At 38.1% G+C, this 123,663-nt stretch overlaps 3 protein-coding genes and 1 pseudogene across 4 annotated transcripts; 2 read left to right on the top strand and 2 right to left on the bottom strand.

Moving 5' to 3' along the window:
* Positions 1–2,932: 2,932 nt before the first annotated feature.
* On the bottom strand, positions 2,933–3,452 carry LOC129065253 (ubiquitin-40S ribosomal protein S27a-like; annotated as a pseudogene).
* Positions 3,453–5,156: 1,704 nt separating this feature from the next.
* SMC6 (structural maintenance of chromosomes 6) lies at positions 5,157–69,547 on the bottom strand. 2 transcript variants are annotated; one of them, XM_054569454.1, is made up of 27 exons: positions 69,360–69,547; positions 61,725–61,852; positions 58,486–58,603; positions 55,952–56,057; positions 51,659–51,795; positions 50,952–51,013; positions 47,834–47,914; positions 46,488–46,589; positions 42,663–42,782; positions 42,474–42,572; positions 39,072–39,218; positions 38,635–38,723; positions 38,292–38,456; positions 37,729–37,907; positions 36,470–36,674; positions 33,454–33,568; positions 32,076–32,236; positions 29,139–29,274; positions 28,177–28,257; positions 26,839–27,009; positions 22,084–22,221; positions 20,919–21,064; positions 19,056–19,181; positions 16,090–16,195; positions 10,238–10,390; positions 6,966–7,063; positions 5,157–6,135 (listed from the first exon to the last, which is right to left on the bottom strand). In XM_054569454.1, exons 2-27 carry the CDS (start codon positions 61,845–61,847, stop codon positions 6,021–6,023), a joined length of 3,279 nt encoding a protein of 1,092 aa, XP_054425429.1. In that variant the 5' UTR covers positions 61,848–61,852; positions 69,360–69,547; the 3' UTR covers positions 5,157–6,020. The 2 variants fall into 2 exon arrangements, with proteins under 2 accessions (XP_054425429.1, XP_054425439.1); XM_054569464.1 differs by lacking the exons at positions 51,659–51,795; positions 58,486–58,603; positions 61,725–61,852; positions 69,360–69,547 and having other exon boundaries at positions 55,952–56,039.
* Positions 69,548–77,540: 7,993 nt separating this feature from the next.
* Positions 77,541–96,686, top strand: GEN1 (GEN1 Holliday junction 5' flap endonuclease). The gene is made up of 13 exons (XM_054566519.1): positions 77,541–77,701; positions 78,356–78,542; positions 81,885–82,061; positions 83,210–83,320; positions 85,359–85,432; positions 87,546–87,637; positions 88,970–89,120; positions 89,418–89,454; positions 89,542–89,622; positions 90,574–90,704; positions 92,179–92,240; positions 94,764–94,904; positions 95,410–96,686. The coding sequence occupies exons 1-13, from the start codon at positions 77,541–77,543 to the stop codon at positions 96,684–96,686; spliced, it is 2,682 nt and encodes an 893-aa protein (XP_054422494.1).
* Positions 96,687–120,722: 24,036 nt separating this feature from the next.
* Positions 120,723–121,304, top strand: MSGN1 (mesogenin 1). Its single transcript, XM_054566511.1, has one exon. The coding sequence runs from the start codon at positions 120,723–120,725 to the stop codon at positions 121,302–121,304; it is 582 nt and encodes a 193-aa protein (XP_054422486.1).
* Positions 121,305–123,663: the final 2,359 nt, after the last annotated feature.

Genomic DNA, 123,663 nt, shown 5'->3' with positions numbered 1-123,663 from the left:
AACAGAATGTCCTGGTGCCCTAAACCCCTGAGCGAAGTGAGTCAAAGTCGGGGCACAGAGAGATGGAAAGGTCGGGTGCCTCCCCATCCTCTCTCCCCTGAGTGAGCGTGGGTTGGGGTGAGGAGCTGAGGAATCTCCTTGGAACGGCATGCGGTTAAGTCAGGTTCTGGGCAATACAGTCAGAGCAATCTTCATGGACCTACTATGTGCCCAACACTTCTGACAGACGATACATACACACAAATGTGCAATTGTAAGAACAATGAAGAAAAAGCTCAGCAAGCTAAGAATAATGAGGTGCAGTGTGGCTATTTGCCATAGGGTGGGTAGGTGACATTTGAGGTAAGACCTGAATATGAAGGAAGTGGGCGTTGTCAGAATTCTGGACACTTCAGGAAAACCAACTCTGCAGCAAACAAACTGGTTCTTTTTATAATTAAATGTAGAAACTGGGCCAGCAAGTGAGCACATTGGTCTTGGTTTGTCTTGGCCCCCACAGCTGCAGAGTGAAGCTGGTGCAGTGGTCCTAGGGGCAGTCAGGCAGGACGTGGCCAGAGCAGGTGAACTTACGCCCTCTGACCCACTCTGGTAATTGGTCTGAGAAGCTCTCACAGAGGGCCAGGAGGGGACGTGTCCAGGGATGTATGTGACAGCTCTGTGCTGTGGGAACTGGAGGCAATCTTGTGGGTCATTACTAGAGGATCAGGTAAGTAAAATGTGGATGCATTTTATGACATTCTGCACCTCAGCTGGGGACAATGGACTGTTGTACACACAGCAACATGGATATATGTTTAAAATACTGAATGGCAAGCAAAGCAATAAAATCTATTGGCCAGTATCATATATGTAAGTGAAAAATACATTCTCCCAGAAGAACATCGAAGCCATGTAAACTAAAAAAAGCAAATATTGCATCATAATGGTTTTGGGTTGGGGGGGCAGTAATGGGAATAGATTATTATTGCTTCACAATTCATCCCCCAAACTTAGTGGCTTAAAATAGAAACAATCATTTTATTATTTCCCATGACTTCCGTGAGTTAGGAAATTGAGAGGGGTTCCCATGGCCGCTTCTGGCTTGTGGTCCCTCAGACAACTGCGGTCGTGACAGCGTGAGCTAAGGCAGGGCCCTGGGGTGGCTGGGGGCTCCCTGCGTCTCTTTCCCTGTGTTCTCAGAGCTCCCCCACGTGGGCTAGCGTGTGCTTCCTCACAGCATGGTGACCCTCCTGTCTGTCTGAAAAGGTCTGAAAGCGCAGCCTTAGCTATTTCTGAGGTCCCAGCAAAGGATCTTACAGTCCTACCCTGATTTGATTTTTTGCACGGGAGCTATTTCATAATTTGAAAATCAGTTGCCATACTAAAGTCTGGAAATAAGAAATAGTCCTGGCTCTTTTATATGTAACAGCTTATTATTTTTTCCCCATTTTTTAAAATTTTTCAATCACGTTTATTCTACTACAGTTGTCTCAGTTTCCCCCCCCGCCCTCCTCCACGCAGTGCCCCCACCCCCCTCTCCCACAGTCAGTCCCCACCCTGCTGTCCATGGCCGTTCTTTCGTTCACCTCTCTCCTCTCACATTTTGTCATAGCCGCAAGGAGCCGGGGGGCACTTCTCATATTCTACCTACTCATCTCCTTGGATCCATCACCAGTATATTAGGTACATTTCCATGTGACCATGACATCACTTACTTGCCAAACTTTCCACCCCTACATAACAAGGGGCCCCCTTTCTCCTGCTTCCAATTGTGTTTCCTCACTTTCTTTCATCCCTCACCAGAAGCATCCTTGAGGCCCATCACGTTTCGGATGGCACTCTCCTGCAGGCCCTTAAGATGCATGTGTTCATGAATCTAACCCTCCTCAAGGTCCTTCCAGCCAGTGCCACATGGTTTGGATTTATGTTTATTTTGGTACTTCTACTTCCTTGAATACCAGATGTAGTGACCAGTGTAGCTCCTCACCAAGTGCCATTATGTTCTCCACCTGTGAGTCTTCCCTACCTCTATGAAGGGCACTATCTCCCATCCAGGTTTTTAGACCCCAAGCCAATTATCCTTGATTCATTTCCCCAACTCTCCCGTATTGTCATCACTAAGTCCCCCTGGCCCCAGACTTCAAATTTCAATGCGTCTGACTCGACCGCCTTAGTCCAAGGCACCGCGGCCTCTCACCTGGACCACTGCAGAAGCCTCCGAATCACTTGCCCGTTCCGTGTCAGCCATCGTCCACTCCTTGCCTATTCACACTGCAGCTGGAGGGGTCTTTGTAAACGGTCGCTGGACGAGGTCTGAGAAACGTGGTTAGGGCCCCAAAGGATCTCGCTTCCTTCTGCCTACCTCTGAACCACATCCGCTAACCCGACCTCCCCTTTGCTCGCTGTCTCCATCACTACTGGCCTTGACTCCTGGACATGAAGCTCATTCTCACCCTAAGGCCTTTGCACTAATTGCATCTGCCCATAGCCCTTTCTCTTTTTTAGGCCTCTGCTTAAATTACCTTCCACGAAGACTTCCAAAATACCACTCCTCTCCACTTTCAACTCTTACCCTGAATGATTACTCACAGCAGATACCATGATCTGAAATTGTATCTGGTTTTGTTTCCCTAACTAGGCTGGAAGCTCCCTGAGGGCAGATGTAGCCTATTACTCACAGCAGTTATTTCCCAGTACTTGAGAGTTGCCAGCAAATGGCAGGAGCCTAACCAATTTTTTAAATGAACTGATCTCTAAACTCTTAAACTAGAGGAAAGATAGGCAGCAAAGGCTCTTGTAAGTTTGCCAACTAGTAAGTAGTCTCAGGCCTCCTTAGTTTCTATGGACTCTATTCAGATACTGAGCCAAAATTTAATAGGTAACAATATTACATATAATCAGGAAAAAAAATCATTTGCTGACTGCAACAGCTGATTTATATCCACATTATTACTTTCTTTTTTTCTTAAATGTTAGTTCATGTCTTTTATTAACCCATATACAATTACTTGTCTTCTGGTTTGTTGAAGCACTAGGTCAGACAACGTTTGCCACAATAGTGTCTGTCAGAGAACGTGGCTGGCCATAAAAACTCCAGCACCACATTCATCTGGGGACACTTCCGACGAAGGCGACTGATTTTGCCATTCTCACCCACTTTGTAGTATTTCAGGAGCCAGCTTAACCCTCCTTCTCTTATGCTTATTCTTCTTGGGAGTAGTGTAAGACTTCTTCCTTTTCTTAGCACCACCACGAAGTCTCAACACAAGATGAAGAGTAGACTCCTTTTGAATGTTGTAGTCAGACAAAGTACGCCCATCTTCCAGTTGCTTGCCAGCAAAGATCAGTTTTTGCTGATCAGGAGGAATTCCTTCCTTATCCTGGATCTCGGGCTTCACATTTTCTATTGTATCCGAGGGTTCAGCCTCGAGAGCGATGGTCTTCCCTATAAGGGTTGTCACGAAAATCTGCATCGTGACTCCATCTCAGATGGCAGATTGGAAAGCTATTACTTTCTTAACGACACCTATTCCTATATTAATATTTTTATATCTCTTCAAGTCCAAAGTTATTTACTCAAGTCATGATATATCAGTTAACTACTTAAACTTTTTGAACTGTTAAGTTTCAAACCAATTTTCCTGAAAACCTGAGTTGGTCAAAGTATAGGCGTCTGTTTAGGTACATAAAATGAGTCATAAATCTAACTGAAAAATTCTTGACTCAGGACATAAAAAAAATTGTACTAATTTGTACCACACCTCACTTGTACTCACTTTTATCAGACTCCCTGGATCACTAGGTTAGCATTGCAGTCAGGAACATTTCTGTTCCAGCTCATGAGTCCCAGACCATAGTTTCTTTCTCAGAATTGAAGCTTTTTCGTCTCCACAGATAAAGAGTCCAGACATTCTGAAGACAAGCAAAAAGAAGTCCACAGGATGGGAGGAAGGCAAAAGTGAAACTTGGAAAATATTTAGGAAAACAGCAATGCTTCAGTCTTTAGTGTTATCAGTGTAACTGTATTGATTATATCTTGGTTTACTAAAACTCATGACATTTGTCGCTTTAAGAATGGTTTTAGTCACGACTACCCCGAAGATTGGAGAAGGTAGGATTGAAGAGCTAAGGAAGCGTTTCCTCCCCACCCTTGGGACTTTGTTACTCAGTTCAGTCCCAGCTGTGTCACTCCTGACGACTGTGGGTTGAGGAGTCACTTGTCTTACGTATTGAAGTCACTCGACACATAAATGTTGCATTTTTAGAAGTTATACATATTTTAAAAGAACAATTTCCTTTCTGTTACTATTAATTAGAACATTAACTATATAGTTTTCCCTTATGATAGCTGAAACCAGTACTTCGTAAGACAAAAGCAATGTGTAATCTTTGCTTCAATAAGAGATGCATGGATTCCTGAAGATTGTATTTCCCATTCCTCATTAAGAACATTCAAAATCCATCACAAAAACTCAGACACTGAATTTATTTGACTAATATAAGTTTATGCATTTGGTATAGTCTATTTTTTATTTGAAAAAGCACATGCATGTTAAAATAGTTCTGATAGAAATTTTTTATAAATGTAACTTAAAAAAAATCAAACCTTGTATGGTTAGTGAGGGATGTTTAAAACATTCAGCATACATTTCTCTTTCTTTAAGTTTTTAGATTAGAAAAGCACACGTTTTGGACTTCTCTTCTGCCAAGTGATCTCAGTTTAAGGCTACATTAAACTCCCATCCTCCACAAAAATAAAAGACAAAATCCAGTTTTTCTCAGTAACTATAGAAGTACTGCTGTTTTTAAAATATTGCCCTTTTTCTTAAAATACCTCCTTTTCAATTCCATACATATTTATGGCTGGCAATACAGAGAATGCTTCTTGTTGGATATCCATGTCTTTTATAGAGGTTTAGCACTAATCCTAGTATCAAGCATAGAGAATAAAGGCAGGAGTCCTATTCATGCCCATTTTTTTTTTTAAGTTCATAAATACCATTTCTTACAATACACTGTATTTTATCATTCTAAGAAATGCCTTTTTGAACAACTCTGTGATCAGGATGTGCTTTGTAAGTGATGCCAGCTCACCATCAATAGGATGGCCTTTGGCTCCTGGCTGTCCTCCCGTGGGGCCAACCCCCACCCCCATTCCCCCAGCCCTTCTCCCTAGCCTGGTCGGTAGCCCCTCTGACCTGTGTCCTCTCAGCCCAGCCAGGCCTTGCTCGCTCCTGGACTGAACACTGAGGGATTTTAAACCAGGCAAGCACGTGACAGGTCAGGGTGCAGGAATCTGTTGTAATCCATTTCTGACACAGGTAGGCGCTTAGCTGCGTGGACAACAGTTAAGGGCTGACAGAATGACACTGTGTCAGAGCTGGTGATGCTTAGTGCTCCGTAAAAGTGTCACATAAAGAGCATCTTAAATTTGATGAAACAGTAATTAAAAGTAAAGTCCAAATCTGTGGTTGTATATCTCCAGGGTTAAGAATGACCTGTACAGGGATTCTGACCAAAGCTTTCAGAGTCCTGTGTAAGTCCCTCATAGTTCATAAGCAGAAACCTGATAAATCCACTGTAAACTGGTCCCAGTCCACAGACGGACTGTGCACCCCACCTCTACGATAAGAATGTCCTATTCTTGAAAAGCAGAACTAAATATAATCAGGGGATCAAAACGTTTATTTTCATTCTTACAAATTCTATAGAAATGAACCCAAACAAAACAAATATGTACATGTATATTATGTACAAAACTTTACTTCTGAAAAAGAATCTATAAAAGTAGATGGTTAAAAATAAAACAAAGAAACAAACAAACTGAAGTTTAAAACCAGTACTATGAAACTGATTTTCTCAAAGTAAAGTAATAGTAACTTTAAATTGCTGGTTGTTGTTGCTTTGCTAGGCTTATTTACATATTTTATTGTGGTCGTCTATATCAAGGAATCTCTTTTAGAATATCTTTAGTTTCACTTTATTACATCAAAGAGTCCTGGATTCTTTTCCCTTTACAAGGCTTTCAACAGGAGGACAAGTCAGCTTCCATTTTCTTCTTCCTCTTGAGTCACAGGTCGGAAAGGCAGTGTCATCTGTCCTCGTTCAGGATCAGACATTCGAAGGATTCTGATCAGTCGACTTGATGGAAGTGAGCTAGAAGAAGAATTCATTACTCAGATTCCCAAGAAAATTTTTTGCATTACAAGAAAATTCTAATACTCCTCATGAAAATATAAATCTAAATGGCTGTTACCTGATAATAGAGGGGTATGTCTAATACCTGAAGTTCCAGAAGAAACATAATTTGCAATAAGGACATAATTTGTTTTTATTAAAAAAAATTAACTTCCTGATAAATGCTATGAGCTTTCAATTTGGAGGAAAAAAAAAATGAAGATTTATATATCAACTATTTCTTACTCTTGTTCTTCTTGTCTAGACAAAAAGGAATTACCTGATATTTCTAATAACAAATTTAAATCCCCATATAATCAAAGCGGCTACTTTAGAGAGAGAGAGAGAATCGACTCAGTGAAATCATGCCTGCCACCTTAGAGGTGTCCAGTTAGTGCTGCGACAGCAGTGAGCTCTTTATTTAGAAGGACTGGTACTTGTAACCTACTAGGAAAAGAGCCAAGACTATGGAAATCACGAACTGTTTCTTTAGTCTGAAAGGAATTACTAAAACTATTTTACATTAGTTGGCCATGATAACCATAGAAGAGCAGATTCAAAATAGAAATAGTAGCAAGCCAATAATCACATTCAAATCAACTTGATTCTGTTATGGAAGGGAGATGACACAAACAAAATTTTAAATATTTACAAAGAAAAAATTATCTTAAATCTCTGGAACTAGTATGGAGACTAATTTTTCCTATTATGGGTCACGTGTGCATTTGCACTTTAAAAGTTAAAAGATTCCTTTTTCCCATTTTACATGCTTGACACATATATATTCCGAGTAGAGTTCTAGAAGTTACCTCATGCTTTGAGGAGTAAGCAGGATAAACTGCCTGAAACGCTGGGAATCTGCCATCTTGAGTATCATGTCCATTGCGATCCTCCGGTTGACCATGTCCTGGGGAGCAAAGGCCGAGGTTAGGTCACTCTTGAGCCAATCACGTTCTTCTGAAACAGTACCTGCTGGCTACTGCAAACTCCTGGATTTTTATCCAGGGATCATCTACTACCTTATTTCTGATGCCAAGCATAAAAAAGATAATATCCAAATTATTCAGGGAAAACAACCAAACACATCTATCTTCCAGGTAATTTCTACAATGAAAGTATTTGTAAGTATGGTTCCCTCCCCAAAATATACTTAGAAATTCAAATAATGAAAAAATATTCCAAAGACACAAGTAATTATTACAGAATGAATCTAATTTGTACAGTAATAGTCACTCATATCAAAAGTGACTAAACTGCAAACTTATTAAGTCTCTCAAATTTTCCCTCAATGAAGGTGTTTTAAAAAGTTCTGCCTCCTTCACCTTCTACAGTTTGTACAATGTGAACCAATTTGGCTTTACAGACTAATTTCTCAAATCTTTAAAATAGGTTAAACAGCACATTGGTGTATAGAAAAAAAATGTTCAGTTGTAACATATTTTGAAATAAAATGAATTAAAACTGTGTGCTTACATTTTCTGAGTTAAATCATAGAAAAATAAAAAATCGAGGTGCCCCTCCCACCCTTGAAAGCTGACAGCGTAGGCAAATGAACGCAGGCATGTTAAAGGACGCTTGGAAATCCTGTGGAGGCACCACATGCTGGCTTAGAACGTGGGTTTCGGAGGCAGATGGGGGCCCAAGTTCTGCCCACGCCACTCAGTGGCTTGCATAATCAAATCCTTCCATCAGGCGTATCTGTTAAGTAATCTGACGTAGAGTTAACAAAAATAACCAGAGCTTGCTCAAATGGAATATTCTCCTTTCAAAACACTGCCCCAGGGAGGCCTATCATTTAGTAACAAAGCTGCCAATGCACCGAAAATATTTATTCACTTTTCCTTTCTTAGAACTTGGGTACATTTTTCTGAATAATTCCAACAGGGCAAAATGCCATTCTGATTAAGACCCTCTAAATTTCTGAAAGAGAAAGACGTTGTTCTGAATCAAATATGACAAATAAGATGGGTGATGAGATGGCATAATGGCACTTTGGATTAAAATAATGCACAAAAGAACGATCACCTTCTAAGATTTGTGAGTTAGTTTTGAAGCAAATTCTTAGACGAATTTCTAACATCATCAGTAATGATATCATGCTGGAAAAAAATGACACTTGAAAGATTATCTAGCACTCACAAGTATAAATTCTGATTCATGAATAAGCATTTTTAAATGCTTATTATGGGTTAGGCATTAGGAGACAGAAATATGAAGAGAGTTTATAACCTCAAAAAGATTAGATTGGTGAGAGGTTCAGACATGATAAGAGGGACTGCAACTAAATAAAAAAGCATAGACAAAAAATGTAATAGTAAAAATATGTATCATATAATAACATATTTTATGACATAAACTATAAAAATAATAGTATGAGTTAATGTGAGGTAATGCTCAGGGTGCTCTGAGAGGGTCCTCACCGATTCTGCCCGGCCGGCAAAGGTCCTGAAGGCCACATAAAGGCAACACCCGAACCACGGCCTGAGCAGGGGTGCGAGGCGCCGTGAAGAAGGGTGCAGCAAGCAGGGGCACAGTGTCCGGGCGATCGCAAACAGCTCCACGTCACCCAACAGAACTAACGGTTATCCCAGACAGGGTAAGTAGCCAACGAGGGGTTTTACACCACTGAAGGACCAAAACCCAATTTACATTGGAAATACACACCTGCCAAAATGGTGAAGGAGAAGCTGAAGGAGCGGCAAGGTTAGAGTCTGGGAGTCTGGACAGGAGGCGATCACGACAGGTGAAGGCGAGGAGGGGACAGCGATGACAGGTAACGGGGAGAAGAGGGCAGAGATTAGGGAGACATTTTAGAAGAGGAAGAGGGACACAGAGAGGTCAGACTTAATGTACAGGAGGAATGGAAAAATCACAGATAAATCAAAGTTTTGCAGTTACAAGATATGAAAGGTAACGGCAATTTGCCACTAATCGAGGTAGGGAACTGATGAAAAGGAAGAGGCTTGGGATGGAAGACAAATTCAGTCTCAGACACGACAAGCTGGAGAGATGCAGGCCGTTTACTAGATTATGTCGGATAGGGAGCAGCTGGGCCTAAGGGCAAGGGAGACGTCAGGGTGAGACACCTAGATCTGGCAGGTTTCCAAATGCAGGTGGCAGTTTTGGGAACTATATGTATGTGCGGTGAGGGGGAGGTACACAGGAAAATCAGTAACAGTGTAAAAAATAAACAACAAACAGAAGACCTCAAACATTTCAGGGCTGGCAGATGGAGAACAAAGTAGAAGCACCGGAATGAGGGAGGAGGAACATGGAAACCAGCAGAAAGATCCAGGTTAGGAGATCAAGGATAGGTCTGTGGTAGCAGCTACTTCAAGTAAGATTAAAAGTTCATTTACGATTTTTGCAGAACCAGCTTTGGTGGAGGAGTCTAAACCCAGATTACAGTGGATATGGGAAAGAACAAGGCATGAAGAAGCGAAGAGAATGATTAATAATAGCTCGTTTGGGAAAATGACTACGTGCACCATGCAGACAGGAGCCTCACTAAAACCCTGCATGGCAGGAAGGATGAAGAGCTTTACTTTACAGATGAAGAAACTGAGCCCTGAAAAGGATAAACGCTTTGCCCAAAGTCACTTGGGTAACTGGTGGCAGAGGTAGGTCTCAATCTTTGGATTTTAAGCTTCAAAGCCCAATGTTCCTACTCCCTGTGTCACGTATGCAGCGCTCTGAAAAGCAGCTGTGAAGGAAGGGAAGGACCGAACAGGGCTGCAGGGGGTCCAAGCAGGGCTGGCGACCCCTTACAACTCTGTCCAATCGGAAGATGGAGATGCACCCTGGGAAGAGGCCGAAGGGGAGTCCATCCGGTGGGGAGGAAGGACAGCCCGACGGGAGAGAGGGCGCAGTCAGGACAAGGACAGGATCTCCGAAGGTGCAGTATCGCAGCGAGAAAAGAAATACTACTCTTTAGTTTAATCCTCCCTGATCACCAATCATAGGCTAAAGTGCCTGGCAGGATCTTTTCTATTTTGGGTAAAACTAAAGAGAGAATTGCTTCCATTCAAAATACATATCCATGCCACGCCCCAAAATGAGAGAATTTCAAATTTAACACTACCATGTAGACATCAAACTCATCCAGGCATCTGAAAGGAGACTCAGCGATGGACCACAGAGAAAGAATGAAGCACACGGTGGAAAAAGAGCGTTCCCCGCCCGATAAGGCTCTCATGTCGTTGAAGGCGGTTCTGTTTCCCTCTCCAGGCTGCACCTTGAATGAGTTAACAAAAAAAAAAAAAAAGTACAGAAAAAGGTATTAAATTCTTTACAAAATGGTTGCCTAGCATTAGAAAGAAAGGGTTTATAGTTTAAAATAATTAGAAAGAATAAAACCAGTTGTGTGGAAATAACATCTAATCCATTTAAAATATTTTAAAGTAAAACAGTGAGCTATGACAGCGGTTTTTGTTTTACTGTAAGGAAAATCAAATTGAAACATTTCCTCACTGTAACTGGATCTAACATACCAAAATTCTGAAAGTTTAATAAAAAAAAATGCCAATGTTAGGTAAATGTTACTGATTAAAATAATTTAAACTAGTCTTTCCGGTGTTTTTATAGTTTTTTTTCTCCCCTCTGGCTTTAATGAGCTAAAACTGACATATAACATTGTGTAAGTTTAAGGTTTACAATGTGATGATTTGATATATGTATATATTGCAAAACGATTACCACAAGGTTAGTTAGTTAACCCATCCATCAATTCCCAGTTACCTTTTCTGGTGGTAAGAATTTTTGAGATCTACTCTCTGAGCAACTTTCAAAAGTGAGAATGCAGTATTGTTGATGAGAATCATCATTTTGTACTAGCATAAAAATAGGCGCCATAGACCAATGGAACAGAACTGAGAGTTCAGAAACAAATCCATGAATACATGGTCAACTAATATTTGATAAAGGTGCCAAGAAAACACAAAGGAGAATGAATAATCTCTTTAAGAAAAGGTACAAGAAAAACTGGGTATCCACACGCAAAAGAATGAATCTGGACCCAAATGTTAAAGCCACTCACGAAAGCCAACTCAAAATGGGTTGAAAACCTGCAACTATGAAGCTTGAAGAAGAGAAGAGAGACGAACCTCTTTATCTTACACAATCTGTGCCCTCTAACCACCTTCACCTGCTCCCCCACGCCCTACACCAGGCGCCCGCCACTCTACTGCTACCAAGAGTTTGGCTCTTTTAGATTCTACATAAGTTATGCCATAGAGTATCTGTCTTTCTCTGTGTGACTTTTCTTTTTAAGTATATTTTCTTTTTCTTTCTCTTTATCCCCCTCTGCCTGGTATCTCCCTCCGTTCTTGCCAGCACTCCCTCCTTAGTTCATGTCCATGGATTGTACACATTAAGTTCTCTGGCTTCTTCATTTCCTATACTATTCTTAACCTCTCCCAGTCTATTTTGTACCTACCATCTATGCTTCTTATTCTCTGTACCTTTTCCCCCATTCTCCCCTCTCCTCCTCCCCACTGTTAACCCTTCATGTGATCTCCTTATCTATGATTCTGTTCCTGTTCTAGTTGTTTGCTCAGTTTGTTTTTATTATTTTTGGTTCAGTTGTTGATAGTTGTTAGTTTGTTGTCATTTTACTGTTCATAGTTTATTAGATCTTATTCTTTTTCTTAGGTAAGTCCCTTTAACATTTCATACAAGGACTTGGTGATGATGAACTCCTTTAATTTTATCTTATCTGGGAAGCGTTTTATCTGCCCTTCAATTCTAAATGATAGCTTTGCTGGAGAGAGTAATCTTGGAGGTAGGTCCTTGCTTTTCATGACTTTGAACACTTCTTTCCAGCCCCTTCTTGTTTGCAATGTTTCTTTTGAGAAATCAGCTAGTAGTCTCATGGGAACTCCTTTGCAGGCAACTCTCTCCTTTTCTCTTCCTGCTTTGAAGATTCTCTACTTATCTTTAATCTTTGGCAATTTAATTATGATGCATCTTGGAATGTTCCTCCTTAGGTCCAGCTTCTTTGGGACTCTCTGAGCTTCCTGGACTTGTATGTCTAGTTCCTTAATCAGACTGGGGAAGTTTGCTTTCATTATTTTTTCAAATAAATTTCAATTTCTTGTTCTACTCTTCTCCTTCTAGCATCCCTATGATTTGGACATTGGAATGTTTAAAGTTGTTTTCCAGAGGTTCCTAAGCCTCTTCTCATTTTTTTTGAATTCTTGTTTCTTCATTCTATTCCAGTTGAATGTTTATTTCTTCCTTTTATTCCAAGTCCTTGACTTGAGTCCCATTTTCCTTCCTTTCACCATTGGTTCCTTGTATATTTTTATTTCACTTTGTATAGCCTTCATTTCTTCCTTTATTTTGCAATCATTTCTTTGAGCATCCTGATTTCCCAGTGTTTTGAACTCTCCATCTTTTGAATTCTGCATCTGATTGACTGGCTATCTCCTCATCGCTTAGTTCTTTTGGTGGAGTTTTGATCTGTTCTTTTATTTGGGCCACATTTCTTTGTCTCAGCACACCTGTTACATTGTAAGGGGCAGAGCTTTAGGTTTCTCTAGGGCAGAGCAACCCATTTCCCTGCGTTGTGGTGCTGTATGTGGGAGAGAGGCCAGAGAGGGAACAATGCTCCTTGCTGGGCTCTCTCCCTGCTGTCAGTCACTTTCCCCACTTCCCAAAAGCAAATTGCGTCCCTGTAGGTGCTTCCCTGGTGCTGATTCCTGGGTGGGTGGGTTTGTGTATGTTCTAGGACCCTGTGGACTCCTCCAGCAGACTCTCCTGTGAGAACAGCAGCTTCTCCTGCCGCTGAAACCCCCACAGGTTATTAAGCCAGAGGTTTTGAGGCTTTATTTCCCCAGAAGCTGGAACCCTGGGTTGCATGTCTGACTCACTCCCCAGCTGTTCCTCTTGGAACACGCAAATATGGGACCACCTGCTCTGCCAACTGCCGCCTTTTTAGGTGTCCTCTCTGCCCTGGCTGCCCATCTTTGCTGCTCCTACCAGTCTGGATAGATGTTTCTTCTTTAACTCCTTGGTTGTTGGACTTCAATACAGTTTGGTTCTCTGGCAGTTCTGGTTGTTTTCTGTCTTTAAATTGGTTGTTGTCCTTCTTTTGGTTGTGCAAAGAGGCCATGTGTGTCTCCCTATGCCTCTATCTTGGCCGGAATTCTGTGTGACTTATTTCAATTAACATAATATTCTCCAGGTTTATCCATGTTGTCATATGGATGTCAATTCCCTTTCATTTTTATGGTTAAATTACAGTATATTCCTGTGTATGTATTACATTTTGCTTATCCATTCATCTGTCAATGGACAGTTAGATGGTTTATATGTCTCAGCTACTTTACATGATGCTGCCACAAGAACATGGGAGTATAGATGTGATTTCATCTCCTGTGGATGTACACCCAAAGCTTGTACTTTTGGTGTCAAATCCAAATAATCATTGCCAAGACCAGTATCAAGGAGCTTCTCCCCTAGGTTTTCTTCTAGAAGATTTCAAACTGTGTTAAAAGTTATAGTAATCAAGAAGTGTGACTGCTTCCAGATTTGTACTTTTTTCTCAAGATTGCTTTGGCTCTTTAGGGTCCTTTATGGTTCCACACAAATTTTAGGATTTTTTTTTCTATTTCTGTGTGTAATGCCACTAGAATCTAGATAAGGACTGAACTGAATCTATTCAGGCTTTGGAAGGTATGGACACTTTAACAATAGTAACTCTTCTGATCCATCAACATGGATCTTCCCATTTACCTGTGTCATCTTCAACTTCTTTCATCAATGTGTTCTAGTTTCCAGTGTACAGACATTTCACCTATTTGGTTAAAATTTACCCCTAAGTATTTTATTGTTTTTGATACTATTGTAAATGGGATTGTTTTGTTTGTTTCTTTTTTCAAACACTTCTAAGTGCTCAGATAATCTTTTGTTATTTGAATTCCAGTGACATCTAGTGGTTAAGTTGCTTTAAAAGTAATTACTGAATGTCAAAAAGACACGGTACCAGCTTAAATAGGCTCACACTGGAGAGAATGCAACAGCAGTAAACTAATATTCATAAAATATTTTTAAAAATCCCCTTTAATAAGTAACTGCTCATGGGAACAATAAAATAGCAATTAATAAATTTGATAGTACACTGTCACACAATTTCCTGAGAAGATAGTACATTTGAACATCAGAAAGCGTTTCATTTCATTTTGACAGAATTCCACATGCACATATTTGCTACAGAAGGTGAATAAGCAAAGCACCAGCCAATTTTGTATCATACCATTTTAACATACATGTTTTGGCAGACATGTGGCTTATCATAAATTCTGAATTCAAACATACACTAAAATTTTATATTTATCATCTGTAAGTCTGAATCCTCCGTGAAAATCTAAATGAAAAAGCAATGCTAACACCAGCAGTAAAAAGTCAAACCAGATAAGCAACAACAAAAACACATATAAAAGAACTAAGCAACGGGATACAATCTTTTGCTCCAAAACTGCATTTTGTACCAATCTAATGAATGCCTTGGTTGAATTATGGAGATCTAAATTTTACTTCTGGTTTATTACTAACTTATCATGGGACTTCAGTTTCAGTTTCCTGTTTTGAGAAATGAAGACTAAATTATTAGATTCTTAAAGCAATATTATTCTTTTGAACAACAAGGATGACAATGTTTGAAAATCTAGCTTTACTTGTCTTGTACGATTAGCTCTGGAGATATATTACCCAAACACACCTAATACTTTCTTTTTTAAAAATTTTTATTAGAGTATAAATTATTTCTATAGTAATGAATAAAGCTTAAGTGTTTAGCTCAAATAATTTTTATACAAACACAAATACACACACAGAATATCCACTACTCAGATCAGGACAGAACATTTCTTGCATCTCAGGAGATTCTCTGTGCTCTCTCCCGGTCACTACCAATCCCTGAAAGGCAACCCCCATTTTGACTTGAATCACAGCGCTGAATTTTACCGGCTTTTGAAGAGTGGAGGTGCTTTAACAGATACTGCCAGACGAGTTTCCAAATTCATTCGACCAAATTACACCGCCACTGGCAAAGTATGAGAGTTTTAAGTCTGCACCCTCAGCAACACAAAGAATCACCAGTTTCATTCATTTTAGTCACACCAATAGTGATGTGACAGTAACTTATGATATAAATTTGTATTTCTCTCATGACTGATGATACTGAACATTTTTTCATGTGCTTATTTGCCATTTGGACACTTTAATTTATGAAGTCCCTGTGTAAGCCTTTTAATCATTTTTAAATGTGTTGTCATTCTTTTTCTTAATTATTATTATTCTTTAAAATTTTAAATGAGTCCCTTGTATTTATGTATTGTAAATGATTATTTATTCTAAGTATTAAAATGGAAGTATAAAGTTTATGGCAACTAAAAGTAGTAAGCAATTACTTGAAAATTTTGCTCCCATTATTTAGAGTGGGTAGCTGCTCCTGACCTCCCGACTACACACACAATTTTACTGCTGTATCTTCCCCTCTACCTTTCAGTGCCATGTGACTGTTAAAGAATCCATAAAGGCAGATTCCACAAAGTCAAATGTGGCGGCTCTCTTTACCGAAGACAGGCCAGATCTAAGTACACGTTAATAAAATAAGTAATACAAACACAATCACATAGGATAGAATATACTCTGAGAAATCTTTTCTTGGCTTCCTATAGTGAGACCAGAGAAAATGGACCTTCTATAATGGTCCACATAATTTAAAAGAGAAACTGATAGAATAGAAAGAGAAAGTAAACAGTTGTCACTGAAATACAAATCCTAATTTTCATCTTAAGAAAATCATGTGGTTATCTGGAGAGAAAAATATTTTTAAAAATTAGAAAAAAAAAATGGCAGCTTTAGCTAATAATTTTCAAAACTTTGGCAAAGCATCTCCTAATAATTAACATGTAAAGTTAAGATACTTACTGATATAGTAAGAGTTTCATTCTTGTGGTCAAAATTCATTTTTCCACAATAGGCCCGCTGAGATAATAAGTTGTCAAAGTACAATTTACATCGTAAAGTCAAACACCTTAAAATAAAAAAATTGAGCGCATTAAAAAGAATATAAAGATACAGAAGTGTATATTCAGCATGATCTTTAAACTGGAATGTAAGACCAGACAGAAATGTGGCAAAATATTCAAACTGCTTGGCAATTTTATAGGTGGGATATTAGGTGACTTCCCCCCCTCCCTTAATATTTCATTTGTGCCTCCACGTTTTTACCACTAACATCTATAAAATGAATAAAGATGTCATCTCACATTTAATATACCCCATTATTTCAGCCAGTCCATATGGATCATATGGATGTATCAACCCATGACCCTAACACAGAAGATGTAAATCTTGTGAGGACTGAACTCTAGTAGTGTTGCTAATGGAGAAAAGACCTATTCACCTGCTTCTGTCCTCTCAACTTTATAGTTGCAAAAAGAAGGGGTAAGAGCAACCTCTTCATCACTGTGTACCTGTAACCCCCTGCGCAGACCTGGCCCCAGTACAAATGCCCCCAGGTCCATCTCTGTTTATCAGATGGCATTCTACTGTCAGGAAGTCCTCCTTCAAATATTTATTCACTTATCCACCTTTCTATTTATCAGAATGGAACTGCAGGCTCTCATTTTATTCACTGGGTTACCATCTATTACTAACCTCACTTATTTTGATCCTCAAATTGTTCCATATTTCACCTGTAGGAGCCCCTTCATCCCGCCTCCTACATTTTCATCACGACTCCACGTTTTTTGAGCATCTCCTTACTTTCTTGCACAGCGAGAGGCTCATCTGTACCTTCCCTGCTCAGCTCTGGAATCAGCCATTTCTCCAAGGAGCCTTGATTCCTTTTGGGTGGGGAATGGTTATTTACCAAATAAGATCTGGATGATAGGTAACTAGCTGTATTTCTTAATATTTTTGCTCCTTAATTAATCTAAGGCTCATTTCTTCAGAGTGACTATCATTTATTCTTTTCTTTCCTAATTTCCTTTCTAAATTGCATTAAATCTCCACATGAGAAAATATCGATAGACTGAGTTTTCTTTTGTGCCACAGCGACCACTGTTGGTTTGTTTTCAGAATTTTCTGTTAACTTTTTTCTTTTAATAGAGATACATATTTTTCAACTGCTTCTACTCATGGGATGTCTAAAAAGAGGCTTTTCTCGTAAAATGGCAAGGTTCTCCAGTGTAAACAAATAAATGATTTTTAAAATTTGGTAATTCTTATTTTACTCCTAAGACTGAATAAATAATATAAAACATCAAAGAAACATATTAAAAGTAATAAACTATAAGACCGCTACTTTTACAGAAAAATATTTTAAATAAAATTTTTCTAGATAACGATAAATCCTACTGCTTCTGGAAAAATATAGTAATATGCATTGGATTTTCCCTTCTGCCTGAAACAAATAAAAAGAACTGGAAAAAATGTATGAAACAAGTTTTCAGACTCCAGATATCAAACAGCACAGGCAATTCCAGTGAAACTCATCTCCCAAAGATGGGACGCAAACCGAGCCTTATGGTTGCCCCAAATTACTACTTACGGAAAGAGTAAAGGGGATGGGGCGGGGTGGGTGGAAACCTACGGGGAGCCCGGGGCCTCCCTCAGGGTGGACCCAGAGCAGCCGTGTGGGGAGGCCACGGCGCCGCCAGGTCACGAGGTGGAGTCTGTGCAAGGCCGTGCAGACTGGAGGGCCTCCGGAGGGGCCTGGAGGCTCATGCTGCGGGTGCCACTCATCAGTGCATGTGGGTGGGGAGATCGTCCCTCCGTGGGGAGAGAAACACCAGGAAGCAGTGGAAGCAATTCCCGAAGGCCCCTCAGAGCCAGGACAGTTCACGTTCCCACCGGCAGGAGTAGAAAACCTTCTAACTCACAGGGCATCGGCAGGGTACTCAGAAGGCCACTGCTTCACAGGCAGGAAAAACTTAGTACTCGACTAAAGGCTGCTCTGGTCCCGCCTAACAAAACTGAAACACAAATTTCAAAAACTGTCCACAGTTCAAGAATATGGTAAAACATGCAAAGCCTGTTGCTCTTTATGGTTTTATCTGAAATTCCATGTATGCACTAGAGCTAGATATATTCTTTTATTTCTATTGTCTTAAGACTATAGAGTTTGGGTATAAAGACAGGTAGAAAGCATGTGGCTGAGGGAATTCCTCCTGGGAAAATAGAGGCTAAGTGTAAAGACTAGGGCTGCCTTGGATCCAAGGATATCAAGGACCATCCCTACCTTTAATTGGTCCTCTGGTTTATTTCAGTTGTTTGTGATTTGTATTGGAGTCAATTTGTCGCTGTGAGCCTGTACATTTCTGGGTACATTAATAATACCAGTTTCTCTAATTCTGCATTGACTCACGCAACCGATATGTATCAAGTTCCTACTAGACTTCAGGTTCTGTAGTGGGGCCTGGAGAAAAGGCAGTGAACAGAGTAGAGACTCCGCTTCCATCAGGCTATCTCATCTCGCTGACCACAGTATAAACCAACTGAGATGCGGCCTTCATGGGTCCCGTCAAAAACTTGCATGTCGTAAGAACACATGACATCCAAGACTGAAAGGGGCTGTTTCAGAACCAATGAGCTCCCATCCACAGGACCTCTGTAAGCATCCAATGACCGGGCATCTACGAATGATCTAGTAAAGGATGGCTAATGGAGTAGAAATGGCGCAGAAAAGCTGGACAGGCTTGCTATACAGGTCCTTTCAAATCCAGAACTCTGTGTAAATCAGAGGATTGCAAGTACCAACTGACAAGGTAGGCACTGGCAGCTCTTCACTATTTGAACCATATAAAGTTCTTTTAATATTTAAACAGGACAAGTAAAAACAAAGAGAAACCAAAAATATGTATGCAGTAATACTTTTTCAATGCGCTTACCTTCTAAATTGTTGGTACGTTTGATATCTATGGGTCATTATTTTTTCCAGTAATTTAATAAACCTTTTTAAAGTTCTTACTTTAGTGTCCAGGTCAAGATAGACTTCTTTTGCTTCTTGGTACTGCCTATTTTATGAACAAGATATTAAGTAAATAAATGCCATTCAAAGAAACATAAAAAGAAGTAAACTCTCAAATATATTTAATGGGGAAGAACAGGGCGCAGAGGAGTGCTGAGAGGCCCAGCAGTAGGTTTCATGACGCTCCAAACAAAGTCCGCCCCCAGAGCGGGCGCGGGCTGCCCTGGCCTGGGGAGCTGTTAGCAGGGCTGGGCGGGAACCAAGTCCTGCCATAGGGAAAGCCCAGAAAGCACAGGAGGAAAGTACCCAGGTGGGGCCCAGAGGTGGCAGGCCTTAGAGAAGCCAGCAAACATACACCTTCGAAGAGTGAGGGGTTGTACTGGAAGACAGGAAATGTTTCCCTCAGTGACAGATGCCAGTATGGGAATGGAGAAACAGAGAAATTAGGATTCTTCCCACCCCCCAAACCCAGCTGAACTAACAAAGAGGCAGAGCAGGCATGGCTCCTCAGAGGTGGTATTACAGAGGGCAACAGCCACTTCTGTAGAAAGGGAGAGAAAGTTCCTGCAAAGTATGGAAGGCAACCCTGGCCAAGACTCCCACAGCTACTCGTCCCATCCTCCTTCAAAGGCCCAGGCCAGGAAAATCCAACTAATTAAAAAATGAGTAACAAGAGAGGCACCAGCACTGCACCCACACAAAGATATCTATGGGGAGAGGGGAGAGCAAAACTCCCCCTATAGACAGAGAAAACATTAGAACGATGTTGCAGAGCAGAATAAAACTGTGATTGAACAGTAAGAATTAAAACAAAACAAGTGCTATCAGGAAGGAACCTCAACACAAAAATGAAAAAAAGGGAAAGAATAGTTAGACAAACAACAGAAGGTGATCACTAGACAAGAGGTGAAGTGAGAATTTGCAGTATTCAAGGAAAGAGGGCAGGTTAGACCAAAAAAAAAAAAAAAGGAAAAGAAAAGAGAGAGAGAACAACAGGAGAATGAAGATAAAGACAAAACGAGAAGCTGATACAAAGGGGCAAACACAAAACACCAAAGACAGAAATGAGAAAAGAAAACTAATTGGGTGAAAAACAGATAAAATTGTTAGACAAAATATATGGAGAAGACAAAGGATATACAACATATGTATAAATGAAGACTTCAAAAAGAAAGTTAAACAACAGAATAGAAAATATTTACAAGTAAAATACAAGAAAACACTTAAAAAGTAAGACTTAAATCTACACACGGAAAAATCACATTGTGTACCACAGGAAAGAATCACAGATTCTGACATTCTGGATAAGTTATAGGAATTAAGAGACGAGTACTATCATAAACAGATATTCAAGAGACAAAAGACTTTATATTAGGCTAAACTATTCTTTAATTCAAAGTTAAAGACAGATAGTTTTGAACACGTAAAACATACAAAAAATATTATTCGTGTAGCCATTCAGGAAACAATTAGAGGACATCTTTCAAGGACTGCACAGTCATATGAAAAAAGACAAAAAACATTCCTCATGCCCAAAATATTCACGGGACAATGAAAAAGCATGTAAAAATTCACAGGAAAATGTCATTCTGTAATGAGTTTTGTAATAACTCAGAAGAAAAAAGTTAGATTATTAACAATACATGTGTGAAAGAGTAGTTTGGCTATAAACCATATACCACAGCACCATTTGATCCAAATTTAAAATTTACATGTAAACATTTTTTGTATTGATAATATATACGAATAACATAATAAAGTAGAAAAGCTACCAACTACTTACCTTGTTATTTCCTCTCGATCTCCATGACTAGCATGTTCTGCCTGTATCTTTTGTCTTAATCTATTAATTTCTTTGTCTAGAGTTGATGCAGACTTTTTTACTTCTATTCGCTCTGGGCAGATTTGTCTTGCTTGTGACATTTTCTCCTAAGATAAGAGATGTTTAATATCTTTAAAACTCTTCTTTGCAATAACAACTCATTGTACTACTAGTGCAGACCAAGTAAAATTCTAAACTTATGTCTACAAAATGTATTTTAATTACAGTTAGCATCAATGCTATTTCTACAAATTTTACATTGAGAATATAGTCCAGAGTCATTATACATCTTCAAGAGAAAATCACTTTACTATGCGTATCTTTAATAATTTGTAAGACCTCCACAACTTCCTAATGAAACACATTTCAAAGTAGCAGTTATGAACTTTGGCACCCTGGGTACTGAGGTCAGAGGTAGCTTTCTGTGTATTTTAGGATGGACTCTGAACACTAAATAGTATTGAAAACTCAAAACAAAAAGACCCTCATGTTTGTAAAATATTAAACTCAAAGCACTTTAACACACAGTGCTTGTTTTTTATTTACAACATTCCACACAGTTTAAGTTTTGAATAAGTAAGGCAACAGATTACAGTTTCAATCATTTCCTAAGGTAAATAAAGGTGAAGTTGGAATCCATCTTTTCTAGGTGGACCAAGGGTGCCTTCAACTAATCTCCTGCAGAAACAGGAACATGTGTACAGCTGTCCACATGGGTGCCCAGAGAGGAGGAGCTGAACTGCAGCCCAGGCCACTCCCAACCACGAAGAGGCAAGAGGCACTTTTCTGACAATAAGGCTGCCATCTACTTGCCCAACCAGGCATCTAAAGGAGCTATGTTAGCGGAGCGCGAGTGCCACTCTCCACCATCACTCAGAGGCACTGCGTCCGACTGGCGCAGTCCTGCCTAAAGTCCTCTTCGTGTTGGTCTGTTTAAGTCCCCACTCTCTGAGAGTCCCTTAAGTCTCTTTTACTCTTAATTTACCAAAACAGCTGTTACTTTATACAAAACAGATATTCATTAGATAATTTGCCTTGTTTGCAAACATGACATTAAGGAAAACGCACTTTAAAAATCAGGACTAAAGCTGTAATCAAAAACATAAAACCAAAAATGATGGATAACCTCTAGTTCTTTTTGTTTCATATCCAGTTCTCGTTTCTTTTTATTTAAAGTATTCAAGTGTTCTTTTTGTTTTTCTTCATAATGCTGTTTTCCTCGTTTTTGGGTATCTACTTCAGAATCAGCAAGGTTTAATTCATCCTGTTTAAAGAAAGCCAAGATAATCTCTAAAGGAAAGATTGTTTAAAAAAAAAAATACCAGCACAGCTATAAAACTAACTGACAACTCCACAAAGCGGATAGTACTATGCTGCTTCACAAATGTTAAGAGTTCGTATTCAGATGTGTCTGAATAGAAGTGAGGAGTTTCCCAAAATTAAGAAGTCACATTATTATATTCAACTTCTTATATGAAGTCTCCATATATCATGGTGTTTCCAACTTTGTTTTGGTAAACAAAGTAGTCTGTGGGAAGTCACGTTAGCCTGCAAGGACGTAAAGGAGGGACAGCCAGGTGAAAGGTCAGGGGTGGCCAACCTTTGGGCATCTCTGGGCCATACTGGAAGAAGAGTTGTCTTGGGCCGCATATTAAATACATTGCAACAAGTAATCACACACAAAAAAATCTCATAATGTTTTAAGTAAATTTATGACTTTGCATTGGGCTGCATTCATTGCCATCCTGGCTGAATGCGGCCCACAGGCCATGGGTTGGACACCCCGGATGCACACAGTCATTAGTTACAGCAGCCTTCTCAAACAATGATCTACGAGTTGACTACGTTATAGTTGATTTGGACGTAATACAAAATATATAGATTTTCAGACTCTACCATGGAGATTTTATTTTAGGTCTGGAATCCCCAAATCTCAATTTTTGAAATGGCTCTTGCTGTAAGACCGCTAAAATAAGTTTAGACTCTCAGAGAATTTGCTCATTTGGTTTGATATATGAACATAAATGTGAAGAGCAATTTATTTGTAATAGCCCAAAACTGGAAACACATGTCCATCAATAGGTAAATGAATAAACAAACTCTGGTACATCAAACAGAATGGAATGCTATTTGGCAATAAAAAGGAATGAATGATTCAGGTAAAAATATGGATGATCACCATTATCAAATAGAACGGTTTATTGTACTCACTCTTTCTTTCAAAACATAGAGTATATGGTATGTGTTAGACAGTGTGTGGTAAGTTCTGAAAAAGGTCAAACCCCTCCAAAAGTAAGAGTACATAATGTGTAATTATATTTTATATAATTCTAGAAAATGTGCAGACTATAGTAAGAGAAAGCAGATTAATGGTTGTTTGGGAATAAGGAGCAGGGAGTAGGGAGGGATGGATTACAAAGGGCTATGAGGAAACTTTTGAGCATGAAGAATATGTTCCTTTTTCTAATTGTGAAGTTTTACAGGTATATATATACATGTCAAAATTTATGAAATCATACACGTTTGTGTATTTACTGAATGTCACTTATATCACAATGAAACTGTTTTAAAAAGGATCCTGATTTAAGAACCCCCAAATTAGATTTTAGTTTGTTTTTTGAGCCTAGCACTGATCATATATACTACAATGATCACGTTCAGCATCAAGAGTTGCAGTTATAAACAGAGAACGAAACAAATACCAAACGAAATAGCAGTAATAGCATCATGAAAGACAGTATAGAGATATCCTGAAAAGGAAAATGGGTATCTAAACACTGAAAATATTTACCTCATATAACAAAAGATTTAGGCTATTTCCTAACCTAAGAATACAGCTTATTCTATCTTGTTCATACTGATAAAAATACCACCTACAGTAGATGTTTGATATTATATAGCTTTTATAAAAGAGTTCTATTAAAAATAAAAACATTATTACGTGAAGGATGAAGATAAGCTGTTCCTTTACTTCAAACAGAATAAAAAAAAATGGGTGCAATTTCCATAGCAGGAGATATTACAATTAGAAATTGGAACAGCTTATAAAATAAAATGGTTGTTTTCTAATCGTTTCTGGTAAGAACTGTCAAAATAAATAGGCCCACATTTGCTTTAGGGAACCAATTTAGCTTTTGGGAACTGAAGAGGTAAACCATATTTGGACACATTTGTGATGGTTAATCCTCCCTCCTAGCAACTTTTGGAAAGGGAAAGACTTAACTTACAAGACAAAAGGAAAAGAACTATAGATCTTAATAATTCCTTTCTCCACATTTACCAGGGCTGTTTGATTTGTCTTTGTATAATGTCCTGGGTACCATCAAATTTAAAACTAAAAGAAAGCAAGACAGTATTTCATTTAATTTCATGTTATTGATGGTGAAACAAAGAACTAGAGACGTTAAAAAGAAGTTAATGACATTCATCCTGGTTTTGGGGTGAAGACTAGGATGGGTTAGGTCTGAAATGAAACTTTGATGCAGCCCTAAACCTGCAGTGTTTATAAGCTGTAAGAAGTTATGGCCTTTAAAAAATAAGCTGAGATGCTCCAAGGGACAGGATCCTTGAAAAATTTTATTCTCTTGGATACCAAAACAACCAATTATAGTTACTCAGCACCACCGGATAAATTGCTACTTGTTTCACATAAACCTACATTAACTATGAAGTTTTGAAAACTATACAACAAGAAATCTTGGAATTTCAGGAGCACAGTTACCCTCAATACGAATAAACTCTCATTAGCTGTATCAAAAGCACTCCTACTCCAGTAACGCTCAATGGGAGTCACTCTCCCTGTCCGACAAGTTTAATTTGCAACTAAAGCATTTAGTTTGTTAGTTTGCACGGTAATTAAAAGTAAACCATTTAGGCCCTGGCCAGTGGCTCAGTTAGTTAGAGCGTTGCCCACAATATGCCAAGATTGCAAGTTCGATCCCCAGTCAGGGCACATGCAAGAGTCAACCAATGCATAAATGCATAATTAAGTGACACAACAAATCGATGTTTCTCTCTCTCTCTCCCCCTTCCTCTCTCTCTCTAAAATCAATCAATAAAAATAAAAGCAAATAAATTGTTCAAAGTGAGAAAAATATTCCCTATGCTAAGATTTCAGCAACTGACTACATATTTCAACTCTATTCTTCACCACCCCTGTCATAAAATGAACAAATGCCCTGACAGCAAGAAATCATGTCTAGAAGCTGTTAATGGATAATGACTGCAGTTTCTCGGGAATTATTTTGTTGGCCAACCCCTGCTTGTCCTATAGTTACTGATGGCTGTGTGATGTGACATTGCCAAGGAAAACCTCTTGGCTACTTGCTGATTGCATGCAGGTTAACTGAAGGACTCACCTCCTAGCTTTCAGTTATTTGCAGCCAAGGCAAAGAGCTAAGATCAAGAATTCTTACTGCCTTCTGCCCATATTTTCTGCTCTTGAACTTATTTATGGACTCCCAATTCCAGGAGTTGCTTTAGCTTAGAGGTCCCTAAAAGAACAGAACACAGCTTACTCTTCATCATTTCTTGTTTTTAATTTCAAACTGTTTGGGATAAATAATTTAGGCACTAATCTTTCTTTTTCTAAATCATTTTAGCATATTTCACCATTTTGATTTTGTCACACTGTTCAATCCTTTACCCATTTAAGAAAATATTTAATCTTACCTTTGTTGTAACTTTACTGCTCTGATTCCTGAGTTCTGAATTCTACCTTGTCTATTAGCAATTTTTGTATTATTTATTCTTATTCTATTTTCTTTTAAAAGCTAATTTTGCCTTCTTTTTTACCTCTTTGTCTTTTAAATTCTTATTCCCTGTAACAACTACTCACTTATTTGTCTTTCTCAGTATTTAATGTTTCCCTTCCTCATAACTTTAGTATTTAAATTATATATTCTTCTTCATCAGTTAGTCTATTTTCCTATTTTTTATTCTTCTATGAAATAGGAAAAAATTAATCCAGCTTAGGTTAAAGCGACAGGCAGGAATCCCAGCGCCATGGATAGCAACTACAGAGAAATGCACCACAAACAGCTACCCCTCTAATTTCCTTTTGTATTCTCTTAACTCTTTATTATTACATTTTTAAAATTTTCCAATAAACACAAAGGCTAAAATTTTTTTATACATGCAAATTCTATTAAACTTTAAAAATATCTAAATACATTTTGATTCACAGGGGGTAATTTATTTTCCTGCAAAAAAAAAAAAAAGGAGTACGTTAGAGTGATATCACATACCCCACTCCTCTTAAAACATATAATTCATTCTTCTCAGTGTCTTATGCATAAAATTTGAAGTTCTGAGAATAATTGAGCTATTTATAAAAATGATAATGACAATAAAATATCGATAACTAAGCTAATAAAGAACTTGGGGAGATTTATACAATTTAACTACTGAATAATTTTATTTCCCTCAATTTGATTTCAAAAAACATGTGTTAAAATACCAATAGAATTCAAGCTGGAACATAACTGAAACATGCCCATAAACAGGAACTGGGTAGCACTTTGTTTTAATTTGGCCTGGGTTATGGAAGGAAAGGTGGACAACAGAACAGGTAAGCACAGAAGCAGTGCAGACAAACAAGATGTCCCCGGCTCTGGCTCTAAAAAAAGAAAATGAGAAAATGAAGAGGGAACAAAGGCTACAATCTTTTGGGAGAAACAAAAACTTGGCGATTTATTCTCATACATGCATGAGCAGGAGAATTAATTTCTCAGAGACCTAATGAGAAAATTTGGTTTACATCCTATTTTTATGTGGTTATATTTACATTTAGCCATATATTCTGACAGGGCAATATCTAGTGAGTACACTGTAGATATAAAACTGAAACATAAGATACATATAGAATAACAGTAATATATACCTTAAGTGGATCTGCTTGCTCTGATAGCTGATTAACCTTCCGTTTAATTGCATCATACTTGCTTTCCGCTTCTACTTTCAGACTTTTAAGATATTCCATCTTTTCTTTTTGTTGTTCCATATTTTTCTCAGCTGCTTTCATTTTGTTTTTATTGTCTTCAGCTTCATCTTCCTGGTTACATTTACAAAGCATAAACAGTTAATTAAAATACCTTTGTTATCGGACACAAAAGTAGTAAAAACAACTCTGAGAAGAGAAACTACTGGGTATAGGCAAATCAGATCGAAGACAAATTCAAAGAATACCAGGATATTTTCACACTCTTAATGGTGAGTTAGGAAGTAGAAATAAACAGGTTCAAAAATAACAAGAGATAACAGTTAGGATGCAAGTTAAAAGTATATTGTACCTGAGATTATAATCAAAAGTAATAATCTTTATTCTATCTACTCACTTTTTGTTCAAAATATAGTGTATATAAATAAATACCCACCTTGGCCAGACAATGGGTTAGAGGCTGAGTAAACAAAAATAAATAAGACATAGCCCATACCTTTAAGAAACTTAAGTCTATCAATGAAAAGAATTAAAGCAGAAAATAAAAAGTGGAAAACAAGATTACTAATAAAAAATGAAGACAAATTCTCATGAGAGTAAAACTCCACCGATGCAGGGATTTTATCTGTCTGGTTCCTTGCTATACCCTCAGCAGTTAATACATTATAGCACAGACACTAATTAATATTTATTTATTTCAGTAAGACTCTGTAATTTATCTAATCTATTGTTTACTGTAACTGAGCGAAGCTCAGCTGAGTATCATAAACAGTTGTTTGGAAAAAAAATTCGAGTAACAAATATCTGGTTCATTAGAATGAAAACCATTCACCTGAAAAAAAGAAACAATGCAAAGAGGCCAACTACAACTAAGAGATCATCATTAATATTGATACTGATTAACTCTGAAAAATACCATGCTAAGCAGTTTGATTTAAAATGCCACTTTAATTTTAAGAGCACAGTTAAGCTCTGATAAAGTTTTGTTTCATGCAGTGGATGACACAATCTATTACTATGCATACAAGTTATAGAGTTAAAACATTAAGGAACTTGAAGACTATATACCAGGTAATTTCTACCTTATCTGTAAATGGAGAAAGCAATCATAAAAAAGTAGCCCTCATGAAAAGGATTAAAAAAAAAAGTGGAGCCCTGGCTGATGTGGCTCAATGGTTTGAGCATCGACCTACGAACCAAAAAAAAAGTGGAGAGCAGACGCTATTAAACTAAATTACTGTTTTGTCCTTTATAACAGTAAATTGAGGAAAAGAATCTTACCAAGGTTGCAATATCTACAGACTGGTGTTCTTCTATATTCTCAAGTTCCTGAATTTCAGAAATATTTTTTCTTATTTTCATCTGAAAGAAAGTATTTAGAATTTAGTGATAGAAAAAGAAATAAAAAAATAAACGCCCTGGAAAAGACAGAGAGAGAGGGAGAGAGAGAGAGAGAGACACTCTTTATGTTACAGAAGGATTCTGTATTTGACAAAGACACATTATTATTAAATGAACCAAAGTAAGTTATGTATTAAGTCTGCCATGATCACCCTCATTGGTAACCCATTCCTACGCAAAAAAGATGTAAGTACTCCATCTTCACATTGCAAATGATGACAATATTGAATCCACAGAGAAAATATTTTTCTGAAATATCCAGACTCAAGTCATGGGAAGATTACTCTAATCCAGCAGTTCTCAAAGCACAATTCAAGTATCTCCTGGGTGCTTCCCAAACTCTTCCAGGTTTTCATGAGGTCAAGTCTAGTCTCCTAAAAACACTTGGACATTATTCACCATTTTTACTATCATTTTCTCATGAGCGTACAGGAGGTCTGTAATTCTATGGTGTGTATGTAATATTGCCACAGACTGATTGCAGAAGCCGACATGATAATTCAGCTGAGTTCTATTAAGCCAGATAATAGATACTTACCACAAAACATAAAAATGTCAAACTTCTTAATAAATAGGTTTGGTTTAAGAGAAGTTATTTTTCATAAGAACATTAGCTATGTTAACGAATAATTTATTATTTTTAAGTGAACTAATACTCTCAAATTTTAATTTTTAACAATGTAAGTACTGATAGATAAAACCCACATATGTGAAAGCTCGATTAAGACTGTACAGAGGCCAGAAAGTTTGAGAACTCCTCTAACTAAATAAATGGTAGAGTTTTTAAAAATAGCTTGTAAGTGATAAGTTGAAAAAACAAAATGACGGATTTTTTTTTATACCTTTAACTCTTTATAATGTAGTTGGTACCTTCTATAAAGTTCTTCATTGTGTTTAATATCCTTTTCAAGGGTAGACAAATGGTGCTGAAGACTTAATATCTGGGCCTTCTTATTTTCAACCTCGTTCTCCAAAAGGCTTGAGAGAGGGGAGGATAAAAATACTTTAAATTTATTTCTGAATATTACAAGTTCTTTAAATCTTCACAAAGAAAAGCTTGTTTTTAATAGCTTATTTGCAAACCCTATTCAATCAAACCAGTTCAATACTCCTGCCAAGTTAATAACTTGAAAATACAGATTTCAAAAAACATCTAAACTGGAGTCAAATTTTACTTAGCTCATTAATAAGTATCTGTGATACGCTCTGTGTGACAGTCGTTGTGCACGCTGAATGGTAGGGGTAAAAACAGAGTTAAGACATGAAGGACTCAAACAAAAAAGAAAAAAAATCAGGAAATAAACCATAACATTAAATTGTGAACAGTACACTATTTTTCCATAGTACCACGGGACATGAGAGTCTGGGAGAAGTGATGGTTGCATTGTAGTCTGAAGTTTTCAATAGCAGGACCAACTAGGGGAGAGGGTGGAAAGAAATGCACAAAGGCACAGGGGGATGAGAAGAGAAAATTGACAACTCAGCATTTACTACTGGTGAATAAATGCTTTGAATGTTTGGGCAGTAAAAGCGAAGGGGCGGGGACAATGCAAAGGGATGGAGGATACAGTAGAAAGAAGCTAAGGCCACACAGGCCTCCTGCCAGTAGCTACTGTCTTCAGAAATGATCTTTTCCTGCCTCCCCAACCCAAGCACCTGTCTCCCCAAGTTGTGTGCCTGGTGGAAGAGAACCAGCTCGGCAGTTAAGAGAAATTTCTTTGACGTAGAGTGTATGTCATATTTCAGTAAGATGCATATTTTCCCACACTTTAACATCTCGAAATCATCTTTTAGTCATGGTTCAATTAGCAGCTTTTTAAAAAAACTGATATATAAAATAACACAGCATTTTAAACTTGATGAAATAGTATAACTGTGTTACCTTGCTGTAATTCTCAAAAGTAAAAAATAATCAATAGCCCTGGCTGGTGTGGCTCAGTGGATTGAGTGTTGGCCTGAGAACTGAAAGGTCACTGGTTCAATTCCCAGTCAGGGCACATGCCTGGGTTGTGGGTCAGGTCCCCAGTTGGTGGCATGCGAGAGGCAACTGATCGATGTATCTCTCCCTCTCTTTTGATCGATGCATCTCTCCCTCTCTTTTGCTCTCCCTCTCCCTCTCTCTAAAAGTAAATAAATAAAATCTTATTTAAAAACATCAATAATTGTTAGCTGAATAAATGATAAATTTAAAAAATGAGGAAAGGAGAATAATTGGGGTATTTCTGGCAAAAATGAGGTCAGATGCCAAAAATTTAAGATGGCTTCTTAGGATTTAATAAAAAAATGTTTTATCATACATAATCTATACTTTTATTAACAAATAGTCATTTTGCTAGAAATAGCAAAAAATTCACCAAGTAAACAAACTTTGAAACTTAGAGCCTAAAGTAAAAACCAACAAAGAATATTGTTATTAAACATTTTTCTGAATATGTAGAATAAATTTAATGAATCAATATACCTTATATAAATAAAATGGCTAAATTTTACAACTTCTTTTTTTCTGGGTAGAACAAATTTTGTTGCATACTTGCAGATACTGTTTCTCCTTAGTTTTAATTACTTTCTACATGGTGAAGGACTTCGTGCTACCAAGTAAAATATGTAAGAAAACTCAGGTCAGCAAGTATGAGCTGTTGGTGTGGGATAGACACACGTTCCTGGCAAAAAGCCTACCTAAATAGCAGTCCTGACTCTCTAGCCCTTTACTTGGCTGTATGTGCCTCCTCACCATATGACCTGGTTAGCACCTGTTTATAGTCTATCTCTTCCTCCTTAGTATACCACTAGAGGAGAGGAATTATTTTGTACTTTGTATCCTGTTGCACTTGTGCCTAGATCAGGGCCTGGCACATTAGGTACTCATTTAGAACGTGTTTTAAAGACATAAAAAAATAAAATTTGGACAACATACCCCAGAAAATTTTATTAAAATCTTCCAGTATTCTGAAAGTCCAAAAGTTTACAGGTAACTTTTTTAAAGATATTTATTGATTTTAGAGAGAAAGGAAGGGGGGGAGAGAGAGAGAGAGAGAGAAACATTGATTGGTTGCCTCCCATATGTGCCCCAACTGGGGACTGAACCTGCAACCTAGAGATGTGCCCTGACCAGGGGACCAATCCCCTGACCTTTTGGTGTACAGGATGATGCTCCAAACAACAGAGCCACAACCGCCAGGGCCACAGGTAATTTTTAAAAATGATCTTGTATAAAGCAATAACCACACTGATTATTATTAGTCTGAGGAGTTTACTCCCACATTTCTTTTGCACCTTATGTGTACTTTTGTAAGTACATATAATAATTATGGAATAACAAATTGATGTTTTTCTTTCTCGCTCCCATTCCTCTCTCTCTTGAAAATCAATTTTAAAAAATTAATAAAAAGTATAGAACTTGAGTAAGAATGTAAACTGGCACACTTGCACTCTCACTGACAGAAGTCACAGAACTAAACAACAGGCATGTTTATCGTGGGTTACCCGCAACAGTCATGTGGCTGACTTATATTCGGACTTCTGGTCCTTATCTCCTGGCAGACAGGTAGCAAGCTGGTCACGGAAACACACTTTGTGTTCTTAGTCCAGAACACTTATCAAAGTGATGATGGGAAAATAGCCATCCACCTGGAGTTCTACATCCAGCTAACTAATCTTTTAAGGCCAAACAGATTATTCAAAATTCTTCATAAAGTAACCACTAATACAGTAATATGAAAGTAACTGAACTGCAAAGGAAGCAATAGAGATAATATAGCAAAGCTGTACTAGACACCAACCTTATTTCAGAATCCACATCCTTGCTTAGGAATTTAGGTCTTTTATATTCAGATGAATAGTAACGTCCTGCAAATACTTGATCACCATCAGCAGTAAAAGCTTCTCTACAATTCTTGGGCGGCTTTTGGGACTGCATTACTGCACGAGCTACAGAATTATTCTAAAAACAACATAGGAAAAATACACTTTAAGTTGTGTCAAAGCATTTCTGATACACGCAATTTTAAAATTTTACCTGTCATTGTTTTAAGATTCAAGTATTTTTATTTAAACATTCAAGTAAAATAATTTCATAAAATTATATAAAAGAATTTAAAAAAAACGAGTCGAGATACAAAGAATTAAAACTATTGTTTAAAACAACACAGTAAATAATGCTTTATGATAAACTGATACATTTTATTTTTAAATAAATTTTATTGCCATCCATTTAAAATGAAAAATTATTTTAAGTAGCTTTTCACATGAAAATATTAACTTTAAACCAGTTCATACAAATCTTATTTTTTTCTAAAGGACTTTTACACCCTAGAAATGGTGCAACTGAATAGCAAATTCCAATAATGACTAAGATACTAAAATATGTTGGAAAAGCCTAGAAATATTTAAGCCCTGGAGGAAGTAAAGAGGGAAATTAGGTTTAACAGAGGTCTCATCAGCCTCTCAGCATAGACCTCTACAACAAAACTTCATTGTTTTCTTTCACACATCATTCTAAAATATGAGAGCGCCAAGCCCACAGATAATTACAATGTGAACTTGCAATACACACATGACGCCTACCAGTGCAATTACTTCTCAGTTACCATTAATGAGAAAAACAGACACTATTGTGTTTGTCTTGATTACAGATTCTGTTTTAAATTTCCTTATTCCTTCCCAGCAAATTTATGCGAATAGCTAAAACACAGCATGGGGACTGAATCCAACAAGTATATAAAAATGCACATACAGATAAAGAGTAAATATTGATTTTACATCACTTTAACTTTTAAGAAAATAGATTCTTAAAATATCAAGTCAAGTACTTGTTTAAAAAGTAGAATGATAATATTATTTATATCTGTAAGGGTAAATAAAAAATATATTTGGCAGGCAATCAAGAAAGAACCAACGAAAAATTTTTATAGCGTCATACATTAAAAAAACATATTGTTGAAATTATTTTTGAACAATAGCTACAAGTAATAAAGTTCCCTGGGGCAGAAAACATATAAACCACCAGCTCTACATTATTCTATAGATTTTCCTATGAGGTTAAAGTACAATGATGAAACATCGACAACTCCATGATATAGGAGACCAGGAATTTATATAACCTACTTGAGTTCTGAAAACTTTTAAGTAACATAAAATACAGCAAGCATCTGGTCTTACTTTGATTAGCAGTATTGTTTCTATGCTTCTCATGTCGATTAGGCTATTTGCAACAACTGCATTATCTATTTCTAAAGCTGTCAGAACCGTTGGGAAATCTGGATGATAAGCAGCTCTAGGAGACAAAAATATATAAGAATTAATACCAAATTTTAATTATATATATACAAACCTATATATTAACAAGTAAGTAGATGATAGATAATGATAAGGCAATGAAAAATATCTGATAACATTTGAAAATATTTGATTAGGTTAATTTTATTTATTTAGCAAACATTTCTATGATACATGATAGGCACTGTTATACAAATATTACATGCTCACCTAATCCCTACAGCAACCATGAGACAGATAGTAGTATTCTCTCCATTTTTTTTTTTTCATATGAGAAAGCTTCAGAGTTTAACAAATTCCCCAATGTCACAGAACTAGCCAAATGTTTGGGCTAAGATTTAAACCAGGCAGTTCAGCTCTAGAGCCCAGAGTCTTTTCCTTTTAAATTAGAGTTGGCATATGGTATTGTATTAGTCTCTGGTGTACACCACAGTGATTCAACACATATGGAGCCCAGATAAACATTATGCCCTGCTGTCTATTATAATAACTGCACCTTCCTTAAATCTTCTATGCTATCACACATATATATAAAAGTCAATTAATTAAAACGCATTTTAAAAAGCTAAACAATTTTCCTTCTGAGACAAGAAAAACTAAAGTACAGATTATTAGGAAGACAGAGGAAATGTGAGAAAATAGATATTCTTATGAATAGTAATTTGGGTTCCCTTAAGAGACATTTAATCTTTCAACTAAAATTTTAAACATCTGTGCTGTTAACAGCACTGAAGAATGGACATACCAAGAATAGTAGGTACAGGAGCAATGAATAACTAATGGGAAAATGGTCATGGTATTCTTAGTGCTTTCCTCGTCCTAGAGTTCTAAACAATGAAAGTACCCTTTTATATATAGGGTGGGGCAAAAGTAGTTTTACAGCTGTGAGTAGGCGAAACAGTTTCTTCTTGTATTATTTACTATTGTATTATTTTCCATACAAACAACTGTAAACTAAACCTACTTTCCCCCCACTCCATTCATTCATTAATTTGACATACATTTACTGAGCACCTACTATGTTCACAGGATGAGACAGGAATAAATAAAACACACGATATCCTTCTCACCATGGAGCTGGCATTATACTGAAGGGAGACAGAGAATAAAGAAAAAAGTGATTCAGTGCCTTTCCACACAAAAACCGTTGCAGGTGACACTGGGTAGACACCTGAGGAAATGAGAGCATCACACTGGCACCCTGAAGAGAATTCTGGGCCAGGTGAACAGCATTTGCAAGGGCCCTGACAGGTGTGATGGGGAAGCCAGGGGGCCAGGGCGCTCTGGTGGACAGAGCAGGCGGGGAGGGCTGCCGCAAGAGCAGGAGAGCTTCGCGAGGTCCCAGAGGTCGCGGCAAGGCCTAAGCAGGATGGGAATGTGCCTGGTGCTCTGAGCAGAGGAAGGACACGACCTGATGTCACTCTGGCTTCACTGCTGAGGGCGGGGGTGGCAGGGAAGCAGGCGCAGGAAAACGAGCCCACTGCATCACTCAAGTGAGGCTGGATACTGGCCTGAACCAGGGCGGTCCCCGCAGGAGCGTTTAGAGCTCTGTCTCCCCACCTCCATATATAGAGAGATATAAAACCCTATGTATATGTGTGTGTGTGTGTGCGCGCGCGTGCGTGCGCGCGCATGTGAGCATTTTTTGAAGTTAGGCCATTAGGATGTGGAGTGGCAGAGAGGAGTCAAAAATGACTGGGGCTTGGCTTAAAAAACTGGAAAATGAAGATGCAGAAGACACTAGGAAGAACAGGTTTTGGGAGAAATCAGGAGACTGGCTTTCACACATACGAAATTTGAATGTCTACAGGACATTCTCCCACTCCAGATGCAACTAACCTGTCGGGGTCACTGTTACCATGGCAATGCTGTCTGGTAGCAGAGCTGAAATACCACTTCTACAAGGTTTTAGAAACCAGGGATCAAACTAGAAATTACATTAAGGTCAAATTCTCATGGAGACACAGAAAACACTCTTAGCTCCCAATCCTTATTTCTAGTATAAAAGCTAAAAATCAACAATTCCAAAAGAGGACTTAACTACTTTTTGACAAGTCCATTTTTTTGTTTGGCCCATCTGTTGGGTAGTGACTCCAGCTGAAAACCTAGCAGTCATACTCAACTCTTCCTTCTCTTACATTCAAGGAGCAAGGGTTACTGGTTTTCTCCTAAATCACCTTTAATCTACTCCATACTATCTATAATGCCAGTGCCGTTTTTTGCAGAATAATTCATGATGTCATGCCTCTATGCATTTTGCACATAAAATTTTATTTGCCTAGAAGGCATTTAACAAACTCATTAGTTCGAGGACTAATCATTTTTCCTCTCTCCTCTGATTTCTTCCCTAACCTACTTACTAACATTTAATTACTCCCTCATCTCAATCACAACTACACCTTGTAATCCAATTTTATCACAGCTAACAGAGAATAAATTAGAAAACATGTACGTACTTAGAAGGAAAGTGGCGAGGCAGCCAGCAGCTACTGAAGAGGCCCGTTTAGGTACTGCGTGCCTTGAAAAAGGTTTGCTAGGTTCCTCAGAGACATTCACAGACAGCTCTTTACGGAACCTCTGAAGCACCATGAACCACGAGTGCCCAAGTTCTTCCTGAACACCCCCTTCTTCCTTTGGTTGGGTCTGCACCATTTCCCTCAGCAGCACAATTTCTGAGCCACACCACTTCTAGCTCACTCTACTGTCTCCCACAACAGCCCTCATGCAGGGACCTCGAGGGTGGGGAGCATCCTTCCTATCTATCTGAAATTAAAGGGGCCTGATACAGTTTTACAAATCAGCAGTGCAGACATGGTTAAAATAAAAATATTTTAATTCTTTGTAATCTGGCATGTGATTTAAGAAAACCAGAAACAGCGCTTAATTCCTGATGCCTTACCTGTGTCTTACATCATACATGTCATTCCGAAACTCAGAAACTATGATCTGTGGCCGCGAGGTCCCAGGTAAATAAAACTTTCTCATCAGTGCCTGCAGTACTCTTTCATCAGAATGATTATGGCAGCAATAGGCTTGCATAAGTCCCTTTAAGCAAGATTCAATAGCCAAAGCATGTTCGGGGTCCCGAAGATGAATGCAAGATCCTAAAAGTGAGAAAATTTTATTAAAAGGCTCATAAATACTTACTTTAAAATATTAACGTAACTGCCTTTCTATAATAGTTCATAATGATTTTACAGTAGTTTTATATACAGCAGCTTAAATGGTATTGCAAATCTTACTTTAACTGAATGGGAAATCCCACATATCCACTGACTTTACTAGGCAGAAAACCCACAACCCTGTAGAAAAACCTGTTCCACTCTAATGTAAATCAAGTGTTTTTTCTATGTAAGTTGGTAAGTATTCTAGCCTTTGAATGGTGTTTTGACAATCAATCAAAAGATTTATAGGTTATTATTTTTTTAGAAATGATTAAATATTGGAAATGTAGACTAACAGCAGGGAAAAAATGCCTCATTCATTGAGATGGATCCTAGCATAGAGGTACATATTTAAAGAGACATTGCTATAATACTTAATACAGTACATAATACTGTACTTATACAGTAACACAGTACTTTACTAACAAAACATGTTTATATTTATAGCACATTTTTATCTAATGATATATAGAATTAGAGATAACTCCTTAGAATTCAATGGAGTTTTTTAAATCTCATGTATATATGGAGATAATTAAATAACCCCAGACTTTACAGTTGGAAGAGGACTTAAAAACGATGTTGTCCATCCTTAGAAACTAAGAAAAAGTCATTTTATAAAGGTTACACAAACTCAGGTGGTGAGTGTGCTTTCAAATATATCTGATGTCACCGGATTTTCCTACTTACCAGTTACATTCAAGTTAGTTCATTTATTCATTCATTTAAGAAAAAAATCAGACTTCGATTATTCAACCCTATAGTTACTTTTTCTATTCCTAAGTTTTCTTTCTTTTAACTATTTTATGCTTTAAAATACAAGTTACAGTTTAAGTTGACTCATCACTAGTTCTTAAAATATGTACAATGAAAGTCCACAATAATTATATAGCTCTTTGATAAAAGTTTTAAAAACTAGACTCAAAAGACCCTCTCCTGAAAACAAAACTTATTTCTTATGTTTTTTATATCCTGACTCAATAGTGACAAATACCTAAGGGGCCTACAGGTTTATAGGTAAACTGCCCACGTCTGTAAGCATCATCTATTGCTTCAAGGAGAGCTGGCACGTGAGGGCCAAATCGCTTCAGTCGATCAGTTTTACTATCTCTCAGTTCTTTCAGTTGCCTCTGATTATAGATCAGTGTTTCCTTCACATCTGATTCTTCTTTCCTAAAGAATAAAAGTGGAAGAACAGAGCAGATATGTGATAGTTATACAGAAATATTCAGCCTTTTCCCTTAACACCTGTATGCCAGTGACTAAAAGCAGATGGTTTTATTTGAAAATAATTGTGTTACTAGAGAAAAATAGTCAGAAATCCTCAAAACTTAGCATGAAAAACAAGATGCATTAATGACTCAGACTATACATTCCAGAGGTTATCCAACTCTACAAGTGTAAGAAGTCTTGAAAAAGTGATTTTAAAAGATCCCTTAGGTAGAAGAAACACAAAAACAACAAAACCCCCCCCATGTTTTCTCTCTTCATATAAAAAGCAAAATTATATGATTTTCAAGTAATTGAAAAAATCATTTGAAGCATGTTGAAACTTACTTAATTCTAATATATTCCTCCTTATCCTTTTCTATGGCTTGCTGAAACTGTTCGATCTCTTGGCTGATGGAGTTTTCTTGATCCTGTAAGGCCTTTCCTCTCTCTTTTAACCAAGATATTTTTTTTTGCCTTTCCAAACGCTCAGGTTCCAAAGACTGGTCAGCACTAACAGTAAATAATCCAAAGTGGAGAATGTTAAATGAAAAATCTAACATTTCAAATACAAAAAGCAATGTGATAAAATTCCTTTAACAATAATACAGAAAATACAGTACTGCATGTCACCTAGAATACTTTGTTAGAAAATGAGGTAACAATAAAAACTGCAAAGTAACTATCTTACCTTTTTTTTAGTTCTTCAATTCTCTTGCAAAGCTGTTCATCATCTTTCTTTAATGCTTTATACTCACTTAGGGAACGGGTATATAAAACCTAACAGAAAATTTGACACACTTAAGTGAAATAAAAAAATAAATATCCCATCCAAGTCCACTTTGCCAAGTCTTCAAATCAGAGGCAAATATAAGCAGGAATATATATAATATACATACTATATATTATATATATATTATACACACACACACATATGTGTATATATACTTTAAGGAATATATTTTTAAAATAAAGTACATAAATGGCCAAATGCAACCACTGCATTTTTTAGTCTTGAAGGAGCACACATTTCTACACAATTACAAAACTTCTATTTAAAAAATGAACAAACAGTGTTTCTATTTGACATGCAGTTTTTAATATTCCAGGTTGGCCAACTGCTCTCACCTCAGCTTCATTATAGGCCATTTTCTTGGTTGTAAGGTCTTCTTTCAAAGCCATACATTCTGGGGCTCGTGCATTTGTCTCTTGACTAATCTTTTCCAATTTATCTTGAATATCCTTATATTTATTTTCTGCTTCATTAAGTCTAGCCTTTAAGAAAATAAAATTGTTGGTTATATTTTATTTTTCTTCAATAAAATGATAGATTTTTATGCATCAGTATGTTACATATATCAATTAGCCCACAAACACTTAAGTGCTAGAATTTTATTATGCAAAGTTGTTTTTACAACTTTGAGGGGAATAGGTAAAATTACTTGTCAGACATTCAAGCCTCTTAATCAAAGCTTCAGACAAAATACACGTTTTCAAAACAGAGCACCTTTGATATTTGGTAAGATTCACTGCAAACCTTAGAACGCCAGTCACAGAGGGGCTGTCTCTCTGTGGTTTAGCAAGGATCTTACTTTTTGAAAGTGACTGTGACTGCAGAAGAGAAAGTGAAGAAACAGCTGCCGGTAGTGATCGCTACTTGAGGTAGTTTTTAAAAACTGCCATTCCCCTCCCACTCCCCAGATTATGTGGAATTTCTTTTATCTTTGGAAAAAAGTTGAGAAGATAGTAAAAGAATTAGGAATTTAAAATTACAGGGAAAAATGTGTATGTGAAAAGCAAGAAATATTTTGTTCACTTTGCTATCAAGATATTCACTATCAGATATTTATTATACAGCAGCAATTTATATTTTTAATCATTGCCCATTAATAGATGGGCACAACCCAATAATAAGCTTAATTTCACTCTAAATAAACTCAAGACATCAGGCAAGTAAACACAATTATATAAAATACTAAAATGTAATTAAATTTTAATTCCACATTTCCAACAAATGAACTATCTTCTGGGGATACAAAGATGCTATAACAACTGTTTTCAAGTAACACAGAGAGAGAGACACACACACATACACACACAAAACTGTAGCAGAGAATAGGCATGCAAACTGATTCTATAGTTTGAATACGATAATGCTGAAGTCAGGTATGTTTATTTATAATTGTAGAAGCATAGAGAAAAAACCCATAGGTTTGCCAGAAAAAGAAAGGCATGCCTTCAAAGAAGGAGTTGCATTTGAGCTGAAGCTTGAAAGATTCATCAAAATGCACTGGGAGAAAAGTTGGGGAAATGTGATAGAGGCAGATGGAAAAGCATGCAGAAAGGGATTAATGCCCACTTTAAGAATTATGAATACTCTGGAGATTAAACTGAGAAGGTAGTGGTGAGAGATGAGGTACAAGGTACAAGGTACAAGGTCTTGACAGGGTACACATGTCTTAAATTCCACAATGATCAGCTAACAACTTAACCCTCTCAATACAGGGAGACAAGGTATAACCAAATCTGTACAATAAGTCTCTTTGGAAGCACATGGAAGACAAAGTAGAGGGAAAAATTAAAGGAAATGATTTCAGTAAGAAGTTAATATATATTCTGAGGCAAAAATAATTAGGGGCCAGAATGGGGAACTGACAATGGGAATGGATTAGAAGGGGCTAATACAAGAACAATTTAGGCCAGGGATCAGCAAACTTTTTTCTTGAGTAAGCCAGACAGTGTCTACCAGGGTTTGTGAGTCATATTGTCTCTGTCACAGCTATGCAATGAGACATGCTAAGTTTAAAGTGCAAAATGCATGTAAAGCTGTGAAAACATGTATCTGAATGAAATTTTGAGGATAAAGTTTTGAATAGAAGATATAGATTATGGAACTGTCAATAGACAGGATATTTAAACAAGTTTAAAGTCTGCTTTAGACACTACTCAGAAGCTGTCTATTCAATAATCATTCTATAATCAATAACGAAGCATATATTATGGGAAAGGTTTTATGTAAGACAGAGTAAGAAGGACATAAATATAAAATTAGATAGTGCTTACTGTCAAGAAATTAACCACTTACTACATACAGTGCTCAGCTAAAGTGGAACAGACACCGACAGATGTAAATATCACCCAACCTCAAGATTCTCCTTCCCACATTTAAAAAAAAAAAAAAAAAAAAAGGTAATAAGCCATCTATTGTTCAGACTGGACTCCATTTTTATACTGGTGAATAAAGAGGAAAGTAACTTAAGGCTTTTCCCTATGACAAGCTAACAAATGAGGCCGAGAAGAATAGTGACAATTTCAGAATATTCTCTCAGAAATGAAAACGAGAGGTGAGACGAGTGGCTGGGGTTGAACTTCCATTTACTACCTGAAGAGGGAGTAAGAAACTCAACCTAGAGATCACTAAGTAAACGGGCTACCTTTACCATTTGTTATTTTTACGTACTCATCTATCACCTTTGATGGATTAATGTCACAACCCTTGAAAGAAAAAGACATATTGGCTTAACTTAGAGGAATACAGAAAAAAAGCAGGTCAGGAAAGATTACATCCTATACTACACCCAAGCTTTGGGGGCAAATCCTAAGTAAAACAAAATACTCAGAGGTAAGTCAGATACACTGAGTACCGGGTGAGGGAGAAGAATGTTCTGTACAAAAAGAAAAAGCTGGGAGCCCGACCTCTGGTATGACGGTGTAAGGAACGCCACGGCTGGCTGCACACCCTTGTGAACATACTAAAAACCCACTGACGTGTAAATTTTGCATGGGTGAATTGTATGGTATATGAATTTTATCTCAATACAGCTGCATACAAACAAATGAAAAGGCGAGTATAAAGAATGGATCTGCTATATGGTGGAAAGGTCCACAATGGAAAATGACTGCCTTTATTTAACACTCAACCAACTTCTATCTCTAGGCCCAAGTGGAAGACTCCGGAATCTTAGATAAATGACATCCTTTCTACCTGGGCTCTTAGATCTCAAGCTGAAATTAACCCTATCAGATCTAACAACTTATCCTATAAGTGTTTTACCCATATGAAATCCTCTGACAGTTCTGGGCCCTAAAACTCCATTCTCTGCAAGTTCCATGTTCAGTTCTGAAGTCTTGTACTATATGGCACTTAACTTTAATGTTCTAATTGAATATTATCCCAGCACTCTTTTATTCCTCAACTCATGTTTCTATTCCTTAATGAACCCAAAAGTAAAAGCTTCAACTCTAGCATTTCTAGTCGGTAAAAAAAGTACCGCTGTCCACATGTACAAATTTAAGAATTCTTCTGCGTTAGTTTCCATAGGCTGATAACATTGAAATAGCATACTCTTTTTAAAAGAGAGTTCCACATTAGTCCTTGAACAAAAATTTAGGTTGGCTTCACCTGAGTAATAAAGTCAAACCAGATAAACATATAGGTTGAAAATGCTACTTTTGTAGGTCATAAATAGTCTAATATCAGCAATCTCATGATTCAACCTACTAAATCTGCAATAAAAAAACTATAATTACCTGCTGTTCTTCCAGTTTCCTTTGAAGTCTAGCAGCACGATCTTCTCCAATTTTGATATTATCTCTGATAGCATTCAATTGTTTTTCAATTTCATTGACCTAAAAAGAAATAATATAGCAAATCACTCTGCAACCCACATACTCTGTACAATACAAATATATGTGAATAAATAATTAAGTGAAAATTACCACTGCCCAAGCCATTTCATGTTTCAAATATTCTAAGTTAGTCTTCATTGTACTTAATTCAGCAATATTTTCAAAACGTTCTTCTTTCTCTAAACACTGGCGCTTCAGTTCAATAAGTCGCTTTAAAACAAAAAGGATATATTTCTTACTAACATGAAGACAAGGCTTTTTACAAATGTATTTCTTTTGAATACACTGCTTAAATACGTACTAAAAAAGATTTGGTAGGAAATGATTTCTTTAAGGTGAAACTAAAAATATTTTTGTTTCTTTGGTATATTTTATTAGGTGCAATAATTCTGTTAATTTCTACACTATAAAAACATTCAAATACTCATCGGATGAAGAACAACAAAGGAATAAAAAGGTTAAGACAACTCAAGTATAGACAAATCACAAGCATTTACTATTTCCTCTCTACTCCATACTTGATTCACAGACTGATATGTTCTTCTGGGCAAAATACACCCCATGCCCATTCCAAACATAGTGAAAGCTCAGAAGAAATTTATTTCCAAAACTCAAATAAGATATAGTTTTTCTTATCCAAGTTCTCTCTTAATGATTAATAAACAAAATCATCAAATATTAAATATGACATTAAAACAGCTTCTGAAGTGGCTCCCAGACTTTATACTCTGTACATGTGGGTAGACAGCCTCTGCCCTTCATCCATGCTTACACATTCAGTAGGATCTTACACTGTTCATCTACCTGTGTTTGCCCATCCAAGTCACTTTTCATTCTCCAGGATTATTTCATTCTATCATTACTCTCTTCAAACCTCATACACCCACCACACTAATCCCTCATGCATTCCCCCTGCCTCCTACTTCTGAAAATTTAATAGCCATTAGAACGACATGTCCTCCAGCTCCCAATTACCTCATCTATAAATCTAACGCAGTCATCTCCTGCTGCTGCTGCTGCAGCTGCGACAAAAAAGGTGGCTTCGTTATCCTTGAGTCTGGTCCCCATCGCCTTCCTAACCTTTGGATTCTGTCATCCCCTTCTGCCTTCTCAGATCGCCGTTTGTTGAACTGTCATCGCATCTTTCCATCTTCCACTTCATCCTCTTCACTAACCCCCTCCCTTTATCATATTTAAATCTTTCCTTGTCTTTCCCACTTACAAACAAAACCACCGCTTATCCACCCCTGGGCACCATCTCCCCCTCTAAAGGACTCCTCCTTCAATCCATGTTTCATGAAAATTCTCTCTCTCTGCCATTTACTCACATTTTTAGCCCCACGAATCTGGCTTCTGTTTTCACCACTACTGAAACCTGTCTTGCCACGGACATCTAAGGAGATTATGTCACTAAACGCAGGGGCCTACTCGTCAATCCTTGTGGTGTCTGCCCACTCGGTACAGTCGTAACTACTTCCTTCTCAAGTTCTTCCTTCTCTTGGCTTCTATGACTTCCACAGCATTTCTAAGCTCATCCCTGCCCTGGGCCCACTTTCTTCAGTTCCTCAGTCTCAGGCATTATCTGCGGCTTGGATACCAACAACGTACCAATGACCCCCAACTGTTACTGAGGCCAGACTTGACTCTTGTGTGCCCAACTCATACACCCAACTTCCCACTTCACATTTCTATTTGGACGCTTTATAAGCATTCCAAAATTAATTTGTTCAAAATGGAATTCATCTTTCTCAAAAGAAAAAAGAACAACGAAACACTGGTTCTTCCCCCCAAGCTTCCCATCTTAAGAAACTTACTCTACTGCTCGGGTCACTAATGCAGATGTCATTCTGCCACCCTTGATGTCTCTTCTGACTCAGCTTTACTCCTTGTACTACATGACGTCTGCCCAAATCATTTCAAAACCCTTCTCTCATTGCTGTTGCCACTATCCTACTTTACATCATCATCATTTTAGACAAACACCTTCTTTATTGATCTCTCCACATTTACTCTTTCAGTACAGCAATATAGGGCATTTAATTAACTAGAAAAAGAAGTTCTTATGATGTGCATACTCTGTATAAGGAACTCAGCTACATAATATAGGGAAGTACTTCTTAAACTTCAAAATCAAAATATCTTAGATTGCTGATGACAAAGTATACCATGAAGAAAGTGGGTATTTAACCCCAGGCTGTCTAAAGCAAAGTTTTTCAAAGTCCTGATTTATTATTTTTAAAATAATAAATGTAACATAGATCAAGGACACGCAAATATTTCCTTTCCCTAATGTTGGGTTAGCCAAAAAGTTCATTTGGTTTTTTCCTTAAGATGACTCTAGTAGCACTTAGTTGGCTTTAACTTCATTTGAAACGATTTTGTTAGACTGTATTGTGACAGCTGTCATATCAGAGTACGTTTTTAAAAAACTTATCAAAATTGGTGAATTTTTGGGTAGTCATTTTAATATTGAAAATGGAAGAAAATAAGCAACATTTTCAGCATATTGCACTTTATTATTTCAAGAAAGGCAAAAATGCAACTGAAACATTAAAAGAGATTTGTGCAGTGTATGGAGAAGGTGCCGTGACTAATCAAACATGTCAAAAGTGGCTTGCAAAGTTTCATGCTGGAGATTTCTCCCTGGACCGTGCTCCAGAGTCAGACAGATCAGTTGAAGTTGACAGCGATCAAATCAAGACGTTAACTGATCTCAATCAATGTTACACCATGCAGGGGACAGCCGACACACTCAAAATATCCAAATCAGTAATTATTGGTGAAAATGAAAAATGTGTCTTTCATTTTATAGAAAAAACCATAAGGACTTTTTGGCCAACCCAATAACAACACTGAAACTCCAGAAAAGTGTGCTCTGTATTAGTCTTGTGGTCCATAGTACCTCCTTGCCCACTACCAAATATTCCAAGTTTGAAGGACTGATGTGGGAAGTAAAAATAAATATGCTCATCCTTGCTTTTTGAGTTTTCACTTAATGAACCATACAACTATAGACTTAATTTTAACATACATTCCTCAAAAACTTGGAAGTAAAATCTTGAAATCAATGTAACAACCAATAAATTTGACCTGAGTCAATCATTAATATAATTCTGTCTTGAAACAACAAGCCAAGAAGTTGCTAAAAGCTCAACTGATTGTATAAAATCGACTAAATGACAAAAGAACAAGATAGAGAATCACACAAAAATTGGTGAGATTTAATTTCCTGGATGAACAGCTAAAACAGAAACCTTACGACTTTTAAGATTTCTGATTATCTAACAGAAGGCTGGATATTCAGGAATATGAAGAAGGTGTAAGAACAAAAAAATATCACAGATGTAAAAACAAACTTAAGTAAGTCCCATTGGCTTCAGTGGCTTCTGAAGTCAAGCAAATTTGCACAGCTGCCAAGCTAGGAGTGCTGATGTGACAGCTGCTACCAGCCTGTCAGAGCTTAATAAATGTTATCACTGTATTTGTGTAACTAAAGAGTCACCTACCATATACAACTATGAATGCATAGTATGTTTAATATCAGCTTGAAGCCTTGCTTATTTTCCCATCAAAAGAAATATTACAGATTTTAAGCTACTTATACTGGGAATTAGTGATATCTTATTGTAGAACCAATCAGTCATATATCAAGAGGTAAATATGTGAGATATTGCCCTGTCCTTTAATTTATAGTCTAATAGAGGAAAACGTGTACATACACATTATTACAAAACAAAAAGTAAAAGTTAATACTCTGAATATAAAAACCATACTTCATATACTTCATAGTGTTTTAAAATGTTATTACTTTTATATAGATGGATATCTATATATAGATCTATAATTTTACAATACCATTTATAAAACCTTACAGAAATTTGATCTCAAAAATAACTGCATTAAGTGTTTACAAACCTCTTCTCCTTGACTTATCTGTTCCTTTGTTCGTTCTTTTGTTTCCATAATGTATGAATAATCTTCTTTCATCTGTTCCAGCTGGGTTGCTTTCATGAAAAACTACATCAACAAAGAAAACACAATTAAGAGTTTGTAAACTTCTGTGGAACTATAAAAAAAACACTTTTAGACCAATTATGTAAATAAGACATGAAAAACATACTTAAGCAAATACACATAAGCACAAAAAAAAATGTCTATTTTAGGCTCTATGTTTACTTAACCTATATGTTCATGACCACATGTTCATTTGCAATAGCTGTGTTTTAAAAAAATCCTCACCCAAGGACATTTTTTTCATTGCTTTTTTTTTTTCTTTTTTAGAGAGAGGGGAAGAGATGGAGAGAAATATCAATGTGTGAGAGAAACATCAATTTGTTGCCTCTCACACTCCCGAAACCGGGGACCTACCCCGGAACCCAGGCATGTGCCCTGACTGGGAATAGAACCGGAGACCTTTTGGTTCACAGGCCAGCATTCAATCAATTAAGGCACATCAGCCAGGGCTTTTCTTTCTTTCTTTTTTCTTTTTGTTTTTTTTAAGAAAGTGAGGAAGGATGAAAGAGAAACACTGATGTGAGAGAGAAACATCAACTGGCTGTCTCCTGTACATGTCCAGATGGGGGAATGAACCTGCAACTTATGTATGTGCCCTGACAGGGAATCAAACCCATGACCCTTTGTTCATGGGACTACACTCCAACCAACTGAGCCACATCAGCCAGGGCTCATTTGCAAAAGCTCTTAAAAGCCCATGAAAAGAAAACACTTTGCTGTGATAGTAATACCATTGTGAGAGCTTATTTTCACTAATTCTCCCATTCTTAGGCAATTATGGAAACAGAGAAAACATTTGTATGTTTGACCTTAGTGCATTATAAATTTTAAGAAAAGGAAATACTTAAACCTACTCAAAAGTCACACTGTAAGTTTTAGTAGTAGTCACAATTTTGTTAGCTTTTTAAGTTTTAAATAATTTAAGGTATAAAAGTTATTGTGTATGAGTGGCCAATTATTCCCTTGCATTTCCTTAAGATTAATTTGAGAAAATAACTCTTTTCTCCCTTAGAATTAAAAGCCAAAAAGTGGATGCAAGGATTTACCAAAAAATTAACATCTTTGGTAATGTTAATTTACCATCTTACTTAACAATTTCCTAAATTAGTCCTACAATATTATGTTAAAAGGTGGCTTAATAAAAAACACTTCAATATTTATTGTATGAATGAAAATGATGGCCAGAATATATGCTTAGCCTATGAATGTGCTCTTTCAATAAGTTACATTTACTTGGTGCTCCTTACTTTGTATTTGTCTCCCTCATTTTTAGACTGTAAAAACTGCTTGCTCATCTCTTGTGTTAAAACAGAAACTGGATTATCCACCTGAAACAAACAAAAAAAGGTTATTTTTGAATAAGTCGCTTTACTGTCTTAAAGATAACTGAACTGAAATATACAATACAACTGACCTATGGTCCCATCAAGCAGGCTAAGTAGTAGCCAACGGTTAGAGCATTAGGATAAATATACAAAGAAAAATGTTAAAATGCAGAGAAAATGTTTTAGTATTTCATGATACTATAGTCAAAATTAAATATTCTGCTATTACATGAGGGCACAAGCACAAGAATTCTCTGAACAGTGTTTTTATTAGAAAGTGTTCATTTCTTTCGTCTGTTTTACAGAATATCACTGCTAGCTACTGGTGAACCATTGGACCAGAGTGGGAACAGCTGCAGCTTGGGAGCCAGCTGACCTGAGGTCCATTTAGGCCCTGTACCTTCCTATGTAGCCTTGCCCAAGGGAGTTAATTTCTCCAAAAACAAAAAGTCCCATTCAGATTCTTTTTAATCAGAATCATGACAAGTATTATTTATTTTTCTTACAACAGCTTTTTCAGATTTCCCATTTATTGTTATTTCTCCATAAAGAAATCGTGAAAGAAATGGAAATACTGGAGTCATTTCTATCTTTTGGAGGGGGAGTTATTTTAAATAAGTCATTGCTTGCATTAAACCACCTTTGGCCGCTCAGTTAAGGTAAGAGTAGAGTAATATTTCAAAGTAAAGTTGAAAAAAGCTTTATAAAAAATATTACTTGTTTCAAAAAGATTCAGGATCTTGTATCTTTGGTGTTAGTAACAAAGCAATTGGTATGTTAGAAAATAATCCTGTTTCTAAATTATAGAATATGTAAGGCCAGTTTAAAGGAAAAAAATAAAAGTTTTAAAGTCCTTCATTTTACCATCTGTAAAATACTGACTGTACTTTGTTAGTATATCAATGGCTAAAACCTTCCTTTTAGGTAACAAGTGGGGTCTTGTAAAATAATTTTTAAAACATTCTATGCAGTTATAAAGACACTTCCACATATCACATTTTTCTTATAGGTAGGCCAGACTGACTGCTTCATTTTTTTTACAAGGTCTGCTCTGTATCTTAATTTCACACTGCATCTGACTTCTTCAAAGTAAGACCTGAGGCACCAGCATTAATGACAGACATCTTACCACCAACTTTGGATTAAGAGCTTCCTCAAAGTTTGTATTCTTTTCTCCACATCCTTTTCACTGTTTCTGAAATGGGGTTCCTAGTTCCTACACTACTCGAGGAATTACTTAAGAATCTTGCAGTTTTACCTTTGAGACCCTAGAGCAAGCACAGATGGGTAATCTTAAGAGAAAATGCAAGGGGAGGCACAGGGGACAAATACAATCAGATACCTAAACACAGTAAATACTCTCCTCCCTCCTGGCTATTCTAGACCAGCACTGTCCAGTGGAAATATGACACAGACAACACATATAATTTAAAAATGTGTAGTATCTACATTGAAAATATAAAAGGAAACAGGCAAACTAATTTTAATATTTTTAATCTCATATAACTAAATTTATCATTTTAACATGTAATCAATATAAAAATTGAGTTATTCCCTTGCTTTAGGTTTCAAGATCCGCTGTGTATTTCACACCACACGTCTCAATCTGGAGCACCCACATTTCAAGTGCTCGATCCGCACAGGGCTAGTGGCTGCTGGAACAGTAAGTACAGCTCTAGACTTTCTGTATTTTGATCAATGAACTGGAACCTTTAGAATAATATGAGAAGAGGACTAAAAGACTTATAACAATCTTCAAATATTTCAAAAGAGAATAAACATGTTTTACCTTCCCACAGAAAGTGGGAGCTTAGAGAAACAAGCTTTATTCAACTTTTCACATAATAAGAGCTTTCTAATAAGCAAAGCTGTCCACAGAAGGAATCAGAAGCCTCAGGCAGAGAAGATTTCCCCACCAGGTAAGGACAGAGTATGGTAACTGTACTGGATGCACTTCAAGATTCTCCCAACACCCATGACTTTATAAGCTCTTAACTTCTGGTTTTCCCGATTTTGTTTGACAAATTGTTCATATTCCAATCTCAAATTTATTTGCATCTGCTTTTATCCAGATTTTAATAATTATTTTTCTAAACCTGTGTTGCCTGGTACACAGGCTGCTAGCCATGTGTGGCTTTTTACATTTAAATTAAGTAAAATTAAATAAAATAAAAAATTTAATTTCTCAGTCATACACTTCAGGTGCTCAAGAGCCACACATGGCTAGTGTCTACCCCACCAGATGGCCTAATACAGAATATTTCTACCATCACAGAAAGTTTTCCGGACAGCTTTATTCTAAAGCACACTGGGAAAGAGACCCAGACTTGTAATTGTTCTTTTTCCTTGGTGACTAGTCTCGGTGCGCTTACCCCTGGAGTAAGGCAGGGTGGCACCATGGACAGAGCATTAGAATGCACAGGGAGGCCTGGATCCCAGCCCAGGCACTACCAGTAACCATGCCTAGACGACTGCAAGGGCACCCTTTACTTTTTCCAGCTCCCAATTTCTCACCTACAACATAAAGGGCCTGGATTAGGTGACCTGCAAAGATAATTCCAGTGTTAATGTTGTAGGACTGTATGTGCCCTATTTCCAATTATTCAATCAAAATGTCTTAGCAGAAAGGACTCAGGTCTTGTCTTCTATAGGTATGATCAATATCTCCAAAATACATAAAGAAATGCTTTATCTTTCTGGAATAGATTTCCTTTCTGTGAGAATTTAGCAACTGAGCTCAAGAAACTATGATGCTATTCTGACCAGTAGAGCAGAAAGCAAAGGAACATTCAGACTTTATGAACATAAATTTAGCACACACCACTACAGACTAGATGCTCTCGACTGCTCTACTGAATTAAAGGTGTCATAGTACCATGTATTGATAATTCCTGTTGAATGACCAAATTTTAAGGAGCTTCACTAACAATCGTTTTACATATTCTTCCTGGAGTCAACTTTAGTTCTTTCTACACCACAAATGAAATTTTAAAAAAGTAACCAGGTACATTAATTAATCTGAAACAAATTTAACAATTACCTGTATGTTAAAATGATCAAGAATTGCAATCAACTCTTCCTTCTTCGCAGAAACCACAGTACCTAGTTATGAGAAAGAAAAAATGACCAGACTGCTTCTAGTGCAATAATATAAAACAACAACAACAACAACAAAACCATGCAATTATTTGTAACTATAAAGAAGAATTACTTTTCACTGCCACCCAGAGGTGCCATTGAGCACACATAAGCCGGAATGAACTGGGGTGACACACTAGTCAGGACAAGCTCACACAGGAGGAAGAAGCCCAGGCGCAGTGACTGTGCTTCTCCCCACAGCTAAACATTTTCTGTTCCTTCTCATCCATCTCTTCAGTCACTCTGAACACGCACCTCCTCTTCCTTTGTGTCCTTTCCCACCTGTTGCTAACCATTTCTTTCCACATGTGATAGAAACTATGGGGGCGAAAGCAGGTCTGCAGATGAGAACCAAGTAGCACAGCCTGTTTCAAAAAAACCCAAATGCAGCTCACCGTGGTTCTGCTGGTACAACCACGTGTATATGTATATGTAAATATACATGTATGTATGCATCTATGCAACCAATGAAGATGCTATAAGAAGGCGGTCTCAAGAGATAAGCAGTGCCCTTTCAATGAATACTAGCACAATAACTTAACTATTTTGAACTAGATATTTAGTAATATTTTACATGAAATGGAAAGAAAATAAAAACACATAACCAACCTGTGTGACTTTTTAGTTTGTAAGATCGACTTCCATCCATGCTAATGTGCTGTTGCACAACTATGGAGTCACCGTACACATTTGCTCTATAAGCATCATCTCCTCTGTTCCTTAATGTTATTGAGATATCTGCTGAACTAAAGTGATACGGTTAAGTGACATGAAGGCACAGTGCAATCCCAATTACACATTACTATAATGTTGCAAACTTCCAAGAATTTGGCTCATTCATTTGAAAAGCCACTGTACACTGGAGGTTGATGGTGGACAGTCTACTACAGAATATGAAAGACATTACACCTAACAAAAAATTAAAATTGAGAATAAGGGAAGACTTAAAAAAAAAAAAAAGACTACTCTACCAATAATAGAAACACATTTGTTAAATAATCAGAGCACACATTCTTCAGATAATGAGAGAGAGACAAACACTCCCCGACACCCTTGTCATGGGCGAGGTGGCCCAGTGGAGTAGAGCTTGGCCTGAAGGAAGGGAGAGGGACACCAGATGCCTAGAGACAAAGACACACAGGGAAAACCAAGGACAGAAGACACTGGCTCTGAGGTTTCTCTTTCTGGTCACCTGTGACACACAATTGTACTTCCTCCTGGAAGCTTCCAAGATATATACCCCTGCATCTTTACAATAAATCTCCCTTTCAAAAGCTACTCTGAGTATATTAGTGTACATGTTTTCTTTAATTCAGAAATACCTAATGAAGACAGATATGCTCCTGCCAAGCTGTAATTAACAGCATGTTTACAAGCTCCCCGAGTTGATTCTAATGAAGACTCAAGGTTGAAAACCATTAACTAAAGTATAATGGGGGAAGGGCAGTTGACCTACAATATGGAGCAAAAAAATATTTATTTCATTAACTAGTATGATTACCTGCTATTAAAAGAATGTACCTCATGAAAACATTTTAAAATAAAGTGACCACATATGTTCTCCGAATTATCAATCATCTCTCTTGATTAGTTAACGTCCACTTTATTAGTTTCATTCCTAGCTACAGCTTGCATTTTAAAGCTACCTTTAGTATTGTGAGAATTTTTTTATAATAAATATAGGAAAGTCGAGTTATTAAAAAATTAAGGCTTAAGAAAAAAGCCTCATAGTGACAAAAACAAAAACAAAAAAAATCTGTATAAGGAGAAAGAGACAACTGAGCTGGGTACTAACTGCTACCTCCTAACCATAATGATGTGGCTGATGCTGAATCTGGGTCAAGGGCCATAGAACCCAGTGTCTGTAAATACAGGAGATGCTTAAGAGAAAAGAGAGACAACTGTCAATGAGAGCTCTTTCAGAATGACAACGCAAACAAGCAGTGCCACTGTAAGAAGGTGGCTTCTTTCTCTGCACAAAGGTACCTGGCAGCACACACCGATGGCATGTAGTAGGGAAAAAGCCATGTAAAAGCCGGATGCATCTGTCCCTTCTCTAGGTAGCCAGCTCCTCCGCAGTGAGTTATGTCACCTTGGGTTTCTGTCCCCCCATAACTCACTCCCAATGTCTCAGCTGATGGCAAAACAAGACTGGTGCAAAGACCCCAGCACCACTGGCGCTGGATCCGGAAGGCTGAGGGCGGAAACGGTGCAGGAGACCCGGGGGTCACTGTGAGAGGTTTCCGTGGGAGGAGATGGATTAGAAGAGCGTGGATTCACTGTCCCCATATCCCTGAAAAGGGGCTGGTGGGTGATCAGAGGGCTGAGTCCTAGGTTAAGTGTCTTCAGGAGCAGTTCTCCGGTGTCCCCTAACCATGCTGGGCAAGCATCTCTAAGACAGCCCAAGGCCCAGGTGTCACAGATGGAGGGTGTCATGTTTGACACAGGGGAAGCTGAGTCCCAAGGCCATCTCACACCTGTCCAAGACTGACAGGCATTTCTCAGGCACAGTGGGAGAGCCACAGAGATTTCAGACACAGAGCAGACTACAAACAGGACCGAAAAACTCAGTGAGTTGATTCTGTAAAAACCTAATTGACAGAATCAGACACTATAAAGGAAGGGGAATTTTACAGGTACCAAATGTTTCAAATGAGGAAGGAATGAAAGGAATAGTAATGAGTCTGGAAAAGCTGTTTATAGCTACTTTTTCAGACAAGGTCAGTAAAAAGGAGACCGAGCTCACATTAAAGCTTTTAACTGTTATTAACTCTGTTTAAAATATATTGATGTTCCTGTCTACAGGCAGCTGTGTTTTCAAAAGCTGATGATTTGTGTGAGCTAGCCCTTTTCTTTCTTCCTTGCAATGGTATTCCAAGGGCAAGTCTCAGAGAAAGTTTCTGCTTTGGTCTAGGTAGTTTACAAAGGGGAAAAAATAATTTAATTGAGTCATAAAGTATTTGATGATATAAAAAAAAATTTCTTCCTGAAGCTTCTATTTGAAAGAGCAACATGTTACCTGGCTAGGTAGATGAAGTGATTGGACAACTAAAAAATGTAAGATTAAATATAATAAATTAAAACTGAGTCAGGACAATTAACTTAAAAGTGTTAAAATAACTAATTTTTTACTACAGACATAATTCTGTTTGGGGGCTGTCGGGGAGAAGACCTTCCTGGGCTGAGGCCCAAATAAGAAAAGCAGAGACAAAAAAATATGCTAGAGAATTCTTACCAAACAGTTCTTTCCCAAGGCCACACAGCATGGGAAATGATTTTCTGTGTTATCTTTTCCCTGCTTCTCCTGAGTCAACTTGCAACCCTGGCTCAGGGTTAAGATTCTTAAGGTTTCTGAGAGATACACGAAAAACCTGCAATCATGACTCACACCCCTCCTTTTCTATTTTTTAGCAATAAAATGGAAGATAAATGAATACGGCACTGAGCAGAGGAAAATCTGTTGTATGAGAAAAAAAGACGCCACTGCTAACCATCCCAGTTCCGGATGTTCTGGGCACTGGGCTCGAGGTGGGAAGGAGCGGTGGAAGCGGTCTCACTGGTCTCACTCGGAGCTGCAAGAGTCTGGGGCATCTCGTTGCCAGGAGAACTAAGGTCCCTGTGGAGCTATCTGGGGCGGTATTAAAAAATAAAGACCTCCTCTTGAAGAGAGCTCCTAATAGGCAAAGGGCACAAGTGTCTGATGATGTAAACCAGGCAGTTACGTGAAGGCAAGCTATAATGCAAAGAGATATAAACTTGAAGCCAAAATGGGTAGTTATATTGGGTTGGCCGAAAAGTTCATTTGGCTTTTTTCATAAGATGATTCTAGTAGCTCTTAGTTGGCTTTTACTTTATTCAAAACAATTTTGTTAGATTGTATTTTGACTGTTGTCATATCAGCATGCATTAAAAAAACTTAACAAAATCGGTGAATTTTTGTGTAGCCATTTTTACTATTGAAGATGGAAAAAATATGCAACATTTTTAGCATATCATATTTTATTATTTCAAGAAAGGTAAAAGTGCCACTGAAATGCAAAAAAAGATCTGTGCACTGTATGGAGAAGGTACTGTGACTGATTGAATGTGTCAAAAGTGGTTTGTGAAGTATTGTGTTGGGGATTTCTCCCTGGATGATGCTCCACGGTCGTACAGACCAATTGAAGTTGATAGCGACCAAACTGAGACATTAGCTGAGAACAATCAACATTGCACCATGCAGGAGAGGGCCGACATACTCAAAATATCAATAAAGTTACTGGTGAAAATGAAAAACGTGTCCTTTATTTTATGAAAAAATCCATACAGACTTTTTGGCCAACCCGATAGGACCATTCACCAAGGGTCTAAATGGACCAAAATAAACTTGTGACTGTGATCCTCAAATCAAACTCACTGGCGAACCACCTAGGTAAAGGGTGCATTGTAAAATCACAGACAGAGAGTGGAATGCTCTTGGGATTTTTAAAGAGATGGAGGCAGAAATTTTGTGCAGGGACACCTTGGCTGGTCACAGGCTCTGCCTTTGCCTGTGTTGTACCAACGTGGACTTGCCAAGGCTGGGTTCGGAACAAGGGTCGGGAAAGTCTAATGTTTGTAATTATTGCTTTAAACACGAGCACACAGATTTATCACTGCTGGTTCTTCTAGAAAGGTAACAGAAACAAAACTGTAGGTGGGCAGGCACACAGCAATAACCTGTACAAGCTTTCTGTCTGCAGAGAACAGGCGGCAGTGGCCAGGCTGGGATCAGGGACAGGGGACAGGGATGAAAAGATAGGATCCCTCTGCTTCAGTTCCAGGAAGTCCATTCATTTCCATAATGTCTATGTGAAGTGGGAATCTAAAGTAGCTGCTTCTTACAGAAAAACTGAAAAATACATGTAGAAAGTAAACACTTACTTCTGTCCATCTTTCACAAAACCTTTTAACGAAGATCCTCTATTAGTAGCGACTGCTTTTCCACCAAGACCAACTATGAGAGCTGTGAGTACTGCACTCTTCCCACCTAAAGAAACAGGAGTTGAAGAAGACAGTCATTAGAGAGAGAGAAAAGGATTTGTTGTAGATATTTTTTTAATGGCATTTTTCTTTTCTTTCTTTTTTTAGAAGATTTTTAATATATTTATTTTTATAGACAGGAAGGAGAGAGGGAGAGAAACATCAATGTGCATTGATAGGTTGCCTCTCACAGGCCCCCAACTGGGGACCTGGCCCATAAACCAGGCATGTGCCCTGACTGGGAATTGAACCAGTGACCTCTGAGTTTGCAGGCTAGCACTCAATCCCCTGAGCAATACCGGCCAGGGCTGATCTAAATATTTTCAGAATGAAAATGTGAATTGGCCTAATCCTCTAAGTGTTATACTTCAATTATAATTTCCTTCCAGTGCCAAAGCAGCAAACTTAAAAAAAAAAAAAAAAAAGTTGTATATACAATATTTAGCTAATGTTATTAGGAAAAAAATAGTATATTTCAGGCATTAAATTTTGGCCACTAACAAGGAAATGGAAAGAAATGGCTCATACCTTTCCAACCTAAAAATCCCATTGTATCTTGGCTCATCAGCCTATTAAGTGAACTAACTATACATACATAATTAACTCAAGTAATTTTTATTACATTCTAATTTAATTACAATTTATTTTTTCCATAAATTCTTAGAAATCAGAAACTATTTTTAACAACACTTGAATTCAAGTTCCACAGGGACACAAATGTTGTCTACTTTATTCAATGCTGTATCTACAACATTTGCCCATAACAGGCACCCGCAAATGTTTTATGTAATATTTGAACAACTATTACTACTAATTTGAATATTATTCATTTGTTAGTTCTTTGAAAGTGTACTTCTTTTTACCCAGCAGACATACCATTTTATGAACTTCACGATCAACCAATTTAATCAACTCTCATCAGCCCACCATATTGCACAATGTAGTCCAAGTTAACCAAAGTACACCACTGCTTAAACTATTTAGTTTCTGAAATGCCTTTCAACTCCCTATTCTCTCTTCTTTTCCTCCACTTCCAAATTCACTGCCTCCAGTACTTGCACTTTTCTTCTGGCATTCTTTCACCTAGTTTAATGATAAAATTAGTTTTGAAAGTTTAAACTAATAAAGCACCTAACTGCAGGACCCACTGGTCTTTCCTCACTTAGTGTCCCACGTGACACCCCTGTAGCACCGATCCCTCTGTCCATTCTCTTCTTTTGAAAACACTTTCCTCTTGACTGAATACAGAGTAGGGAAAGCAAAGAGCCAACCAGACTGTGGAACTACACGTACCTTGTTTCATGTCCTAGCTGTGGTACCAGCCGTAGCCTCTGATAAACTTCCTCTCCCAGTGTACTGGCTCAGTCAGGCGGGTGACACGTCCTGCCCAGCTGGTCTATCCCAAAAGCTACCTTCCTGGTCTTCCTAACTCCTGTGTCTCCCCCCTTCTAATCTGTTCTTCACAAATGTGGCCAGTTTGTTTTACAAATCTCGATCATGCCATCATCACTTTACTCAAAAATTTTATTTGCTTCCCCACTGACTTCTGAATAAAACTTCAAAATCTCTATCACAGCACTCAAAATCCTCAACAGTACCCTGGCTCGTGCGGCTCAGTGGATTGAGCCATTGGCCTATGAACCGAAAAGTCACCCGTTTGATTCCCGGTCAGGGCACATGCCTGGTTGTGGGCCAGGTCCCCAGTTGGGGGTGCACAAGAGGCAACCAGTCGATGTTTCTCTTACATATCGGCATTTCTCTCCTTTACTTTCTCCCTCCATCCCCCTCTCTAAAAATAAATAAATAAAATTGTAAAACAAAAACAAGATCCTCAGCAGAATCCCCTACGATATGACGTTCCAGTGTCAGCTTTTGTCCCTTCCTACCATGTATAATGTAATAAAGCCACACAAGGTTGCTCACTTCTCTCCACATACATCTACTCCTACCCCTCTGAACCTTCACTGATGAGCGATCTCTGCCTGGAACATCTCAGCTTATTCTTCCCCAGTGAGACCTAGTACCCGCACAAATATCTCCTTTGGTAACAAGAGTGAAAATAGTTTCTTTCATGTTGGATGCCCATGGCACTTTACTTATGCTCTGTTACAACATTTAATAGGTGTAGACACAGGGCTGCTCAATTACAGTAAGAGCAGCTTGTCCACTCTTCTATGGTGTGAATTCCCAGGGAAGTAGATTCAAAAGAACAAGCAGGAAATGTTTATCTCTCCTGCATAAATAATAAATCTAGAGTTAACTCGTTATTTTCTTCACGTGTAAAATGGCAGCAAATACTGAAAATATTCATGACCGCGTAACAGATCTAAAGCTTAGATTTTCAGCACTAATGGTCACCTATTTGAAAAAATTAATGCATTCTAATCTTAACCCAGTTCTCAGAATCAAGTATGAAGGAAAGCAAAAGTACTTACTTCCATTGTTGCCAACTATGAAGTTGACATTAGAGCCAAATTTAAAGGGTCCAAGCATTGAATGACACATGAAGTTTCTTAGCTGAATACTCTCAATTATTCCGACTTCGGCTGCAGTCTATTAACCAAAAACAATGGGAGAAGACAATCAATCTGTCTAATTCAGTCGCAATAATCATCGAAACGTTTGCTGGCAGGAGAAAGACCAGCAGTATTAATTACCAAAGAAAAAAGTTACAGAAAGTGAATAAAGTTAACTTCAAACAAGTAAAACAAAATTAAATGGGCATCTTTTATAAGTAATTACTCATCCTAAAGTTATTAAAGAATCTAAGAAGTATATCACAAAGTTTCTTAATATAAATACTACTAATAGAATTTCTGAGTTAGATAATTTTTTGTTGGAGTGGATATATTGTTTTATAGTCCCTCCAGCAATATATGAATGATCCAGTTTCTCTGCATCCTTGTCGGTAGTTGGTGTTGTCATTGCTTCCTGCTTCCCCGCCCCAATTTTAGCCAATCTAATGGGTGTCTAGTGATACCTCATTGTGGTCTTACTTTGTATTTACTGGATGACAAATGTTGAACATCATGTCATATGCTCATCTGCCATCTATATATCCTGCTCTTCAGTGAAACGTCTCTTCATGTGTTCCCATTCTCAAACTGAATTATTTGCTTTTCACTGTTGAATTTTCAGAGTTCTTTATGGATACGAGGTACAGCTTTGTCAGATATGTAACCTATAAACATTTTCTCCTAGTCTGTGGTTTGACTTTTCATCCTCTTCACAGGGTCTTTTGCAGAAAAAACATTTTTTATTTTCCTGAGGTCCAATTTATCCTTTCTTTCTATTTTATGGTTTTTGGATTTGTTGTCAAATCTAAGAATTCTCTGCCTAGTCTGGGACCCCGAAAATCTGTCTTATATTTGTTTCTAAAAGTTTAACAGTCTTGTTTTACAGTTAAGTCTGTTACCCAGTTGTGAGTTAATTTTCACAGAAGGTGTGAGACTTAGGCTGAGGTTCATTTTTTTGACTACAGAAGTCTTACCGCTCCAGGACATTTGTTAAAAAGGCAATTTTTCCTCCACTGAACTGCCTTTATGTACCTTCGTCAAATATAAGTTTATCACAATTTGTGTGGGTCTATTTCAGGACCCTCTGTTTTGTTCCAGTATCTGTGTTTATCCCTCCACCAGTACGACACAGTCTGGTTACTGCAGGCCTATCACAAGTCTTGAAATAATGTAGACTGACTCCTCCCGCTTTATTCTTCCTTTTCAAAACTGTTTTATCCACAGTAGTTCCTTTGCCTTTTCATGTAAGTTATAGAATAAATGTATCAATATCTATAAAAAAATCTTACTAGGATTTTGATAGAAATTGCATTAAACCTATGTTATCACTTTTAGGAAAAACTACTATCTTTTCTATGTCGAGTTTCTAGTCCATGAACACAATATGTGTCTCCATTCATCAGCTTTGTATAGTTTTCAGCATATAAGTCCTATACATATTTTGTTAGAATTAGACCCAAGTATCTGTTTGAGCAATAATAAATGGTATTATGTTTTGAATTTCAGTACCGCTGTATTCAATGCTAGTATGTGAAAGTTGACTTTTTTAAGAAAATGTTTCTTTGTATCCTACAACTTTGCTAAACACATTGATTAGTTCTAGAGGTTCCTTAAGATTTTCTATGTAGACAATCAAGTCATCTGTAAATCATGGAAGTTCTTTTTCCTTTCAAACCTGTGTATCTGTTTTGTTTTTCTTTTTCCTTAATACACTGGCTAGATCTCCAAGCACTATGTTAAATAACAGTGATGATCAGACACTGTTGCCTTGTTCCTGAGCTTAGGAAGAACCAGCTCAGTGTTTCACCACCGAGTATGGTATTAGATGCAGGTTTATTATCCATGCTCCTTGTCACGTTGAGGAAGTTCCCTCTGTTCCCACTTCCTGAGAAGTTTAATCATGAGTAAGTGCTGATTTTGTCAACTTTTTTCTGCCTTGAATGATATGATCGTGAAATTATTCTTCTTTAGCCTGTTAAAATGGTGAATTACACTGACTGATTTCCAGATATTGCATCAGGCTTGTATGCCCAGAATAAACCACGTTTGATCATGGTGTAGAATTCTTTTTTTAAAAAGATTTTATTTATTTACTTTTAGAGTAAATAAATCAAGCTTGTATGCCCAGAATAAACCACGTTTGATCATGGTGTAGAATTCTTTTTTTAAAAAGATTTTATTTATTTACTTTTAGAGAGAGGAAGGGAGAAAGAGGAGATAAACGTCAATGTATGAGAGAGACATCAATAGGTTGCCTCTCCTATACCCCCAAATGGGGAAGAATTCTTTTTTATATATTGCTGAATTCTTTTTATGTAACAACATGTTTGGGATTTCTGCGTCCATATCCATGAGTTATACGGGCCTGTAGTTTTCTTTTTTAGTATCCTATTTGTCTGGTTTTGGTATCAAGATAATGAATTGGAAAGTGTTCCTTCTTCTTCTATTTTCTGGGAGTGACTGTGTAGATTTCATATTAATTCTCCTTTAAACACTTGGTACAATTGTCCAGTCAGAACAACTGACCCTGAAAATTCCTTTATTAGGAGTTTTTAAACAATAAATTAAGTTTCATTAGTAGTTGTGGATTGATTCAAACTATTTCAAGTTGGGTAAATTTTGGCAGTTTGTGCTTTTTCAGGAATTGGTTTGCTCTATCTAAGTTGTCTGATTTCTGTGTAAAGAGCTGTGAGCGGTACTCCCTTATTACCCTTTTGATGTTTGTGGGATCTGTGGTCTTAGCTACCACTTCATTCCTGATATTGGCAATTTGTATCTCCTTAAGCATATCATAAGGTTTCTTCATATAAACAATACCAATATTGTGAGTCAGATAATTTTCTGTTGGAGGACAGCAGGCTTGTGTGTTTTGGGAAACTATTTCCCAGAGTGGCTATATCATTTTACAGTCCCTTTTTTAGTCTTATCAGAGGTTTGTCAGTTTTTATTGATCTTTCCAAAGAACTAGTTTTCTGTACCATTATTTTCTCTATTAATTTTTCCTAATTAACAAAATCTTTAAAATTAGGTTATTTTACCTCAGTTTTTTAAAAAGTCATATTGCTTTTCCTGATACTGAATTATCAGGAGTATGACATACAAACCCGATATGAGAAACATGCCAATCAAAAACTGTATTTCGTAATTTTTTTACCTACCAAGGTAGAGGGACCATTAGTGAAATCTCCATCACCATCTCGATCAAGTTCCTCCAGCTCCTCTAGTCTTGGTCTTTTGGCATTTTCAGGAGAGCAGAAATTATCTTCCTTTCTTTTGGCCATCAGGTCTAAAACGATATTAAAATATTATAGTAACAGTGAAGTAAATCTAGTATCCATATGATTGTTCCGCATATACTAAACTAACTAAACAAACCAGACATGGCTTAAGTTTTAAGTACTAAGTTCATTCACTTTTACTTTAAAAAGGTAAAAGTATCACCTGCATGGAGAAAGAGGTCTGCAAGCTAAAGAGTGCAGGAGGCCCCCAGAGGCTGGAAAGGCAAAGGAGCACATGCTGCCCTTCGGCCTCCACAAAGGGACACAGCCCTGCTACTGCCTCGATTTTAGCCGAGACGTGCCCAACTTCTAAATCACACAAGCATTAGATAATAAACGTGTGTGTGCTTAAATCGTCTGCATGTGTTATACTCGTTGATTTTACTTCCATTATTCATGGCCAAGGCTTTATTGATATGGGCCAACCTAAATGCTTTGACTCCTGAACTCACAAAAGGTGAAAAGATTTTGTGTAGCTGTGGTTTCTAGTTTCCTGGCTCTACTAGGGATGGCATAATGCCTTCTGAAATTATTCCAGACCAATCATCTCAGACTTTTACAAGTTACAGAGTAACAGTCAATCAGATAAAACTTTTAAGTTATTTTCCCACGGAAGGTATGATGAAGTCATGTTGCCTACCACCAGGACTCCTTTGAACAGTTCCCTAAAGAAAGCCCATGCTGATCAACTATGTTTTACTCAGAGACTAAAATTTTTACCTGAAAAATTAATATATGTGAAATCACACAACTATTTTCTAAACATATGAACACTGCACCTCAAGTCAAAGTTGACAGTTTATGACAGAAATTAAATGTGATGTCACTACTCTAATTGCCGCTTCCATTTTTCTCTTTAAAATACATTTAAGATCTCGAAAGACAGATACCTAGTAAGAGTTTGCTGAAAAAAATAGAAAAAAATCCTTGACACAGGTCATTAAAGATTTCTAAGACGCAAGGAGAAAATAGGAGAATAGTTCTAGTCTCAGTCCGTTTCAGCCCCTCAAGTACTACCCATAGCAACCCGGTCTGTACCAGGCAGCTGAGCAGCAATACATTAAATGAGATCTTCTCTTTCATGAATGTGGACTGAAAGAGTCTAGCCAGTCCTTCCTCACAGAGATGACACAAACACAGGTTGAGAAAGCCAGTCCCAAGTGTATGTGTGTGCTGGGGGACGGGGGGCCGGTGGAGCCCTGTTATAGAGAGCATGAAGCAGCTGCGCAGAAACAGGACAGGGACTCTAGAGGACAAATGTGGGAGACAAAAGGAGGGCGAATGAAAGACATTCACAGAGTGACTCTTTTTTTTTAATCATTTTATTATTTTTTTTACCACTGCTTTTGCAGCTTATACTGACAGAACCAATTTCAGAAATATAATACCTGTACATATTTTTGGAAGAACTGTTTTGGAGAACAATCTTTGTTGTCAGTTATTATGACAATTCCTTAAGTGAAATGAGTAATTCTCCCACCTTTTCAATGCTCTGAAATCACCTCTGTAACATGACATTTAAATTGTTTTTGAAAGTGAGAAAGAACTAGGCTTAAAGCTAATAGATAGTGAAGACTAGTTAAAGTTAACTTTATGAAATCATTCTAATTTCTATCTTGTCTATTGATTTTTACGGGTTCACTATATCTTCCTAAATCCATTTTTCCATAATTTTATTTTCCCAAATATTGATAATATAAAGCCCCAAATTTACTACACAAAAATCACCTTATGTTTTATAAAATCTTCAACTATAATCATGCAAATTTTATTTCATTAAATTTTTTAACATTTTTTTTGAAAAACTAGTTCTTTGCTCTATCACATCTAGTTTTTCTTCAACAGGAATATTTTAAATATTTGTTCATATCTTTATATAACCAAATATGAGAAATATGCAGTGGGACTAGAATTCCCACAGTGCAAGTTTAAAAAAGCAAACAGAGACTGCCACTTCCATGAAGATGGAATAGGTGGTTTTTCTTGTCCATTCCTCCTGCTTAGTGTAACTAAAATCCTTGAAAATTATATATAAAACAAACATGAGAAGACTCTGAAAAAGGAGGCAGACTGGCTAGGGGCGTCGGCACCTGAGGTTGACACACTGGTGAGTTCCCTGAGTTTTTGTCTTGCTTCAAATTTCCCAGATTTGGAGGAGATAGCAACTGGGGAAACACCAACAGGTGCAGTGCAGAGCACATGGGGGGTGGGGCAGGGCTAGTGAAGGCTGAAAGCTGTTCTCTCAAGTCAAAGGATCCGGAAAAGGGCAGCCTTCAAGACAGAGGACTCTGGGTCGGGGGCGGGGGGGGGGGGGCGGGGGGGGGGGGATTGTTCTACTCCAGCCAAATACACTGAAAAAGCTGTGTCCCCCTTCGACTCCTCTCTGCCCCAACAAAGGCCAGGTGGGTAACCTGGACTTCCACCCTGGCGAGGCTGTGAAGAGTCGTCTCAACGTCCCGATCGGGCTCCTGTCAGAGAGGCTACGTAGGCCAAGGAGGGAGCCAGGATAATGGCTTCGAGGAAATGTGTAGACAGCGGAAACGCCCACTCCGCCAGGCAGGGTGCTGCTTCCTCCCACTCCCCTTGCACGGTGCCAGAGGAGGCCTTCTACCGTGGCCCAGAAAGGTGCGGAGGCCGCCCCACTGCAGTGTCTGTGGTGGCCCCGCGGGGAGCTGGATCCTCGACTCTGGCTCGGCAGTCACTGTCACTAAGGAAGAGCTCTGGTAAGTTCTAGATCAGAGTCTCTGTCGATCTAGACTGCGGCCCAATGCTGTAGGGCAGCAGTTCTCAGAGGCTGTGGTCTCTCAAAAGGTACTGCGGTATTCGAAGAGCTTTTGTTTGTATCTGTCAATATTTACCAATTATAAATTAAAGTTGTTAAACTTTTTAAACAACAGACAAGTACACATTCTATCAGTCGTCAGAGTGATGACATGATCACATGTCTCATAACCTCTGGGGAACTCCAGTGTACAGTCCATAAGTGACTGAAAGTAAAAATGGGAAACATCTTACTATTATTATAAAAATAGTTGTGATCTTGTACAGCCTCTGAAGAGTCTCATAGATGTCTGGCCCACACTTTGCAAACTGCTGCTGTCAGGGATACTGTAAGCAAGTCCGTGATGCAGTGCCATACGTTATAAGGCACAGCTAGCAAACAAGGAAGTTAGAGCAGCGGTGAGCCTGACCACAGGATGACTTGCAGGCTTGATATTCAAAGTGTAGTGCAAGGACCAGCAAGCAGCATCTCCATCTCCTGGGAACGCGTTCTGGATAGCCAGCATCTCAGGCCCCATCCCAATCCAAGTGAATCAGAATCTTCATTTGAAAGAGATTTCAGATGATTCATAAGCACATTAAAGTTTGAGAAGAACTGTTATAAACAACATTAAAGAACTTAAGACTTTATCCTAGCCTGAAGGCAATAAAGAACCTAACTTATCATGACTAATTATGTATCATTCAGAAGGTATTATTAGGTAACATCCAAAGGATATTTAGCCTAAACAAATGACTTCAGAAACAATATTAGCATTATACAGCCACAATTACATAATAGTCAACATCTTCTTTTACAACAAATTTAATGTTTATCGTGAATCTTTTATTACACAACTCAAAACTTGAAAATCAAATATATTCCCCAAATTATTTACTAACAAGAATCAATTTGTATTAGTTTCAGCTTGTCACTAATTTAAATTCCCTAGAATACCACCAAGCCATTTTCCCTCAATGCTTTTCTTCTCTCCCACCCATCAGCTATTTCCCTTCTCAATTACTGAGCAGTTATTTATTTATTATAGAAAAACAATGAAGAAACATTACTTTTGGTTTTCACAACATTAAATGCCCTTCGGACACTGTTTTAAATATTGCCTAATACATGACCTCAGTTAGCAGGCATTCAGGTATCAGCCGACTGATTTTAGTATTTTACCATCCATAGAAAACAACAGTAAAATTGGGGGGAGTTTTATTGGGGGGAAGGAAGTGCACAAAGGTAAGTGCGATAGGCTTCTTACAATGAATGTGAGATTCTGCACTACACAGAAGATAGTGCACTATATGACGACAACGTTTTTTATTTGCTGTGTGCTTAGTCTGGGATTTGCAGTTTGCCATTACGTTGCCATGGCAACTTGCAACTAACAGACACTGAAGGATCCTGCCTTTTAAAATAGGAATCACTTTGTAATTTAATGATAACAGATATAAATGTCTTGAGAGTCAGATACAGATTAAAACAGTAAAACTGTTTCCAATAGGCTAAAGAGACATATAAACAGGGACCCCCCCCCAAAAAAATACTTTTAAATATTCTAGAATACACGAAATTGGAAAAAAGAGCTCCTCTGGGATTTTCAATATATTTGCAAAGCTCTTTGTAGTTTTTAATATTTATTTACAAGAAAAATATCAGAATTAAGGAATATATCATTTCTTCCTCACAGAAACCAAGATCAGGAACAGTAACAAATGTAGGTTTCAATAAAAAATAAGTTCAAGAAGAAAGACCAATGACCAAGGGTTCATTACAGCAAGTGTGTGCATAGGAAATTTGATAAAACTCAAATACATTTTAACAGGATAATAAATTTCTACATTTTAAATTTTACTGTGAACATCTAATAATTCATACTTCCCACTTATTGAAGTTGGAACTAACAGCAGGGAAACTAAATATAACAGAATTGAGGTTCTCAATAAAAAATCACGGTTATAAAAAGACAAACTGCTACTACTTTCCAATCTGCTGTGGACTGTTTACTTCATCCCCAATTCCATTCCTTCTAAACACCATGGACACGCTCATTCTGCATTAAGTAAACTTAATTTTGATGTACTCAATTAATTAGGCACCCTGGGCTATATCATAAAATCATATGAGATACAATAGATAATAATATATTTAAGTTAGAAAATCCTTAAGTCCATCCATTAAAAAATTCCAGATCAGTAGAACTAGGAAATACCACAGAATTGCAGATAATAATATTGAACACTCTGATTTATGTTTTAAAAAGATCCCTGGGGCCTCAATGTAGAGGAGAGATGAAACAGAATATGGGCAAGAGTCCAGTCTCTAAAAGATAAGGGGCACTGGACAAAAAAAAGCAATAGCAATATCAGAGATAACAGGAAGAGATGAAACCAAGAGCTTTAAAAGACTGGGCAATGTAGGGGGGAAGAATTAAGATTACTGAAAAAACCACTTACTACATACATACTTAGCTTTTGAAAGCAACACTTTATGTATTTCCTTTCATCCTCAACTTCCTTACCAACTGTCCTTATTTTACAAAAAGGGGTACTGCGGCTCTAGAGGAGACTTGCCCAGGCTTATACAGCTACAACTTAGCTGAGCCCAGATCCAAACTCAGGTTTGTCAAAACCCAAAGTCAATCCTCTTTAATGCCCAGCTTCTGCCTGGCATGAACAACTGAGTTTAACTAACACTTTAATTGTTTATAGGCTGTGAAACTGGCTATTAATCTGTTCATTTTCTTGTTTATCCTTTGTTAATGCACAAAAGTACAAAAACAATTCCATTGTGATATGTCCCCTCCAATGTTACTATGCTTTATAAAGTTTTATTTTGTGTTTAATTTTCAGAAACTATTTTCACACTTAATGCTAAACATCGTTATAAGTAGATGAAGCAGGTTTGGCAGGGAGGGAGGATAAATAATGCATTTATTTTGTTTGAAAACACTGAGTTTGAAGAGCTCCTAGGATACTGAGATGGAGACGCCAAGAGGCAATTAAACATACTCTGCGGCACAGTTGATTGGAGACTGGAGCTAAGAAAGCTACAGAAATTATTTTGAAATTGGTCACCAGCAAAAGTATGTTGAGTGAGAAAAGATGTATTTCATTAACTAGTGAGTCAAAAATGCTAACGTTAATATAAGTGACTACAGTTGACCCTCAGTCATCGGGACTTCTGAGTATGTGTGAATATAGAGCTGCAGCATTTAAATATGCCTTAAATATAATGCATATTATAATGGTAAGTTTTGTTATGTGTTAATTCCTGAAAACAAGCCAAATACAGCTTTGATTAATTTTCCAACTTAGGTCTAAAAGTGATAGTCAACATTTAGGCAGGTTTTATATAAAATTCTACATCTAAGCATTCAGGAAAGTAAACCTTTGGAGAATAAAATCTGTTTTTCACTCAAACAACTTTAATATACCAATTGTACTTACTTTTTGCCAGGCTCAGTAAATGCCTTATACTAATTATAGATAAATGTAGAAATATAACTATAACTATCTCTTTCACTCTACCCTCCCCCCATTGTATTTAAGGATCTTGTAAATTAGGTATTATGTTATTTTCTCCAATTGCCGAAAAGGAACCGAAACTTAAAGAGGTGGTACCCATATGCTCAGGTTCATACAACACTGCTTCTGTCTTACACAAAAACATGTTTTTAAACAAGTCTAGGGATCACCAAACTTTTTTGTTCTTACACCCATTTCCAGAAAAGAAATTCTGAATACACAGTTCAACATAAAATTAGTACTCTGTATACTTCACACAGTAATAGAATGAGATAAAGTAAATATAAGTAGGTCTAACATGCTCCCCCCACCTCCACACTCAGGGAACTATCCACAGGCCATTGCACATGCTACTGAATATTTTAAAAGACTACATAACAGCCTTCTGAAAGTCAGGGAGTTTGGACTTTCTTTTTTTCTTTTTAATATATATTCCAGAATAGCTTGTCTTTAAAACACTCGCTTTTAACATCCTAGTCATGAAATACACTCAGAGTAATAAGCGCTCACACAACTTGTCTTCACAAACAGCTGCTTTACCTAGGAATTACCGCAAGCCCAGTGGGTCCTACAGCCCTTTCTCTACCCTTGAGTCCTGTGTTCCGCAATTCTCAATTGGGAATTCTGCTCCAGTTCATTGCCACAAGAAAACAGGGAAAAGAAAGGCTATCACGAAGGCTCCAAACATCACAATTTCATTTTCCTAGATGATACAGTTCGCATTTTCATGAAACTGGGATTTAACCACAAATCCAGTTTAAGTGATAGTTGCATACATCTCTTAAACAAACATACTTGATTTGCTTCTGGTGAGGCGATCATCAGATTCGTGATAAATGACCAATTTCCGATCGCAACCTCACCTCTTTATCCCCATGCACCTCAAGCTACTTCTCAAAGCCAAAGGGCCTTTTGGGGCCGGAAAAAGGGTCCCACAGCCGGAGCCGGGACTGGCACGGCTCGCTGCCACGGCCGCCGCAGCAGGGGCCCAGCGCAGACGGGCAAGTTTCCCGCGGCAGTGGAGACCCATGCCGGCTGCAGAGAGGGCGCGAAGCTCCCCGCCGGCCGGACCGCCCAGGCCCACGGGGACCACGTTGGACGCCGCGGAAGCTCCAGTGACCAGGCGGCCACCAGACACATTGGGGGATGCCCCCGAAGGTGTCAGTGACAGGGGGATGGACCCGGAGCAAGGGAGAGCGAAGGCGCGCACCCTCTCCCTACCTCGAACAAGTCGAAGTCTCCCCAAGGAACCCGATCAGCGGGGCTGTCGCTGTGCAACCAGGGCGCGAAGGCCACCTGGGGAGCGTCTCTGCCTCGGCTGGCCGCCGTTGGCCCGCCGGGAACCGCGCGCCTGCAGCGGGAGAAGGCAGGAGCCCGGCCGCCCCGGCGCCCACCCCGGGACGCTGCGCGCCTGCGCCCCGCCCCCCCCGCCCGCCAGGACTCCGCCCGCGCGTGCGCGGTCTGGAGTTTTCGCGCCACAGTAGTGTAAAGGAGGGGCCGGAAGTGCCCCTGGGCGGCCGGTGAAGCTGGTTGGAGCCAGGGCAGGACCACCGCGGGACGCTGGGTGGTGCGTAGGGGGGGTGTTGATTTGCCTAAGTGAAAGGGAAGATTACTCGGAGGCCCCGGCAACAGCTCTACGCATGCGTATAGCGGACCGGGTGGGAGCCTGCCGCCGGGTCGGGTCCGCGGACTGTCACTTCCCGGAAGAGGCGGAACCGTGTGTAAGAAGGCGCCGAATTTGAAGTGCTTCTAGGAGCTTTCCAGGTCACGGTACTTAAGCCCCATACGTCTTTGCTTGGGAAAGAAGACATTTCCTTTCCTTTTTATTTTTGTTTCTGTAGAAGATTAAATTCAGAAACTTGGAAGCAGCTACAGTAAGGATTCAGGACAAACTAGTACCACGGAAGCGCGTCTTCCAAAACCAAGGAGAAAGGGTTTTCTGGGTAAGCCCCACGGAACCGTGGAGAGGCGGCACCGCCACGGCCCTTCCACTCGGTCCTTCGACGTGTGGATTAGGGACGAGCTCTGTGTTCGCTTTCCCGTCGCGTCCGCCCCTTCTCCAAAAACACCATTGGCGTCTCCCGTGTAAGTACAGTGGGAAAGCCGCTCTGCCGCCTCGCGGGCCCTGCGTCTCCACGTCCCTGCGCTGACGCCCGCCGGCGGGGACTCGGTGTCTCCAGCTGCTCCACGCTCTCCCATCTCTGCCAAGGCCGCTGCGTCCCGAATGTCCTACCCCACGGGTACACCGTGGGGCAACTCCCACGTCTGTTCTAGGCCTTCCGGGGCGAGCCCTCCCTGATCCCCATAGGCAGACTTGGATGTTCCTCTTTTTCGGTGTTAACGTGATTTGAAAATAACTTCCCTTATAGCAATTACCTTAAGGCATTATGGTTGTTTATTTACAGTCATTCTTCCCCGCACGAGCCTGTGTTGTAAACCCCCTCAATAAATATCAGGACTAATAAAACTTAAGTGCCTTGACTACGCTTTCAGAGCTTTTCTCTACCCAAACTAAGCCCACCTGTAATGTCTTTGCTCAACTCTTCACGTGACATACTGATCTAGACACGTACCGTAATCTTTCTATTTTCCTTTCCGGATAGGAAAAATTGGCATTTACTGCTACCCCAGTTCACCCCCACATAAATTAATGTCAGACGTCTGGTAATAAAAGTCCTTTAATCAAAATCACCCTTTTACCGCTAAAGATAGTCAAATATATATTATATTCTTACAATGGCCCTTGCCTTGATAAAGTAAGTATGACATAGTCTAAATAGGCTAAAAATGGCAACATCTGGCCTAGGGGGTCCTTGTTGGTAAACAGGGGGAAAGGTTGGGAGGCGCCTGCTTAGGTGTCAGTTCCTTTAAGGAAGCGATCAGCGATGCCCTAGAGTTGGTAAGTCACCTCTCTTTTTATATACTCCTATCTATCTTTACCCCTGTACCTGTACTTGTCCCATTGTTATAATTCTTGTCTCTAGTTTCACTTCCTCTACTAAAGACCTTAAATGCAGGGTTTGATCTTTCACTATTCTATCTCCAGCATCTAGAAGAATTTCTAGTAAATAGGCATTTAATAAATATTAATTGATAACATCGTTAAGCCTGGATTATATTATGATTCAAAGTTTAAGCTAAATTCATATGAAAATAAAACTGATGAAATAATTTTAAAAACCCAGCATTAATTAGTGAAATTATGTGGGAAATCCCATTCAGTACAGTTCTGTACTGAAGTAAACTTTACATTATTTACCAATCTTTATTATCTAAATGGGAATAAGGTAATTTAAAGTATTTTGTGCGTTATTGTTAAAATAAATTTTCTAATGTTTTTGCTTAAAGCTGAAATAAAATTGCAAAACTGTTGGTTTAATAAAATGCATTTTTGCATAAATCAAACCACTGACCTCTTTTTATGTTTTTAAAATTTGATTCATTAGTGGAATTAGCAAGGTTCTGTGCTTTTCTCACCTCATTCAGTTTTATAATTAACCAATAAAAGCTTATTAGCTTTAAGGAAGTTTTAAGAGCATAAATTGATTTATGGACACCATATGGTTACATCAAAGGATTTCTTTTTGTTTTAATCTCAAGTGAATTTTTAAGCACTTTTTTAAAACTAGAAATTCATGTTCTTTCTACCAAACAATAGCTAAAATAGAGTGATTGGTGTTTTGTGTTTTTAGTACCAAACTACCTAATTTGGTCATGAAATTCAAAGGATTTCATAATCTTATAATTGTATAACTCATTTGGTTAACACTCCTCATTTTGGATATCAGTTAAAAGTCTTCCCAAGGTTGTACAGCTAGTCAGTTAGAATCCAAGACCAAAATCCTAGATTTCCTATCCCAAGTCCAGTGTTCTTTTTACTATACACTAAATAAATTGAAGCCACTAATAGGTGATAAAGTTGTTACGGGTTATTCTGACTGGTGATTCACATAAGTAATCATATGTCACACTAATTCTTAAGAATTGTGAATGTTAGAAAACTATGTGTAATATACATTGACTGCATGATCAGACTGACATCCATAAAATTGTTACATTATGAGTAGAGAAGAACTGAATCTCACTAAAAAAATTTCAAGTTTCACTTCATTAAAAAATAATAAGCATGGCAAAATTATACATAGTTTTGAGTGAGTTTGATATGTGTTATGCTTCCAAATTTTATTTAATGCTGAGCTATTTTCAAGTAACCTCATCAGGTTGATCATGACCTCAGGCAAGAACCATCTCTTCTATCTTTGAGTGTAGTTGTACTTCAGTATCTTAAAATCTGTGGCATTCTGTCCCTTTCTGGAACTTCATGTGCTCTCCTTGCTATTTAATGTCACTTCAGAGGCTGGTGCAAAGAAAGTGACAAGGAATAGAACAATAGATCATGAAAATAAACATTTTGTATTAGCTGCCTTCTTAAAATATGGTGTTATTTTTCATAATACATGTATTTCACATAATTTTATCCTTTCAGAACTATTGAGGCATTCTTTTAATAACATTCTGCTTTTATGAATGATTTTCATAAGAAACATAAGTGGTTTCCAAAAGAAAATTAGACAACTTAGGTTGCACTAAGTTATCTACTGAAGATAATCTAAAATAGTATTTTAAAAGAATATTCTAAATTACACTTAAATTACATTAGAGTGATATAAAATCACACTTATGTGATTTTACATTAATCTGGTTTTGTTTTGTTTTCTTTTTGCATTTTACAACTGGCTATAAGGTAGCACCCTATTTGAAGAAGTAAATTAACTTGTGACAGAGGTTATGTCACCTTTAAGGAAATTCACTATCCCTTAGCAGAGAGATGGTGATTTTGATGCTTTAGGTTAGGAAACAATATCACTCTGGCTTCCAAGGGACAATGATTTATATGGAGTGGAGTGCAGTAAAAAGTAGAAGCACAGGACCTGTTGGGAGACTACTGTAGTTATGTACAGGCAACAATAGGGGAGTGTCATAAGAAACGGGGATTTGGTATACCTTTCGGAGATAGAGAACTACAAATGACTAGGTTTTTGGCCTAAGCATCTGGGTATTTTGGAAAAGACTAGGGGTAGAACAGTTTTGAAGAGAGGTAATGGAATCAAGAATCAGATGTGTGTTATGCATTCATATGAAGATAAAGTAGGGATTGAATGTTCTAGTTCAGAGCTGAGAGGAGTTATGAAATAATGTGGGATAACTTTTATTAGAGAGGGAAAATGAAAAGTTCCTTCATTGTAGAGTCTTCAAAGCAATAATGTCCTCTCCCATGTAGTTTACTCTAAAAATATTCCTGTCTTTCTGCTCACTTAAAAGTTCCTTTGTTTACCCCATCCTTTAAATATTGTTGCTTGGCATAGTTCTTAACCCGTTTTGTTGAAAGCTCTGAAGGCTATAAAAATTCTTGCAGTAATTCATGAAGACCTAGTAGAAATTCATTAATGGAAAGTTACTAAGAAAAAAAGTATTCACTGGGGCATGTGATAGAGACTAGCTTCTGTAAAAATGTCCTCTTGATTCCTCATTTAGAGAAAAAAATGGGGAAAAAATATTTCATGATAGCAGCGATTCTTCCATGCTTATGGGGAAACAGCACAGCATTACTGCTTTATAGGAGTGTGCTTGGAGAGCACAAAAAAGACAACTTTTTCAAATCCAGTTTGGTAGATATATGGGAACTATAGGTTTAGGTACCAAAGTAGTTTGAAAGACTTCGGGGTAGATTTGAAAATATGGTGACCAGAAGGATTAGCAATGAAAGATGTTTTTCTAGTACTGTCACTAAAAGGAAAAGTGGAAAAGAATGCTTTAGCTCTGAGTTAATAACTCAAATTTTAGTTTCTGAGAACTAACAGGTAATTCTATTACAGCCTTTTTTTTCTTGTTGCCTACACTATTTATTCCAGTTGCTTTTAAGTAGCGATCGTTACAGCTTTGTAGTCTTTTGTTCATATTATACTAAAAGAATAGCTGAGATAGATGCCCTATTAAGACAGCATTGATATCTGTTCAATTATCCATGCTAGTTCTATAACATAACCATGGATGCTCATTCTTTAAACTAGGCATATTTCTGACAAAAGAAACTGAAGTAATAGGAAGAATTAAGTTTTAAATGTAATGATAATGTTATATTAAAGATATTATTTGTTGGCCTAGTTAAAATCACTGGTTAAAAAGCATTCTTTATTTTGCTTAAGGGATCCAGTCTGTGGAAATCTTAATACATTATAGAATCAGTCCTAGGCTTATTTTTTTCCAGGCATGGCTGCCCCAGTGAGTAATACATAAAAGTCTTTACAAAATGATCTTCATGTGCTTGAAATATTTAGAGAACTACAATTTGTAAAATTAAAAGTCTACCTCATCAGCGTTTTTTTACAACCCTCAAGAAATATAATCTATATGTAAATGTGTGTTTATATGTGTCATCTTAAACAACCCTGCGCTATGTTACAATCTTCATTTATTTATTTACATATGTGTAGTCAACTTATGTAATCAAGCATTAGAGACATGATAGGAAAGAATGAACTTCAGAGTTGGAAGGGCCAGAGAAAATATATGCATTATCTAAGACCATGAGATTCGTTCCTAGGCATCCCAAAGGAAACCAGAAAATGTGGATCTCTCTGTAAAAAACTGTACGGAATTCATATTTGATGTTTAGATACTTGTGAATTTGCAGTACATTGCTTTTTAATTTGACCCATGAACTATATCCTTATTTGCTCACTTAATATTTAGGCAAGGAATAAACCACCTAAAGATTTCTAGTTTATTTTCCCAACACTTTGCAGATAGGACTACATTTTTAAAACATTTTTTAAATCTTCACCCAAGGATATGTTTATTGATTTTAGAGAGAGAGGAATGGGGAGAGAGAAACATCCATCAGTTGCCTCCCTTTTACACCCTGACCAGGGATCAACCAGAGAGCAAACTCACAATCTAGGTATGTGCCCTGACTGGGAATCAAACCTGCAACCTTTCTGGTATATGAGTTGATGCTCCTTCCCACCAACTGAGTCACTGGGCTGAGACTAAACTTTTTTAATTTGAAAAGTATACATGCATGTGGATATGTGAAAGAACAAAAAAACAAAGGAATGTACTTTGAAGAGTAATTCTCATTCTTCATCTTCAAGGATCCCTAGTAATTATTTTGTATGTTTCCATTTTTAAAACCTGGAGACTTTTTTGTCAGTACATATAGATCTTTTTTTAAAAAATTGATCTTACAGAGAGAGAAACATCTGTTGTTGCATTTAAACATTCATTGGTTTATTCTTGTATATGCCCTGACTGGGGATCGAACCTGCAACCACTGGCATATTAAGACAGTACTCCAACACACTGAGCTACCCAGTCAGGGCCAATATATATAGTTTTATACCGTTTTTGTTTGTTGCATCATCTGTTCCATTGTTTAAATATACCATAGTTAACTTAAAGATATATCCTTTATTGATGGACAGTTGGTTTTCCCCGGTGTCTTACTACTGTAAACATGCTGCAGTGAATGTCCTTGTACACAAATCACGTATCTAAAAGCATATCTTAAAGTAAATCCCTACGATAGCTGTTGCTAAATTAGAAGTTCTGGCATTTGAAATTTTGACAGCTAGAGCCAGGGCTAGAGTCACATTTTAATAAAATAAGATCAGTTATTACAATTGTCCTCCAGAGAGAACTGCATAATTTCCTTCAATAAGTATCCAGCTTCCTTCACAAATAAAAGGAACACAAAACTATTAACAAGAACTTATTCCCCCTCAAACTTTCTATTCTTTTTCATTTTATGTGTTTTGATGTTTAATATTTTAAAAGTCTTATTTCCCTTCAGAATGATGCCTTAGAAAATATGTCTCCACTTTTTTTTTTTCCAGAATTAAGTACAATTTTTCACATTGACAGAGAGCTGAAAACTTAACTCTGAATCTGTTGCTACAATGTGCATTCAGTCAGTGGGGCTCTTGAAGTGAAACAGACAATAGTAGCGCTCAGCCACCACTACCTACCTAATTCTTTGCATTCAAATCTGTATGTCTGTCTTTGTATGTTGAGGTATCAGCAAATATTTGTAGAGTTCTTCATAAAAATGAATGCACAAAATAATATTTAGGTGTCACTGGCCACATTATAAAAGTAAGATTTAGAAAAACTCAGAGAAAATGACATAACAACATTGCCAGAATTTATTTTCTTTGCAATTTGCTTTTTGTATGAACCTTTTTAAAGGAACAGACAACAGTACTTTTTATTTAGAATGGTTTTGTATTATGTTGATAGCCTTTTGACTTTTTTTTTAATTGGACCTTGTATTTTTGAAATGAAGTTAGGTCATTGTTTAGAGGATGATCTGGATTTATTTGAATAGTCAGGCTGAGTCTGCAAAGGCTGCATAATATATTTTGTTAAATAATAACAAAGAAAAAGAAAAACAGGTGTTTAATAAGGAAAAGCTGGCCTGTAGAAAACCCCAAAGAGGTTACAATAGCAGAGTTTAAACCAATTTTGTTTTTCAAATGTTATGTACATAGGAAATAGTTTATCAGTAATTTTGTTTGGATAGTGGAACCAGAGGTGGTTAACAAATTGTTTTCCTTTTAAAAGATTTTTTCATTTTTTCACAATGAACATGTGGGACCTTGCAATTAAAGAGCTAGTCAACCCTCTTTTTGAAAAGATAATTCCATATTCCTCCAACTCTGCATATTCTGTCTTCATCAAAGTTTTCCTTCATTAACCTCTTGTTTTTTTCTTTGGTTTGTTTGCTTGTTTTATGTGTCATTGCCTTTGTTTTGTTTCTCCTGATCATGATAGAGGCTGGTCCTCTTCCCTCTTTAGGCATGGAAATCAAGGAGTAGAGAAGGTAAATAATGATTTACAGCATCCATGTTTTTCCACCTAGCTTGTGTTAGCTGGAACAAAGCCAATTATCTTTTTTTTTGTAATTTTTTCTTTTATTTGATAAATTCCATGCAATATTCAGGTAATCATGTGAAAAATTTTATTCTCAGTCACTGCTAAAGAGGACATAGAAGAGGAAAGAATGAGGAGGGACGAGGGGACCATTGACATTTAAGTTACATTAAATTTAAAGGTAACTTTTTCAGTACTGTAGAGAAACCGATATTTGATGGCACACAAATCACTTTAATTTGTTATTGCCATCACCATTTTGTAGCCAGTGTGTCATTTACCACCATTTTTAATGTTTTAGGTGTTCTTGGTTCATTCCAAAAAGCTGACTAAATGAAAGAAATAAGGAGGATCCTCTATTTATTTATTATTCTTAACTAGCTTGTAGTATATTGTTTGAATTCCTGATGTGAGCTTCTGTGTCCTTTGACAATTTTTGAAAAGTGTGTCAAATAACTGCAGATAACCAGAATGGGAGTGAATGACTTGTGGCAAATTCTGGAACCTGTTAAACAACATATTCACTTGAATAGTCTTGGTGGGAAAACCATTGCTGTTGATCTGAGCCTTTGGGTATGTGAAGCACAGACAGTCAAAAAAATGATTGGAACCGTCACAAAGCCCCACCTCAGGTATAGTAAAAGCTCTTAGACTACAAATATCTGATTGCACACAAGCAGCTGATGTCTGGGTTTGGAGACTTTAAAGTATATTAACATGTCTAGATCTGCCATCTCCATATTGATGACTCAAAAATTTGTACCTCGTACTTTCTGAGCTCCAGACTCACATACCTAGCTGCCTACTTGACATGTCCACTTGGATGTTTCAGAGACTGGAAGGCAGAAATTTGGGAGCCATTCTCTCCTTGTTTTACCTCGCCCCATGTCCAATCTGTCAGGAAGCCTTGCCAGTTCTCCTTCCAAAATATACTTTTGTGTTTGTTCATAAACTTCTCTCGATGGGCAGAGAGGTACCACCTCTATGTATGCCAACATCATCTCTCATCTGCACTGCTGGGATGACAACTGGCTTCCCTCCCTCCATTCTTAGCCCCCTACTTCTCCAAACCACTTTCCACATAGCAATTAAAATAATCATAAATCCCCCTTGCTTAGAAACATTCAGTTGTTTCTCAGTCCAGTGAAAATAAAATATGAATAAAATATTATGGCATATAACCTTTTCGATACTAGCCTAATGTTCTTGCCATTAATGTCATACTGCTATGCTGACTTTTGCTATAATATATGATGATTAATATATTACTAATTTTTGTATTTCAGGAACTTATTTTTTCGTATCTCACATTTAACACTAATGGATGTAAAATTGGTATTTGTTATGGAAGGGGAACCCCCAAAGTTGAAAGCTGATGTCATAAATAAGAGGAATCAGACTCGATATGGGCATTCTGGAAAAACATGGTCTCAGAAGACAGGGAGATCACACTTTAAATCAGTGTTAAGAGAGGTGAGCATTTGGATCTGATTTAATTCTGATTTGAATTAGAACATTTTACTTTGGTAAAGATTATTATACAATTATCTTTAATACTCACTAGCCTTATTGTATACAGAAGGCTGCTGTGGATGGAGAAGAGAGTTTATATTTTGGAGTAAAACTGACCCAAGTTCAAGTCCTGGTTCTGGCATCTTGAAACTCTAAGGTGTTCTGCAAGATTTTTAATTTATATCTGCCTCATTTCCTATTCAAAATGAGGATAATAATGGTTTGCAGGGCTGTGGTAAGAACTAGAGAAAATATCTAAATATATCTAAATATAATATCTAAAGCAACTAGTACATAGTGGGGACTTGATACATGTTATCCTTTATAACATCTTTACCATTTAAAGAATTCCCAGAACAGAAATCTCACTAATTCAAACTTCACTCATTTAAGATTGATGGTTGTTCATATATTAAATACACATTTGTTTTTCCTTGGGGCTTTGTAATTTTTAAAAGTACTGGTTGTTATATTTTAACATATTTATATATTATAAAAATGTTACATATTTTTATAAAAGTAAGAAATTATCCATAAAATAAAATATATTATTAAAACAATAGGAAGCTATTATTATTTTGTCTCCTTCTGAATGTATATATTTTTAAAACTTGCCATGATAGTGGCATAAATAATTTTTGTCTTGGATTTTTCAGTTAATGGATCGTATCCATACTTCCCTGTGGCCGCATTCTGTTGTAAACTGTATGAGGCTACATGTATGAGGCTATAAAATCATTCCCCAGGATTGTATATATTATTTATTTTCCAGCTCTTCTATTATATGTGAAATTATGATGAACATTTTTTTGTGTACCTAGCTTTTTCTTGTGATTTGGGATTTTAAAATAAAATTACTGAAAGTGGGATAGATAGACCAAAGTTTAGGAATGATTTTATAGCTATTGCCAATTACTTTCCACCAATATAGATACAAGTAATTTCAGTACACCTACAAGAACACTGAATGAATAAGGTTTACCTTTGTGTTACTTAGTAATCAAAATTGAAGATACTTGTTGCTATAATACATATAAATACATAATTAATATGTATTGGTCTTTTAATGGTGACATTAAACATTTAACCTAGTTTTAGTCCCTCAGTAGATAGTGGCCATCATGTCTTTGCCTCAGTTATCTCTTGAGGTTTTAATTGTTTTTTTCTTGTTGTTCAAGTTCTTTATATATTAAGTATATAAACTTTCTATCAGATTTGCTTATAATTCATATCCCTTTTTTCTTTTTAATTTTGACTAAAAATTTTATTTCTTTTAAAAAGGCATTTAATAAATTAATAATCATTTCCTCCTGATATTTATTCTTAGGTGATTTTTTAAAAAATAGTTTTTAATCAGTGATTATTCCTCCTTAATAACTCTTGATAGTTGGAGAGAATATCTGTACTGGATTCTTGTAATTTTTTATATAATACCAGTTATTGGAAATAACCATGTTCCACTTACGTAGAGCATTAAAAACCCAGTTTGAAGCAAAAACATGTCCATCTCCTTTTGAGAAAATTGCTCCATTCCTATTTCTTTATTGCAGTAATTGAGCTGTTCTTAGGCATTTGTTCAGTTTACTTGTCCATTATTCATTTTCATATTTCCATCCCCTCACTTACTAGGCCCTGCTTCCTCCTAATTCATGGCCAACTTTTAGGTATAAGCACAAAAAGCACAAATTAGTCTTCTTCCCATACCACCTTTACCCTACATGACAGAGGCTTGGGGTGCAGAAATTTACAACCAGCCTTATCACAAATTCTATGCTGGTTTTTGAAGAGAGTTGGAATGACAAATGGCACAGGAATCTGAAATGACTTTTCAAACTCTTTTGTTTATTATAAAGGATACTTCCTGTCTGGAGGAAGGTCAAAGCAACTGTGATGTTATAATAAAGCAGTATCTCTAACAGAACTGTTTCCTAAAAAATAACCTTTTTGTCGACATAATACTTTGTCCTTTTGAACCTTGGCCACACTGGGCAACATCCAGCAGAGGTTTTCTTTTGTGATACAGCGTGCAAGCAATTGATCAGTCAAAGCAAAAGAGATGGTATTTATTCTATCAGTCTCTACAAACTAAGTGGCTTTGTTTCTTCACCCTACCCAGTATTCCCCACTGACAGAATTTGAGAATTTACATGACAAGAAGGAATACACTAGGCTAAAAGACTACATACACTCAATTGGGTTAAATAAACTCAATAATTCATAAACTCAGAGAGGAATATTTATGCATCAACAAATTAATAGGAACATCCTGTACAGACATGTGACTTCCAAGGAACACGCCAACAACTGACCACTCTGGTTTCCCACGATCTGAGAGTTTCATTATACAGAAGAGAGGATATGAGGAAAAGAAGAGAACTTTAAGGCCTCAGACCAAAATTGTGTAATAGCATCTTCTTTAGGAGACTTCATAATAGGTTGACCCATCATAAGAGAAGAATTTTTGTAGTTTTACACATGCAAATCTTAATGAAATTAATTATTAATCAATTAAAGATATTTCCAGAGTCTTGAAATACCATTGAGCAAAACAATGAACATTGAACATTCATTACTTTTTTAAAGTAATTTTTAAATTTTCAAAATTGAATATGGATTACTTCTTAAACAACATTAAAAATGTTTAACTTTTTATAACAGTTTTAAAACAACACAAAAGTAATCCATCATCAAACTTAGTTATTAGCTCTTCGCCAATCTTGTTTCATCTATTCTCCCCTCCCCCTATTTTCACGCTTTCTTGAAGCAAATCCCAGATACAATATTGTTTCACTCAATATTTCAGTATCTGTGTCTAAAAGATAAGGACTGTTAAACAATATATAAAAACAACCACAACAAAATTTTTGTTATCACACATAAAAGTTCAGCAATCATTCTTTAATCTCAGTAGTATTCAGTGTTCAAATTTCCAATTGTTCCTGAAGCATTATAATTTGTAAAACACCTAAATAGCTACTCGTAATATTTGTAATATAGAAAAGTAAATTAAACACTAAAAAAATAAAAGCAATAAAAATGTTCTCTGAACCCTGGTCAGGTAGCTCAGTTGGTTGGAGCATCCTCCCAACAACCAAAAGGTTGCAGGTTCGATCCTGGGTCAGAGTTATGGGTCTGGCACACAAGGGAGGCAACCAGTCAATCTTTCTCACACTGGTTTCTCTCTCCTTCCACTGTGCCCCCCGCCCTTCCTCTCTAAAATCAGTAAAGAAATCTTTAAGTGAGAATTTGATTTTAAAAAATAAAAATGTTCTTCGATTTCTGGCATCTGCTTTTTCTTTTCAGTGTCTTGAATTGCTGGAATGCTTAGGCATTCCCTGGGTCCAGGCTGCTGGGGAGGCTGAGGCCATGTGCGCGTACCTCAATGCCCACGGTTATGTGGACGGCTGCCTCACCAATGATGGGGATGCTTTCCTTTATGGCGCCCAGACTGTCTACAGGAATTTCACTATGAATACCAAGGTATGTTTTTCTTTTTGTCAGCTTTTGTTTTACAAACTAATTTTAAAAGGGATTATTAAATGATTAAATGAAAAAAATGCATGTAAAGTGTTTACCATAATGCCTGGCACATAGCAATAGCTAAATAAATGCTTACTGTTAGCGTTACCACATAGTTTGTTCTCTCTTAAATCAGTGGATTTCTCCCCTGAGGGCTTGACATGTTTCACATGCTTTGAATCAATTTTAACAATATATTATAAAACTGCATATGAAATTTATTGCTTTGACCTAGAATTTCTACTTTTAGTATTATATTCTCAAAAACATCTCCAAATATGCTAGGAAAGATATACAAGGATGTTATTTGCAGCATTGTTAATAATTACAAAAATTGGATGACCCAAATGTCCTTTGATAGGAAACAATAAATACTGCATGGATCTCAGCTAGAGAGGTACTACTAGGGGACATTTTGGTTGTAAATATTCCAGGTTGGGCATGGGAGACTACAGGCTTTTGGTGGATTGGAGCCAAGAAAGCTAATCCTCTTGTCAGTCAATTCTCTTATCTCCAAAATTGCTAAGAGCGCCCTGTAGAGAAACTCTGCCTCAGAGTGCACATAATATAAGAGGAAGCAGTTATTAAAACCATATGTATTACTCACATTAAAGATATCCAGATATATTAGTGGGTAAAAATGTTGCCAAACAGTTACTTTATGTAATCCTGTTTTTACTTAAAATATAGTTAATAATGAATATTTGTATATGTGTGGTAAAGAAAAGGTTTTTTAGAAGAATATGCAGCACATTAGTCAGAGTGTTAACTTGAGATGGTGCAATTACAGGTAATACTTTCAGTAAAATACATTTTACAGGGTTTAATTTTGTAAGGTGAAAATCTACTTTTGTATACATCAAAAAGCATTAGAGAGGGACAAAATGAATACTATAATTTTTAAGCCATTTTTGAAGCTGTGGCTTTATTTCCAGATGTTGAAGTGTTAGATTCTGTGAAGATTCTGGTGATCAGGATAATTTCCCTATTTAAACTTGTAGGAATAATGAAACATCTAAAGACACCTTCAGCACATATTTTTTTGCAGTGCTGTTTAATGTATAAATATTTACTTGTTGAAGATTAAACAAATCTGTACTTTCTTCTAGGACCCTCATGTTGACTGTTACACAACATCATCTATCAAGAGTCAACTAGGTTTGGATAGAGATGCTCTGGTTGGATTAGCAATACTACTTGGCTGTGATTATCTTCCAAAGGTGCACTAAAATTGTATTCATTTACTATTCATAGTGTGGGTTTTTTCAATACCTTACAATCTGCATAATTATGAATATAATATGGTTATACGATTAGGAATCTAATTTGTAATTATAGGCATTATAAACTATTCAATAACAAAAATAATCAGCATTTCAAGTGGCATTAAAAAGCTGGCCCATTGTGGCACTGAATGTTGTAAATGAGAATAGAGTAATAGCTATTATCATGGCTTAAATCTCAGTAAAGCATTGCTCTAGATTAACATTGAAGTTCAGCCACCTTTTTAAAGAAATAAAGGAATTACTCTTTTCTTGTATCGTGCCAATGTTAGTTTCTATCACTGTTTTGTCTATTTTTTGGTTTCCATTCTTTAGCTTTCCAGCTGTGCACATGCTCAGTGTTATTTCTGTTGCTAGGCTACATGATTATTGGGGTAAGCCATTCATCCTTCCATGCATCTTAGCATTACATTCAGTTTTGTTCATGAAAATCTTTCATTTGTACCTTAAGATGCACAATATAGTACTCTGTAACAAATAGGTTAATAAGTGAGTGGAGAATTACAAATTATGAGGGTAACTCCATTTTTGTATATCCTATTTAAAAATTTAAAATGACTTGTATTTTATGAGCTCTTATTATGTAGTCCCATTGTTATGTCCCTACTGATCATCCCTGCATTCTTACTGAATCTCTCATTATACTATACTGTATACTCTATTCCCAAGAGGGAGGACATAAAATTTTTTTTTCTAGCTAGAGCCTAGGAAAGAGGAAAACATACCAGGGAAGTCAAATTATTAACCCTAATTTCTAACTGATGTCATCAGTGACCAGATAGAGAAATCAACTTTCTTTTTTTTTTTTTTTTTAAACTGGTAAGTAAAAGAAGCAGGAGAAAAGAAACTTCTAAATCATACAAAAAATAATTATTTTATTATAATTGCAATTCTGAAATAGAAAATTTCTTTTTTCTTTATGTAATTATATCTTAAAGACTAGAAACAGCCCAATGCTGACCGTAAGAAAAAATTGCAAACTCACAGAAACCAACTTCGGCTCAAGAGGTGTTACATTATGCATTAATCTTAGCTATTTTGAATATTTGTATCCTTTGTAATCAAAACTGCCTTCTATCTATATTGTTTTTAAGGATTGTTAAGACTATGTACTAACATGATTTGCCTTAGAAAAATTTAAGATGTAGCTAAATGCTAATAAAAAAAGGGTGATATCCAAAATATTTAGCAACTGGTATGCCAAAAACATAGGCTCATGGTTGCCCTCTGTTGTGCCATGTGCTATCATTTTAGTAGCGGGATCTTGATGGGTTGGGAAGGGGATACAGGTTAGAGGGAAGACCCTTTTGACAGCAGGCACTCAGGATGCTCGGGGAATATTTTTAAACTAGTATGCCTATCCCAGTGCACACTTGCTCTATAGCAGCCCTGCTTATAAGGACATACTCATAAACTTTTATAGGAACTGGAAGACTAAAACCAGAAATTGTCATGCGAATATACATTTATTGGGTTGGAGCTTGTTTTAATTCTCTTAAGTTATTAATGTCAGGGGTTAACTTGGAACTTTCTTTTGTTTTCTTTTAATGTCTAGATTTTTAAATATTAAATGTTCACATTAAATGATCGTGATTTTTCCTGATTACCAATATAACATAAAGTTAGGTCAAATTAAACTATTATCCAAATAATTAACAAAGAAAGTGAATGTCCTCTAAAATTCTGTTCCTTCTTCCTGTAACATAACACTGTCAGTGATTTGGTGTATAAACCCTCTGACTTTTTTCTTTGCATAGATTAATAATATAATTGTTACTTAATTTACAAATCTAGATCACACCATAGGCTATTCTGTAGTTTTCATCTTACACACAGCAATGTATCTTGTACATCTTTTCCTGTCATTAGGTAGTTACCTCATTCTTTCAGTTCTACATTCTGTTGGATGGACTTACTGTACTTTATTAATTTCCTAATGATTAACATTTGAATTTCTTTTCTCACTTTCTGAAAGGGGGTCCCTGGAGTTGGAAAAGAGCAAGCATTAAAACTTATACAGATTTTGAAAGGGCAGAGTTTACTTCAGAGGTAACTAAAAATTATTATTTTCTTGTGACATTAAGCTTTTATTCTTGTTGAATTTAATAGTGAATATTAAAAAAAAATTATGCTTTCCAAAAAAGAGGTTAGTATTTTTAAACTGATTTACATTTTTATTTGTAATTACTTACTTTTATTTATTCTAAAGTTTTCCAAAGAAAGGATGAGAGTATATATTCTAAACCATACTATATTTTTTTCAATATTATTAGCTCACAATAAACACAAGTAATAAAATATCAAATGTGTTTATTTATAACCATTGGCATTTGCCACGGGCTATTTTAGACTATTTGACCACCAAGTAAAGATAATATGACATTAAAGTAATTTTATATTTAAAATTATTTTTATTATAAAATTCTTTGACATTGTATTTTTATAAATGAAATGCTTGACATGTTATATATTCAGTAAGTAACACTACACATGATTAAAATTTTTACTTATCTACCCTTTCTTCTATAACCATACATTTAGTAACACATTAATTCAAGTTAATTCAGACTGTATAATTTAAAAATTCAAGACAGTTAAATATGGAATATATTGAAATTTATAAACTATGGTATTTAGTTTTGAAAGCATGTGAACTATATTTGACGAAAGCAGTGGTTTATAAAAATTAATATTAATGATGATAGAATAGAGTGAGTAAAGAAAACATGAGGATGCTGAAGACTTAAAGCAGCCTTGTCCTTTGAGTAGGTTTGAGATGGGGAGTGCATGGAAGGAAGCTAGTTGTAGAAATCAAAAAGGAATGACCATGGCAACAATTTCAAATCACTGTGCTCTTTCCTGTATACTTCTCTTTCAGCTATAAAGCTATTGATAAAGTTAAGACTTCAATAAATTCATTATTGCTATCAGTGATTACCGTGCCAAAACAGGGAATAAGGGTATACTTTGGCATGGAGATGAGTTCAGGAATTATTTGGGAATTGTGAAAAATAATACAAAGAAGGAAAAGCAAACAAATATGGTCCTTGGCTCACTACAGATCAACCTTATTGAAACAGTTCCAGCAAATTTGTAATTTTGACATTTTATTAAATGTTAGTCTTAACATTTGAAATTATATTTCTTGTTATAATTATATTGTTTTAATTATGATTAACTTAGACTGACTTTCCCCTTATTTATTATCTTTTGAAGCTCCATTATTTATCTAACAGCCAGCAGCAATTAATGCTAATTTTTAGCAAGCTTGTACTTGGTCTTGGTGGTATATGAGTTAGAAATTCCAAAAGCTAAATACTAACTCTCAGTGCTAGTTACCACACAGTAAACTGAAAAGATAATTTCTTTTTTATTAAACTTTAACTTCTGTAAGTAGAGGAACAATTCAGAACTTATGTTGTATGATAATGTTTAACTATCCTCTTGGTGGTTTTATGTTGACATGGAACTTTAGCCAAAAATTAACTTTTATTTAGTAGACATTTTAGCAGTAATATACATTTTCTCAAAATCTTTCATTAAACAGGTAATGTTTTTGCTGTTTGCATAAGAGATTAAGAAAATGACAATTTTAAATGATCTGGATTTTAAAACAGTTCTTACCGAGAAGCTTAATGTTTTGTTTAGTTTTATACTTTGCCCTTCACTCTTATTTTGATACACAGAGGTGTTGATGTACATGACTGTTTGTTTTATACTCTGGCACTTAGAAAAAATATTTTTAAAAAAATAGATGTATATGAATCATTCTCCTTACATGTATGCCTAAGTGAAGATTCTTTTTAAAAAAAGCCTCAATGGATATATGAACACACACATAACTCTTTCCTCTTCCTCTCTCGCCCCTCTCTGACAATCTTTCTCCTTCCCTGTTGCAATTCTTCTGTCCTTGAGGCACATTTAAAATTGAGGTACATAGATTAAGGATTTTACCAGGCTAGGCCAGCAACTTTAGCTACCATAAAAGGGAAAATAAGTTGGCAGGTGGAAGGGAACAGAATAACCTGGTATTTGAGAACATGACATTTTAGTCACCTTGGTTTTTTTGTTTATTAGTTTTTTCTATTTTTTTGGTTTTGATTTTTTGTTTGTTTTTTATTGTTCAATGCTTTTTTCTTTTTAAAACCATTTTCTTCTAAAGGTTCATTCAGTGGAATGAAAAATCTTGTTACTCTAATCAACAACCACTAGTTGCTAAAAAACCGGCCCATTGCTCTGTGTGTTCCCACCCAGGTAAGGAGACACCGGAAGTGGCCTCTTGGGGCATTAGCGATGAGTGCCCACTTTTTCATCCCTGTTATTATAGTTACATTTTACATTATCTTCCTCACTAGTTTGGGAATCCTCAGAGTTAGACGTTGTGTCACATATACATAGTAGGCACTCAGCAAGTATCGGTTGAATGAAGTAATGGGATGTAAATGATAAATATAGGATAAGTGCAGTTTCAAACTATGAATCCAAATTACTTAGATCTTAAAATTATGTTTTAATATAGAAATCCATTATTTCCATAAGGGGATTTATATTTCTGTAAGGGGAAAAATTATGCTAATAGTCTTAGGGGAAAATGGAATTGAAACTGTTTCTATATCAGTGATTTACATTTATGTACTTAAGTGATTCTTAATTGTCCCATAGTGCATTTTTATTGTGTAAAGACAGTGCCTGGAAACTAATTTCTAAAATGTGTTCATCATTATTGAAAGTAGCTTGGCTTCTTTTCATTTATTTTGGTAAAAATAAATAGATGTCACTGATGCATATTAGATTAGAAAGGTCTTTTGCTCTCAGGGGAGATTAAAAGACCATGTTAGCTCAACTTTTAAAAGAAGTTCTCCTTTATCTATTTGTCTTAATATGTTTTCATTAACATTGTTACATTATAGATGAAATCATGGAAGAAATAATTTTTTTATAATCATATTCCACCCTGTAGTTTCTTGATACCTTATAAATGACAATTTTAGGTCATATCAATTATGTAGGCTCTTCCATATTCTCAAAATAATGTTGAAAGTAATCATGCTTTCCTTTTAGAGGGATCTAGGGCCCCACACCTGTGCCGCAGTCATAATTTGTTCATGTTCCAGTCATAGTTTAAAAATAGTTATACAGGTAACTGAGAGCTAGACATTAGAGAAGGTAATTAACTGTCATATTCTTTTAATATTATAATTAAGGAAACCATTTCATGAGTTATTCTAGTAAGCAAATAATCTTTTTTAATGCTAATATTATAACCTACTTTTCCTGCATTTAGCTATCAAATTAATCACAGAGTTTTCCATTGTTGATTATTATGAATGTATAATTTCAAGTTACAAATTAACACTTTCAGATTGAAGAGGGATTTACAGAAACAAAGAACTGTCATGTGATAGTAGTAGCTTAGGATCTAGTTCACCCTAAGAATTACTATTGTGTGCATTAGCCTATTCAACCTAAATGAATTGAGACCCTCCTGTAAGCTAGGTGCTGTGCTAGGTGGTATTCATTTAAAGTGTATGTAGAAGATACCTCTAAAAAGCAGTGAAAATCATACTTTTTTGTATTTCCCTAAAGGTTCACCTAAGGATCATGAATGTAATGGATGCAAATTATGTCAAACTGATCGATACTGTGAACCACATGATTATGAATACTGTTGTCCTTGTGAATGGCACCAAACAGAGCATGATAGGCAACTGATTGCAGTAGAGAACAACATTAAGAAGTATGTTTCGTTTTTTAACTCATTCTTTTCTGGCATGACCTATTTTATAAACCCGTTGTTGAATTTTTTCCATATAACTTTTGTCCATATCTAAATCAGTAACATTTCACAAAATCCTTTTCTTGATTCTGTTAAAACATTAGGCTATCTCAGAAGATAGTCATTTAATAGTTATTCAAAGTGAAATTTGATGACTGGGATACTGTACAAGGACATTTTTCATTAAATAAGAGGAGACTGGATGAGATGGTTTTAGAGTCTGATTGTATTAATAACATATATATAATTTATTTTCAGAAAAGCTTGCAGTTGTGAGGGATTTCCATTCCATGAGGTAATAACTAATTACTCAAGTATGTTTATTTCAGAAGCTTTTTTAAAAGTTTGAAGTCTCAATTCCCATTTTCTTTTCTCTTGCTAGGTTATTCAAGAATTCCTTTTGAACAAGGATAAATTGGTGAAAGTAATCAGGTTCCAAAGACCTGATTTATTATTGTTTCAGGTATCTAAAAATAAGGTCTTTACAGTATGAAGTTGGATACTAGGAAGATAAGAAGGGATAATCACTTTGATTGGCCTGAGAGGAGATTTGAAACAGACTGCTTTGTTTTGACTGCCCATGTATTTTCCAGCATTTATTTCTATTTTCATTTCTTTGCTAGATAATAAAGCCATACTTTTCACACCATAAGACAAATTACAGTTATACTATTTATTAGAAAGCACTTTAAATACCTTGTACAGCTATATTGTATTCAGGGGTATGTTGGAGGAGAGGGGCTAATGACCAAAAATATGTCAGGATCAAGTACATATATTGTTATGAAAGATAGTGTAGTTTACAAGAGCATTATGATTTGTAATCAGTTACCTACAATTAAGTTGGAATAGCCTATCACTCACTCTATGACACTGGATATGAGTTATCCTCAAAATAGAAGTAATATTACTTATCTCATAAAGCTGCTATGAGGACTAAATGATTATTTATATTGACCCCTAATGGCCAGGGAAACAGTGACTCAGTAAATTAAAATTACTTGTTGCTTATTCCTATCAAGAACAGAAATAATAATGGTAACCAACATTTATTGAACATTTAAAATTTGCTATTTTAAATACACATTTCCTGTAATATCAGTCTTCATAATCTGTGAGCTAAGTTATGTTTTACAGATGGAAAAACTAAAGCTAAGAGGGATTAAGTAATTTACTCAACATCTAGGACATATCATTCTGGCATTCAAACCAAGAACCTTCATACTGAATTATTGTGCAATATTGCCTCCTTAGGAGGCTCATTGTTTATTCTGTGAATATTCTCAATGATACTATCTTAATGTTGATTCTGAAGGAGAAATATCATCTGAGTGCTGTTTGTCTCTAAAAGATGAAAAAATCTTGTTTTATTTTTGTTATACTTAACCTTGTTTTATTTTTATTATTTTTACAGAGATTTACTCTTGAAAAAATGGAATGGCCTTATCACTATGCATGTGAGAAATTGTTGGTACTTTTGACCCGCTATGACATGATAGAAAGAAAACTTGGTAGAAGGAACTCTAATCAACTACAGCCAGTTAGGTATGAATTGTATGAAGTTTCTGCGTTTTCATTTGAGTATCTTATGATCTAAAATTTTCCTCTTAATATCTTTATAAAGATGGAGGAAAAGTCTACTGGAATAATAAATGCTTATTCAGGGCTTACAGTCAAGATAACATAGTAAGTTCATTCTTTAACATACTTTTATGTTTCAAATGCAGTAATAATAGATTTTTAAAAGAAATAAATACAATAAAAAGATAGGCTTAAATAGATAACTATTTCAGGGGGTCATAAAGGGAACAAAAATGTAAAGTAAATAGAGGAACTGAAACTGAGAATTGGTGAATCTCAGTGAAAGGTATGTGAGTGATATTTTTACTATTCTTGCAACTTTTCTAAAGGTTCGAGACTTTCAAAATAAATATTTGGCGGACAGTATCAAAGAAAAAGAATAAACTACAAAGGAAAGACAACACACATCTTTCATAACAATAATAGTTGCCAGGAGATGATGGAATAATATTTCAAAGCTTTGAGTAGAAATAATTGGCAACATAGACATCATTAAAATATCATTTACTGATTGGTAAGACATTGTCAGACCTATGAAGACTAAGAGTTTACCACTCACAGATCCTCATTAAGAGACTCTTAGAGGATGTACTTCATTCAACAAGAAGAAAACTTAACCCAGAGGGAAGATGTAGGTAATAAATAGTGGTCATTATAAAAATTGGTAATACACATTTAGCTAATTTAATAAAATGATTAGAAAAAATATGTACATAAATATCTGCATAATGCTTGATGATTACAATTTGTTCAGAAACTAAAACTTCAAAGTATGCATGTAAACGTATACGGATAACCACTAAAACATTAGGAATACAATCTCTATCTTCCAAACCACTAGGAAAATAAAACTATCAAACCAAAAGAATATAGAAAGAGGAAGGGGGAAATAGCAAAGAAAAAGCTTGGTAACAGAAAACACAAAGTAAGAAATATGAATGAGTCCCACTATGTTAGTAATCACAATAAATGTAAGCAGACTAAATTAATGTATTAAAAAATATTATATTGGATAAGTAAATAAAATTCAGAAATAATTCTCCTTATAGGACATGTGCAGAATAAAACTACACAAACCTTGAAAATAAAGAGATTAAAAAGTTTATGGGCAAATATTTGCCAAAGTGATGGTAGCAAAATTAACAGAAATAAAATAGGCTTTAAAACAAAAAGTTTTATGGATAAGTGGTATACTGAATAGTAATGAAAGGAACAACGTAGTCATAAGATCTAATAGTTATTAGCTCTATATACCTGACAATAACATTATTTTTTTAATAAATTAGCTGAAGAATAACTATGTGGTAATTCCTTATAATACTTTTAAAATATTATAAAGATAGAATAAAAATCAATGGAAACAATTATTCAGTCTATAAATTAAAAACTCACAAATAACTCATGCACTTGAACCTTATTAGATGAATTTATTTTTCAGAATTGTTAAAAACCGGATCAAAAATGGAGTTCATTGCTTTGAAGTAGAGTGGGAAAAGCCTGGTATGTATTCAGTTTAAGCAAAGTTTATCCCATTTAACCATATATGTTTAGCAAATATTGTACACATGTGTAAAACATACATATGTATATAAAAAATAGAGAAGAAACATGTACCCAGTATTAATTTCAGAGTCTACTTATGCTGTTTAAATAGGCTTTGACTAATAGTAAAGATGAAATTCTTTGCCGTGGCTGGCTGGCTGGCTGGCTGGCTGGTTCGGTTGTTGGAGTGTCATCCGGGACACCGAAAAGGCTGGGGGTCTGACCCTGCATCGGGACTCATAGAGGAGGCAGGCAGTCGGTGTTTCTCACTGGGTGTCTGTCTCTGTCATGTGTGAGCGCTCCTCTTCTCTCTCTAAAATCAATGGATATATCCTCTGGTGAGGATTAAAGAAAAAAATAGGAAAAACTAATTTTATTTTAATGTTTTGGTTTATATTTCTCAAGAAAATGCTGCTACAATCAGTCTGCTCATTGGATTTCATTGTGTAGCTGGGTCTAAAGAAATCAAGGTTGCTGGAAGGCACTGGGAGTGTTCTGCCTCCCCTTTCCTTACTCTGTAGTTTTCACAGGAATTTATAGTTGTCAACTTAATTTTATTTTGCTACAGACCGAAAGACAGTGAACTCTTTGAATTAGTGCCGAAACTGAAGGCAAGAAGAGCACAAAATATTTAAATGGAAAGTAATTACAAATTCATTTCTATCTGGCATTGAGATTAGATTGTATGATTATAGGTAAATGAGTGAGAGAGTATATTTGTCAGTGAAGATTTAAGTTATAGGTAACTTTAAAGAATGAAATTAATAAACAATTAGATAAACTGTTCTGAGCAATAAAAGGAAAATAGAAAGTTGAAGAATTTTGAGAACTGTTTAGGAACACTTCCACCCACTGTAGTGCATTTCATTAACCTAGTGTGGCTGGGCAGATCTCTTTCTAGAACTGAGTACCGTGTGCCTTCTCTCACTTATCCTTGTGGGAGCTAGCCTTTAGCGAGAGAATGTACTTTAAATTCACCTGTTTCCATTGTTTCCACTTTATTATTTTTTAAATATTTAATTTATTTATTCTTAGAGTAGAAGGGAGCGAGAAACAGAGGGAGAGAAACATCGATGTGTGAGAGAAACACCTATTGGTTGCCTCTCACAACCCAGGCATGCGCCCTGACCAGGAATCAAACTGGCAACCTTTCGTTTTGTGAGATGACGCCCAACCGACTGAGCTATACCAGTCAGGGCCATTGTTTCTGCTTTAAACTCACCAACTGATATTTTCATTAGAGTTTGGCTTCTCGTGCAGTTTTGCCCTCGTATAGGATAAATGCAAAAATCTAGTCTGCTACTTATATATCTTACTGTCAGTTTAGATATAAGCGTTCTCATTTTCATTTATCAGCTGCTTCTGAGTAACGAAGCCTAGGTATATCTTCAAAAGATTGATAACCTCTGGAAAATAGTACAGTGGACACCCCTTAACTGTGGTTGCACTTTCTGTGGTTTCAGCTTCCAGCAGTCAATCATAGTTTAAATCAAGAAGCCCAGATATACACAACTCAAAAGTTTTAAATTACATGCCTTTCTGATGAAATCTGCTTTCCAGTTCTGTCCTGCCTGGATATGAATCATCCCTTTCTCCACTGTATCCGTGCTGTATTTGCAACCCACCCGTTAGTCACTTTGTAGCCATCTCAGTCATCAGATCCATGTCGCAGTATTGCAGTAGTTGTGTTCAAGTAACCCTCATCTTACTTAACAGTGGCCACAATGTGCAAGAGTAGTGATGCTGGCGATTTGGATTTGCCACAGAGAAGCTTTAGAGTACTTTCTCTAAGTGAAACATGCTACAATAAGATATCTTGAGAGAGAAAAAGACCACATTCATGTAACTTTAAATATAGTGTGTTTTTATAATTGTTCTATTTTATTAGTAGTTATTGTTGTTAATCTCTTACTGTGCCCATTTATAAATTAAGCTTTTTCGTAAGTATGTGTTTAGGAAAAAACATAGTATCTATGGGGTTCAATGCTATTCATGGTTTCAGGGATCCACTGGGGTCTCGGCTTGTACCCCCGTGGTTAAAGGAAACTACTGTAATATTTTTGATGACCCTATCAGTCCTTTTCTGCTGAGAAGCCACCACTATAAAAAGTTAATATTGAAATCTTAGGCAACTGTCTATTCCTGTTCTTTATCTGGAATCTTAACACTTGTATACTAAACTAAAACCAACTAGCCTTATCTAAACAAAGATTTTTATCCTGTGAGCTGCTTCTGCTGCTGTCTCTGAAGCAGGAGAATTTAAAGTTCTAATTTAAAAGTAATCTCCTTCCAGCTTTTTCAGACAGAAGAAAATCAATGCTGTACTAGAATCAACAGATTATTAGACGAGAGATGTTGTAAAGCAAGATTTGCAATGAATCATCCATTGACTTAGTTTACCTAGTAAACTTAGTGACCTGGGAAAACTGAATTTTTAAAATCTGTAATTAAGGCTGGTTTACTGTATTTTTAATCTTTTAGAACATTATGCTTTGGAAGATAAAAATGGAGAATTAGTTCTACAAACAATAGAAGAAGAATCATTATTTGAAGCAGCTTTTCCAGAGATTGTTGCTGTTTACCAAAAACAAAAGTTAGAAGTTAAAAGAAAGAAAAAGGAAAGTAAGTATCTCATTTAATCTCTATTTATGCCACACACAGATGTTGTAGAAGATCTCTCTGTTCTATTTGAATCTCTATTGTCTTAAGTTTTGCTGAAATTTCTACAAAAGAGTAAGATTGTACACCTGTTTCTTTGTCCTAATGTACTTTTAAAGCTGAAGAACCAGATTAAACTCTTCTGATCTGTGTCTGATAACTTGTGTTAATAATAGTAATTATATTAACTACTTATTGAGCAACTAGTATATGTAATGTATTTTGGATTATAAATACCTTTTCTTTATTTTCTAGAACTTGGTGAGGAAAAGAATTTGATTATAACATTGTTTCCAAGAGAAAATATTTTGATATATTTTGTTCATAATTACTTACAGTTTCCAGGAATGCACTGAGACAAAAACGCAAAAATTGCTTATACAGATTTCAATCTGAACTCTTTAGTTTACTTGTTTACTCAAGTAAAATAAAACAGATTTTACTTATATTGTATTTTTTTCCTTTTCAGGCATGAGAACTAAGCCTAAAGAAAACAATCTGCCAGAGGCATATGATACAAGTTTTCAGTCACTCATAACTTTAAAACCCACATGTGAAATCTCTTCTGAACAAAATTCCCAGCTAAATTTGGAAACTTTCCCTGGTTCTGCATTACCCCAGGAATTTATTTCTGCGTCATCAGATAGCTTGCCTTTATCTGCAGATGCTCTCCATTTGAACACACAAGAACATTTTGTATCTTCTTCAAGACCTTTGGCTATACAGCAAATGAAAGCTGTCAGGAAGTCTCTGGTTTCAGAATCTAGTCAACCAAATAGCTCATTCCACAATGTGTCGACGGTTGCTGATCTACACTTGAGCACCATTGATTGGGAAGGAACTTCTTTTAGTAATTCTCCAGTTATTCCAAGGAACTCTTGCTCTCACGGTTTAAAATCAAAACTTCAAACCACCATCCCTGATAGCTTGAAAACTATGCCAGGAGAATTGTCATGTGATAAAGTGTTGGATTGGGATCTTCGAAAAACTAATCCTGAAGAGCATCTACTTTCTGGTATTACTGATTTACATCTTCAGGATTTGCCTTTAAAGGAACGAATACTTACTAAATCATCACAACCTAAGGATAATGTACAACCAGATACGGACCTGAGAACTTCATCTCTACTCGCAGTAAAAGAATCTTGTATTGACAACAGTAGTTCTGATTATCCATCACATATTTCAGAGGATCTTCTAGGAATTTATTTGCAAAATGAATCTAGGTACTATGAAGTTCTAAAAGAATACCAGCTATTTCAAGAAAACTATAAAGTGAATACTTTACCTCATTCTGTCAAAAACATGATAGTAAAGACCTCTAATATTAGGGCTGAACCACCAAATACTCCTTTCGATCATAGTAGAAAAGTTGACTTGAAAACCACTCAGAAAATTGTAATGAGGAAAAGTGTTTGCCTTGACAGATATTCCTCTGATGAAGAAAGTATGCCAGGGTTTGGGAAAGCTAAGTATGCACATGAAAAAATGAAGCAGAGCTTTCAGAAACGTAAACCAGCTCAATTCAAGAAAAATGATACCAACAAATTGATACAGGTTAAAGGAACTGAACAGTATGTCCAGGCTTATAAAACAGCTGGAAATGAAGAAAAATATTCCCTAGAGGCAGCAAAAGGTTCTCTGAACTTTTTACAGTGTCAAAAGGAAAAAGATGACGCCAGTACTTATCTGGATAGCCCTCTTCCTTTATGTCAGAGGTTAAAACTGAGGTTCCAAAACACTTGAAATGAAATTTAAAATGTTTAAGAGTAACTTAGAATTCTAGTATCAGCATTAGCAGAGACAGAGGGAAGGTGTCTAGTTAATGTTTGGCAGAAAAATATAATGCGGTTCTGTATATCAAGAGATACTTTTGCCATTTTAATCAAAAAGTGGGGGGAAGGCAGAGACAAATGTATTTGAAAAAATTTAAAAATAAAAAAGACAATTATATTTATGATTACATATATACATATATATATATGTATATATGTAATTTTAAACAGTTGCCTCAAATTTCCATTTTAAAAGGTGATCCTTGTGGTGAAAACAGTAATGTGTATTTTTAAAATATACTTTCGCCATTTTGTATATTTTTATTGACTATTCTTTAGTCATAGCTTTAAAGTGTTAATATAGTACTAGACAGAGTAAATGCTTTATCTCTGTGCTCACTTTTACTCATTTCTTGCACATGCCTCTGAAGTATTTGTTTATATTTCATCTTGCTCCCAAGAGGATAACTCTTTATAATTGTCTATGATCTTGCAATGTCTTCCATTGTGACTTTTATGAGTGTTATATTTTCTCTCCATATGAAGATACTTTTAGTATGCCCATGCAGTTTTGGTAACTTTATTGTCTTTTGTGAGGAGAAAAATGGAAAAGGAGGAAGATGATCAATATATGTAGTAAAAATCATGGTTGTAATGCTGAATAAATTAAGGAAAGCTACCTTTTACATATCTCGAGAAGTTAACAGGTATGCCAAATGGAAAAAGATTGTTAAAATAGAGTGTATAATCTGAAGAGAATTAGAAATTTGCTCAGGATCACATAGCAAATTAATAATGATGTGGGAATCAAATTTCTTGCCTCCTAATTTCTTGGAGTTTTTTTACTGTTTTTTCTTCTATAGCACTTTCTTCTTTCCCTTTTGTTTTGAAAATGAATCAATATAATGTTGAGTTCAACATCTCCAAGTATTAAGTTGTGCATTAATTCATTTATCACTCAAAAAACCTAGAGGTAATCGGATTGGAAAGGAAAAAGTAAAACTGTCACTATTTGCACATGACAAGATTTTGCATATAAAAAATCTAAGGAATCCAATACTAGGTCTGAAAAATGAGTTCAAGATTGCAGGATATGAGATCAATATACAGACATCAATTGTAATTCTATACATCTTCAGTGAATAATACTAAATGAAGTTAAGAAAATGCTGTTTACTATAGCACTAAAAGTAATAAAGTACTTTGGAATAAATGTAACAAAAAAAGTACAAAATTTATACTCTTAAAAACAACAAAAGTAATTTTGAATGAAAAATTTTAAAACCTTAAATGGAAAGACATCCCATGTTCATGGATTTGAAGACTTGATATTAAGATGGAAAACTAATTTATAGATTCAACAGAATCCCCATCAACTCCAGCTGATTTCTTTGCAGAAACTGACAAGCTGATTCTAAAATTCATGTGGAAATTTACAGGACACAAAATAGGCAAAGCAGTCTTAAAAAAAGAAATAGGAGGACTCACCCTTCTTAATTCTGATTTCAAAACTTACTACAAAGTTACAGTTATGAAGAATGTGTTTTCTTGGCATAAAGATAGACATAAATATGAATCAGTGGGATAGAATTGAAGGTCCATAAATACCCTCGCGTTTATGTTCAATTGATTTTCAACCAGAGTGCCAAGACAACTTATGGGGAAACAGTAGTGTTTCAGCAAATGCTACTGGTACAGCTGGGTATCCACATATAAAAGAATGAAGTTTGATCCCTACCTGATAAAATATACAAAAATAACTCAAATGGATCAAAGACCTAAGTATGAGAGTTAAAACTGTAAAACTCTTAGATGAAAACATAGACATAAGTCTTTGTGACTTTGGATTAGAAAATGATTTCTTTAATATGGTACCAGAAGCTCAGACAGCAAGAAAAAATGACTTAAACTAAAAACTTTGTTTGTCAGAGGACACCATCAAAAAAATGAAAAAAACAGCCCATAAAATAGGAGAAAATGTTTGCAAATCATAAAGAACTCTTAAAACTCAATAAGACTACTCAAAAGTCAGTAAAATATCTGAATAGACATTTCTCCAAAGAAAATATACAAATGTCCAATAAACATGAAAAAATGTCATCATTAATTATCAGAAAATTGCAAACCAAAACCACTATAAGATACCATTTCACACCTAATAGGATGGCTAGAATAAAAAAGAAACAAAAGGATAATTAGTATAGGTGAAATGTGGAGGAATTGGCATCCTCATAAACTGAGACTTGAAATATAAAAAGGGGGAACCACTTTGGAAAAAGTCCAGTGGTTCCTCAAATGGTTAAACATAGTTACCACATAATGCATCAAATCCATTCCCAGGTATACACCCAAGAAAAATGAAGACATGTCCACACACAAAAATTTGTACACAGTTGTAAATAGCAGCAGCATTTCTAATAGTCAAAAGTGGAAACAAGCCAAATGTCCATCAACTGATGAGTGGATAAACAAAATGTACTCTCTCCTTGCAATTGGCAATAAAAAGAAATGAAGTACTGATAAACATTACAACATGCTAAGTTACAGAAGCCAGTCCCAAAAGACCACATGTATAATTCACCTTATATGAAATGCTCCAAATAAGCAAATCTATATAGAAATAGAAAGTAGACACGTGGTTGCCAAGGGCTGGGGGAAATGGAGAGGAAATAGAAGGGAAATGACTGCTAATGGGGTGGATTTTGGTATCAGTGGGTGGATGATAAAAATGTTCTAAAATTGATTGCAGGGATGGTTGCAAAACAATATACAAAAACCTTTGAATTGTGCAATGTAAATAAGTAAATTCTATGCCTTGTGAATTATATCACAATAAAGCTGGTTTAAAAACAAAAACTTGTAGAGAATTTTGCCTGTCCAAACTTTTTTTAACACCTAAAATGTGTAAAGCCTAACATCACTCCTACATATGCACTGCCATCACCATTTTATAGATTAGAAAACAAGTCCGGAGGAGTTATTTTCCTGATACTGGAAATGAAATTTTTGGTTTATTAATTTAGTGGTTATTATATTATGCCATGCTGTGAAATTATATTCAAATTTGGAATACTTTTCAATTTTTGTGCTTTACAAGCAAGGTGTAATTTTACTTATTTCCTTTTTTCACTAAGGTACATAAAGAGCTTTGAAGTAAGTTTCACTTTGTTTTAGAAAAATGTCATGTTTGCAGAGCACTTGCTTTGTATAAAATCCTTCTGCACAAAAAGAATAAATGAAGACAGTCAACTAACTACTCAAGGCACCCACCTATCTTAATTGACCTGATGTTTTAAAATCAGTGATTATTTGCACATGTGATATTTATCTTTTAAGATAATAGTTGTATGTGGTTAATTAAAAGGGTGAAATAGTACAAAAATTAGAGAGTGAAAAAGTCAATTTCTTTTCTATTCTTAATGCCTGGACTCCAATTCTGGCATCTAAGAGCCAAGCACAGTTTCTAATCTCTTGTATTCAATAGATCCTTCCAGAGGCATTCTGTACCAGTATATTAATGTATCTGAGAAAGTAGTCCATATCAGTAAGTAGGTCTGTCACGCTCATTAAGGATATCAATGTCCCTGCATGTTTGTTTCCATAGAGATAGCTCTAAGTGTGATGTTTGGTTTGAACTGTTGGTAAATTACATTAGTTGAAGCATTTTTGATTCTCTGAGACCAACTAAACTATTGAAACTCAGATATGTTTTTAAAATGTGTAATTTTTTAAGATACTGCCACACTTTTTTTTTCTAGAGGGGCAGAACCATTTTGTGTTCCTGCAAGCAATATATTGGTTTCAGTTATGTTGAAATATCACCAAAACATAGTATTGCCAACTTTTTCATTTAGCCATTCTAGTAGTTCCATAAATAAAGCCACATCTCCCTGTGGCTTTATTTGCATTTTCTCGATAACTGGTGACATTGAGTATGTTACATGCATATTAGCCATCAATATGCCTTTTGTGAAATTCCCAATTTTATTTCTTTTTTGGCCAGTTTTTCATTTGGGTTGTTTGTCTTCTTGTTACAAAATTGTAAGTGCTCTTTATTTTTTTCTAGATACCAGCCCTTTGTCAGATAAGTGTTTTGCAAGTATTTTTCCCTAAGGCTCATCTTTTCATTTTACCTATCTTTCAAAGAGCTTTTTTGTTTTTAGCTTTTAAGTCTATTAATTTTTGTTTGCAGTGGCCTATTTAAGATATTTTTGTCTAACCCAATGTCCCAACTATCTTTTTCTATGTTTTCTTCTACAGGTTTAATGGTTTTTTACCTCTATTTGAGTCTGTGATTCATTTCAAGTTGATTTTTGCATATGATATAAGGATTTAAGAACATTTTTTTTCCTATGCAGATATCCACAATTTGTTGAAAAGACATATCTTTTCCCTCACTGAGTGGCCTTGGCTCCTTCATTGAAAATCAATTGACCGAGTAAGTGTGGGTCTGTTGCTGAACACTGTTCCTTCTGTTAAGCTATATGTCTATTCATTTCTACACTGTCTTGATTACTAGAGCTTTATAGTAAGTCTTGATATCAAGTAGTTTATCTTTGTTCATTGCCCATATTTTTCTGTGAAGTTCACCAAGGTGCCGTTGTGTTGCTAAGACTAATAAACAATGTACAACCTTAAATTTACCTTTCCATGGAATTTGAAACTGCTTTCCAAGTCAATACTGCTCCTTAGTTTATCTCCTACCTCCTTGGCTATAATTTTATACTCCTCATAGACTTAACTATTCATACTCCTTAAATACTTTTGTTCCTCCAGTTCTCTCCTCATGCTCTATTCACTATTTCTACATATTTTTCTACTGTCATGACTCAGATGTGGATCTTTAGCCAAGATCTGTTTATTAAACTAATTCCTGACATCAGTGGAGATTAAAAGTATAATAATACAGGTGGTAGAAACTGAGTTGCCGGATACAGCTAACCCAAGAAGTACTTCCCAGCCTGGCTCTAACTGGTTCCCAGTTCTAAGTGAAGTCATTGGGTCATGCACATTCATTCATCCAAGAGATATTTACTTAGGGTCAGCTGAATAAGTATGCACATCAAATGCCAAGGGCCACCAGGAAACAACAAGAAACCTGATTCTTATTTTCAGGGAATTGACAAGAACAAAATTAGGAAATATGGCATATTTACATACAAGAATAAATTATATTGGCTAGCACAGAATTACTAAATGAATGGAATAGGCAATCAATACTACCTGAGTCTTTCAGAGCAGGGAACATTCTTGTGGCAAACAGATTTGACTGGGCTTTGAAGTACAGGCGATAATGAGGCAGAATTATAGCAGCATTACGAACAGGACATTTCAGTGGATGATTTTGAAGTGATGACATAGAATAGGACTGGCATGCTTAGGGAATGGTGAAAATCCAAATAAGTTATGGAGCCTTACTTGGAACTCTGGCCTCCAGGGAACAAATTGCTGTGCAGGCAAGGAATGGCCAGAGATTGAGAAGTAATAAGGAATCAAGCAGAAAGCAGGGTAGGGTATCTTTAGGCAAAGGGAAAAAGAAATAGGACAAAGTGTAGCAAAGAAGCTGACCAGGATGCTAAAGGGCTCTGACCATATAAGCTACATATAGAGGTTTATATGTTAGTTCATCGATTCACACACATAGCACCTAACGTGCACCCAACCTGATCATAAAGGAGGAAGGAGGAAGACATTTAAAATTGCTGGGCAAGGGAGGAAAAGTAACGTTACTTGAGCACTTACTCCATGCAAACTAGGTTCTTTACAAGCTTTTTATCCTTGCAACAACTCTATAAGGATGATATTGCAATATTTCTAATAGAAGGAAAAATAATCCTTATTAAAACATTCCTCTAGGGATCTGCTAATCCTGAATGTTCACTATCGGTACCACAATCTTGGCTATGATAGTTTAGGACCATCCAGGCTTGGCAAATAAATACTTACAAAATCTAAAGGTGTTTGTCCTGGCAGCTGTGGCTCAGTGGGTTGGGCACTGGCCTGTGAACCAAAGGTCACCAGTTCAGTTCCCAGTCAGGGCACATGCCTGGGTTGTGGGCCAGGTCCCAGGTTTGGGGCGTGTGAAAGGCAACCGATCGATGTTTCCCTTGCACATCAATGTTTCTCTCCCTCTCTTTCTCTCTTCCCTCTCTCTCTCTAAAAAACAAAGTCTTAAAAAAAACTTCTAGAGGTGTTCTTGGGATTTTATGAGATGAAAACGAGGTGCTTATTCAAATATAATTGGTAATGAGTATGTGACTCAGTCACCTAACATACTTACCGAACAACTACTTTGGGAAAGACTCCTAGTTTTTCTGTGTATAACAGCCAGCTGGAGGTCCATGGAATTTTAAATAATTTTTTTAGACCACCCAGCTGGAAAAAGTTTACTCAGTGGCTACAACTCAGGTCTCCTAATTCCTTTAGTGAAGGAACTTCCCTATATTTATGTCTCCATGCTTCATTTAGTTCTTCACTCAAATGTCAGACCAGAGAGTCTTTCCTGACCTTACCTAAAATAACTCCCCATTATTCACTACTGTTCCTTACCCTGCGATATCTATATTTTTCTTTACACTTAGCAGTATGTGATAAATTGTGTATATTTCTTGCATTTTTTTCATTGTTTCTTTCCCAAACTAGATGCAAACTCTGCAGGCAGGGACACATCCTTTTTGTTCACGGAAGACTGTAACAGTGTTCAGCACTATAACTTATAAATGCATGAATAACCACCCCCACTGACAACCTCCCCACTGTGGAACCTGCACCAGCAGAGGCTACACATTGCTTGCAAATGTGGTCCCAGGACTCCAGCGTGGCCCACGAGGCTGGGGAATCCTGGCCCTAAAACATCTCTCCAGCTTCCTTTTCAGAGTCACAGCCATGAGCTTTGGCTCTAGCTACCTAAGGTCACTTGTGGGATCCTGAACAGATGTTTATGCCTTTGTTCATAACTTTCTGCCTGAAATGCCTGCTCCTCCCTTGTTAGCTGGGCAAACTCCTCTTCCTCTGTCAAGGACCAACTCAAATGTCCTAAGTTCTCTCTGATTCCAAGCAGAATTAGTTGTTCCCTTTTGTGCTCCCAAAGGAACTGTGCATACCTCCATGGTAGTAACTTGTCACATTTCATTCATACATTCAAAATACTAGTTGAGTACCTACTACGTGGCAGGTACAATATTCTTTTTTAAAAAATGCATGTGCTCTTTAAGATAAGACTGAGGACTCTGAACACAGGGATTGAATCTGACTTATTTTTTTTTTACTCCCCCAGGGCTTTGCACAGAGTTTAATTCTCTGCTTCACCAACTTTTATTTCTCCATCAAGACTTGGCATAAACATGGTCTTCTGTAGGACAGCTTTACATAGCTTCTCACAGATCCCTGCTCTTCCCTATAGTCCTCTAAAATATCTGTAAATATCTGTAAACAGTTTTGTCTTGACTGATCTGCATTTTGTCTCAGGTGCCAGGCTATGAGCACCTTGTGTTACTGAGTACGTAGTCCCGAGAAAAGGGGCTCCCACACAAAGCCTTCAGTGAATGGGAGCCAGCTACCTGGCGGTAAGTTTGGGGTCTTAGCTCTTTCATTTTCCGTGGAGAAAGATCAAATCCAGTTGGACGGTTCCCTCCATCAGCTTGATCACTAGGCCCCTTCTGTCATTTGAAGATGCCATGGTGAGATGCCTTGCTTTCTGAAGGTGGAGGGGCTAAATCAACTGCTGACCTTTCCTAGTGTGCCGGTAGCACTTAGGTTAAAACAGCTTAAATCATATCACTGAAGGCAGGCTCCTTTCATCTGCAGATTAACGTGGCAACAGTTTCTCACCTTCTTAGCCAGGAAAACCTTTTATCTTGCATTAGCCCCGTAAAGGACTTGCCACATTGCCTTTAAAATGATATGCTGCAGAGCCAGCCCGGCAATAGTCCAGAAACGTGAGACCCTTCTGATGATTGCCAGAATGGATCATTTATTTGTCCCCAGGCCAGATAAATTCAATAAATTGACTGGGGAGGGGAGGGTCATCAGCAAAGTAGGCTGAGTCTTCTGTGGTGAGAATGACTGAATATTTTGCTAAAGTTGGGGGAAAAAAATTGTAAGCACCCAAAGGGATTAAGTGTCTGAGTGTCCCAGCATTATTCTTTGCCAAAATGCAAATAAGAAAGTGTTGACCTCCCCCAAATGGCAAAATCTGCCTGTGTATTTAGAATTCTCTGATCAAAAACCCAATGAAAGAATTCTACACTGTTTGCATCATCATAACTTAAATCTCTTCATCTACCACTCAACAGGTGCCTGCCTTTGCGCTGTGAGTGAGGTCTGAAAGTGCTATCCTTTGAATCTGAAAATGAGAACGAGAGAGTTATTCAACATCCATGTGAAGGTAGATGACAGATTCTTTGCCTTTTTGTGTTGTTTGAAAACAGCACTGGTTGCAGTAACTGCTCCAAAGTAATTATTATTGCTAAAATCATTTACATTTTTATTAAACTGAACATGCCAACTCTGTGAATGGTAGCTGCGGGGAGGCTTAGTTTACAGAGTTGTCCAAACAGACGTCTCTAGCCCAGGCCCTGTGAATACTGCATGACTTCACAGCTGGGAGACTTCTATGGTGGGCGACAAGGGACTCCGTACAACCAGGTCTACATCCTGTGAAATGGACCAAGGGATATGTTCTTTAACTTGGGAGGCAAGGGTCCTGAGTGGTTGTCCGAGTTCTGGCAGAGACTGGCTACCTTGGGCCAGCGTGCCCAACTTCTTTGTGCTTCTCCTCACGGGCAGGCGGGCATGATACCTCCTCCTCCCCTCGCTCTCGTTTACGTGGTGAGGATGAACAGGCTTTGGAGAGACCTACATTAATGTATACATTTAGCATTACTGATTGTGCTCTTCCAAATCCATTGATGAACCACAAGGGATGTCTTTAAAACATATTATAGCCTGTATAATTTTTTTTAGAAGGTAATTGTCTCTAGTTTAATATGAAGAGAGACAGAGCATATTGGACAGTGAAGAGTTTAAGTAGGTTCGGTTTGGAAAGTCTGTCGTGCAAAACATTAATGAATCTTAGGAGAAGAGGACACATTGAATGTCTACTCTCATATCCACCCACTTCCCTAATTTTTCACATTCCTCACATTTGCTCACAGAAATTTGAAAGGCAGGTCCTTTAAGTCCCTATTTATTATATGAGGTTAAGAGAAGCTAAGGAACTTATCCAAGCTCAACACACCTAGTAAACAGCAGGGCCAGGATTTGAAGCTAGAGCTAGCAGTCTCGATCTACAGCTTCTTTGGCAAAAATTAAGGCTCCTGTGTATTCCACATCTAAGTTTATGGTGCTTTTATTTTTGTATAATTTTTTTAATCCTCATCTAAGGACATGCTTATTGATTTTAGAGAAAGGGAAGAAAAAGGAGAAAGAGAGGGAAAGAATCGATGTGAGTGAGAAACATCGATTGGTTGCCTTTCGTGGGTGCTCTGACCAGGGACCAAACCCACAACCTTTTGGTTTGCAGGATGATGCCCAACCCATTGAGCCACACCGAAGTTTATGGCAGTTGTAAAGAAACCACTTGTCAGAGTGATGCAGTGACCTCTACTACTCTGATTTCTGGAAGACTGGCCACTAAATCAGAGTAGTTCAGATCCCCAGAAAAGCCTTATCGTGAACATTAAAGAAATGATCACAAAAGTTACTTTGGAAGGTTGGGTGTGTGAGGAACGAGTTGGAGGCGAGGTACAGCCAGAGCACCAAACCTGCCAGGAGTTTCATCCGCTTTCTGCAAAGCTCACCACCAGGGCCAGATGCCCCCAGCATGTGCTCACTGCGAGTTCTCAGGGGAGCATCAGTTAGGGGTGTCTTCTTTCTCACATTCATTTCTGACTTGAATCACCTTTGTACACTGTCCACAAGGGGCCAGGCCCCATTATAATCAGTTAAGTTCATTTTTTACTAATCTCGAAAGCAACGTGGAGAAGTAAAGCAACATGCTTGCGGCCACACCATTTGATACACATGCCCCCTCCCAGTGGTATTGCTACCACCAAAGGACAAGTGCCATCATCTCTCAAAGGAACTACTAAAACACCTTCTAATCTCCCTTCTTCAAAGAAGTCATGCTCTTCATAGTGCGCACATAAGCCAGATAAATCCATAGATAATGCAAACCACATTCTGACACCGCCAACTCCCTCCCTCACTCGCTCCCTGTGGAAGCTTCCATCGTACTCACTGCGAATTCCAAAGGCCCAGACAGACTCTATCAGTCCCCCGTGGCTGAGCCCTGCCTGTCGCCCTCACCTCATCTCCGGGCTCTACCCGCTTGCTCCCCTGGCTCCAGTAGTGCTGGCTTTACTTCATGTCCTTGGGCACACCAAGCTTATTTGTGTCCTGGTTCTTGAGCTTACTGTTCTATCCGCCTGACCTTGTCACAGATTGTTAGATAGTAAGCTCCTGATCACCATTCAGCTAGTACTTCTGTGTCAGTGCTAGCTAAGTTACCACCTCCCCTCTCTGACCCCCACTCCTTCACTCTTGCCTCTTACCCTGAGTTATTTTCTTCACAAATTACTAGATTCTTCTTTTGTTTGTCTCCCATCACTACAGAAATGACACGAGAAGAAACTTCATCTTGTTCTTTGCCATATCCCCTTAGCTTTTAACCATGCATGACATGTAGCACACATTTAATACATGATTATTGGATAGATGGATGAATGAAGTTAAGCTTTGAACCAAACCAGCTTAAAACCAAAACCCATATTTTGACCACCAATATGCTTCAATTTTTTTTAGTTAGTTCAGTCCTGGGCTGAGCATGGTGCAGAGTACAAAAGAATATCTAGTCTCTTCCTACAAGATCTTTATAACTTAGTTGTGACACCAGAATCATTTGTACTTGAGACAACAATAATACAGCTCAGTGCTGGGTTGAAGGGGTGGCATCGGAATGCAAACAAGAGTGTCCGTAGCACCTAGGTGGTCCTCGGAGACACCCTAAGGGTGAATTGGTAGGAGGCTTCAGTGGTGGATGCAGTTTAGAGAGGGGGGAATGAAGGCTATCAGGCTCTTGGGTAAGACAGAGTATGATAAATTTACCCAAGAAAGAGTAATAAATGACAAGTATTTGAGGGCATTCTATGCGGGCAACATTTGTTAGATCCTTTTGTCTGGAAAGAAACCTACTCACATGTTACATGCAAGTATAATTTTATGAAAAAGCAAGGCCAGTAAGGGAAGAAGAAAGGAGGAAAGGAGTGAGGTTTGTTGTTTTTGACAGGGTTGGGGGCGGGAGACAGACCAGGATCGGGCACACAGCAAGTGTCACATATGGGGCATTATATGTGCTCAGGTGTGGAACGGCACAGAGCCCTGGCCGCAGGCAGACACCGTCCAGGGGTTTCTCAGAGGGCCACAGCTGACCCTCAGAGGGGACCGCCACCTTCAGTTATGGCTCCCAATGAAGTGTAGAGCAAGGAGAGCCCTGAGAACTAGGTCACCAGCTAGCGAAGATGACTTACTATGCTCAGAATTAATAAACATTCATCCATCTATCCATCCATCCATCCATTCATTTCAGAATTCATCCATTATTCGACAAGCGGTTTCTCTATGACAAGTATGTAATATCATGCAAATTTCAGGGGCTGTAGTAAGGGTTAGACAGTTTCCTTGAGGAGCTCATGGTCAATCCACAAAGAAAACCACATGCCGCTAAAACTTGATGGCATGGTAGGCCATTAGTGTCTTACCTCTCTACTCATGCTTCCAGGTCTGGGCTGAGTGAAGACATTTCTCGCACATGCCAGGCTTGGCCACAAAATCCCACCAAACCAAGCCAAAACACTCCAGGAAGGGGAAGACTATGCTAATCTTTTTTTCTCTCAAGCTCTTCTCAGAAAGGTGATAACAGAAGATTTGGTCCCAACAGGGACACAGGCAAGGGATTTGCATTTTAAAGTTTGACAGATATTTATAGGCCTTTTGATCTCCTTTCTCCCCTCTCCCCACCCACCCCCAGCCTTGCTGCCTCCACCTCCCCCACTCATCAATTCTCTACATGTACCAGGTACAAATTTGAGAAACGATGGTTCCAGGGCCAGAGGACCCAGTGCCCTGGTGTTAAATGCTCATACTCATGCAGCTCCTATTTATCAAATACCAAAATATATCAAGTAATTTTCTTAATTCCCAACCACAATCACCCCAAAAATGTCCTTTATTATTTACCTTTTTCATTGTTGTTGTTGTTAAGGGAGGAGGACAATGAGGCCCAGCCAGGTTAGATAACCTGCCCAGAAACACTGGTAAGTAGCGGAGACAGAATTAAAACCCAGGTTTGCGAGCCCCCAAACCTATGACCTTTTCATTAAGCTGGGCTGACTCCAGTCTTCAAGCCTGGTTATTATAGGCAGCTTAGCTAAGATCCTTCCTGGAAAAGATTATCCTGCATTCCAGTTTTCTTGCTGGCACTATTCTGGAAATAGCCCAATAAACGTCACACTTTGATTTACTCAGGACCGACTTGCAGCTGTCTTTTCCTTTGCAGCTCTTCTTGGGCCCTGAGTTCTTCCTCTCCTTCTCCCGGTCTTCCACGCAGGCGGCTGCAGCCCACAGCTGCGCACTTCGGTTTGGAACGGCCCTCGGCAGCCCCATAAGGTTTGCTGGACAGAGCTGCTCTCTTCCCCAAAGAAAGCCTGTTGGAAGCAAGCTCAGAATCTCAGACCCTTACGTTTTTGCAACCGGAGGGGACACTGAAAGACAGCTAGGAAACAGAGGTTCTGAGACTGTCTTATGCAAAGTAGATGGCATCAGATTTATTAGAATTCTACAGATTTGCTATGTTAAAAGTAACAGGTAAAGGATGTAAGTCACATTAACACCTCCATGTGCTAGGTGCTTTGGCTTGTTTAATCTTCACTACAAACCAGTGAAGTACAATTAATTGGTACCCTCATGTTACAGATGAACTGGCTCAGGGAAATAACTAGCTGAAGTTTCTGCAGTAACTGGACTCGTTCAAGAGAGTAGAGAGCTCCGACCCCTCCTCTCACACGGCGTGCGGTGGGCTGTGACGAAGGCTGCAAGCGCCCCTGGCAGAAATGGCTGGCCTGTGAAATTTGCTCCCGGGCCAGGGGGCAAAGAGGTAACAGAACGCAGAGGTGAATGTGATCATTCTGTGGGCTCACTGAGTCGGGTCTGCGCCGGCACCCCCAACAGCCCCAGGGGCATTTCCACCCAGACGGCTTCCCCTGGGCAACGTGGACTATCTGCCTGCCTGCGAGACCTCCCCAATCTTTCTAAGACTATCTCTTACAAACTAGAAGAGTCTGCAAGTCCCCTTCATCCTTGGAAAATCCATCCCCCACCCTCAAAGAGAGGGCCTCCGAAGTGCCAAATTGGGAGCTATAAGAAAGTCGTTGCTGGTGCGAGTCTTCCTGTTGAGGTTGAGGGATCAGGTTCAAAGCTCAAGCCGCAGCTTCCCCACCTCCACTCCCCATCCCGTCCCCAGTCCCAAGAGGGACTGCTCCTTCCCTTCCCCCACTGAGCGTCCCTGTAAAAGCCTCTGGATTGTGCTGAGCTGGAGGTCAGATTGGGATTTTGAGGCATCCTTTCCGCTCTCTCGGGATAGACCCCAACCTTGTGGCAGAGGCTCCTGGGAAGGTGCCTTTCCAGAGAGAATGACTATGGAAGCAGATACTACCTCTCCTGAGCATGCAGGGTAGGTTCTGGCATGGACTGGGCTGCTCCTAAGAAAGCTCTTAAGGATTCCCTGTCGACCATGCAGCTGTGGGTCCCAGTGTGCAGAATAACAGTGGTAAGAGGTGATCTTGGTCCAACGGCTTCAATCTTGCCCAGCAAGTGCTGGCCCAACCCTACTTGCTCGTGAGGTACAACTCACAATCTATTTCCATCAAAACTTTTTTCTTGATCATCTGTCCATACTAACTTCATTCCCTCAGTAATGAGATAGACTCACACATAACTATCAGGAGGATAGGCTGTCATCAGTGGTATTTAGCTGTGCTTGAGGGGATACCTTTGACCTCAGTACTTATGCAAACTTTTCTGCATCTTGATATTACCCATTTGGGAGCAAATAGTGGACCTGCTAAAGACAGTGTGACCAAAGATACCAACTTGGCATCATTTTGCTAGCTTCTCAGTGATGACATTTTCTCTTGTGAAAGCACTCATGATTGTTAGCAATCCATCCAGTAGCTCTTAACATTTCTTGGAGTGATGAGAGCCTTTAATTTTTATGAAGTCTGTACATCAAATATACACGGGCACATATACAGTATTGTGGCATGCTGTGTTGGGAACTTGAAACCCATTCCTGAGCTCTCGCACAATGCGGACCGCAGGTGTAGAGTGAGAGCGTCCTGGCCCGGGGACCTCGCCTGGTTCTCTGTACATCCCCAGAATGCAGTGGGGTTTCCGGTAGATAACAGATACCGTACTTAGGAAATGAGTGTTGCATGTGGAGTGAATTAATCAATCTCGAAGTAAGTTTGTGAGAGCAAAGTTGGCTTAGTGATACCCTGGCCCGGTAAGAATGGTATTAAGTGGCATTGTGCACAGTTGGGTGGGCTTTGGATCCCACTTGGAGAAACACTGTTGTAGATCAGAGAGGAATATGTGGGGCTGGAGAAAGAAAAGGGAATAGGAAAAAAAAAAGAGGAAAATAAAAGGAGAATAATGGTATTTTGAGAGCACAGATCCATTAACCATAGTACAGTCAGAATAATGTCTCTCTCTCCCTCCCTCCCCTAACTCTCTAACTTCCTTCTCTCCCTCTTTTATCCTCTCTTCCTCCTTTCAATCTACTGTGGCTATCAAAAGCTTTTGAAAGTAGAAAGAGCTTTTGATCACTGTCCAGAGTGATCAAAGATTAGCCTGCAGTGATTTTTAAAAAAATTTAATTGCTTGTTGGAATCACTACTGTGGCAGAGGCTAGTCAGGCAGGAGCCACTGTACAAACACCTCAGGTAGTCACTGAGGTGAGCACGAGCCCACAGAGACCTCCTGCTCTGTATTTCAAGTTCTTGTCCCCAAAGGACCCAGACCAGAAGATACCAAGGCTGCCTCTTGCCATGGATTATGGCAAACCCACTGAGGCTGCCTTTCAGAGGCACAAGGATGCCACTGGCACCCGGAATTTCCAAATGCAGCATCTTGGGCGGGGATCCATGAGCAGAGGGACCGCCGCCCATGTGGCCACACGGAGCTCTGGACCTGACACCCATGGATCCTGGCTCAGAAGGTTTCGGGTGAGCCCAGGAACCTATATTCTTTTAAAACTACCAGTAATTCTGATGGGAAATATGATTTGGAAACCTTACGAGGACTCTCACACCACATTATATGTTTCAGCCCTCCAATGGTCTGATGTCAAATTCCCCAGTTAGATCTGGGCGTGGACGCCTCCAGGCCTCATCCCTATAGTTTTATTTCAAGATCCCTACAACACTGGGTACAGGATGCTAACCGAGACCCATAAAATGGCAACAGCTTGTGTTGTGGACAAGAGGAGGGAGGGGAGGAGAAGGGAGGGAATGTAGAAAGGCAGGGATTTTTATCTCCGATCCCATTGTCTGTTCCTTGGCATGGACACTCCTAGGACCCCCCCCCCCGCGCCCCCCGGCCTCCGAGCTCTACCAAGAACACGCTTCTGCAGTGCCTGTCACAAATGCTGGCGACTGGAACAGTGGTGCGGCGCTCAACGGCTCTGCTTCCCACTCCTAAGATTATCTAGGACAGGCTTGTGTAGGACGCTTGCCCTCCCTCTGCCTGGCTGTCTCACTTGTACTCACCCAGCCTGCTCTCCCTGTAAAGGATAGTGAGATGACATCTTCAGAACATTTTGAGCTACAAGCAGGGAGAACATTGTGCACATACGTACAGGCCCAGTTATTTTTGCAGGATTCCATTTCCTCTGTGTGCTTTGAATCCCCCTCCTGGTAACAGCTGTCTGGCTCCCTAAAGCCAGCAACAGCTGCAATAATGAGCCCACCATTTGAGCCTGGAGGTGGCATAGGCTTGGCCCGAGGTGCAGCTGTTCTTTAAGGCCTGATGTCTTGGCCCTCCCCCTGGTCTGGACAACAAAGAGAGCCATTCATTAACCCCCCACGTTTCCAGTTTTCACGTGGAGGATCCCCTATTCCTTTTACCGGGGGCACAGTCTCCTAATTCTGCCATTTATTGGTAGTTTTACCATAAGGAAGCATGAGATGGAGATGATACCATTGTCCACATCAGAAGGGTGTTGTGAAGTTCCAGAGGTACAATAGATACCAAAATCTTTTACAAACTCTAAGGCTCTGCTCCTGTTGTAGTTTTTATTAAGGTCCCTTTTCCAGAGTTTAACAAGTGAAAAAAGTTACTGAGCAATACAGGACAGTGAAGTAAGCTTTCTGAAGTGGACTGTCCCTAGGAGCAGTCACCAGGGTGTGAGGAGGCAGCAGGTTCCTAGAGAAGACACTTGGCCAGGCTTAAGGGACTAGTAGAGTCTGAGAGGTGAAGGGAGAGGGAGGGGCATTGGGGGAGGAACACAGCCCAGGCAAAGGCAGGGAAAAGAAAATGTGTTCCAGGGACTGACAGTGTAGAGGCTTCCTGGAATGGGGCAGAGAATGGGCCTAGGGGGAAGGGAACATAGACTTGGAAGGGTCATGATGGGCTGGACCACAGATGGCCTTAAGTGATGGGCAGAGCCGTTATCAGCAGAGGTTTGGGCGGCATGGAGAGGCCAAGGAGTTACAGGGGTCGTCGGTCCCACCCGCTGTGTTCTGTGCTCATGTCTACCTAACAGTCAAGACAAAGGTGCTTGTCCTGGATGTGCCCTGGGCCTCCAGTGCCAGGCTCAGGAGTTCGTGGACCCCTGCAGGTCTTTACCTGCCCAAGTCAGTGGTTCCAGCTTCCCTGCTTATTAAAAAGAGATTATCTGCATTTACCAAACCCGAGTTCTGGGAGAGCGGCCCAGGAATCACCCTTTTGAAAAATCTTCTCTCCTCTCTCCCCAGGTGTTCTTGTCCTCGTGGGTCGTGGTGATGCTGTGCAGGAGACGGGGCTGATTCCCCACACCAGCTGCCTCACCTGCCGGGTTCCGCTCTGCTCGGCCTCTGGAGGGCTGAGAAGGGTCACCCAGCGCTCTGTGCCCTCCCCAGCTGGGATGGAGAAGAGTGGAACTTTCTCCTTAGGACAGCTTTTCCTCCCTTTCACCTTTCTGATCGCCCTGCCTTGCACCACCTTCCCATTTCTTTCAGTCCCACGCAAGCGGAGTGCACCGCTCCAGTGAGGACTCAGCGACCCTTAAGTCCTCTTTGTCGGTGACCCGCCACCTTTACAAGGGTGTTCCCCCACCGCACTCCTCCCTCTCTCCCTCCCTCTCCTTTCTTTATGTCTTTGTCTGCCTTTATTTTTAAATAAGTGAACTACTCAGATGCTTGGATTCAACTTGAGGGCAACTCTGAATTTTGAGTCTTTTTCCTCTATTCATGGACCTACTCAATCAGCCTTGCCTAGTCATTGCTTTTAAAATTTAAATTTTTCAATGAATAGCTTTTTAGAGTTTAGAAAATATTGACAACTCTAAAGAATAAGAGCATGTGCCAATGACTGAATGCTTACTGTGTCTGAGGATGGTTATCATGAAATTTCTTTACACATATTAATCATAAGAATCCTGTGGAGTAGGTACTATCATTATCCCCGTTTGACAAATAGAGAAGCTGAGACACAGAGAAATTAAGTCGCCTGCTTAAGGTAACATAGTTAATGAAAGTAGAGGGGTCCAGGTCTGAACCCAGGAACCCTGGCTCCAGGGTCTGTGCTTCTAGCCGTGACACAGACCGCCCCTTAAGAATAAGGTCTGATGCATGAAGAAAAAACGGCCTTCAATTCCTGTTACCGGAAACCACCCCTCTTAAACACTTCATCACTTTTCTATGAAAAAAATGTAATTGGATCAAAGCATTTTGCAATCCTGCTTATAAATTCTTAGTAGATTATATTTCCTATATTGTGTGTTCCTCATAAATACGATTTTTATCAACTACATAGTATTCTGTCACATGAAGAAGACATAGTTTAGTTTATATCATCACTCCTTTGTTAAGTCTTGAAGTTGTTTCTAATTTCACACTATGACAAATATTCTTGTGCATAACTTTTGATTGTAACTGTTCTAAGGTATAAAGGTCATGTGTCAAAGTTATTTTTAAGCCTCAAATGCATTCTAGAGACTTAAGAATGCTTAAGAAATCTAACCAGCTGACCCACAAGCAGTGTGTGTGATGGACCATTTCCTCACCTTCTTGCCAACATTGCCAATCTTGGAGGCAAAAAATGGCCTCTCCTTGTAGTTTCCATTTACATGCCTTTGATTACTAGCGAGATGGACATACTGTTCTATATTTATTACCACTTGTACTTCTTCTTTTGTGTGCTGTTCGTTCATGCCCTTGTTCATGTCCCCAGTGGTAGGCTCTTATTTTTCTTATCTTTGTGAGTTCTTCATAGCCACAACCTTTTGACCCCTGTTTGTGAGAAATATTTTCCCAAGTTTATTCTTTGCCTTGTGTCTGCTTTTTAGGTGCTAATTAACTTACAGATATGGAGATCTGAATTAAAAATGATCCCATGTAGAGGCCAGTGTTTCTGAAAATAAGCAGGCTTATCAGGCAGACATCTGACCAAAAACATTTTTAGTATTCATTTTACTACCAGGAGGTTCCGCATCTTAATCAGTGGCCTTGGAGAGAGGGCTGAAGTAACTTTGCACTTTTCTTCTTTTCAAGCTGGCAAAAACAGAGTGAAATCCTTCCAGAGCAGCCGCAGCGCAAGTTGCTTTCAACTTTTTTGGCATGGGTATTAAAACGCCACCCCAAATACCATTGGTAATAAAGAATCCAACTTAAAAGGGGGAGTAGGTGTAAATGTAACACATGAGGGTTTTTTGACTCTTGCTAGCCAGTTGCTGAAGAATCAGTGTTGAAGCCCGCCAAGCTGTTTCCCCTCCCTCGTCTGTGGGGAAACCCAGGCTATTTGGGGCTAAATGTTGACACGAGATTTTTTTTGAACCGAGAGGAACTGCTCATATTCTCTTGGCAATAAGAATCATCCAGACATCCTGCCCTGCTGCTCTCAAGGGAGAATTAACTCCCACTTCCTCTGTTTATTACCCTAGTTCCAGCTCTGATGTTCCCCTGCCCCACACAGCACGTTCTCCTCTCTACTACCCCCCTCCCTGACCCCGTTGTCTGCATAACTGCCCATTTTGTGCAGACATGATGACTGGACCCCCTCCTTCTCTGCCATGAGCATATTTAGTCACATTTTCAAAAGAGAAGGAGGCTTATATTCTGATTAGAAACTGTAGGGTCCCACAGGCACATGGCTTCCTGTAAGTGGAGTATTTTTAGGGAAAGCCACTCTTGCTAGGCTTCCATCTGCGTGCATTCGGCAAAGACTTACACAGCGCTTGGCTGTGGGGTGGGTCGAGGGGCTAGGATCTTGAGCTCAGGTGGTCAGCATGCTTGAGGAGAAAGGGCGTTGTACAGATGTTTGGGACGGACAAGGATGCTCTTCCGACGTTGCTTAGCGAGGGGGATGGAGATACACACAGTTTCAGGGCAGGAGTCCCCCTCAGGAGGAATGGCTGCAGACGTCCACGAGGGTTTGCTCCTCCAGTTGTAAAAGGTTTCTGCAGTTTAGCATATTTATCTTCTATCTCTCAGCTCTCGGAGGGAGGAAGCCACATTATTTCATTTCTTTTTTTTTTTTTTCTGTTATTTTAATGCTTAGCCTGCGAAAATCATCTATTTGCACATCACATGATGCTTTGCTATTGATTTTTAGGAGGATTGAAACCAAAATATTACTCTTTGGCTTTACAGTGAACCTCAGGTTCAAACCAGGAGAGAGCCAAAACTTGCATTATTTCCCTGGCTTGTTGGAAGAGTAATGGCAATGATATGAAAGTAACATATGCACTGGCTTTGCTAAAACTCTCACAGCTTATAACACAGGGGCTCTATGTCAGTAACCAAGTAGGATATTGCTACTTTTATTTCTCTTTACAAGCTCAAGGACATAGGAAGATATTACATTGTAATTAGGTGTTTCCTTTTCACATATCACACACACACACACCCACTTTGCCTCACAGTTATCTATTTGTTGGTTGCGTGTTAGACGCCAAGATTGTGTGATGGTGTGACTGGGTGCGGGTTTTTCACTTACTCCTAACCGTGTTCAGACACTGGCTCTACCCCTTGTCCGGCAGGGGCGCTCAGGCCAGGGGCTGCATTGGCCAGTGAGGTTGCCTGGCTGTGGCTGGGAGCAGGGACTGCAGAGGGTACGAAGGTCGGGGGTGTGAGACCCTAATGGCCAAAGACAGCTACTGAAACCAGGGCACACTGAGTGCATGAGGAGCTCAGAGCTGGAGGCCGTGAAGGCAGGAAGTGGGTACCTGCACCTGACTCTGCGTGCTCCCCCCACAAAGGTGTTGGGTGAGCTTGTGGCCTTGAAAGGAGAAGCTGTGTTCGTTGAACTTGGGCAAGGTCCTTAGCATCTGAGTTTCGCTTCCCCTCTTGTAAGATGAAGATGCTGCCTACCTTCCTCAAGTGAATGGAGGATTGCCTGAAACCGTGTACTAGAGGCCCCTGTTGGTAGCACCTAACACAGAATGAGGGCTATACGTACTCTGAAAAAGGGAAGTGTTCTGATTGTTATTAGTGCATAAAAGTGTTTTATTGGTGAAAGAATAAGATATATTTCTAAAACTTTCAATTATAGGAAAATATGCCTACCTATCAACCTTATCTGCTGTTTCATAAAGATGATTGCATTGGCCCCAAGCCAGGAAAAGCACTAGAAAGTGGCTGGGGAGACAGATGCCTTCTGTTCAGGAGCTGTGAACCCAGTGTCGTAAAACAACCTGAGGGCACGAACAAGGGCCCCTTTCAAAAGCCTCCCTCCCCGCCTCCTCCCTCCTGACACAGAATCATTCCCTGGAGCCTGGCCCCTCCACTTTTTAATCATGACTTTGAGCAACTTTGTCTCCTTTTCCAAACCTCTGTTTTTGCCTTCTGTAAAATGGGAACCAAAATGATACTTTCTTTAAAGGATTTTCTTAAGGTTTCAATGGGGTGCATCATCCAAAGCACTTGGCGCTGCCTGCGCCCGCGGAGATTACTGCTCTCCCCGGCAGGATGATGCGGGGGCGGCGGGCCAGGGGCAGCTCTGCAGATCTCACGCCCGCAGGCTCTCCGGAGAGCTAGGCCGACCCACCCGCGAGGCGGGCAGAGAGGAGTTACGTGGGTGTGGTCCGTCTCACCATCTCTTTTAGGGATGAGGACAGAAAGTCTAAACCCACTGCATCCTTTCAGCCCCTGCAGTGCCAGGACACTGGGCGATCTCAGGTGCTCTGTGGCCACTGGCTACGTGATTGAACGGTACCAACCAGTCCGTCTTCCCATTCTTACTGAGTTCCAGTTAAAGCCGGGCTTCCAGAGCCCCCGAGGGACCATCACGCGGATGCCTCCCGCCGGGCTCAGGTGTGTCAGCCAGTGGTTAAAAGCCGGGCATGAACCCTGGGCTTTCAGTCATTAGGCATGAGCTCTGGGGTCTAAGGCAAGCTACCTAAGCCCTTGTGCCTCAGTTTCTGCTTAGCATGACAGGACTGGTGATAGCTCCTGCTTCCTAGGGTGTTGCAAGGATTAATGTGACTGCACCTGTGTTAAGCACCTGGCGTAATATCTGGAGCAGCCTTGGTCTCCGGGTCTCTAATCGACGGCCCCGTGCTCCGCTGTGCTGCCCCGCCATTTCCACAGAGCGGCACCGGACGCCTCCCTGGGACGAGCAGGATAAATGCCGGGCTGGTTCTGGTTTATTTCTTACCGGACAAACATGGACAGCAGGTGGTTTCCTTGTTCTAAGAACAGGCTTCGCGCCTAGTGAGGCTGCACAGCAGAGGCCAGTGGCGCGGGAGCCAGAGCCTAGCGGGTCATCTCGATCCTGGGGACAAGAGCAGAGCCTCCATCTATTGAAGGCCTACAGTGTACCAAGGATTTGGCAGATACTGTCCCCTTTAGAAAATAAAACTTCTGAAAATAGAAGTTTAAGAAATTAGTGATTTTAGAAGGAAAGTATAGGAAAAGAAAAAAGTTATGGCATCTGAGAGCAGGAGAATATTCTACGGAAATCTGTGAAGTTTAGGATGAGGACGGAAAGGCTCCTCTGACAGTGGCTGCCACACCTACCTCGGGTCCACTGAGGGCCCCTTCTTCTTGAGTCACATTTAGGTCACCTACCTTTACTACAACCAACTGAAATAGAAAGAAATGGTATTTTTTGAAGGTGAACTTCCGGGTGTTACACAGGATCTTGGCTTGACCAGGGAAATTATAACTGAATCTTTTAACCTCTTAGAGCCTTAGTACTTTCATCTGTAAAATTTTTTTTTAAATAAAGATTAATTAATATCTATGTAAATTTACTTGAATAACATCAGCAGTTTCTAGGCTTCCCAATAAGAGCTGAAAGAAAAAGAAGAGAAGGGGAAAGGAGATGAAATCACTTATTATATTTATTATGTTTTATTGATGTTATTATTCTGCCAGATAGGGTCAAGGGTCCTTTAGTTAATGGCAAAATTAAGAGGATTCCTCATCACAGATTGCCTGTGTGAGCTGCTTCTTCCCTGAGCCTACCTAATTAAAAAATACCACCAACGTTTTAATTAGACCATTGTCATTTCTTTTCCGTAATTGCCAAGGGACCTTAAATAACCATGTTCGAGGATACGCTGATGTTACTCTGAAATGTAACCCACTGTGCTTCTGATGTGAATACTAACTTGCAGAATTCGTTACATGGAGAAGAAGTAATGTTCATGGGACAAATGGGGACTCTGAGGCAACCTTTTTCAAAACGCAGGGCTCCTCTTTCTCAGAGCATGTAGGAAGTAAAGCAAACTAGCAGGACCATCCAACTTAACACATCTGCGGCATTTGGAGCTATGGTGGGGAGAGCTGGCAGGCTCCCCAGCTAACTTCACACTTGGATATCCATTTCAAAAACAAGGTGTGACTCTGCAGCTGGATTTAAAAAAAAAAAAAAAAAACAAAAAAACCTTCAGAAGGCTGAACGGCAGGTACGCTACAAACGCTACAAACTCCCTGCCTTAAAGGAGTTTTCTCTTTCCTGGCTTCCGATTGCTGTGACAAATCTCAACCTGCTCCGTTACAGTAAGGGCTTTAAGCTTCTGGAAGGATGTTTCCCACTTGTTAAGGCTCTGGATTTACTAGAGCTGCTGGCCTTTGTCATTGGGACTGTAGGCTTGTCCGTACTCTACAAAACCTAGGGAAATTTACTAGAGAGGGAGGCAAGGAGGAGGCTGGTATCCACGATGTGTCCCCTGAGTCCCCGTTTCCCAAAAGCCCTATGAAGTAAGGGTTTATTGTCTGCGTTTGACATAGGAAGGAATGCGAGCTTGGGTGGGGTCCCTCCTCCCCGCACCACGCTGTGTCTCCAGCAGCGCACCCCATCTGCTTTCAAAGTCTAGGTGGTCTTGGTGGAGGGGATGGGCCCTCTGGGGCATTGCTACTCTCCACCAGGCCCCTGGCCACCACCTCCTGGCTGTGGATCGCCCCAGGTTTGTTTTCTTTGGCTCCCTCTTTAATGAGTTCCACAGGACAATGCTAAGTCTAGTTATGCAGCCTTAATTGGTTTAGTTACAACGAGATAATTCCTTTTTTCTTCTCCTGGAGGCCTTTCTGTTTAAAGCCATTTTAGCTGGAAGATGCTAATTATCAACGAGGAGAAAGTGACACCTGAAGAGTTCATCTTCCATCTTGGTCCTTGCTTCCTACTTTGAACTCCCTCTTTCCCACTTCATCACTTGTCCCCACCGTCATAAAAGGGAGCTCTGCCTGGTCCGGCGGCAGAACTTTCTCACTTGCCAGAGAGTCGTTCTCTCCGCAGCTGTCTCGCAGGCATGGCCAACCTGCGCGACACCTTCCTCAGCCTGGAGGACGGCCTGGGCCCCTCGGACAGCCCCGGGCTGCTGTCCTCCTGGGACTGGAAAAGCAGGGCAGGGCCCTTTGAGCTGAGCCAGGCCTCCCCGACCCCGAGCCTCTCTCCAGCCCCATCGCTGGAGTCTTACGCTTCTTCTCCCCGTCCGGCTGTGGCTGAGCTGCCCTGTGGGCACGGAGGTGCCAGCCACGGGGGCAGCGAAGCCTGCAGCGGCCATGGCACCGGTGGCCTGGTAGAGGTGGACTACAATATGTTAGCTTTCCCACCCGCTTACCTGCAGGGCGCTGCTGGCCCCAAAGCCCAGAAGGGCACCAAAGTTAGGATGTCTGTCCAGCGGAGACGGAAGGCCAGTGAGAGGGAGAAGCTCCGGATGAGGACCTTGGCGGACGCCCTGCACACTCTCCGGAATTACCTGCCGCCTGTCTACAGCCAGAGGGGCCAGCCGCTCACCAAGATCCAGACGCTGAAGTACACCATCAAGTACATCGGAGAACTCACAGACCTGCTCAACAGCGGGAGGGAGCCGCGGCCGCAGAGCGCCTGAGGCCCAGGAGCCGCACAGAATGGCCCAGCTCCCTGGACAGCCAGCACACAGTCATGTTCATATAGCAAGCCTGGCAACCTTGCTGTCAGGAAAGGGCTAAGGGAATTCCCGTGGGACTTGGTGAAACTGCCAGAAGAGCAGGTACTTTGCCTCCAGTTTTCCCATGATTTCTCAGGAGTCTTGCTCTTCACAAAGAGACAGATTAGTGTGCCTTTCTCTGTCTGTTCTAGTTCTTTGAAAGGATCAATGACTTTAAGTACAGTTTTTCAAATAATGTCAAATTGTTTCAGTTCATCTTCTCTCGTCTTCCCTCGCCTTGTTGGCGGTGGGAGCTTTCTTTCTGTTGTTAACTAAGCCTATATTTTGTACAGGATTTAGTGTGACGCCTGGATTCTTATTTAGAAAATTCTGTGGCAAGTAAAGGACTTAAGTGCTCCTGTTTGTGTGTGTGTATGTGTGTGTGTGTGTGATCAAAAGCATGCCTTTACTTGCACAGGGACCCCAAAATCCCTTAAATGCAGCAGGAAAGAGTGTCATGGTAAATAGAAAGTCACAGGCAGACAGGCTATAGTAAGACTGAGTGACAAGCCTAAAAGGCCAGCTAACCTCCTCTCTCAGGGAAGGAAAAGAAGGCTGTGAGCCTGGTGCAGGGAGTGGGCTTGGGTTGGAGGGGCACTTAGGACCACCGGAGAGGCCTGAGGCAGGGCTTTGAGGGCAGGAGCCCCCTGTGCCAGGCCCGGTGTGAGTACGCCTTTGCCGGATCCTGTCCTGTACTCATTTCTCGAGGGAAGAGATTGGTTTAAAAAGAAAACCAGGCTGTTTTAATTCTATAAAAAAGTGCAAGGGTCAGGATTAGAACTCAAGTCTACCTCTAATCCCTCCAGAAACATTTATTTCTTCACCCACAGCATTTTTCCTTCCTTCTGAGCCCCCAGTCTCCCCACATGCATCCATACGCAAACATACACCCCCCTTCCCTGTGCCTTGTCTTAGGGGGTCACTGAAGCACCCTCGGTTTGGCTAACCTCATGGCACATGGCATCAAAAAGAGAGTTTTGAATGAAGGAGGTTCTCAAAAACTAGTAGGCTTTAAGGCTGAATATTTTCCCTCTCTAATAAGCATTTGTATTTGTTTTTCAATGTTTATGTCTCCTGTATATATATATTTTTCTATTGATGGTTATTCTTCTTTTTCGTGCTAAACTACACAGGCAGTAGAGATAGTCACAATGTCAAGATTCTCTACTTATTCCTTTGTATAAAACATGCAAAGAAATATAGGCATACATACATTTTTGAAGAATACCTTTAATTCTGTAGTTGCCTTTTTTTTAAACTTGGCAATACATCGTAAAAGACCTTCCAAATTAACACAAGTCAATCTGTAATGTAAGTGCCATTATTAGCTTCATCTTACAGGTGAGGAGATGGAAGCACAGCCCCACCCTGCGCCACCCACGTGAACCAATAGGGGAGGCGGACGTCCAAACGGTGTTCCCCAGCCCAGGTCCTGCATAATTGTGTGTAATGAATCCCCTTTTGAATAATATTTAGGTTGTTTTTAGTGTTCTTTCATTACTAAAAAATGCTTTAACAAGAATCACAGACAACTGGTTTTATACACTATTTTAATTAGCCTGAAAAATTTCTAGAAATGGAATTCCTGGATCAGAGTGCATGCGCATTTTAAAAGTTAAATAGATTCTGTTAGGTGACTTTTATAAAAGTTTGCAGCTGTTTACCCTCACTCTAACATTATGTGATGGAACCAGCCCCACGTTCCCACTGGGTATTCTCTTCTGAACATTTTTAATGGATAAAAAATGGTTATGTTATGGTGTTAATTTTAGTCTCCCCATGTACTATTTGAGATGGTGCATCTTTTTAAGTTTTATGTTACTGTTGTTTATTTTGGTTCCTTTTTTATATCTTACCAGTTTATGTTCTTTGTCATTTCTCTACTGGTTATGTACCTTCTTGTTAATAATTTGGGAGAGTTCTTAGTACATTATTTGTGTTAAAAGTATTTCCTTCCAATCTATCATTTTGTTATAATCTTTGTTTACGGTGTCTTATGTTTATGATTTTAATTTGATATCTTTTCCTCTTTGAAGCTTTTCACTTTTTATATGATCAAATCTCTTCTATGGCTTATGTATTTCTTTCCTTGGCTTAATTCTTCCCAGTTCCAAGCCTATCTAAATGTTCAGATTTTTGCAAATATTTTTGTAATTATCTATGGCTCTTTAGCATACTTGCATTTATTTGTCTATTTTTGTGCATAGAAGGAATCTAACTTTATTTCTGATTAGTGTTTTTATAACTGAAGAATATCTTGTCATCGGCGGGTCGTGTGTGG

The sequence above is a fragment of the Pteronotus mesoamericanus genome, unplaced genomic scaffold (genome assembly GCF_021234165.1).
Source record: "Pteronotus mesoamericanus isolate MK-2021 breed Mesoamerican mustached bat unplaced genomic scaffold, CSHL_Meso_final contig_101, whole genome shotgun sequence".
In the NCBI taxonomy this organism is placed as follows: Eukaryota; Metazoa; Chordata; class Mammalia; order Chiroptera; family Mormoopidae; genus Pteronotus; species Pteronotus mesoamericanus.
The sequence above is the reverse complement of the archived record's forward strand: the minus strand, read 5'-3'. Positions and strand labels throughout refer to the sequence as shown.

Coding starts and splice junctions, on each gene's coding strand:
- MSGN1 (XM_054566511.1), top strand. CDS start 120,723: ATGGCCAACCTGCGCGACACCTTCCTCAGCCTGGAGGACGGCCTGGGC.
- GEN1 (XM_054566519.1), top strand. CDS start 77,541: ATGGGAGTGAATGACTTGTGGCAAATTCTGGAACCTGTTAAACAACAT. Junction 89,623..90,573: donor CTGATTTATTATTGTTTCAG/GTATCTAAAAAT, acceptor TTATTTTTACAG/AGATTTACTCTTGAAAAAAT. Junction 92,241..94,763: donor AGTAGAGTGGGAAAAGCCTG/GTATGTATTCAG, acceptor TTAATCTTTTAG/AACATTATGCTTTGGAAGAT.
- SMC6 (XM_054569454.1), bottom strand. CDS start 61,847: ATGGCCAAAAGAAAGGAAGATAATTTCTGCTCTCCTGAAAATGCCAAA. Junction 51,796..55,951: donor TTTGTGAAAGATGGACAGAA/GTAAGTGTTTAC, acceptor GTATCACTTTAG/TTCAGCAGATATCTCAATAA. Junction 51,014..51,658: donor CAAACTAAAAAGTCACACAG/GTTGGTTATGTG, acceptor TCTCATAACTAG/GTACTGTGGTTTCTGCGAAG.